Genomic DNA, 133,540 nt, shown 5'->3' on the forward strand with positions numbered 1-133,540 from the left:
TTCAAGCAGCGATCGCGCAGGTGGAGCAGCATGTGTACGTGGCTATCCCGACGATCGTTTCGTCATAAATTACATGATCGGATGAGACCCAGATGATGTCCTCGCTCAACAACCTAAGGCTGACAGCAGGGTTCATGGCAGAAGCCGCCATTGATATAATCAAAGACCTGACACGCGTGATGCTTTACACCAGGGGTGCCCAATCTGTGGCCCGCAGAGCCCTCTGATGTGGCCCGCGACCTCCTGCTCTGGGATGGAATAGAATACTGTTATTAAAGGTCAGTCTATTACTAAAATCACAGGGCCAGATCCAGAGAGAGAGTACGCCGGCGTATCTACTGATATGCCGGCGTACTTTCAAATTACCCGCGTCGTATCTTTAGTTTGAATCTCAAACCAAGATACGACGGCATCTGGGTTCGATCCGACAGGCGTACGGCTTCGTACACCTTCGGATCGTAGATGCCATACTTTGGCGTCCGCTGGGTGGAGTTTGCGTTGTTTTCCGCGTCGGGTATGCAAATTAGCTTTTTCCGACGATCCACGAACGTACGCGCGGCCGTCACATTCTCTTACGTCGTCTCTAGTCGGCTTTTTCCGGCGTATAGTTAAAGCTGCTATTTTGCGGCGTATAGATAGACTTGACATGTTAAGTATGGCCGTCGTTCCCGCGTCGAAATTAGATTTTTCTTTTTTAAACGTAAGTCGTCCGTGTATAGAGATGGACGTAAGCCACGTCTAAGTTAAAAAAATGACGTTGTTGCGATGTCATTTCGCGCAAAGCACGGCGGGAAATTTCGAAACGGAGCATGCGCAGTTCAATCGGCGCCGGGGACGCGCTTCATTTAAATGAATCACGCCCCCTAATCGCCAATTTGAATTCCGCTGCCAGAAATACACTACGCCGCCGTAACTTTCGGCGCGCAATCTTTCAGGATTCGAACCAAAGCCAGAAAAGTTACGGCGGCGTAGCGTATCTCTGATACGCTGCACCGATCCATTTCTATGTGTATATATGGGCATATCTGTTCTGCAGTGGTTACTGGGCTGCTTTTAACTGATCTGCAGATACAGAGTAGCACACCTGTGGGTTACCTGCACTGAGCCATACACTTCTATTATTACCTGAGAGTTTGGTGAGCTTTCTGAAAATGCACCAAACCTGCAGGACATAATAGAACTCTATTGCAAAGTGCAGAAAAGCCAAAGGCACACTGCGTTGCACCCGCAGTACGGGTAAACCGCAGCACATCAGGCCAAGGAGAGCATTATTTTGCAGTAGGTAAATACGCTCCTACAACAGGAAGCGATAGAGCCAGTGCCCCAGAGGGAGAAGCAGCAAATGTTATCTAATCCAAAGTACGTGTGTGTAAATCTGTCTGGCAGTAGTGTATAGCATCAAAAACATGGCAACTCATTCATTTTATGCTTGTTAAGAAGTACGGTATATAATGTAGTTAACATTTTGTTTTATTATTTAAACACTAGGTGGCGCTATGTGAAAATATTTCAGTTCTTTATTTCTGTAAAAAGATTCTGTAAAAACATTTCCTATGTTTTGTATAAATGAAGTGGAAAATTTATTTTGAAAATAAAGAAATTGAAAAAAAAAAAAGATTCTGATAAAATCATTTTTTTAAACGTTAGCTGTTTATTTTTGACACACTGCAAATAAATAAAATAATTGGTTAATAAATAAATGTTCCTACTCCTAACATGTTTGAGTATACCACATACTGGCCCAGATTCTCAAAGGCGTTATGCCGGGGCACCTTGATTTGCGCGGCGCAATTGAACAGATGCGCCGTCGTATCGGTGCGCCGTACCCACAGAACCAAGTACGCCAGAAATTAGTCTTGTTTCGATCGGCGCAACGTTTGTGCGCCGGCGTAGCGTAGGCGCACATTTACGCCGAGAACGCCCAGCGCTCCCATTGATTTCATAATCAAATATGCAAATGAGGGATATACCGAGATTCCCGAACGTACGACCGCCCGACGCAGGCTACGAGCGGTGCGCGTAAGCTGTTCGTCCGGTGTAAACTTGCCCCTCATAAAAGCAGGGGCAACTTTGCACCAGACGTGTGCAGGTCAGCTGGAGAGCAGCTTTAGCAGCACCCTTACGGACGAGCTCAGCAACCACACTTGCAGGACAAGACTTCTGTATGCCAACATGCCAGGGGCAGGCATGGTCATAGCACAACTAGTGTGCGCCCAGGCGCTTCGAATGAGAAGGAGAAGGAGGAGGGCACGGCAGCGTTTTTACCGAACGCCATTAGACGTCTTGGCCATCGGGGAAGCAGAGGTGTATCGCCTCTTCAGATTTAATACTCAAGCCATCCAGGAAATAACCACAATCCTGCAGGATGACCTTACAAGCCCAACACACCGCTCACATGCAGTGCAGCCACTGATCAAGGTCCTGGCAACACTCCACTTCCTGGCCACTGGATCTTTTCAGCGCACAAGTGGAGGTGTGGCTGGGATGTCACAAACCAGCATGAGCAGATGTGTGCACCAGGTTGTACCCGCAATCCTGAGACACATGTCCAACCAAATCGTCAGACCCACCCAGGAGGTCCAGCGGAATAAGGCAAGGGCAGATTTTGTCAGAATTGCAGGATTCCCACGCACCATCGGGGCAATTGATTGCACCCATGTGGCACTACAGCCCCCCCGTGACACAGAGCACCTATTCCGCAATCGGAAGCACTGGCATTCTATCAATGTCCAGGTTATCGTGGATGCCCATGGCCTCATATAGCACGTCCGTGCCAAACACCCCGGATCCTCTCATGACAGCTTCATCTACCGCCAAAGCGACATCCCAATGGAGTTTGACCAGAATGTGTACGGGGACAGCTGGCTGGTTGGTGAGTGACATGGGTGTCAGGTATGACTGTCCCCCCCATGACGCAGACATTACGAGGGACACATGCATGACTAACCTCCTCCTGTCTTTTCTCTTCCAGGTGACTCTGCATATGCACTTGGACCTCATCTAATGACCCCATTCCGGAACCCACAAACCCCAGGAGAGGAAAACTACAATGCTGCACACATAAGTACCCGTGCAGTGGTGGAACGAACCTTTGGCCAACTGAAGTCCCGTTTCCGATGCCTGGATAAGTCTGGGGGGACCCTGTTGTATTCCCCAGACTTTGTGTGCCAGATCATCGGGGCATGTTGCATTCTGCACAACTTCGCAGTGAGAAAGGGCCTGGAGGTTGAACTACGTGATGACCTGAGCCCACAACCCGACAATCCCCCCCTGCCTGAGGGTACCCCGTCTGCTGAGGGATCAGCAATCAGGAGATGCCTCGTTGAACGTCTCTTTGAACGTTAAACACACACATGAAAAATGGCACAATGTGAATGCACACGTGCACACCACTGTGGTCCCTAGCACACACCCCCCACATGCACATCGAATTGGATTAGACCCAATCAAACCACATTGTTTTAGGGAGCAGTAACGCCGCGCCAAGGCTCCAATTATGTTACTGTACATTCATACACCTTTCACATGGCAGAGGGTGACACCCCTTTGCTGGCAGGAGTGTCAACCCCCCCCCCATTCTCACACCAGTCACACTATTCTGCACGCCTCACCGTGTGCATTTGTCAACACTAACTTAAAAAACTCTTTACCAGAGCAATACTTTGAAAAATAAATAAAAAAACTCTTTACCAGAGCAATACTTTGAAAAATAAATAAAAAAACTCTTTACCAGAGCAATAATCAACCCGAAAAACTAATTGGCCTGCCTTCGGCCACGGCCCCGGCCCCGGCTCCTCAACTGCCTGGTTGAGGGGGGGGGGGTTTCATCAGGCAGAGGAGCATCCACCGTGGCTGGAGGCCTGCCCTCTAATGCCACCGCTATCCTCCTCAGGAGGTTATTGGTCTCGGTTTGAACACCAACAATGGCAGCTGTGTGCCCCTGGACGGACTCATTTAGGGTCTGCACCTCTTTCACCAGGCTTGCTGTGGTGGTTTCGAGATCCCGCAAACATGTGATAATTGCAGTGGTGTTGCCTGCAATGTCCTGAATCACATCGGTGACATGTCCCCTCTCCCCTAGGCTGTCAGCCACTCGAGTGAAGTCCTGGCCCATCGCACCCATAAGGCGGGTCTGGTCTTCCTGCGCAGTGGTCAGGGTCACAGACAGCAACTCGGGTACCCCCCTGGTTCTCGGCGTTGACCTCCTTGGTCCACGAGAGGCTTCAGGCCTGGCATAGGGTGAGGGATTAGATGGAGGGGGTGGGTTGGAGATGGAGACAGAGGGAGTGGCTGGGTTGGAGATGGAGTCCGAGGATATGGAGGATCGTGGGCTTGAGGTCCGGGATGGACCAGCCAAGCTTCCCAAATCCTCCAAGAAAAGGGACAGTGACACCTCCTCCCCCAAATGCTCCGCATCCTGCAGAACCTCCTCAATGGAGGCGTGGCCACCACTCTCCTCCACCAATGCCGCTTGCCTTCCCTGGGGGTCAGGGGCATCTTCATCAGATGAAGATGGTGTGGGACGGGCAGTGACATCAGCATCAGGGGATGGTGTGGGACGGGCAGGGGCATCGGCATCAGGGGATGGTGTGGGACGGGCAGGGGCATCAGCATCAGGGGATGGTGTGGGACGGGCAGGGGCACGAGACGGGCCAGCTTCATCCTGGACACCTGTGGATGACACAAAACATTCACATGTTGTTGGACCCACAAACTTGTCACATATTCCCTACCTCCCCCCACACACATGCTACACACCAGATAGTTGAAATAAACACTTACCTGTCCTCAAGGGCGGATGAACAGAATCATAGCCCGGCATTCCCTCAACTTGAACCCTGGTAAGGCACCGGGCAACTACCTCCTCATCTGGTGTCAGACGGATCCTTGAGGCAGGTCCCCCACCAGTGCCCCTGGCATGCCTCGCCATGAGGGCCATCTTGTCCTTGACCCTCCTCCTAAGATCATTAATTTTCTTGCCTATATGATGGGGCCTCCTCGCCTCATTGCCCACAGCATTCACTTGATCCGTTATCCTCTGCAGGATCTCATCCCTTCGCCCCTTGCTTGTGGTTTTACTCCTGGACCCATGGAGGCGGTCATAGTGCCTCTCCATGCCTGCGAGAATGATGGCCCTCTCATCATGAGAGAAATTCTTTTTCCTTCTACTTGTACGCTCAGCAGACATGGCAAAGCACTGCAAAAGTAAGCTCACCACCAACAGTAAACTAACAGGTGTACTTTTGCACATGATGGGCGCATGTCTGGGCGTATTTATGCACTTGTTTGGAGCAACTCGCCAATCGCGTTGTGCGCATGCGCATAGGGGCGGGGGACACCCGGTCACGTGACGGCGCATGCGCCGTCCGTTCAGACCATCATTTGCATAAGGTCACGGTTCATTTAAATGTATCACGCCCACTTCCTTCCTACTTTCATTTACGCCCACATACGCCCACGAATTTGCACTACGCCGGCGCAAATTTGAACGCCGGTGCTTCGGGAATACGGAGCTTACCTCTCTAAGTTAGGAAGGCGTAGCGCATCTTGGATGCGCTACGACCGCATAAGGATGCGCCGATGTACGAGAATCTGGGCCAGTATGTGTGTACATTAGTTGTTGTTTGTACCCATAGTGGGGCCAATAAACAATAATAGAGCACATTTTGCTTTTTCTTTTTATCCGTCCAAAAAACGTTGACACTAAAGCCTCATGCCGTGTACACACAACCGTTTTTCATGACGATAAAAATGCAATTTTTTTTAAATTGGTCGCTATAAATGGTCTTGCGTAGGCTCCAGAGCATTTTTCACAGCGTGAAAAATTGCCATTAAAAATTTAGAACATGCTCTATTTTTTCCTGTCGTTTTTCACGTCGTCGTTTTTCATTGTGAAAAAGGGTTGTACGATGGGAAAAAACGCGCATGCTCAGAAGCAAGTTATGAAACGGGAGCACTCGTTCTGGTAAAACCAGCGTTCATAATGGAGATAGCACATTCATAACGCTGTAACAGACTGAAAAGCACGAAGACTGAAAAGCGCGAATCGTCTCTCACCAAACTTTTACTAACACGCGGTAACATGAAATCAGCAAAAGCAGCCCAAAGGGTGGCGCCATTCGACTGGAACGTCCCCATTATAGTGCCGTCGTATGTGTTGTCGTACGTGTTGTATGTCACTGCGCTTTGCTCGAGCATTTTTTTTCACGATCGTGTGTATGCAAGCGAGGCTTGAGAGGAGTCACGTCAAGAAAAACTTTGTTTTTTTCCATGACATTAAAAACGGTCGTGTGTATGCGGCATTGTACACACGTCGGACTTAAAACAAACTTTTCTGTGGATTTTTGTTTGAAGGGCGTTGGCCGTGAACTTGGTATGCATACACACAGCAGGACTTTTTCAGCAAACTTTCTCAAAACCACATGGTTTTTCAGCTCTTTTCTGCTCTTTACTGCCACCCTTTGGTCAACTTCTGCTATTGTTGGTTGATTTTAACATTGGTTCTGAGCATATGTTTGGACAAAAGTCCAATGGACTTCTGTACACACGATAGGACTTTGCACCGTAGGACTTTTGTTGCCGAAAACTTTGTCAGTTTGCAGAGCGAACTTTTGTCTGATGAAAAACAAAAAAGTTTGTCCGATGGAGCGCACACACGGTCGGATTTTTTTTGAAAACCTGCTCATTTTGAAGTTTGTTGTCAAAAAGTCAGGCCGTGTGTATGGGGCTTAACGCTCACTCTGACACTGATGCCGCGAACACGCGACTGTTTTTAATGACAAGAAAAATTCTATTTTTTAAATTGGTCATTAAAAACGATCGTGTGTAGACTCCAGAGCATTTTTCTCGACGTGAAAAATGGGTATTAAAAATTTAGAACATGCTCTAATTTTTCACGTCGTTTTTCACGTCGTGAAAAACGGTTGTGTGTAGGCTTTAACGACGGGAAAAAAAACATGCATGCTCAGAAGCAAGTTATGCACATTCGTCATGCTGTAACGCACGAAGACTGACAATCGCGAATCGTCTCTCACCAAACTTTTACTAACACAAGTGCAGCGCTACCCCCTCAGGAGCCGCTGGTTAGATTGGGACGGCATAATTATGTTACCTCTGTGATGTGTCTAGGGGTGATGATGATGATGATGAGAGCAATGACGGAATGTCCAGACAATTGATTGACGTTTTCTGTGCCTTTATTTTGGGTCCAACATGACCAACAGTCAACGTGAGGTAGATAGAGAAAGGTTGGTGAAAAGGAGAGAACTTTGCAGATTCAGGCCTATGGATAAATGAAGCAGTCCTGCCTCCAAATATTATTCTTGCTTCGTCGCCACTTCAGCAGTGGGTATAGTGCCCCAAGGACAGGTCCCTCTCACAGGCCTGGCAGCCAGGGTGTCACTCGGAACCACTGAGAAGGAACAAGTCTCTGCTACCGACTTGGCTCTAATAGAATTAAGATTAGTAAAGCGCCGCTGCCACCAGCCCAGTACTCAGGAACATGGATAGTAGAGCGAATCCTCTCAGTCAATAATTTGCCTGAATCTCCCTCAGGTAGACTTGCTAGCTTGGGGCCACCGACTAACAGTTTGCAGCATACAACCTGTCAGTGTCCGGTCACCCAGATCCCCGACGGTTCGTCTAAGGCCCCGTACAGACGACGGAACATGTCTGCTGAAACTGGTCCGCGGACCAGTTTCAGCAGACATGTTCGATCGTCTGTACAGCCGAGCGGACAGGATTCCAGCGTACATTTGCCCGCCGGGCCTTTTTCGAGCGGGCAAATATTTCTAAACATGTTTAGAAACATGCCCGCTGGAATCCTGTCCGTCGGACATGTTCGGTCGTCTGTACAGACCTACCGTACATGTCCGAGCGGCCGCCATCCCTCGCATGCGTCGAATGACTTCGACGCATGCGTGGAAGCATTGAACTGCCAGGGCCGCGCACGTCGCCGCGTCATCGTCGCGGCCTCGTCGCCGCGTATCGAGTATGCGCGGATTTCTGTATGATGGTGTGTACAGCCATCATACAGAAATCTCCGGGCAGACATGTACGCTGAAAACGGTCCGGCGGACCGTTTTCATCGTACATGTTTGCCCGTCTGTACGAGGCCTAAGCCCTATTGGATCACCTGCCTCCGGGTTCACCTCAGACCGACTCCCCACGAACAGCACAACTCGCTTGGGATCTTCTTAATAAGAGATGGGGGACCCAGTAAGTGAAACAAAAAATACAGCGCTCGAGGATGGAGTACGAATCACTTTATAGTCTTAAAGTAGTGCAAAAATATACACATGAACTGAAAAATTAAAAACTGCACACTAGGCAGAAAGTTTAAACAAGCGAATCTATTGCAAAGTCCCCAAACACTTGAACAGTAACCATATGGTGATAGTGGGATAGCAACCTGAAATCACTGCTGGGAGAAAGCTTCCAACCAAAGTACACTTCTGTAGTATATGAAGGTGGCACAGCCGTTAGTATGCCTCTAAGCAGGGAGATGAAAAACACACAGCGGGGAGACAGCATCCACGCTGGGAGTGAACATAGATGTTATTCACCTGCCGAGGGAGAAATGGCTGTAGTTCTAATCCAACAGGGAGGCCGATGGGGGCGGGATCACTCCTCGCAACGAAGGATGTAGGGCAGTGAGGGAGATCCTGGATGGGAACCACCGTGCCAATACGAGGACGCCGCCGCGTCAATCAGAAGCGAGGAGGGAGGGGTGGAATCACCGCTGCGTCACATGAAGGGGAAGGGAATGAAGTCCGGACTCTATCCCTCGAGGGTCATGTGACTCCAGGGGCCAATCAGTGGAAGAGATAGACGAGCAGTAAAATCAACATGCTGAACGTCACTGAAGGAATTCCCAGACTGTCAGTATCTCAGCATTGGCTTCTTGTAAACAAGTGGGGGCATAAAACGAGATGGGGGTGAGCCGTGACTGACATGTTTCGCGTGCCAGACGCTTTGTCAAAGTCACGGACAGGCAACACCACCAGATTGAAATAGGAACATGTAACAATCCCATTGGATAATGGCGGGCGGGGGGACGGATTTGAAGTATTAACCCCACCATCACCATTCGGTTCTTTATTTAAAAAAGCAAAAAAGCAACATATTGAGTTTGCAATTATTATGTTTGTTGATATTAAACTAGAAACACCCAATAGTGACACATATACAAAAAATAATAATAGCACATATACAAAAATACATAATACATACATTGAAAATGAATGAAAATAAAATAAAAAATAAAAAATACAATATAAAAATAAAAAATATATAAAAAATAAAGAATAAAAAAAGAATAAAAAATAAATAAAAAATATAAAATATATAATACAAAACACAATGTACTCAACTCATAACATAAATATTAGTGACATGAACACATTTACCTATAAAAACTATCATTTTTTAAAAAACATGACGTTGAAAAAAGAGCCATAAGCTCTGTATACTAAAATTTAATTCAAGTTTCGTTCGTAATGCTGAGGATATCTAGCTCCTCGTTAAGGCCACCTGGTGACAAAGAACCCATCCGAAAGATCCAATAAGTTTCCCTCTTGCAGAGGAGGGAAAATCTTTCATTAGCCGTAAGTGACCCTATTGGAATGGACTCAATCGCCATGACCTCCAGGCACTTAAAATCTTTATTATGGGCCTGCAGGAAGTGTCTAGGTACACTGTGTTTGTCACAGCCCTTTTTGATAAGGCGTCTATGCTCGCCTATTCGTATCCGTAAAGTACGGATTGTCCTTCCTACGTAAAGCAAATTACAAGGACAACGCAACACGTAAACAACGAATTCCGTTGAACAGGTAATGAATTGATTGATCGGAAAACTGCAGTCTTTGGTTTTAATAAAATCAGTCCCTCCTTTAGAGATAGACTGACAAGTAAGACATCCTCTTTTACCACATCTGAAGATACCGGTTTTATTATTGAAGTAGGCCCGAATATCTAAAGGACGAGTGGGGTTATTCTTAGAGACTTTACTTGGTGCAATGATATTCCGGATGGTCCGTGCCCTTCTAAAGGTAATCTGGGGTTTAGGGGGAAGGGAAGAAGACAGATATTGGTCTAGTTGAAGAATGTTGAAATGTTTGTTAATAATGCTACTTATATTTTTATGTTCGGTGTTAAAAGTGGAAATAAACCTTATATTATTTACGACCCTGTCCTTAATGACCTTCTTCTTTTTGTTAATAATCATGTTGGAATTGAAAGCATCATCTAATAATTCTTGTGGATACCCCTTCTCTCTAAATTTTGTCTTCATAGTAAGGCCCTGGGTCATGTAGTCCTGTATCTTTGAACAGTTTCTCCGTAGCCTATTAAATTGTCCATATGGGATATTTGATTTCCACGACGAGTGATGGCAACTATTAAAATGTAAATATGAATTACCACTAGTAGGTTTAATATGGTTACTAGTGGTAATGACCTCCTGATCATGTGAAAGTACCAAATCCAAAAAAATTAAATTGTCCTTATCGAAGACATGCGTAAACGAAAGGCCTAGCTCATTATTGTTACAGTGGTCTACAAATAATGAAAAAAGATCAGCACCACCACTCCAAATAAGGACTACGTCGTCTATATAACGCCCATAGAAGACGACGTGTTCCAAAAATGGATTGTTATTCCAAATTTGCAAAGTTTCCCAATAACCCATAGTCAGATTGGCATAAACCGGTGCAAAATTGGCCCCCATTGCGGTACCTTTCCTTTGTAAAAAGAACTGGTCACAGAAAGAAAAATAATTGTGTTTAAGGCAGAATTCAATACCTCTACTGATAAACTCAGATTGTAGAGAGTTAATATCATTGTTCTTACTTAAGAAGTATTGTACTGCCGCTAAACCAATGTTGTGGGGTATTGACGTGTACAAGGAGGCCACATCTAGTGACGCCCAAGCATAACCCTCTTCCCAGGAGTAGTTTTCAAGGGTCTTAATAATGTCATTGGAATCTTTAATATAAGATGGCAATTCACAAACAATAGGCTGTAGGACATGGTCTATGTACATAGATAGGCCACTAGTAAGGCTATTGGTACTAGCAACAATCGGGCGACCCGGTGGGTCCACTAAAGATTTGTGTACTTTCGGGAGGTGGTAAAAATATGGAGTACTAGAAATTTTGGGCAATAAGAAGGACTTTTCTCTCTTGTTGATAACGCCTTTACTAAAAGCCGTCTCAACAAGAGTAGTAAGTTCTATTTGGTAGGCGGAGAAAGGGTCTGTATTAAGTTTTTGGTAAGTCTCACCATCCGACAGCAAACGATATGCTTCTCGGAGGTATTCAACCTTATCCTGTACAACTAGGCTCCCGCCTTTGTCGGCTTGTTTGACTATAATATTTTTATTTGCCGTGAGATCTTTAAGTGCCTGACGTTCTACAAAATTTAGATTAAGGGTCCCTGACTTAGAAGGGTTATCACATAAACTGGAAAAATCCTTATACACAGCTTGATAGAAAGTCTCAATATAGGGCCCTTTAGAGCGGGTAGGGTTAAAAACGGACTGAGGCCTAAAATTTGTGTGCACTATGTCTGGTTCCATAAAAGGACAAAAAGTTTGACTCTCTATATTGCCCTCAGACCATAGTTCTTCAAGGATTTGTAACAAACCATCTGGATCTTGGTCAATGTCTGGGTCCTCACGAGTAATAGTTGCAACACTGTTAGAATCCAGAACGTTGTCAGTACTGGACGCATCACGTTTAGCGAAAAATCTTTTGAGGGTGAGGAGTCGAACAAATTTATTTAGATCCTTAAAAAGTCCAAATTTATTTGGTCCAGTAGAAGGACAAAAACTTAACCCTTTGCGTAAAAGGGTAAGCTCAACTGGGGTAAGGGTATGACTAGAAAGATTGAATATTTTAATGGTACTATCTTTTAGTCCCTGTCTGTCTTTTCTTTTTTGTTCAGTCTTGGATCGGAGTCCTCCTCTTCTACCTCTTCGAGTTTTCTTTTTTCTTTTTGTAATGAGGTTCCCTTTGGGGGTAAGTCTAAAAAACCTTCATCGATATTGCCTATTATAGTATCACACATAGAAGTTGGAGGCCCATTGACTCTTGGACGAGCCCCTTCCTTCATGTAAACTTCTAAGTCTTTAGATAGAGGGCTATATTTATTACTAGTGTTGACTGAGAAGCATATGGGTAGTTGTGAAAATGACGTGTTGCACTCACGATCAATATTGGGGTCTGCTATACTTGGACTGGGGTTGAGATCTACCAGGATGGGAGGGGGATTGGGTATTAGAATAGGTACGTTGGAAAGCTGGTTAATTGGCCCCTCTGATATTGGTGGCTTGGGTTCAGAAACATAACCATGAGGGCAGAGTGGCGTTTGAAGTCTATCTTGTTTATTTCTAATATTATTAGAATGTTCACCACCATTGTTAATCCTTCTATTACCTCTATTTCTATTTCTATTTTTGTTCTGACGTGGTCCTTTATCTACAGTGTTAGAATTGGGGCGGGTCGAATAGGAATTAGTTCCCTGGCTATGTTGAGTATTGGGCTGTCTGACTTCTAAGACTGGGCGTTTCCATTCAAAGACATTTCCGCTTTTATAATCGGCAACATCTCTCTCAAGTTTATGTGTCTTTTTCTTAATAATCTCATCTTCATCCTTTAACACATTGGAATTCTGTATAGAAAGCCATTTATCGAAGAGACAGGAGGAGCTGAAAGCTTCAGCAGCCTGGCCCTTCTCCGCAACCTGTGACTCTGCAATTTTGAGTTTCCTTTCACGCTGCTGGATTAATATTTTAATCCACTTGGTGGTACAGAACTCGGATATAAATCGCCATTCTTTTGCAAGATCCTCATCAAGGAAACTACACTGTTTTTTGATGCGAAGCCCCCGAGGTGTAATACCTAAATCCAAATATTTTTGTAAGAACGCTAAGTCCCACCATTGAGCATTCTCATACTGTTTAGCGTCTTGTAGTTTTAAAAAAGCTTTCCTCATCTGAATTTCATATGCCTCTGAATGAGGCGGAAGCGCAGAAGCATTTGGAACAGAGTTCACAGGATCGGTATTAGAAATCCCATAGAAGTCTATCTTTTCAAAGATGGATAATAGTCTACTCGATCTGTCAGAAGCCATTGAAACACTAAAAACCATACACACACACACACACACACACACTCTCACAAACACGTATACCCGTATAAGAACAAACACGCACAGAAAACACAAAAAAACACACACTTGGGTGTAACCGATAGTGTCCTAAAACAACATATACAAATAGAAAAATATAGAGAAGGAACAACCAGTGCAAATATATAACACTGTTGAATCCAACATATATCTAAAACTAATACTGTTCATGCATAAACATAGTAATCGCCATTGGAATGTGAGCTGCTATGTGGGAAACCATACAGGAACAAAATGATACAAGAAAAAATTCCCACTACTAGCGCTACACCATAAGGACAATAAAACACAGTGTTTTGTGTAGTAAAAAAGATGAAAAAACCTTCCCGTGCAGCTGTCAATCACCTGAGAACATGGGCAAAGAACTGAAACAAAAAATACAGCGCTCGAGGATGGAGTACGAATCACTTTATAGTCTTAAAGTAGTGCAAAAATATACACATGAACTGAAAAATTAAAAACTGCACACTAGGCAGAAAGTTTAACCACTTGCCGTCGCCGCACCGTCATTATACGTCCACAAGGTGGCTCTCCTAGGCGAGACCACGTAAATGGACGTCCTACCTCTAAGCCGCCACTAGGGGCGCACGCGCGCCGCCGGAGGCGCGCGCGCGCGCCCCCCGCTCGCCCCCGACTCCCGTGCGTGTGCCCGGCGGGCGCGATCGCCGCCGGGCACACGCGATCGCTCGGTACAGAGCGGGGAACGGGAGCTGTGTGTGTAAACACACAGCTCTCGTTCCTGTCAGCCGGGGAAATGCTGATTTTCTGTTCATACAATGTATGAACAGAAAATCAGTGTTTCCCCTAGTGAGGCCACCCCCCCCCCCCCACAGTAAGAACACACCCAGGCATACTTAACCCCTTCCCCGCCCCCTAGTGTTAACCCCTTCACTGCCAGTGGCATTTTTATAGTAATCTAATGCATTTTTATAGCACTGATCGCTATAAAAATGCCAATGGTCCCAAAAATGTGTCAAAAATGTCCGAAGTGTCCGCCATAATGTCGCAATACCGAAAAAAAAATCGCTGATCGCCGCCATTACTAGTAAAAAAAATATTAATAAAAATGCCATAAAAATACCCCCTATTTTGTAAACGCTATAACTTTTGCGCAAACCAATCAATAAACGCTTATTGCGATTTTTTTTACGAAAAATATGTAGAAGAATACGTATCGGCCTAAACTGAGGAAAAAAAATGTTTTTTTATATATTTTTGGGGGATATTTATTACAGCAAAAAGTAAAAAATATTCATTTTTTTCAAAATTGTCGCTCTATTTTTGTTTATAGCGCAAAAAATAAAAAACGCAGAGGTGATCAAATACCACCAAAAGAAAGCTCTATTTGTGGGAAAAAAAGGACGCCAATTTTGTTTGGGAGCCACGTCGCACGACCGCGCAATTGTCTGTTAAAGCGACGCAGTCCCGAATCGCAAAAAGTACTCTGGTCTTTGGGCAGCAATATGGTCCGGGGGGTAAGTGGTTAAACAAGCGAATCTATTGCAAAGTCCCCAAACACTTGAACAGTAACCATATGGTGATAGTGGGATAGCAACCTGAAATCACTGCTGGGAGAAAGCTTCCAACCAAAGTACACTTCTGTAGTATATGAAGGTGGCACAGCCGTTAGTATGCCTCTAAGCAGGGAGATGAAAAACACACAGCGGGGAGACAGCATCCACGCTGGGAGTGAACATAGATGTTATTCACCTGCCGAGGGAGAAATGGCTGTAGTTCTAATCCAACAGGGAGGCCGATGGGGGCGGGATCACTCCTCGCAACGAAGGATGTAGGGCAGTGAGGGAGATCCTGGATGGGAACCACCGTGCCAATACGAGGACGCCGCCGCGTCAATCAGAAGCGAGGAGGGAGGGGTGGAATCACCGCTGCGTCACATGAAGGGGAAGGGAATGAAGTCCGGACTCTATCCCTCGAGGGTCATGTGACTCCAGGGGCCAATCAGTGGAAGAGATAGACGAGCAGTAAAATCAACATGCTGAACGTCACTGAAGGAATTCCCAGACTGTCAGTATCTCAGCATTGGCTTCTTGTAAACAAGTGGGGGCATAAAACGAGATGGGGGTGAGCCGTGACTGACATGTTTCGCGTGCCAGACGCTTTGTCAAAGTCACGGACAGGCAACACCACCAGATTGAAATAGGAACATGTAACAATCCCATTGGATAATGGCGGGCGGGGGGACGGATTTGAAGTATTAACCCCACCATCACCATTCGGTTCTTTATTTAAAAAAGCAAAAAAGCAACATATTGAGTTTGCAATTATTATGTTTGTTGATATTAAACTAGAAACACCCAATAGTGACACATATACAAAAAATAATAATAGCACATATACAAAAATACATAATACATACATTGAAAATGAATGAAAATAAAATAAAAAATAAAAAATACAATATAAAAATAAAAAATATATAAAAAATAAAGAATAAAAAAAGAATAAAAAATAAATAAAAAATATAAAATATATAATACAAAACACAATGTACTCAACTCATAACATAAATATTAGTGACATGAACACATTTACCTATAAAAACTATAATTTTTTAAAAAACATGACGTTGAAAAAAGAGCCATAAGCTCTGTATACTAAAATTTAATTCAAGTTTCGTTCGTAATGCTGAGGATATCTAGCTCCTCGTTAAGGCCACCTGGTGACAAAGAACCCATCCGAAAGATCCAATAAGTTTCCCTCTTGCAGAGGAGGGAAAATCTTTCATTAGCCGTAAGTGACCCTATTGGAATGGACTCAATCGCCATGACCTCCAGGCACTTAAAATCTTTATTATGGGCCTGCAGGAAGTGTCTAGGTACACTGTGTTTGTCACAGCCCTTTTTGATAAGGCGTCTATGCTCGCCTATTCGTATCCGTAAAGTACGGATTGTCCTTCCTACGTAAAGCAAATTACAAGGACAACGCAACACGTAAACAACGAATTCCGTTGAACAGGTAATGAATTGATTGATCGGAAAACTGCAGTCTTTGGTTTTAATAAAATCAGTCCCTCCTTTAGAGATAGACTGACAAGTAAGACATCCTCTTTTACCACATCTGAAGATACCGGTTTTATTATTGAAGTAGGCCCGAATATCTAAAGGACGAGTGGGGTTATTCTTAGAGACTTTACTTGGTGCAATGATATTCCGGATGGTCCGTGCCCTTCTAAAGGTAATCTGGGGTTTAGGGGGAAGGGAAGAAGACAGATATTGGTCTAGTTGAAGAATGTTGAAATGTTTGTTAATAATGCTACTTATATTTTTATGTTCGGTGTTAAAAGTGGAAATAAACCTTATATTATTTACGACCCTGTCCTTAATGACCTTCTTCTTTTTGTTAATAATCATGTTGGAATTGAAAGCATCATCTAATAATTCTTGTGGATACCCCTTCTCTCTAAATTTTGTCTTCATAGTAAGGCCCTGGGTCATGTAGTCCTGTATCTTTGAACAGTTTCTCCGTAGCCTATTAAATTGTCCATATGGGATATTTGATTTCCACGACGAGTGATGGCAACTATTAAAATGTAAATATGAATTACCACTAGTAGGTTTAATATGGTTACTAGTGGTAATGACCTCCTGATCATGTGAAAGTACCAAATCCAAAAAAATTAAATTGTCCTTATCGAAGACATGCGTAAACGAAAGGCCTAGCTCATTATTGTTACAGTGGTCTACAAATAATGAAAAAAGATCAGCACCACCACTCCAAATAAGGACTACGTCGTCTATATAACGCCCATAGAAGACGACGTGTTCCAAAAATGGATTGTTATTCCAAATTTGCAAAGTTTCCCAATAACCCATAGTCAGATTGGCATAAACCGGTGCAAAATTGGCCCCCATTGCGGTACCTTTCCTTTGTAAAAAGAACTGGTCACAGAAAGAAAAATAATTGTGTTTAAGGCAGAATTCAATACCTCTACTGATAAACTCAGATTGTAGAGAGTTAATATCATTGTTCTTACTTAAGAAGTATTGTACTGCCGCTAAACCAATGTTGTGGGGTATTGACGTGTACAAGGAGGCCACATCTAGTGACGCCCAAGCATAACCCTCTTCCCAGGAGTAGTTTTCAAGGGTCTTAATAATGTCATTGGAATCTTTAATATAAGATGGCAATTCACAAACAATAGGCTGTAGGACATGGTCTATGTACATAGATAGGCCACTAGTAAGGCTATTGGTACTAGCAACAATCGGGCGACCCGGTGGGTCCACTAAAGATTTGTGTACTTTCGGGAGGTGGTAAAAATATGGAGTACTAGAAATTTTGGGCAATAAGAAGGACTTTTCTCTCTTGTTGATAACGCCTTTACTAAAAGCCGTCTCAACAAGAGTAGTAAGTTCTATTTGGTAGGCGGAGAAAGGGTCTGTATTAAGTTTTTGGTAAGTCTCACCATCCGACAGCAAACGATATGCTTCTCGGAGGTATTCAACCTTATCCTGTACAACTAGGCTCCCGCCTTTGTCGGCTTGTTTGACTATAATATTTTTATTTGCCGTGAGATCTTTAAGTGCCTGACGTTCTACAAAATTTAGATTAAGGGTCCCTGACTTAGAAGGGTTATCACATAAACTGGAAAAATCCTTATACACAGCTTGATAGAAAGTCTCAATATAGGGCCCTTTAGAGCGGGTAGGGTTAAAAACGGACTGAGGCCTAAAATTTGTGTGCACTATGTCTGGTTCCATAAAAGGACAAAAAGTTTGACTCTCTATATTGCCCTCAGACCATAGTTCTTCAAGGATTTGTAACAAACCATCTGGATCTTGGTCAATGTCTGGGTCCTCACGAGTAATAGTTGCAACACTGTTAGAATCCAGAACGTTGTCAGTACTGGACGCATCACGTTTAGCGAAAAATCTTTTGAGGGTGAGGAGTCGAACAAATTTATTTAGATCCTTAAAAAGTCCAAATTTATTTGGTCCAGTAGAAGGACAAAAACTTAACCCTTTGCGTAAAAGGGTAAGCTCAACTGGGGTAAGGGTATGACTAGAAAGATTGAATATTTTAATGGTACTATCTTTTAGTCCCTGTCTGTCTTTTCTTTTTTGTTCAGTCTTGGATCGGAGTCCTCCTCTTCTACCTCTTCGAGTTTTCTTTTTTCTTTTTGTAATGAGGTTCCCTTTGGGGGTAAGTCTAAAAAACCTTCATCGATATTGCCTATTATAGTATCACACATAGAAGTTGGAGGCCCATTGACTCTTGGACGAGCCCCTTCCTTCATGTAAACTTCTAAGTCTTTAGATAGAGGGCTATATTTATTACTAGTGTTGACTGAGAAGCATATGGGTAGTTGTGAAAATGACGTGTTGCACTCACGATCAATATTGGGGTCTGCTATACTTGGACTGGGGTTGAGATCTACCAGGATGGGAGGGGGATTGGGTATTAGAATAGGTACGTTGGAAAGCTGGTTAATTGGCCCCTCTGATATTGGTGGCTTGGGTTCAGAAACATAACCATGAGGGCAGAGTGGCGTTTGAAGTCTATCTTGTTTATTTCTAATATTATTAGAATGTTCACCACCATTGTTAATCCTTCTATTACCTCTATTTCTATTTCTATTTTTGTTCTGACGTGGTCCTTTATCTACAGTGTTAGAATTGGGGCGGGTCGAATAGGAATTAGTTCCCTGGCTATGTTGAGTATTGGGCTGTCTGACTTCTAAGACTGGGCGTTTCCATTCAAAGACATTTCCGCTTTTATAATCGGCAACATCTCTCTCAAGTTTATGTGTCTTTTTCTTAATAATCTCATCTTCATCCTTTAACACATTGGAATTCTGTATAGAAAGCCATTTATCGAAGAGACAGGAGGAGCTGAAAGCTTCAGCAGCCTGGCCCTTCTCCGCAACCTGTGACTCTGCAATTTTGAGTTTCCTTTCACGCTGCTGGACTAATATTTTAATCCACTTGGTGGTACAGAACTCGGATATAAATCGCCATTCTTTTGCAAGATCCTCATCAAGGAAACTACACTGTTTTTTGATGCGAAGCCCCCGAGGTGTAATACCTAAATCCAAATATTTTTGTAAGAACGCTAAGTCCCACCATTGAGCATTCTCATACTGTTTAGCGTCTTGTAGTTTTAAAAAAGCTTTCCTCATCTGAATTTCATATGCCTCTGAATGAGGCGGAAGCGCAGAAGCATTTGGAACAGAGTTCACAGGATCGGTATTAGAAATCCCATAGAAGTCTATCTTTTCAAAGATGGATAATAGTCTACTCGATCTGTCAGAAGCCATTGAAACACTAAAAACCATACACACACACACACACACACACACTCTCACAAACACGTATACCCGTATAAGAACAAACACGCACAGAAAACACAAAAAAACACACACTTGGGTGTAACCGATAGTGTCCTAAAACAACATATACAAATAGAAAAATATAGAGAAGGAACAACCAGTGCAAATATATAACACTGTTGAATCCAACATATATCTAAAACTAATACTGTTCATGCATAAACATAGTAATCGCCATTGGAATGTGAGCTGCTATGTGGGAAACCATACAGGAACAAAATGATACAAGAAAAAATTCCCACTACTAGCGCTACACCATAAGGACAATAAAACACAGTGTTTTGTGTAGTAAAAAAGATGAAAAAACCTTCCCGTGCAGCTGTCAATCACCTGAGAACATGGGCAAAGAACTGAAACAAAAAATACAGCGCTCGAGGATGGAGTACGAATCACTTTATAGTCTTAAAGTAGTGCAAAAATATACACATGAACTGAAAAATTAAAAACTGCACACTAGGCAGAAAGTTTAACCACTTGCCGTCGCCGCACCGTCATTATACGTCCACAAGGTGGCTCTCCTAGGCGAGACCACGTAAATGGACGTCCTACCTCTAAGCCGCCACTAGGGGCGCACGCGCGCCGCCGGAGGCGCGCGCGCGCGCCCCCCGCTCGCCCCCGACTCCCGTGCGTGTGCCCGGCGGGCGCGATCGCCGCCGGGCACACGCGATCGCTCGGTACAGAGCGGGGAACGGGAGCTGTGTGTGTAAACACACAGCTCTCGTTCCTGTCAGCCGGGGAAATGCTGATTTTCTGTTCATACAATGTATGAACAGAAAATCAGTGTTTCCCCTAGTGAGGCCACCCCCCCCCCCACAGTAAGAACACACCCAGGCATACTTAACCCCTTCCCCGCCCCCTAGTGTTAACCCCTTCACTGCCAGTGGCATTTTTATAGTAATCTAATGCATTTTTATAGCACTGATCGCTATAAAAATGCCAATGGTCCCAAAAATGTGTCAAAAATGTCCGAAGTGTCCGCCATAATGTCGCAATACCGAAAAAAAAATCGCTGATCGCCGCCATTACTAGTAAAAAAAATATTAATAAAAATGCCATAAAAATACCCCCTATTTTGTAAACGCTATAACTTTTGCGCAAACCAATCAATAACATTATACAATATTACAGCAAAAAGTAAAAAATATTCATTTTTTTCAAAATTGTCGCTCTATTTTTGTTTATAGCGCAAAAAATAAAAAACGCAGAGGTGATCAAATACCACCAAAAGAAAGCTCTATTTGTGGGAAAAAAAGGACGCCAATTTTGTTTGGGAGCCACGTCGCACGACCGCGCAATTGTCTGTTAAAGCGACGCAGTCCCGAATCGCAAAAAGTACTCTGGTCTTTGGGCAGCAATATGGTCCGGGGGGTAAGTGGTTAAACAAGCGAATCTATTGCAAAGTCCCCAAACACTTGAACAGTAACCATATGGTGATAGTGGGATAGCAACCTGAAATCACTGCTGGGAGAAAGCTTCCAACCAAAGTACACTTCTGTAGTATATGAAGGTGGCACAGCCGTTAGTATGCCTCTAAGCAGGGAGATGAAAAACACACAGCGGGGAGACAGCATCCACGCTGGGAGTGAACATAGATGTTATTCACCTGCCGAGGGAGAAATGGCTGTAGTTCTAATCCAACAGGGAGGCCGATGGGGGCGGGATCACTCCTCGCAACGAAGGATGTAGGGCAGTGAGGGAGATCCTGGATGGGAACCACCGTGCCAATACGAGGACGCCGCCGCGTCAATCAGAAGCGAGGAGGGAGGGGTGGAATCACCGCTGCGTCACATGAAGGGGAAGGGAATGAAGTCCGGACTCTATCCCTCGAGGGTCATGTGACTCCAGGGGCCAATCAGTGGAAGAGATAGACGAGCAGTAAAATCAACATGCTGAACGTCACTGAAGGAATTCCCAGACTGTCAGTATCTCAGCATTGGCTTCTTGTAAACAAGTGGGGGCATAAAACGAGATGGGGGTGAGCCGTGACTGACATGTTTCGCGTGCCAGACGCTTTGTCAAAGTCACGGACAGGCAACACCACCAGATTGAAATAGGAACATGTAACAATCCCATTGGATAATGGCGGGCGGGGGGACGGATTTGAAGTATTAACCCCACCATCACCATTCGGTTCTTTATTTAAAAAAGCAAAAAAGCAACATATTGAGTTTGCAATTATTATGTTTGTTGATATTAAACTAGAAACACCCAATAGTGACACATATACAAAAAATAATAATAGCACATATACAAAAATACATAATACATACATTGAAAATGAATGAAAATAAAATAAAAAATAAAAAATACAATATAAAAATAAAAAATATATAAAAAATAAAGAATAAAAAAAGAATAAAAAATAAATAAAAAATATAAAATATATAATACAAAACACAATGTACTCAACTCATAACATAAATATTAGTGACATGAACACATTTACCTATAAAAACTATCATTTTTTAAAAAACATGACGTTGAAAAAAGAGCCATAAGCTCTGTATACTAAAATTTAATTCAAGTTTCGTTCGTAATGCTGAGGATATCTAGCTCCTCGTTAAGGCCACCTGGTGACAAAGAACCCATCCGAAAGATCCAATAAGTTTCCCTCTTGCAGAGGAGGGAAAATCTTTCATTAGCCGTAAGTGACCCTATTGGAATGGACTCAATCGCCATGACCTCCAGGCACTTAAAATCTTTATTATGGGCCTGCAGGAAGTGTCTAGGTACACTGTGTTTGTCACAGCCCTTTTTGATAAGGCGTCTATGCTCGCCTATTCGTATCCGTAAAGTACGGATTGTCCTTCCTACGTAAAGCAAATTACAAGGACAACGCAACACGTAAACAACGAATTCCGTTGAACAGGTAATGAATTGATTGATCGGAAAACTGCAGTCTTTGGTTTTAATAAAATCAGTCCCTCCTTTAGAGATAGACTGACAAGTAAGACATCCTCTTTTACCACATCTGAAGATACCGGTTTTATTATTGAAGTAGGCCCGAATATCTAAAGGACGAGTGGGGTTATTCTTAGAGACTTTACTTGGTGCAATGATATTCCGGATGGTCCGTGCCCTTCTAAAGGTAATCTGGGGTTTAGGGGGAAGGGAAGAAGACAGATATTGGTCTAGTTGAAGAATGTTGAAATGTTTGTTAATAATGCTACTTATATTTTTATGTTCGGTGTTAAAAGTGGAAATAAACCTTATATTATTTACGACCCTGTCCTTAATGACCTTCTTCTTTTTGTTAATAATCATGTTGGAATTGAAAGCATCATCTAATAATTCTTGTGGATACCCCTTCTCTCTAAATTTCGTCTTCATAGTAAGGCCCTGGGTCATGTAGTCCTGTATCTTTGAACAGTTTCTCCGTAGCCTATTAAATTGTCCATATGGGATATTTGATTTCCACGACGAGTGATGGCAACTATTAAAATGTAAATATGAATTACCACTAGTAGGTTTAATATGGTTACTAGTGGTAATGACCTCCTGATCATGTGAAAGTACCAAATCCAAAAAAATTAAATTGTCCTTATCGAAGACATGCGTAAACGAAAGGCCTAGCTCATTATTGTTACAGTGGTCTACAAATAATGAAAAAAGATCAGCACCACCACTCCAAATAAGGACTACGTCGTCTATATAACGCCCATAGAAGACGACGTGTTCCAAAAATGGATTGTTATTCCAAATTTGCAAAGTTTCCCAATAACCCATAGTCAGATTGGCATAAACCGGTGCAAAATTGGCCCCCATTGCGGTACCTTTCCTTTGTAAAAAGAACTGGTCACAGAAAGAAAAATAATTGTGCAAGAGGGAAACTTATTGGATCTTTCGGATGGGTTCTTTGTCACCAGGTGGCCTTAACGAGGAGCTAGATATCCTCAGCATTACGAACGAAACTTGAATTAAATTTTAGTATACAGAGCTTATGGCTCTTTTTTCAACGTCATGTTTTTTAAAAAATGATAGTTTTTATAGGTAAATGTGTTCATGTCACTAATATTTATGTTATGAGTTGAGTACATTGTGTTTTGTATTATATATTTTATATTTTTTATTTATTTTTTATTCTTTTTTTATTCTTTATTTTTTATATATTTTTTATTTTTATATTGTATTTTTTATTTTTTATTTTATTTTCATTCATTTTCAATGTATGTATTATGTATTTTTGTATATGTGCTATTATTATTTTTTGTATATGTGTCACTATTGGGTGTTTCTAGTTTAATATCAACAAACATAATAATTGCAAACTCAATATGTTGCTTTTTTGCTTTTTTAAATTAAGAACCGAATGGTGATGGTGGGGTTAATACTTCAAATCCGTCCCCCCGCCCGCCATTATCCAATGGGATTGTTACATGTTCCTATTTCAATCTGGTGGTGTTGCCTGTCCGTGACTTTGACAAAGCGTCTGGCACGCGAAACATGTCAGTCACGGCTCACCCCCATCTCGTTTTATGCCCCCACTTGTTTACAAGAAGCCAATGCTGAGATACTGACAGTCTGGGAATTCCTTCAGTGACGTTCAGCATGTTGATTTTACTGCTCGTCTATCTCTTCCACTGATTGGCCCCTGGAGTCACATGACCCTCGAGGGATAGAGTCCGGACTTCATTCCCTTCCCCTTCATGTGACGCAGCGGTGATTCCACCCCTCCCTCCTCGCTTCTGATTGACGCGGCGGCGTCCTCGTATTGGCACGGTGGTTCCCATCCAGGATCTCCCTCACTGCCCTACATCCTTCGTTGCGAGGAGTGATCCCGCCCCCATCGGCCTCCCTGTTGGATTAGAACTACAGCCATTTCTCCCTCGGCAGGTGAATAACATCTATGTTCACTCCCAGCGTGGATGCTGTCTCCCCGCTGTGTGTTTTTCATCTCCCTGTTCAGAGGCATACTAACGGCTGTGCCACCTTCATATACTACAGAAGTGTACTTTGGTTGGAAGCTTTCTCCCAGCAGTGATTTCAGGTTGCTATCCCACTATCACCATATGGTTACTGTTCAAGTGTTTGGGGACTTTGCAATAGATTCGCTTGTTTAAACTTTCTGCCTAGTGTGCAGTTTTTAATTTTTCAGTTCATGTGTATATTTTTGCACTACTTTAAGACTATAAAGTGATTCGTACTCCATCCTCGAGCGCTGTATTTTTTGTTTCAGTTCTTTGCCCATGTTCTCAGGTGATTGACAGCTGCACGGGAAGGTTTTTTCATCTTTTTTACTACACAAAACACTGTGTTTTATTGTCCTTATGGTGTAGCGCTAGTAGTGGGAATTTTTTCTTGTATCATTTTGTTCCTGTATGGTTTCCCACATAGCAGCTCACATTCCAATGGCGATTACTATGTTTATGCATGAACAGTATTAGTTTTAGATATATGTTGGATTCAACAGTGTTATATATTTGCACTGGTTGTTCCTTCTCTATATTTTTCTATTTGTATATGTTGTTTTAGGACACTATCGGTTACACCCAAGTGTGTGTTTTTTTGTGTTTTCTGTGCGTGTTTGTTCTTATACGGGTATACGTGTTTGTGAGAGTGTGTGTGTGTGTGTGTGTGTGTATGGTTTTTAGTGTTTCAATGGCTTCTGACAGATCAAGTAGACTATTATCCATCTTTGAAAAGATAGACTTCTATGGGATTTCTAATACCGATCCTGTGAACTCTGTTCCAAATGCTTCTGCGCTTCCGCCTCATTCAGAGGCATATGAAATTCAGATGAGGAAAGCTTTTTTAAAACTACAAGACGCTAAACAGTATGAGAATGCTCAATGGTGGGACTTAGCGTTCTTACAAAAATATTTGGATTTAGGTATTACACCTCGGGGGCTTCGCATCAAAAAACAGTGTAGTTTCCTTGATGAGGATCTTGCAAAAGAATGGCGATTTATATCCGAGTTCTGTACCACCAAGTGGATTAAAATATTAGTCCAGCAGCGTGAAAGGAAACTCAAAATTGCAGAGTCACAGGTTGCGGAGAAGGGCCAGGCTGCTGAAGCTTTCAGCTCCTCCTGTCTCTTCGATAAATGGCTTTCTATACAGAATTCCAATGTGTTAAAGGATGAAGATGAGATTATTAAGAAAAAGACACATAAACTTGAGAGAGATGTTGCCGATTATAAAAGCGGAAATGTCTTTGAATGGAAACGCCCAGTCTTAGAAGTCAGACAGCCCAATACTCAACATAGCCAGGGAACTAATTCCTATTCGACCCGCCCCAATTCTAACACTGTAGATAAAGGACCACGTCAGAACAAAAATAGAAATAGAAATAGAGGTAATAGAAGGATTAACAATGGTGGTGAACATTCTAATAATATTAGAAATAAACAAGATAGACTTCAAACGCCACTCTGCCCTCATGGTTATGTTTCTGAACCCAAGCCACCAATATCAGAGGGGCCAATTAACCAGCTTTCCAACGTACCTATTCTAATACCCAATCCCCCTCCCATCCTGGTAGATCTCAACCCCAGTCCAAGTATAGCAGACCCCAATATTGATCGTGAGTGCAACACGTCATTTTCACAACTACCCATATGCTTCTCAGTCAACACTAGTAATAAATATAGCCCTCTATCTAAAGACTTAGAAGTTTACATGAAGGAAGGGGCTCGTCCAAGAGTCAATGGGCCTCCAACTTCTATGTGTGATACTATAATAGGCAATATCGATGAAGGTTTTTTAGACTTACCCCCAAAGGGAACCTCATTACAAAAAGAAAAAAGAAAACTCGAAGAGGTAGAAGAGGAGGACTCTGATCCAAGACTGAACAAAAAAGAAAAGACAGACAGGGACTAAAAGATAGTACCATTAAAATATTCAATCTTTCTAGTCATACCCTTACCCCAGTTGAGCTTACCCTTTTACGCAAAGGGTTAAGTTTTTGTCCTTCTACTGGACCAAATAAATTTGGACTTTTTAAGGATCTAAATAAATTTGTTTGACTCCTCACCCTCAAAAGATTTTTCGCTAAACGTGATGCGTCCAGTACTGACAACGTTCTGGATTCTAACAGTGTTGCAACTATTACTCGTGAGGACCCAGACATTGACCAAGATCCAGATGGTTTGTTACAAATCCTTGAAGAACTATGGTCTGAGGGCAATATAGAGAGTCAAACTTTTTGTCCTTTTATGGAACCAGACATAGTGCACACAAATTTTAGGCCTCAGTCCGTTTTTAACCCTACCCGCTCTAAAGGGCCCTATATTGAGACTTTCTATCAAGCTGTGTATAAGGATTTTTCCAGTTTATGTGATAACCCTTCTAAGTCAGGGACCCTTAATCTAAATTTTGTAGAACGTCAGGCACTTAAAGATCTCACGGCAAATAAAAATATTATAGTCAAACAAGCCGACAAAGGCGGGAGCCTAGTTGTACAGGATAAGGTTGAATACCTCCGAGAAGCATATCGTTTGCTGTCGGATGGTGAGACTTACCAAAAACTTAATACAGACCCTTTCTCCGCCTACCAAATAGAACTTACTACTCTTGTTGAGACGGCTTTTAGTAAAGGCGTTATCAACAAGAGAGAAAAGTCCTTCTTATTGCCCAAAATTTCTAGTACTCCATATTTTTACCACCTCCCGAAAGTACACAAATCTTTAGTGGACCCACCGGGTCGCCCGATTGTTGCTAGTACCAATAGCCTTACTAGTGGCCTATCTATGTACATAGACCATGTCCTACAGCCTATTGTTTGTGAATTGCCATCTTATATTAAAGATTCCAATGACATTATTAAGACCCTTGAAAACTACTCCTGGGAAGAGGGTTATGCTTGGGCGTCACTAGATGTGGCCTCCTTGTACACGTCAATACCCCACAACATTGGTTTAGCGGCAGTACAATACTTCTTAAGTAAGAACAATGATATTAACTCTCTACAATCTGAGTTTATCAGTAGAGGTATTGAATTCTGCCTTAAACACAATTATTTTTCTTTCTGTGACCAGTTCTTTTTACAAAGGAAAGGTACCGCAATGGGGGCCAATTTTGCACCGGTTTATGCCAATCTGACTATGGGTTATTGGGAAACTTTGCAAATTTGGAATAACAATCCATTTTTGGAACACGTCGTCTTCTATGGGCGTTATATAGACGACGTAGTCCTTATTTGGAGTGGTGGTGCTGATCTTTTTTCATTATTTGTAGACCACTGTAACAATAATGAGCTAGGCCTTTCGTTTACGCATGTCTTCGATAAGGACAATTTAATTTTTTTGGATTTGGTACTTTCACATGATCAGGAGGTCATTACCACTAGTAACCATATTAAACCTACTAGTGGTAATTCATATTTACATTTTAATAGTTGCCATCACTCGTCGTGGAAATCAAATATCCCATATGGACAATTTAATAGGCTACGGAGAAACTGTTCAAAGATACAGGACTACATGACCCAGGGCCTTACTATGAAGACGAAATTTAGAGAGAAGGGGTATCCACAAGAATTATTAGATGATGCTTTCAATTCCAACATGATTATTAACAAAAAGAAGAAGGTCATTAAGGACAGGGTCGTAAATAATATAAGGTTTATTTCCACTTTTAACACCGAACATAAAAATATAAGTAGCATTATTAACAAACATTTCAACATTCTTCAACTAGACCAATATCTGTCTTCTTCCCTTCCCCCTAAACCCCAGATTACCTTTAGAAGGGCACGGACCATCCGGAATATCATTGCACCAAGTAAAGTCTCTAAGAATAACCCCACTCGTCCTTTAGATATTCGGGCCTACTTCAATAATAAAACCGGTATCTTCAGATGTGGTAAAAGAGGATGTCTTACTTGTCAGTCTATCTCTAAAGGAGGGACTGATTTTATTAAAACCAAAGACTGCAGTTTTCCGATCAATCAATTCATTACCTGTTCAACGGAATTCGTTGTTTACGTGTTGCGTTGTCCTTGTAATTTGCTTTACGTAGGAAGGACAATCCGTACTTTACGGATACGAATAGGCGAGCATAGACGCCTTATCAAAAAGGGCTGTGACAAACACAGTGTACCTAGACACTTCCTGCAGGCCCATAATAAAGATTTTAAGTGCCTGGAGGTCATGGCGATTGAGTCCATTCCAATAGGGTCACTTACGGCTAATGAAAGATTTTCCCTCCTCTGCAAGAGGGAAACTTATTGGATCTTTCGGATGGGTTCTTTGTCACCAGGTGGCCTTAACGAGGAGCTAGATATCCTCAGCATTACGAACGAAACTTGAATTAAATTTTAGTATACAGAGCTTATGGCTCTTTTTTCAACGTCATGTTTTTTAAAAAATTATAGTTTTTATAGGTAAATGTGTTCATGTCACTAATATTTATGTTATGAGTTGAGTACATTGTGTTTTGTATTATATATTTTATATTTTTTATTTATTTTTTATTCTTTTTTTATTCTTTATTTTTTATATATTTTTTATTTTTATATTGTATTTTTTATTTTTTATTTTATTTTCATTCATTTTCAATGTATGTATTATGTATTTTTGTATATGTGCTATTATTATTTTTTGTATATGTGTCACTATTGGGTGTTTCTAGTTTAATATCAACAAACATAATAATTGCAAACTCAATATGTTGCTTTTTTGCTTTTTTAAATAAAGAACCGAATGGTGATGGTGGGGTTAATACTTCAAATCCGTCCCCCCGCCCGCCATTATCCAATGGGATTGTTACATGTTCCTATTTCAATCTGGTGGTGTTGCCTGTCCGTGACTTTGACAAAGCGTCTGGCACGCGAAACATGTCAGTCACGGCTCACCCCCATCTCGTTTTATGCCCCCACTTGTTTACAAGAAGCCAATGCTGAGACACTGACAGTCTGGGAATTCCTTCAGTGACGTTCAGCATGTTGATTTTACTGCTCGTCTATCTCTTCCACTGATTGGCCCCTGGAGTCACATGACCCTCGAGGGATAGAGTCCGGACTTCATTCCCTTCCCCTTCATGTGACGCAGCAGTGATTCCACCCCTCCCTCCTCGCTTCTGATTGACGCGGCGGCGTCCTCGTATTGGCACGGTGGTTCCCATCCAGGATCTCCCTCACTGCCCTACATCCTTCGTTGCGAGGAGTGATCCCGCCCCCATCGGCCTCCCTGTTGGATTAGAACTACAGCCATTTCTCCCTCGGCAGGTGAATAACATCTATGTTCACTCCCAGCGTGGATGCTGTCTCCCCGCTGTGTGTTTTTCATCTCCCTGCTTAGAGGCATACTAACGGCTGTGCCACCTTCATATACTACAGAAGTGTACTTTGGTTGGAAGCTTTCTCCCAGCAGTGATTTCAGGTTGCTATCCCACTATCACCATATGGTTACTGTTCAAGTGTTTGGGGACTTTGCAATAGATTCGCTTGTTTAAACTTTCTGCCTAGTGTGCAGTTTTTAATTTTTCAGTTCATGTGTATATTTTTGCACTACTTTAAGACTATAAAGTGATTCGTACTCCATCCTCGAGCGCTGTATTTTTTGTTTCAGTTCTTTGCCCATGTTCTCAGGTGATTGACAGCTGCACGGGAAGGTTTTTTCATCTTTTTTACTACACAAAACACTGTGTTTTATTGTCCTTATGGTGTAGCGCTAGTAGTGGGAATTTTTTCTTGGGACCCAGTAAGTTACTGGGGCCCCTTTGCAGTATCAGTTGCTCCGGGCCATGAGGACCCAGAGTCAGGAACTCCGCGTAGCACGTGCGCCCCAGCCTGGTAGGCCATATCGCCGGGGCCCTTGATGTGCGCACACTCTAAAGGTGGGTGCCGCACCTGGAACCAGGAACCCGCAAAGAACCCCACAAAATGGCGTCCGCCACAGAAATACCCTCCCCCAGGATGCCCCGCGAGGGAAACACTCCTCTGATTGGCTGCTGGAGAAAGGGCGCCTCTACCTGGACCCCTCTGGCACCACCTGCCATACAGAGACGGAACTACATCTCTGGAGTACAGAATGACCCACAGGACAGTTCAGGGCTGGCAACTGCCAAATTTAGACAAATCAACATGGATGAGAGCAAATAACTCTCTCATCCCACTAAATTTGGCATAGCACCTGTACTGAAAAGTACACAGGCGCTACACAAGGATCAGCAAAAGAAGCCCAAAGGCTGGCGCCATCCGAATGGAACTTCCCCTTTGTAGTGCCGTTGTAGGTGTTGTACGTCACCGCGCTTTGCTCAAGCATTTTTTTTTCACGATCGTGTGTATGCAAGGCAGGCTTGACCAGAATCATTTTTTTCCATGACATTAAAAACGGTCGTGTGTACGCGGCATGACACTTAATAGAAAACCTTTTTTTCCCTATCTAAAAAATGACGACACTGGCCCTAATGTTAACACTAACGGCGTCATCAGATGTGTTTTCATCTCTGAAGAGCGACCCGCATTCGATTCAGTTTTCACAGAGTGTTTGACTAAGAAACATGTTGGTCTTTTTTAGTTAGCAAAAAATAAAAACCCCAGAGGTGAACAAAAAGCAACAAAAAAAAGCTCTATTTGTGGAAAGAGAATTATAAAAATTTTGTTTGGGCGCAATTGTCATTTAAAATGCGACAGTACTGAAAGCTAAAAATTGTTCTGAGCAGGAAGGGGTCAATAGTGCCCTTTTTAAAAAAAAAACAAACATGTCATACTTACCTCCACTGTGCAGTTCGTTTGGCACAGGATGGCCTCGGTCCTCCTCTTCTGGGGTCCCCCGGAGGCTCTATCAGCTCCTCCCTGCATCGTATAACCCCCTAGGAGAATCGATCTCCTGGCGGGTTACCTTGCACGCGCACTCCCGTGTCCAGCATTCAGCATCCATAGACGCTGAATGTAGGACTCAGCCCTGCCCCCCGGTGCCCGCATCGTTGGATTTGATTGACAGCAGTGGGAGCCAATGACTGCACTGCTATCAATCTATCCAATCAAGAGACGAGAACCCTAGGCAGAGAGGTAGCGCATCTTTGCAGAGGGATCGAAGGGGGTCATTTAAGTAAAACGGGAGGGGGGGGGGGGAGGGGGCCAGTCACTGTCAGAAGTTCTTTCACCTTAAAGGGTCACTAAAGGAAAACATTTTTTTTAGCTAAATAGCTTCCTTTACCTTACTGCAGTCCTGGTTTCATGTCCTCATTGTTCATTTTTGCTTTGATGTTGCTGTAATTCCTCTCTGTTCTGGACACTTCCTGGCTGTCTGTTTCCTGATCACCACAGTACTGGGAGATTTCTCATTATGGTGACTAATCAAGGAGGTGTGATTACTATTGGGTAGATTCACATACAATTGCCTAAAATTAGGACGGCCTAGCCTAGTCTTTTTAGGCTACACCGCCGTAAATTATTTAGGCTATTAGTGATTCTCAAACCACTTACCTTAAAATTTTCGGCGGCGTAGCCTAAAATGAGCGGGCGTAAGCGCGCCTAATTCAAATGACTGGGAGGGGGCGTGTAGTATGGAAATGAGACTTGACCTCACGTTTTTTGATGTTTTTTCCACTGCGCATGCGCCGGGCGACTACATTTCCCAGTGCGCATTGCGGCTAAGTAGGCCGTACGGGCCTATTGATTTCGACGCGTACGTAAACTACGTAAATCCCGATTCGCGGACGACTTGCGCAAACGATGTAAAAAATTCGAACCTCGCGGCGGGAACGGCGGCCATACTCAACATTGTTATTCCACCTCATAGGTGGAATAACTTTAGGCGGCCTATCGCGTACGGAAAGTAGGTAACTCGACGGTGTAGGCCCGGCGTACGCTCGTAAATCGTCGGGAATCGGTGTATCCCCTCATTTACATAATCTACGCCGGCCGCAATGGAAGCGCCATCTAGCGGCCACCAGAAACATTGCAAGCTAAGATAGAATGGCGCAAGCCGGCCTATCTTAGCTTTGTTTAAGTGTATCTCTGTTTGAGAATACACTTAAACAAACGCCGGCGTAGATTCAGAGTTAGGTCGGCTTATCTGCAGTGTGTCTAAAACTTCTCAGCACCAATCCAGTTTCGTTTTGCAAAACCTTCACTGCCATGTATTGGCTCTCTGGCTCTGTACATCAGAGAACCACGAAACAGCAGCAAAAACGAAACTAAACTGTAGGTACATTATATGATTGGTTTTTATCTATTTTTAATCATTTTTAAAAGGAATCAGTTAACTATTATGGGCCAGATCCACAAAAGGGATACGCAGGCGTATCCCTGTTTCTATCTATGCGGCTGATTCATAGAATCAGTTACGCATAGATATCCCTAAGATCCGACATGTAATTGTTTTACACTGTCGGATCTTAGGATGCAGTACCGCGGCCGCTGCTGGGGGCATTTCTCGTCGTAAACCAGCGTCGGGTATGCAAATTAACACTTACGGGGAGCCACAAAGGTTTTTCCCTTCGTGAAGTCGCCGTAAGTGTTAGTTTGCCGTCGCAAAGATAGGGTTGCTTTTACAAAGTGTAAAGTTAGTACACCATGTAAAAGTATACCCGTCTTTCCCGCGTCGCTGTCCAATTTTTTTTACATTTTTTTTTTTCCCCGCCGCATCTCTTTTTTTACCCATCGGGATTCACAAAACTTGGCGCAACGTAACGTAACGCAAAGCACGTCGGGAAAATAGCGTCGCAAGGGTTTACAACCCCTTTAATAACACACATGTTATACTAACCTGCTCTGTGCAGTGGTTTTGCACAGAGCAGCCCCAATTCTTCTCTTCTTGGGTCCCCTGCCAGTGCTCCTGGCCCCTCCCTCCTGCCGAGTGCCTACACAGCAAGCGGCTTGCTATGGGGGCACCTGGTCATGCTCACACCGAGTCATTGCTCTGTCTGTTTATTTAGACACAGAGGCCCGGATTCAGATAGAGATACGACGGCGTATCTCCTGATACGCCGTCGTATCTCTGAGTTCCGTCGGTCGGATCTATGCGGCTGATTCATAGAATCAGTTACGCATAGATATGCCTAAGTATCCGACAGGTGTAAGTGACTTACACCGTCGGATCTTAGGCTGCAATTCCAGGCCGGCCGCTAGGTGGCGTTTCGTTTTTTACACGCGACGAATATGCAAATGAGGATTTCCGCCGATTCAGAAACGAACACCCGCCCGTCGTTTTTTTTTTTACGCCGCTTGCGTTCGGCTTTTTCCAGCGTATAGTTACCCCTGCTATGTGAGGGGTATCCTATGTTAAGTATGGCCGTCGTTCCCGCGCCGAGTTTTGAATTTTTACGTTGTTTGCGTAAGTCGATTTAGAAAAGAGCTGGAATTGGAAGGCACACATCCACGATACTGCCCCGTTATCGTCCAGTTTAGAGGAGGCTCTGCTTACTTTGGCGGACCCCTCCTTTGGGAGACTCGTCCAGGAGCATCGCCAACGGCTAACCAGGAGACCTCCTGATTTCTGTAATACCCCTTGTGTACCATCGGTGGGGGCTGACTCCTCCGCTACCTTCCCTTCTGTCTCTTGCTCTCTCGCTTCTCTTTCTTTTTCTACCTCTCTTGTTTCTCTTCTTTCTCTGTGTTAGTCCACTGTCTCTCTTTTAATTTAATAAAATTTTTAATAATTTACTATTTTATTTCGTTTTTATTTCATTTTTGCCTTTTTATTGCAGACTATGGTTAATGTTAGGCGGGCATGTGGTGCTCATGTGCCCAGCCTTGCCTCGGGCGCTCAGGATGTTCTTGGAATGTTCCCTTTTTTTCCCCCCCCTGTCTTATTATTATGTACATTTATTAGGCGTCCCATGGCGCCCCTAGCTGTTCCAAGAATTGTTTCACTGTTACTTTGGGAGTGTAATTAGCATTGCAGGGGGTAGGGGTTCGGGTCTATCCCGCTCCCCACTTGTTGGGGGGGACGCCTGTTCAACTGGACCGAACGTCCGGGGTGGGCGGATGACCTCCGCTCCCTTACTTTTCCAGAGCCCCATCCCAGATGCATGCCCGACTGTGTTCGAATTATGTTAAGTAATGTTGTTCCACTGTCAATGTATCTTGTATTTGTTTTGACTTTCTTTTAAAATAAAATACTAATTATAAAAGAAAAGAGCTGGACGCAAGTTACGCTCACGCTGAAACCAATGACGTCCTAGCGACGTCATTTGGAGCAATGCACGCTAGGAAAATTCGCGAACGGCGCATGCGCTGTTCGATTGGCGCGGGGACGCGCCTGATTTAAATTGTAGACGCCCCCTAGCGGCGGAATTTGAATTCCGCCGGGGGATTTACGATACGCCGCCGCAAGTTTTGAGGTAAGTGCTTTCTGAATTAAGCACTTGCCTCAAAAACTTCCGCCAGCGGATCGTAAATCAGATAGATTACGCGGATCTAAAGATCCACTAACCTATCTGAATCCGGCCCAGAGTGTGGCTCAGGCTTGTTCCCAATCTCTTCTCATTGGCTCATGGGCTGTGATTGACAGTAGCGGTCAAGGGTTCCCGCTGCTGTCTCAGCCAATGAGAAGGCAGAGACCCCGGCGAGCCGCTAGATTGAGATGGGGCTCAGGTAAGTATTGGGGGGCTGGGGGGTGTTGCTTCACACAGAAGGTTTTTTACCTTCATACATTCACACCTTGAGCCTTTAGAACCACTTTATACTGTTAAAGTTTTGCTGATCAAATGTCCATAAAAATAGAATTCACAACCTTTCTGCTTTCTGATCAGATACTGTAGACGGGCAAACTAAAATCAAATGATATTTGAAGTATCCCAATGGCTCAGTGGCATTCATGAATTATAAGACACCACGGAACTTTCCTATTATTACCTGTACAAAAGACACCATTGTGAAGTTACAGGGTTGTCTTTGGAAAAAAGGACAAAGCATGACAATGATAATATAAGGCAATAGGAAAAACTGTAAAGTCTCATTGCCTTTATGTTTTTATTACAATTCTCCATGCAGTATATCCTTTCATAAGGCGAGGGACAGATCGGGGTCAGCGCAGCAGTACACCTGCCCAATTAATAGATGACACCTTGGCAGGTGGACCCAGGTTTCCATGACGACCTTGTCTCACACACTGACATTGCTTTGCTGGTTTTATTGATGTAAAGAGAATGGAGCCTCTTTAATCCAAGCTTCAGTATTATCAAAGAGAGAGAGCTCAAATTATAGTGTATGCAAGTCTGATGAATATAATCTGTCCTTGGGAACATAGCTGCAGGTTAACCACTTAAGCCCTGGACCATTATGCAGCTTAACCCCTTGCCTACTGTGCACATACACTCCCTTCCTGCCCAGACGAAATTTTAGCTTCCGGCACGCGCCGCTTTAACTGACAAATGCGCGGTCGTGCGACGTGGCTCCCAAAGAAAATTGACGTCATTTTTTCCCCACAAATAGAGCTTTCTTTTGGTGGTATTTGATCGCTCGTGCGGTTTTTATTTTTTGGGCTATAAACAAAAAAAGAGCGTAAATTTTGAAAAAAAAAAACAATCTTTTTTACTTTTTGCTATAATAAATATCCTGATACGTATTCTTCTACATATTTTTGGTAAAAAAAAATAAAAAAAACGCAATAACCGTATAGTGACTGGTTTGCGTAAAAGTTATATTGCCTACAAAATAGGGGACATAATTATGATTTTTTAAATTTATTTTTTACTAGGAATGGCAGCGATCTGCGATTTTTTTCAGGACTGCAACATTATAGCGGACACATCGGACATTTTTGACACATTTTTGGGACCATTCACATTTATACAGTGAACAGTGCTATAAATATGCATTGATTACTGTATAAATGTGACTGGCAGGGAAGGGGTTAACCACTAGGGGGCAGGGAAGGGGTTAAATGTGTAGCCTAGTGAGTGTTCTAGGGGGAGGGGGGTGACTGGGGGAGGTGACCGATCTGTGTCCCAATGTACAAGGGACACAGCATAGGTCTCCTCTCCCTGACAGGACGTGGAGCTCTGTGTTTACACACAGAGATCCACAGTCCTGCTCAGTTACTGGGCAATCGCGGGTGCCCGGTGGCCATCGCGGCCGCCGGGCACGTGAATTGTGTTCCCAGTAACGCGACGGGTGCGCGCCCCCCTAGCGGCTTTAAATGACAGGACGTCATATGATGGCGAGCAGGTGTTAAGTGGTTAAAGACCAGGCCACTTTTTGCGATTCGGCACTGTGTTGTTTTAACTGACAATAGCATGGTCGTGCGACATGGCTCCCAAACAAAATTGGCATCCTTTTTTCCCCACAAATAGAGCTTTCTTTTGGTGGTATTTGATCACCTCTGCGGTTTTTATTTTTTGCGCTATAAACAAAAATAGAGCGACAATTTTGAAAAAATGCTATAAGTATCCCCAAAAAATATATATATATAAAAAACAATTTTTTCCTCAGTTTAGGCTGATACGTATTCTTCTATATATTTTTGGTAAAAAAAAATTGCAATAAGCGATTATTGATTGGTTTGCGCAAAATTTATAGCGTCTACTAAATAGGGGATAGTTTTATTGCATTTTTATTAATAATTTTTTTCTAGTAATGGCGGCGATCAGGAATTTTTTCTACGTGTCTGTGTGTTTTTTTTAACTATTTACACTTCCTTCGTGAAATGGTAGAGGTACAGTGTACCCCATTACCAATTCACATAGGGGGGGGGGCAGGATCTGGGGGTCCCCTTTGTTAAAGGGGTCTTCCAGATTCTGATAAGCCCCCCGCCCGCAGACCCCCACAACCACCAGGCAAGGGTTGTGGGGATGAGGCCCTTGTCCCCATCACTATGGGGACATCCTCCCCATGTTGAGGGCATGTGGCCTGGTGCGGTTCAGGAGAGGGGGCACACTCTGTCCCCCCCTCTTTTCTGCGGCTGGCCAGGTTAACATGCTTGGATAAGGGTCTGGTGTGGATTTTTGGGGGAACTCCACTCCATTTTTTTAAAATTTGGGGTGGAGTTCCCCTTAAAATCCACACCAGACCTGAAGGGTCTGGTATGGATATTTGGGGGGAACCCCACGTCATTTTTTTTTTTTAATTGACGACGGGGTTCCCCTTAATATCCATATCAGACCTGAAGGGCCTGTTAATGGAATTTGGGGGGACCCCCACGCTTTTTTTTTTATGAATGAATCATCTCTGAATTGCCAGAGCCGACAATTCATTAGAGCCACAAAGCCGGTTTTAAATGCCTTTTTTTCTTTCAGAAATGACACTTTGTGCAGAGACAGTTCTATGTACGGGAAACATGCGCTTTTTCACATGCTGACTTTACCCCCCCCCCCTAGGTACGAAATTTAAAGTAATATTACACTTTTATTGTTTCACTTTTAGCATTATTAAATTCACTGCTCCTGAAAAAACGGCCGTTTTTAAAACTTTTTTTTGCATTGGTATATGTTTCCTGGGACAGGACCCAGGTCCCCAAACACTTTTTAGGACAATAACTTGCATATTAGCCTTTAAAATTAACACTTTAGATTTCTCCCATAGACTTTAACAGGGTGTTTGCCACGAACACCCCTAATTGTTCGTTGTTCGCCGAACAGGCGAACAGGCAATGTTCGAGTCGAACATGAGTTTGACTCAAACTCGAAGCTCATCCCTAATCCTGTGGCAGTTCCAGACCACCAGATTGTAGACGCTTGGCAAACTCCGTCTGCGCGAACACTCCCCCATCTGACAGCCGGCCGTTCTTCCCCACGTCCACATACAGAAACTCGTACTGTGCCGACACCACTGCCATCAACACGATACTATGAAAACCTTTGTAGTTAAAATAGTACGACCCCGAACGGGGTGGCGGCACTATGCGGACGTGTTTCCCATCGATTGCTCCTCCGCAGTTCGGAAAATCACACCGCTGGGCAAATTGGGAAGCCACAGTCTGCCATTCCTGTGGCGTGGAGGGAAACTGTGGGGACAAACAAAAAATTACAATTAAAAATTTCCAAAACAAACATTGCAATCACAATTCCTAAAACATCATTGTGCCACATCATTATTATAACATTTACTAGCATTGGAGTGAGTATTAAATGGCCAAAAATATAGGCCGACTTCAATCAGACTCCTCACCCCTCTGATTGGGCATTAAACTATTTTAGGGGGTGTTTTAGCTGAGTGTAGGCCATAAAAATTGTAAATAGGTAGCACTATGCCTAAAATTTTTTAATAAATCACAAAAAAATAAAATAAAAATATAAGGGGGGCAAAACTACAATGGAGCAGACAAAAATAAGGTTAACAAAAGACTAGGCTAGGTGTGTTTGGCCGTACAGGTTGGACACAGTGAAGGGAAAGATGCATGTAGGACAATAAAATAGCATGGAAAGCTTCAAACAGGCATGGGGACAAAAGGGAATATTCACAGAATAATACAATCAGGGGAAGTAGGGAAATCTGCAAAAAAAATAAGATATTAGCATACATTAAAAAAACCTAGATTGTGAAGTTTAAAGGAGGAAGCTTGGCGCATCACAGTGTCCTGCCTCGGGGGACAGAAGATCCAATAGACGGTGGAAAACGGAGTCCGTCATACGGAGAAAGTTCCTGAAGTCATCAGGATTATTCTCCTGGATTTCCCTTATCAGAGGCATATGAGAAAATTGGTCACGCTGGCGCAACCAATTCTGGGCCCAGGAACTCCTCCTCACTCTGGTCCTGGCCAAAGTCCTTGAGTTTGTATGAACTGCAGAAGACAGCCCATATGCAGCACGAATTCTTGCAAAATCACGCTACTCCATCATGGCTTCTAACTGGCCGGCTACTCAGAACGCACTTCAAACAGAAAGCACCCCCAAATCCAACAATACCTGTAAAGATCGCACTGCACCCAGATACGAGCGGACAGGACGGCACTGCAAAGCAGAAACGGCCCGAAAGCCAGCACTGAATGACAAATACGAACCCACAAGCACACACTGAAACCGAGAACACGATCTGAAAAAGCACAGGGACTGAAAAGCGCGAACCGGCTCTCACCAACCTTTCACTAACACGCGGTTACACGGAATTAGGAAAAAGCGGACTCAAGGGCGGTAACGAAGGCTTTGGCCTACCCCTTTATAGTGACGTGGGTCACGTGCCCGCGGTCTGACCCGATCGGATTTTGGACTGACGGTGAGTACGCATATCAGGCCGTACGGCCACTTCAGAGGTTCGGTCCGGCCGTGTGTACGGGGCCTTAGACTCCCAAAAAGTCTCACACATGTGGTATCCCCAAAATTTGACATTTTCCTGAAACTTGTGGCAAAATATAAAATATATCATGGACTCAACATGCCTCTCAGCAAATAGCTTGGGGTGCCTACTTTCCAAAATGGGGTCATTTGGGGGCGAAGTTTATGCTATCTTGGCATTTCATGGCCTCCGAATCTGTGATAGGTAGTGAGGAGTGAAATCAACAATTTAAAGTGGAGTTCCACCCATAAATATAACATTACATCAGTAGTTTTAAAAAAATGTCATTAGTCCTTTAAGAAAAAAATATTTTTTTTAGATGCCTTCAAAGTGTTGTTGCTAGGCAGAATAGTTAATCTTCCCTCTTCCTGCACCTAGGTGCTTAAGCTTTCTAACCTACACCGCACAGACTCCTGGGAATGTAGTGGGTGTAACTTTCCAGGAGTCTGAAGTGTCAACTTCCTCTGACACTCCCGTTGCTATTGAAACCTGATCTGAAACCTATTACACTGCTTGTGCAGCACTGAGCATGTGCGAGATCTGCAAGGCTGAAATCCAGGAAGTCATACAGTCTGGCTTCATGATGCCCACACTTAAGATGGCCCCAGTCAATTGCTATTTTATAAAGTGTCTAAATGCTGTAACAACCTAACAAAACAGACCTTCGTTTACAGACAAACTTTACTAGAATACATTAAGCTTGTGTATTACAGGGGTATTTATATTTAAAAAGTGAAATTGTGGCCGGAACTCCACTTTAAGCCCTTAGAAATCCTGAAGGCGGTGAATGGTTTTCGGGGTTCCCGTACGCGGCTAGGCTTACAAAAAGTCTCTCACATGTGGTTTCCCCGTACTCAGGAGAAGCAGCAAAATTTATTTTGGGGTGCAATTCCACATATAACCATGGCATGTGTGAGCAATATATCATTTCAGTGACAACTTTGTGTACATTTTTTTTTTTGGGCATTTTTCAATCACATATTTTAGTGAGCTCGACATGCCTCTCAGCAAATTCCTTGGGGTGTCTACGTTCCAAAAAGGGGTAATTTAGAGAGTGGGGGTTGTACTGCCCTGCAATTTTAGCACCTAAAGAAATTAGATTTACAAACTAAAAGCTGCGTAAATTCCAGAAAATGTACCCTAGTTTGTAGACGCTATAACTTTTGCGCAAACCAATAAATATGCGCTCATTGAAAACTTTTTTACCCAGGACATGTGGCTGAATACATTTTGGCCTAAAATGTATGACCAAAATTGAGTTTATTGGATTTTTTTTTATAACAAAAAGTAGAAAATATATATATTTTTTAAATCTTTGGTCTTTTTTCGTTTATAGACAGCGGTACCCACAGACTAAAAGTAGGCCATTTCTATACCTTTAATTTTTTTTTTTAAGTAGGCCATTTCCTGTTGAACTGGTTGATTTTTGGTCTGTGTATACCCTGCTTAAGGCCCCTTTCACACTGGGGTGGAAGGCGCGGTGGCGGTATAGCGCCGCTAAAAATAGCTATACCGTCGGATTTGCCGCGGGATTCGGCCGATAGCGGTGCGGTATTAACCCCCGCTAGCGGCCGATAAAGGGTTAATACCGCCCGCAATGCGCCTCTGCAGAGGCGCATTGCGGGAGGTATTGCCGCGGTTTCCCATTGTTTTAAATGGGAAGGAGCGGTATACACGCCGCTCCTTTCACCGCTCCAAAGATGCTACTGGCAGGAGATTTTTTTCTCTCCTGCCAGCGCATCACCTCAGTGTGAAAGCCCTTGGGCTTTCACATTAAGTATGCAGTGCAGGAGTTTTTCAGGCGGTATAGCAGCGCTATTTTTAGCGCTGTACCGCCTGAAAAACTCCTCAGTGTGAAAGGGGTCTAATTCATACAGGATACTTTAAAAAATGTAATTGATATAATCTGCAGCAGCCAGAAATGCCCAAAATGGCTACCACAATTCCTATAAAAATCAAGTCCTCTATGGCCACCCTAAAGCCGGCCATAGATGGTTCGAATCAAACCATGTATGCGCAACCAGCATTTCAGATTTTACATGCGATTATTGCAGTAATCACAGTGGCTCCATGGGAAGGATTCTCCCATCAACACTGAGGCCTTGTACACACGGTCGTTCCAAACCGATGAGAATGGTCCGACGGGCCATTTTTCCATCGGTTCACCGCTGAAGTGGCCTGATGGTCTGAAGTGCGTACACACCATCATTCCAAAAACCGATCGGGTCAGAACGCGGTGACGTCAAACACACAACGTGCTGAATAAAACGAAGTTCAATGCTTCCAAGCATACGTCGACTTGATTCTGAGCATGTGCAGGTTTTGAACCAATGCTTTCTGTACTAACCATCGGTTTGGACCGATCGGGCAGCGGTCCATCGGTTCGATTTTGAAGCAAGTTTTAAAATTTTGGACTGAAGGACAACAGACCGATGGGCTATACACACGGTCGGTTTGGACCGATGAAACTGAACCTCGGTCCATTCTCAACGGTTTTGTCCGACCGTGTGTACGCAGCCTGACTGTGTTGATGGGACAAAATTGCTCCATCTATGGCCAGCTTACCTCTTCCACAGGATAATGCATTAAGCACTGAAATAGAATAAAAGACAAATGGTATGGAGGAACAAGAAACTAGAGCAGACCTAAAAGAGGAACTTCAGCTGGCTATGGGAAAACGAAATGTCAGCAATTCCAAGTACTGTAGCTGCTGACTTTTAAAAGAAAAGTATGGGGATTTTTTTTAAGAATTATACTTACAGGTTTGCAGATTTTGAAAAGTTTTCCCACTTACAAAAAAATTAGGGGTCTATTATTTTTTATTATAGGTGGATTTTAAATGATAGAGACAGAATATCAACCAAAAATCAAGAGGAGATTGAAGCCAATCGTGAAAAGTGGTATGAGGCAGCCATTTGGGACTATTTGAATGTGCCTAAACCATCCCGGAACTTGGACTGTTCTTTTGTAATGGCTCACCGCTTCCAGGGATGTCGGCTGCATTGGAGTTATGGTCGGCACATTTACTCCGATCGGGTGGTCTTCCAAAGGCATGACAAGGATTACAGAGTGTACTTTATCACCATCCTTGACAAGGAGGGAAAATCCCAGACCCTGACGGATCCCCGGTTTTATTTGTGAAAGACTGGCAGGACCTGTTTGGAGAGTTTTTTTTTTCTCCCTTCAAAAGAAGTTCCATGAAGGAGCTCTATTTCCTCAGCTGCTGAGGTATTTGGACTTGGGAGGGGAGGAACTAGTCAGTTAGGACCAGGGCCTCTGAGGAATCCAAGATCAAGACTTGGGGTTTTTTTTGCCAAGGATTTGTGCAAACTGCGAATTGTGATTTCTGCCACCAGGTGGCAGTGGTCAATAAGACTTAGTTCTTGTATTCTTTAGAAGGAAGAAGGAAAGTTCCACCTTCATAAAGGTGCAGCTTTGCTCTCCCTTAACTGTATATAATTATAGTAGGATTGTTGTGTGTGATTGTCTCTTTTCTGTTAGGTTAGATAGACAGGATGTACATTTTTGAAATTGTTATAGCATGACAGTGTATAATGTTTTCCTATTTCTTCCTTCCCTTCCCATATCCATGTCTAGGGTTCAGGTGCTGGCGCTCAGGCTTGAGTGCTATCGGTTCCGACACTGGGGACAGTGTCTTTTTGTAGTGGGGAGAGTATGTATCACCCTGCTCCTGTTGAACAGACGCTGCTTTAAATTTAGTGGGGGTCTGAGCTGTTATTTGGCTCAGACCAGAATGATTAAGGGCAATTTAGCCTCTGTTCCAGCCATGGCTGTGCTGAGAGTATCCACCATTGCTCACCTGGGGGGTGTCATTACCACCCCAGGCCAAGGGTGACAGCAGCAAGGTCAAGGTGTATTGAGTGTTCTCCTCGGCAGCAAATTAGCGGAGCTGGGTGGTTGACGGCTGTGCATGCTAGGGAGGGGTACTTAAGGGGCAGATGCCATTGGTGCGGGGTCTGTCGTCCGTCCGTGCCTCGTGGCCCGCCTGGCCTGAGGTGCGCGTTCTGAATCCTAGTTCCGGGACCACGTTGGCCCGGGGCTGCGGCTTCGCTTGTGGGTCCAGTTGTCTGGCTGGGGCCTCTACTGCACCTGATGAAGGAAGCCAGGAGAGGACCATGCAAGAGGCTTGCACCTTGGGAGAAGGCCTGGAAACTTCATCAAAGGATGCACCGTACACAGAGAGGCTTGACGGTGTCACCTGTCGGATCTAAAGTTCTAAAGAAACAAAGCTAAAGAGATCTTTGTGCTGAATCCTGTGGCAGGGGATTCCCGGACCAAAGTGTATCATCAAGAAAGGAAGGTCTGTGGCAGAGACTGTACTTTACTTTATGCGCCATCCCGACTGCTAGGCCAGTGAGAGGGACCTATCCGGGTGAGCAATACCCACTCTGGCTAGAGTGGCGACGAGAACTGTATGCTGGGAACAGGAGTGTTTCCTTACTTTGATTATGCACCTGAACCTACCCTTCCACCCCTCATCTTTCTTTTCTTCTAAAGTTCTCCCAAATAATTTGAAGAAAAAGAAGTGCATTGTGTGGACATTGAAATTCTTCAGACCCTCCTTTCACCCTGGACAGCGAGAACATAGAGGTAACGTGCCACCCAAAATATAACCAGCAGCTCCTGCGGGGGTAGTGCTACACAAGAAATGTTCTAAATTGAGTTGCAGTTCAGTGAATAAAATAAGTATTTGATCCCCAAGCAAAACATGACTTAGTACTTGGTGGATAAACTCTTGTTGGCAAGCACAGAGGTAAGATGGAATAAACAAGTGGGTGACTAAAGCGCTAGCCAACAGTGAAAATTAAAAGTGACCAGTGAAAAACAAAATGCTGCTCAAATCTAAAATGTGCTAACAACAAATAAAGGTCTGAATAAAGAATGATGAGCGCAAACTAAAAATCTAAAAGTGAATATAAAGACAGTCCATAGGGGACTGATAACAATCAATAAAGATATGCAGTGAATTCAAAATTAGTGAAATAACCCAAAACTGATAATAAATCCAAAAATAAAAGTCCAAATATATAAATCAAAGTTTGGATAAATCAATCTGGTGTGCCAGTGAAAAACAAAACTTCTGCACTTCGGGCATTAATGTGGACAATCTTGATAACTCTTTGCTTAGCCTGGGCTCACAGAGCGCTTACCTCCAGACACTAGGTCATGCGTGTCAACGAAATCCTCCCAAAACTGGAACAGAATCCAAACAGTGGGTAACTCGTGTTGCACGGAATCTTCCCAGTGCTGAGATAGAGTCGAGGGGCGTTCTCTGTATCCAATACCAGTATAGGTCCAGGCGCAGCGAAGTCGACTCCACATGATAGCCACAAGGTGTATCAGGAGCAAATGTAGAAATAAAAAGCTCTCATGGTGAAGTATGCAAGCACTTTAAAATTTAAGAAAGGTAAAAATGTGCTTACATTGAAAAAACGAATAAAACGCCAAACAGCGGCACTTCCGGTGGACGGTCAGGGTGTCGCGTCACTTCCGGTCACGTCACGCCATCGGATCCAAATCCGGAGGAGGAATCTCCGCTGGATCCGGTCGTGTGTACGAGGCCTTAGAGATTTTCTCTTCCTGTTCAGCACTGGGAGTGGATTCTTGGCATACAGCCAAGACAGCTGATTGGAGGAAAGGCACACACCCCCACTCCACATAGGCAGACCTGCAGAGCTGTGTTGTGCTCATCTATTTATAGCAACCTTCCTTAACACAAATTTCAACCTGGTTTTATCTTGGTTGACAGAGAACTTGTCAGAAGTTATCATACTGATAACAGAGCAACAAAACAGCAGAAAGACACGGAACTCAGGGCTTTGGAGAAAGATAAGAAAACACTACAGATACACAGTATGGCCCGGATTCACAGACAGCGGCGCACATTTATGCCGCCGTAGCGTATCTCCTGTACACTACGCCGACGCAGCGCAGAGAGGCAAGCATTGAATTCACAAAGCCAATGCTCCCAAAACTGCGCTGGGTTTCCAAGGCGTAAGTCGGCGTAAGTGGAAGTGGGCGTGAGCCATGCTAATGAGGCGTGACCCCATGCAAATGATGGGCCGAGCGCCAGACAGATACGTATAACGAACGGCGCATGCACCGTCCCGTGGACGCATCCCAGTTCGCATGCTCAGAATCACGTCGGAACTACTCCCTAAGATACGTCGGATCACTGCCTACGGCGTGAACGTAACCTACAGTACACTCAGCCAAATTCACGTCCAACGTAAACGACGTAAATTACGCCGGCTTGGGTTCCCTGGTGCAGCCCTTTGCATGGATGCTGCTGAGTTACACCTTTCTTTTATGGGGCATAACTTTACGCCAGACGTATGACTTTGGGCGCACTGCGTCGGGCGCACATATGTTCGTGAATCGTCGTATCTCCCTCATTTGCATATTTGAATAGAAAATCAATGGGAGCGCCAAATGCGTCCAGCGTAAATATGCGCCCACTCAACACCGGCGTAGGCAAGTTACGTCGGTGGAATGAAGCCTGTTTTTAGACGTATCTTAGTTTGTGGGCCCGGCGCATAGATACGACGGCGCATATTTGCACTTACGCGGCGTATCTGGAGATACGTCGGCGCAAGTGCTTTGTGAATCCGGCCTATGTTTTTAGGTCAAATTTCATGAATCCGGTTTACATCCATTTTACCCAAAGCAATGAGTAAAAACTGTAAGACACCTTACGTTTGATGTGTCGGCCAGCACACATCCAAACAAACCGGTCCTTCAGGACACAATAAGAGAGATGGTTAGCATGTCGCTCAACCCCCCGCGTTTCGTCACAAATGACATGACATGCCCCAGGGAGCCGTCATTTGTGATGAAGCGCGTGGGGCGGAGCAACGTGCTAAAGTCACCATCTATTTTTTTATGGTTGTTTGGATGTGTGCTGGCTGACACACCAAACTTTAGGTGTTTTACGGTTTTTATTCATTGCTGTGAGTAAGACATTTGTTAACCCAATACATCTAAGGATTTTATACTATGTGGAGCCTTTGTTTTGTTTTCGGTGGCTATTATCCATATCCATTCAGTACCATCTGGAGTGCAGAGTGATCCTTAGATGTGGAGAATGGCCCCGGCTGGGTTTTAAGCCACAGGCATTCACTGACCCCCTGTAACAAGGAGTCCACTAGAGCTGGTAAGCAGTTCTACAGCTGGTGGTGGATTCACTGGGATATCTTAGGTATGGATGATGGACACTGTCATGGAATTATTCACTTTGGCACATTAAATGTGGACTATACATACATACGTATCATTAATTTGGTTTCACATATGGACATTATTTATTATTAATTTGTTTTAGCACAATTTTTATTATTTTTCATAATAACAGGATTGCCAACTGTCCATAAATTCATGGGCAGTTTATAAAAATCAGGGATTTTTACAGCGGTCTATGAAAGTCAGTTATAAACATTGTATGTCTGTAAAAATCAGGGCTTTTGTGTGGGTTGGCAATTTTTATCAATAGAAGCGGGGCAAGCACTAGCCATGGGGCAAGCAGGCGGCTGCATTTCCTGATACTGTTCCTCTAGTCCTGGTTGAGGTGGTAGAGTGATATCTGTTCTCCAACTCGCCATATCCCTGCCTAGATAGGAACCTGATGCTTGTCTGGCAACATCATCTGCTGAAGTAGCCAGCATTCTCCATTCTCCTCCTTGGTAAGTTATAGATGCTCTTCTGCAGCAGCAGACCTTCTTTAGCTGGTACTGTCAAGTGTCAAGGAGGGGAATTTGAGCACTTTATTTGGGGAGAGGGGGTGATTTGGGAGGAAAGGGGTGCCATCTTTGGTTGTGAAGTGGCCAGTGAAATCTGCAGTCTGTACATAGTACATTCCCGAACTCTGCACTATGTAGAGGGTGCAGATTCCAAAAGTGTGCAACGTACAAAGTGCAGAGTTCAGGAGTGTGCTAAGTACAGAGTAGCACTATTAGCACACTCCTGAACTCTGCACTCTAGACCTAGCGCTCTTCTGAACCCTGCACTCTGGCCATACCGCACTCCTGAACTCTGCACTCTAGACCTAGTGCTCTTCTGAACCCTGCGCTCTGGCCATACCGAACTCTGCACTCTAGACCTAGTGCTCTTCTGAACCCTGCACTCTGGCCATACCGAACTCTGCACTCTAGACCTAGCGCTCTTCTGAACCCAGCATTCTGGCCATACCGCACTCCTGAACTCTGCACTCTAGACCTAGCGCTCTTCTGAACCCTGCACTCTGGCCATACCGCACTCCTGAACTCTGCACTCTAGACCTAGTGCTCTTCTGAACCCTGCGCTCTGGCCATACCGAACTCTGCACTCTAGACCTAGCGCTCTTCTGAACCCTGCACTCTGGCGATACCGAACTCTGCACTCTAGACCTAGCGCTCTTCTGAACCCAGCATTCTGGCCATACCACACTCCTGAACTCTGCACTCTAGACCTAGCGCTCTTCTGAACCCTGCACTCTGGCCATACCGCACTCCTGAACTCTGCACTCTAGACCTAGCGCTCCTCTGAACCCTGCACTCTGGCCATACCGCACTCCTGAACTCTGCACTCTAGACCTAGCGCTCTTCTGAACCCTGCACTCTGGCCATACCGCACGCCCGAACTCTGCACTCTAGACCTAGCGCTCTTCTGAACCCTGCACTCTGGCCATACCGCACTCCTGAACTCTGCACTCTAGACCTAGCGCTCTTCTGAACCCTGCACTCTGGCAGGGGTATCACAGTAAAGGGGGCTGAATACAAATGCACCCAACACTTTTCAGATATTTATTTGTAAAAAATGTTTGAAAACCATTTATTATTTTCCTTCCACTTCACAATTATGTGCCACTTTGGTCTATAACATAAAATACCAAAAAATACATTTACGTTTTTGGTTGTAACATGACAAAATTTGGAAAATGTCAAAGGGTATGAATACTTTTTCTGACCATCTGAGTGTAAATCAGGCAAATTACTTGCATATATACTGTACACTGATCATATAAACAGATCATATATACTGTACACTGATCATATAAACAGATCATATATACTGTATACTGATCAAATATACTGCTCATATATACTGATCATATGTGTTGTATACTGATCATATACAATATACTGATTATATACAACATACTGATTCTATATACTGCTCATATATACTGTATACTGATCATATACAATATACTGCTCATATTGTATATGATCTGTATACAGTATATATGAGCAGTATATTGTATGTATGATCAGTATACAGAATCAGTATGTTGTATATGATGAGTATACAGTATATATGAGCAGTATACAGAATCAGTATATTGTATATGATCTGTATACAGTATATATGAACAGTTTATTGTATGTATGATCAATATATAGAATGAGTATGTTGTATATGATCTGTATACAGTATATATGATCAGTATATAGAATGAGTCTATTGTATATGATCTGTATACAGTATATATGATCTGTATACAGTTTATATGAGCAGTATATAGAATGAGTATATTGTATATGACCTGTATACAGTATATATGATCAGTATATAGAATGAGTCTATTGTATATGACCTGTATACAGTATATATGATCAGTATATAGAATGAGTATATTGTATATGATCTGTATACAGTATATATGATCTGTATATAGAATGAGTCTATTGTATATGATCTGTATACAGTATATATGATCTGTATATAGAATGAGTCTATTGTATATGATCTGTATACAGTATATATGATCTGTATACAGTATATATATACTGCTGATATATTCTATACACTGATATGTGTCCAGGGAGGAGATGTGTCCCTCCTCCTCCTCCCCGGAGATGGGATTAGAATGCTGCAATCACAGAGGATTAGATTGCCCGGCCGCCGTCCTTCCTCCTCCATCCCTGTGTACGGGTCCCATAGGGAGCGCCGATCCCTCCTCCTCCTCCTCCTTCCCCCGCCCAGCTGTCAGTGTCAGGACAGACATGGGGGAGATCCCGAACCTGGTGAAGATCGCGGTCTCCCTGAAGATCCAGCCCAATGACGGCCCGGTGTATTTTAAGGTGGACGGACAGAGGTTCGGCCAGAACCGGACCATCAAATTACTGACCGGGGCCAAGTACAGGATCGAGGTGGTGCTGAAGCCCGGAGCGCTGAAAGCAACGTGAGTACCGGAGCCGTGTACTGCCATTGTGGGGATGCTGAGAGCAATCACTGCAAGGTAAGACCGGGGGGCTGCAGCGCCCAATCAGCAGCCAGCGCTGACTATTCCGTCTATTGGAAATAGCTGAATGCCACCATCTGATTGGTCGCTGCAGCAGCTGGCATCTTCTTACCCCCTGGCATTGTCTAGAACAGCCATAGGGATATATGAAGGGGGATGACTGTGCTGAGCTGTCATCGAGATATAAGGCTGACCATACACAGCAATGTACACAGGGGGGTCACTGTATCCTCCTCATCAGGGCCTATAGGGGGTGTCACTGCATCCTCCCCATCAGGGCCTATAGGGGGGTCACTGCATCCTCCTCATCAGGGCCTATAGGGGGGGTCACTGCATCCTCCCCATCAGGGCCTATAGGGGGGTCACTGCATCCTACTCATCAGGGCCTATAGGGGGGGGGGTCACTGCATCCTCCCCATCAGGGCCTATAGGGGGGGGGTCACTGCATCCTTCCCATCAGGGCCTATAGGGGGGGTCACTGCATCCTCCCCATCAGGGCCTTTAGGGGGGTCACTGCATCCTCCTAATCAGACCCTATAGGGGGTCGCTGCATCCTCCTCATCAGGGCCTATAGGGGGGTCGCTGCATCCTCCTCATCAGGGCCTATAGGGGGGTCACTGCATCCTCCTCATCAGGGCCTATAGGGGGGTCACTGCATCCTCCCCATCAGGGCCTATAGGGGGGGTCGCTGCATCCTCCTCATCAGGGCCTATAAGGGGGGGGGGTCACTGTATCGTCCTCATCAGGGCTTATAGGGGGGTCACTGCATCCTCCTCATCAGGGCCTATAGGGGGGTCACTGCATCCTTCTTATCAGGGCCTATAGGGGGGGGGGTCACTGCATCCTTCTTATCAGGGCCTATAGGGGGGGTCACTGCATCCTCCTCATCAGGGCCTATAGGGGGGTCACTGCATCCTCCTCATCAGGGCCTATAGGGGGGTCACTGCATACTCCTCATCAGGGCCTATAGGGGGGTCACTGCATCCTTCTTATCAGGCCCTATAGGGGGGTCACTGCATCCTCCCCATCAGGGCCTATAGGGGGGGTCGCTGCATCCTCCTCATCAGGGCCTATAAGGGGGGGGGGTCACTGTATCGTCCTCATCAGGGCTTATAGGGGGGTCACTGCATCTGCCTCATCAGGGCCTATAGGGGGGTCACTGCATCCTTCTTATCAGGGCCTATAGGGGGGGGGGGTCACTGCATCCTTCTTATCAGGGCCTATAGGGGGGTCACTGCATCCTCCTCATCAGACCCTATAGGGGGGGGGGTCACTGCATCCTCCTCATCAGGGCCTATAGGGGGGTCACTGCATCCAACTCATCAGGGCCTATAGGGGGGTCACTGCATCCAACTCATCAGGGCCCATAGGGCATCAGGGGGAGATCTGCAGACATGATCCAGCAGAAAATCCATAGTATAGTTCAGTCCAATGTCTTATAAGTTGCACTATGGGAGCATTTCCAGTCCATACAATGTATCAGATGGATCCTTTATAGAGATCATCTTCTGGGAGGACTGGAGGAGGAGGTGGATTCCAGGATCAGCTGACAGCGGGGTGCACAGATGTTGCAGGATTTTCAGATTTGCATTTATAGGATGGGAGTGGATGCCATCATGGAGGATCCTGTACAGTCAATGGAGGCTGATCATGTGACCAGGGGGAGGATAGCACACTATATTGTATTCTATATACAGTATGTAGAAGTGTCATCATACAATAGTGCAAAGTGTACTTCATGTCCATCCTTCTAAAAGCAGAACTCCAAACATGTCACCTGCCTACCTTTAGAATTTTAATTTTTTTACTCTAAGAGCCAGTTCATACCAAAACAATCTGCTGCAGATGCCAACAACTCCCCAAATGCAGATTGCGAACGCAGTGCATTTGCAGGCACCAAATCGCATGGTCCCACAGTACTACGATTACTGCGTGCTGGTGCAATTTGCAGCTCATTCAAACGATGGAGGAGACAATCTAAAGGCTGCCTGTTGATTGCTCTCGAGTGCCCGGCGGACATCACAGCTGGGCACGCACATTGGCTCCTAAGTGATGCAGTGGGGGGTGAGCACGTCCCCTATACCCCTTAAAGCACCTGCTGTGCAGCTACAGCAATTCGCACAGGGGAGCCATACTGCGGTCAGCAAGTGGTTACATTGATCAGGTTCTGCTGACCAAATACGACAACAAGGAGTAGAATTTTTGCCACAGCTGGGCAGGAAAGCGCCACATTTTCAGCTGGTTTAAGACCCATCCAGCGGTAGTAAACCCCCTTCCCCCCCATGAACACAGGTATAAATGAGCCCTAAAACTGAACTCCAATCATGGTACCTGCCCCTCCCTCACTCCAATTCAACATCTGTGCGGGAGAGGGGCCCTGAGGCTCAGTGCACACTACTGCGACCTGAAAGTCGCAACTTTGCCAGATAACTTCCTGGCAACTTGAGTACTACAATGTAAATTTAAGGTACCGGTAGTTATAAAATGCTTTTACATTGAGATGCACTAAATGCTCCAAATTCAAAATGAAATACTGGACTGAAATTGCACCACAGCAAAAGTAGTACATCGACTACTTTTTGAAACGTGCAGGACCCGAATCGCATAATACTTTTGTACCATGCGATCCAGTGCGGGCAGGTCTGGGCAAACACAATGCGTTTAAGGTGTCGTTAACTTGAACTGACCCTCGCATCAGATCGCAAGTTATGTGGCTCTCCCGCACTGCATTCCAGTGTAAACAGGCCCTGAGACTGCCATTGTATTCTCAAAAAAAAAGGTTATTTGCTAAACAAACATATATAATGTTTTGGGGTTCTATGTAATTTTCTAGCAAATAAATAATGATTTTTCCATGTAGGAGAGAAATGTCAGAATTGGCCTGCGTGCTCCAGAACGCCTGAAGGTGCTCCCTGCATGTTGGGCCTCTGTATGTGGCCACGCTGTATAAAAGTCTCACACATGTGGTATCACCATAATCGGGTCAGGAGGAATAGCAGAATGTGTTTTGGGGTGTAATTTGTGGTATGCATATGCTGCGTGTGAGAAATAACCTGCTAATATGAGAATTGTGGGAAAAAATTACAACTTCAAAAAACTCACCATGCCTCTTTCTAAATACCTTGAAATGTCTAATTTCCAAAAAGGGGTCATTTGGGGGGTATTTGTACTTTTCTGGCATGTTAGGGTCTCAAGAAATTAGATAGGCCGTCAGTACTTCAGGTGTGATCAATTTTCAGATATTGGCACCATAGCTTGTGGACATTATAACTTTCACAAAGACCAAATAATAAACACCAATTTGTACTTATTTTTACCGAAAAACGACAACAGACCAGCATACGCACGGGCAGAATGTTGGCCGGTATTTTTTGTACCGGCAAATATCTTCTGATATTCTGTCCATGTGTATGGGGCTTTAGACCCTGTCCACATGAGCGTTCCAGTTACGTGATTTTAAAAGCACGTTGGTCATGCCATATAGGACAAGCCCATTCACTTAGGGCAGCCTTATGGGTGTTTTATTGTCCGAAAAGAAGCTCCTGCTCCTTTTTAGACAATACGCTTCAACTGATTTTTAAAGGCGTGACTTGCCATGCAACAATGGCGGCAGTAACATATAACGTTTGGGGTGCCATTGAAGGATAATGGCATGCAAATGCACATTGCTTGACGATTTCAAATCACAAAGTGCGAATGGAGCCTAATGCCCTGTACACACGATCGGCTATCTGATGGAATCTAAATCAGATGGATGTTTTCGTCGGATATCCGATGAAGCTGACTTTCATCAGTCTTGCCTACACGCCATCAGTCAAAAATCCGACCGTGTCCAACGCGGTGACGTAAAACACTACAACGTGCTGAGAAAAATGAAGTTCAATGCTTCCGAGCATTTTTTTTTTCTCCAATGGAGTTTCACACAGACGATCGTTTTTTTCTATCGTTTTTTTATCCATAGGAAAATTTTAAAACATGTTCTAGTTTTTTTTCCACCGATGGAAAACAAACCGATGGGGCCCACACACGATCGGTTTGTCCGATGAAAGCGGTTCGTTTTCATCAGACAAACCGATCGTTTGTACAGGGCTTTAGGCTTTATTCACACTGGGCGTATAATGCTGTACACCCTTGCAGGGCTCTATTACCCTCACAGGTTTGTAGGCAAACAATTGGGTCGCAGCAGCTGCACAGACATACCATGAGTTCTAAAAATTAGGACCGTAACATTATCTGCCCAATAAGTATGCATACTGCAAATAATAATCTTGTGGAGTTTTTATCCGTTTCTTGCTTTGACCAAAACAAAGTAAAAGGTTTTGAATGGAGTTAGACGTTACGCTGATTTTCCCTTGATGATTAACTGGCAAAAGGTAACATGTCTGTAAAAATTAAACTGACTTCCACAATCTGTTATACAGTACAATATCAGTAACCTTTTAATATGTTAGGGATTTACACTAACCAGTTCCCGACCAGTTCACGTACTTATACTGCGGCAAAATGGCTCTCCTGGGCGAAACCCCGAATGGGTACGTCCTTTCCTTTAAGAGCCGCCAGTGGTCACGCGTGCCCGTTGTGCGGTGGGGGACCTGATGCGCGTGGCCGGCGGCCGCAATCGCCACCGGCCACACACGATCATGTGCACGAGAACCAGCACAGGGATTTGTGTGTGTAATCTACTACTAAGGAACAACAATATGTCCCCTCCCCCAGTCAGTCCCACCCCCATACATTGTGGTACCATAAGATCTGGTGCTGGAAAAGGCACTGCCTTTGCAATCTGCATTTGGGTTGTCGTTCGGAATACATTAACACTCGCAGCAGATGACACATCCAGTGTGTTTTGAGCGCAGTGTGGGAAACACAGACAGAAAAGGGGTTTCCCGCACTGCATTTTGGTGTGAATGAGCCCTTAGTACAGTTTTTGTTTAACCCCCCCAGCATTCTACTCAACTACTACACTACATTGTCCCTGAGCCTTGTAGATCTCCACTTGGACATCTGCTGAAAGCCCTACAGCCACCTCCTACGAGGACTACACATGGGCAATACATTCCCTACTTATTTCTATGGAAAGGCCATAAGCCTGTTTGAGAAGCATGGACCGTGTAGAATTTGAGGGAATACTAGAGGGATATTTAATATATACCAGTTTAAAAAGTACAGTTATCCTTAAAAACAAACCTGTACTAAGAGAAAAATAAGGATTGTCATTGTTGACCTCATTTTGCTAGTTGCCTGGCTGTTATATTGACCATCTGGCTTCAGTACATTCTAATGCAGGCCATACATGGGTCAAATTATGAACTATTTTTTTTTCGAAGATCAGAAATTTCATGCATTTTGTGATCAATGGTGCCACCATTGATTTTGAAATTCATCCAACCAAGCCTTTCATTTCACCTCATGTTGCCACAGAAAATATTTTTTCTGACTGTGAATCTTCTTTTCTTTCCAGGTCACAGCATTTCTTTTTCAATTCTATTTCTCGCACAATTCTTCCATCATTGATTGGAAATTGTCAAAATGTCTGATCACTCAGATTCGAAGGCTGCATGAAAATCGTCCGTTGCTGCAGCCCACTAATGGTGCGAAATATGATTTTTATAAGAAAAATATTTCGGAATTTGACCCATGTATGGCCTGCTTAGGTCACCAACCCAGAATAAATGTCAGGTCACCTGTGGCCAGGTGACAAGTGCACCCCGTTGTGGTCAGGGATGCACCACAGGGTAGTGAACCCTATAGCTGACTGCTGCTATCAGAGAAGAAGTGTGAACCCAAGATCCCCTAGGGCGCGGATTCTAAGACCCAGCTTTGTGTTCACCAGAGCCTCTAGTGGTGAGGATGGCCTTTGCCGCAGCTGGATCCAGGTCGCGACCCCTGGGATCCCCTAGGTCACGCTCTGCAGGGAAAGAGGGGAAGCAGCAAGCAGGACAAGCGATAGTGATGGGTAAGCCGAGGTCAGGGCAACAGGCAGACAAGGGTAACTGAGGGACAGGAAAAAGGTCATGGTCACAGGCAAACAGGAGAAGTCAGGGACGAGCTAAAAACAGTACACAGGAAGGTAATCGTAGCACACTGCAGACAGGAACTAAGCTAACAACACGGTTGAACAGCACTGCAGACCTGTAGTACAACAGTTAATATAGACTTCCTAGGATGGCCTGGGTGGGGCCATACAGGAAGGAGAGGTGATAAAAAGGCAACCAGAACAGAGTCAGGCCTCTAATGAACAGATGGAGACAGGTGAGCTGCCAGACTTTATTGCATATCCATGACAATAAATGTGTAGATCAAGAAAGAAAAGAGTCAGATGTCCTTTTCTGCATACTTGTCCTTGGTCAAAGTATTGAAACAAGTGGATCAACATAACACCTAGGCAAGTAACATTTTCGGCATGAGATGTTAAAGAGGTTGTAAAGGTTAGTTTTTTATTTTATAAAGAGGTTCCTTTAAGCTAGTGCATTGTTGGGTCACTAACCTTTTCCTTCGATTTACTTTCATTTTTTTTTTCTTTGTCTGAATTTCTCACTTCTTGTTTCTCCTCAGTAAGCTTGCCCCCATTATCCGAGCTGTTTTGGCTTGGGGTTAGTCAGCCTGAACAGCTTACTGAGGGGGAAGAGGAAGTGAGAAATTCAGACAAAGAAAAAAAAACATTTAGAAGGGAAATCGAAGGAAAAGGTAAGTGAACCAACAATGCACTAGCTTAAAGGAACATATTTAGAAAATAAAAAACAAACCTTTACAACCCCTTTAACAAATGGTCAGTTGACCAGTCATTTGTCACTTTCCTGAGAAAAAAAAGCGCATTAATAAAGCACATGGGACTGTATACAGAAATTGACAACTTATAAAGAATGACCAACACAATATAGTGGGGTAAACTTGGCCGCAGGACTTTATTATTGGTATTTACCATATAACAACTTTATTTCATCAACATATACCATTCATAGTCACCAATTGTAAACACAAATAACTTAATCTCTTAAAACCACACACAGTAACCAACCCAGCCACTACGACTCGGTACACTTATACTATTTTTTTTTTTTAAATAACCCCACAAGCCAGACTTGTTTTTTTTTTTATAAAACAAGACTGGGCCAACCACCCCGCCTCGCGGCCAACTCCACTACACTCTGCAGGTCATTATTGAATATGTCAAGACCAATGTCCGACAGGTGAACCCCGTCTTCTCTAAAGAGACCTGATACTCCTCCCTCTAGGTCTACGTGTCTAAAGGAAAACCCCCCAATAGTGGGCATGAACTTTGCCATTGTCCTATTTATCCTCTTTCTAACCGTGTCCAATGGAGAGTTAGACCACACCAACATTGGCACAATTTCTGAGAATACCAGGATAATCCCAGGAAATGACAAGTGAAACTGAAGAAGATCATATTTAATCTGAAAAATTAAATCAAGGGTCTTTATGCGCCCTATGTCATTTCCTCCAATGTGTAAAATTAGTATATCAGGAATTGGCAACTTCTGGAACATGAAACCCAACTCATCAAACAAAGCATGCCAGAGCATACCCCTCCTACTATGCCATACAATATTTACCACCGCAGGGTCGAAATTCAAGCTTCCGGAATATACTCTTCGCAAAGCTCTCCTTTCAGGCCAGAATATGAACGAGTGCCCTAAGATCCAGCCTGACAGAGCCTGACCTGTAAATCAAAATAAACAATTAGGACGAATGTATAACTTGTATGCATCAGACTGCCATCTACCAATGCGTTTAATACTACCCGCATACAACCCCAGCCTGGCGGCCTCTGTAGCTGCCCCTATGCGAAATGAATGCGACGACAATGATAATTAATCCAAGTTCAACAATTTTAGACATTTGTGGAAGACCGCCTTAAACTGATATAAGGATAGTGGAAGGCCATTATTAACGTGGATGAACAGCAATTCCCCCCCTGAACCTCTAACCCGCAAAAAAATTCTCAACAACGGAACTGGGCAAATAGGGGAATTCGGGAATTAATTCAACTGGAGCCAGGTACCTTTGCCGAACTGATCCGATTTTGATTTTGACAAAAAAAGTTTAATGCCATTGTCATCTACGACAACCTGTGACAATCGAAGACCAGCCTTGGAATGTTTAGTAGGGGAAATGACTTCCGATATCCTGAATGCCCCGAAAAAAAGTAATGAAAAAAAACGCCTTAAAAAGAGTAGCCTCATAACATGAAATACATACCTCCTCTACTGCCGAACACAATTTGGTAAGAATATTTGGAGTAATCGCCATTCTGGTGTCAGGATGAGTTGCAACTTTCCTATAACCCTTAAGGGCCTGTTTTACTGAAAAGAAGGAAGAGCATGAAGGGTGATGGTGTAGCTTGCCGGAAAAAAGAAATAGAGTTTTGTTTACCTTGGCCCAGGATAAGGACTTGGACATTAAACTGTTAAAAAAATACAAAATTAAATGTTCAGAAAAGGACGAATGATGCTCACCCAACAGATGTAAATGGGACAGCCACTGCGACCATGCTGACGAATACGCTGCAAAGGTAGAGGGAGAAATGGATCTTATTATATTTGCACTAACTAAATCTAAATCAAGTCCCAAAGATGAGCCGGGCACTGGGTCCCTTCCTCGTCCGCATCTGGAAACAGCAACCTGAATCTCTTCATCTGCAAACGTGAGAGAGAGTCTGCAATGTCATTTAAAGCGGTGGTTCACCCTCCTTAACAACAGTCTAGCATTACATTCGGCATAGTAGCGCGAGCTACAGTATGCCTGTCTGTATTTTTTTATCCCCGTACTCACTGTGCAATTGTACATTGAAGATTCCGACTCCCGCGGGGAATGGGCGTGCCTATGGAGAGGGAGGATGATTGACGGCCGGCTCTGGCACGTCACGCTCCCCGAAGACAGCCGGAGTAGGTCTCGGCTCTTCACGGCGCCTGCGCACAGGCTATGCGCAGGCGCCGTGAAGAGCCAAGCCTATTTCGGCTATTTCCGGAGAAGCGTGACGTGCCAGGGCCGGCCGTCAATCACCTTCTCTCTCCATAGGAACGCCCATTCCCCGGAATCTTCAATGTACAATAGCACAGTGAGTACGGGGATAAAAAAATACAGACAGGCATACTGTAGCTCGCGCTACTATGCCGAATTTAATGCTAGAGGAAAAAAATATATATATTTTTTTTTTATATAGGGTGAACCCCCGCTTTAATTTACCAGGTAAATAACGAGCCTTGATCCACACATTCAGACTTAAGCATTTAAAAACAAGGTACCGAATTAAAGAAATGACAGGCTGTGATTTGGATAACAGACAATTTATCGCGAAGAGGACCCCTTTATTGTCAGTACTGAAAAGGAGGCGTCTATTCACAAAATACTCACCCCAAATCTCCAATGCAACTAAAATGGGATATAATTCCAGAATTACTATGTTTTTAAGGTGACCTTTTCTGCGCCAATCTGGATGCCACAATGAAGCGCACCAGTGGGTTCTCCATAATGCTGAAAAACTAACCGATCCCGCCACATCAGTAAAAAAGCAGAAATCCTGATCAGTCACAAATTGAAAAATAGCTCTACCATTGAACTTTTCCAAAAACTGGGCCCAAACCAACAGATCCGCTCTAATTTCTGAAGTAATCCTGATATGGGAGGTGGGAGATTTATATCCAGAAATGGCTAGATAAAGACGTCTTGAAAATATCCGGCCTACCAGAAGGACTCTAGTTGAAAAAGCCAGAAGACCAAGTAATTCTGTACATCCCTCAGAATAGCCTTCCTCCTCCTAATTATTGTATGAATATTAACCACCAATTGCTCAATCTTATCAGCCGGCAGTTCAAATTCCATGGAAGGGGGTTTCAATAGCGATCCCCAGGAATATTAACCGAGATGTAGGCATAATAGTCTTCTCATTAGCTAATGGAATGTTAAACAACTTACAGATCTCTAGAAATGCATTCAGGACAATAGCACAATCTGGAATGGAATTGCCCAAAAAAAGGAAATCGTCCAAATAGTGTAAAACGAAGGACGAACCAGATTGCACCTTTACCACCCATTCAAGGAATGTTGCAAAGGCTTCAAAATAATTGCACGAGAGCGAGCACCCCATTGGGAGGCATCGATCAAAAATGAAGCAGTCATCAAATGTAAAGCCTAAGGAATTAAATGACAAAGGATTGATGGACAGCAAACGAAAGGCCGACTGAACATCTGCCTTAGTCATAAGTGCCCCTCGGCCCAACTTGCGTATCTTAACCAAGGCATCCTCAAATGTAGAGTAATGAACCGAGGCTAACTCATCACAAATCTGATCATTCAAGGACTCTCCCTTCGGATAAGACAAGTGATGGATCAGCCAAAAGGACCCATGTTCCCTTTTCGGGACCACCCCTAAAGGTGATATTCTAAAATTAACGAAAGGTGGGTGCAAAAAGGGGCCCGATACCCTCCCTTCCTTAATTTCTTTCAACATTTTTTCCCTAACCACGTCTGGAAACTCCAAGGCTGATTTTAAGTTGCTCGTAAGCATACAACCCTGACCTGAAAAGGGGGGAAGTAAAAAACCTTTGTTAAACCTTTCAAAGAGCAGAAGGGCCGTCCGCTTCTCTGTGTAACATTGCAGCCAAGGGAGCATTTTTTTCAACTTCACTGGAGATGGGGACTTTTGAAAAAGAGTCTCTATTTTGTGGTTGAGTGGAAATTGAAATTTTTTTGAAGCATTTTGCAACAGGGTGTGTACCCTGCAAAATGCACATTCGTGCCGATACCTGCATGAACCAGGCCATTTGCATTGGGAGTCGTTGAATGAGAAACATATACCCTTCCTGTATGCACCAGCTGGCGCCGAGACAGGGGGCTGAGGCTTGACATTAAACGACCGCTAGGGCAGAAAAAGATTCAGCCACAGCCCAATGTCCTTAGTCCCCCACTTCAAACTGGGATGCACAGATAGGGCTAGATTCAGTATTGATTTACGCCGGCGTATCTATAGATACGCCGCGTAAATTCAAAGCTGCGCCGGCGTATCTTCTTTTCTGTATTTAGAAAGCAAGATACGTCGAAATTAGCCTAAGATCCGACTGGCGTAAGTCTCTTACACCGTCGTATCTTAGGGTGCATATTTACACTGGCTGCTAGGTGGCGCTTCCTTTGTTTTCGGCGTAGAATATGCAAATGACCTAGATACGCTGATTCACAAATTTACGTACGCCCGGCGCTATTTTTTTACGTCAGGCTTTTTCGGCATAAGGTTGCTCCTGCTATTATGAGGCGTACGCAAATTTAAGTATGGATGTCGTTCCCGCGTCAAATTTTGAATTTTTTAAGTTTTTTACGTCGTTTGCGTAAGTCGTTTGCGAATGGGGCTGGACGTAATTTACGTTCACGTCGAAACCAATGACGTCCTTGCAGGGTACTTTGGAGCAATGCACACTGGGAATTTCCACGGACGGCGCATGCACGTCAATCACGTCGGGTCACCACCCATTTACATAAAACACGCCCCCTCATACTCAATTGAATTAGGCGCGCTTACGCTGGCCCCATTTACGCTACGCCGCCACAACTTACGGAGCAAGTGCTTTGTGAATACTGCACTTGCCCGTGTAAGTTGCGGCGGCGTAGAGTAAATAACATACGCTATGCCCGCACAAACTTACGGTGGGCTACTTGAATCTAGCCCATTTTTTTTATTTTTTTTCTGGCGGAAAGCCTCATCATACACAAACCAGGATATTCCACCAAAATTTCTGTATGCTTCCAGAATGATGTCCAGGTGTTGCAACAAATCCACACTCTTTTCTGGGTATTTCTCGCAAATAATGCTGCAGAGGCAGCTGGTGACACCCTGAGCTCTGACAGGTGCGGCAAGGAGAGACAATAGCGCATCCATTCCTCACCATCCTCATCCCTCGCCCTCTCAAGGAGGAGACAAACCATGCTCTTCGTGATGCTCAGGAAAGCAGACGCAGAAGTTCACGGACCCAAGGTAGGGTCCTGAGGAGACTGGTCAGAGCAGGCTTGTTTCACTGACCTAAATAACCTTTCACCTTTTCTAGAATGTTCGCTGCTGACATGTGACCTAACCTCTGACCTACCATCGGTTCCCTGGCTTACCTCACAACCCTATTAACCTTACAGGTGAGGGATAAAGTACCCACCCCCATGCTAACTTAACCTCATTAACTAACAGGTGTGTGGAGGGGGACCATGAAAACTGCCTTCTGTAACATTCCCATGCGCTCGGGGGCCTTAAAACAGCCCCCCTCACTCCCATTCTTCATCTGCAAGTAAACTGGGTCAAGTCCTAATTGCTGCTATTCTCCCATCACCTGGGTATCTCCTCCTTGCAGAGACAATCAAGCTCTCAGTAAAATTGGTCAAATCTATAATTATAGCCAATGTAACATTTGCAGACACTAGAAATATTTGTTGGTTTTATTATCTAATCATTGCTGTTATCATTCATCTCAATAGAGAGCCGTCGCACCTTGTCATAGTCTACATTCAACACACTGCAAATGAGGATTTTATGCCTTGTTAACTTTAATACAAATCATAGAAGCCAGATTAGGATGTGTTCGAGGGTTCTGGGCTTTTTTAAAGAAAACCTTCCAAATCTATCTGTTCACATCATATAGTCCTCAAAAACAGTACAGTTACACTCTAATTACTGAACAAATGTGCCAGTAATTACCAGCATTAGACTTCGTATCTCAAATTCAGTTAGTTGTTATTTCTGAAGGTCCAGATGGTGGCATGCTAAAATATGGGATTGCAAACAAACGCGGTACCCTTCAGTCAGATGATAGGTGTGCTGGCCAGATTAGAAAGTTTGTCCATGCCCCAACTGCTCCCCAATTTAGAGAAAAGCGATGCTCTTGATCGCAACGCCTAAATATGTGTTTAAAGTGAAATTACTTAAGCGCTGATATAAATATTTAAATATGATAATTAAAGGGATTGTAAAGGTTTGTTTTTTATTTTCTAAATTGGTTCCTTTAAGCTAGTGCATTGTTGGTTCACTTACCTTTTTCTTTTTTTTTTTTTCTTTTTCTGAATTTCTCACTGCCCGTTTCTCCTCGGTAAGCTTGCCCCCATCGTCCATGGTGGTTAGTCAGCCAGAACAGCTTACTGAGGAGAATGTTTCCCCACAACACTGAGTAGCCAGTCAATGATTTATTAATCCTTTGAAGAGGAAGTAAACCCTGATGGGTGTTACTTCCTCTTTGTTTCCCTGCAAAGGTAAAGCATAATGGGCTACTATGCATCTCATAGTAGCCCATTATGTGACACTTACCTGCACGAGAAGCCCGCGATGTCGCTGTCTTCCTCGCTGGAAATGAGCGTCCATTGTTCACCCCTCTTTCTTCCGGGGCTGCAAACTCTGGCTCTGTGACTGGCCGGAGTCGCGTGACGTCGCATGTGCACGGGAGCCGCCTTTGACGGCATGACCCGAGATAGAAACAGCACAGCGTGCCCTTTCTAACTCCCACGCATGCGCAGAAGAAATCGCCATACAGTGATTTGCAAATATCCCCTCGACCGTGCAGGTCTGGGAGATATTTCGAGCACCTACAGGTAAGTCTTAATCTAGGCTTACCTGTAGGTTAAAGTGGTTGTAAAGGGTTTACAACCACTTTAAGGCTGCACTCCAGAAAAAACATAGCCCTTGGAAACTTCCACCTCCAAAGTGGCTCTTTGTCTGTCATCATTCCTGATTCATGGCCTGGTTACATAGCAGGCTCATATGCAAGCTACATTTCCTGGCAAGCTTTGCTTGACTGTCACAGTGTCATCACTCTGGCCTGATATCACTCTATCAGAATGGTGAAATGTGGGGCATGAATGGGCAGATATAATGTAACTAGCCAGGAGTGCCCATTCTGTTTGTTTCACTTTCTAGATGAGCCTTTCTCAACCTTTTCAACACAGAGGAACTTTTGATAACTTTCCAGTTGGGGAACCCCTGCTAAAAATAACTATAACTACTCATGATACATTAGTTTAATGGTCAGTGGGAATAATGTTCCTTACACTTGTGGTCATTTGAACAAACCCCCTCCTTACAGATGGCCAAATGGATCAATGGTGTCAGTGAGATTTCTCATTGCTCAATGAACCCCAGCAACCTCAGGAGGAACCCTGGTTGAGAAACCCTGATCTAGATCCTGACTATACAGGACTAATGGGGTGAGGTAGGTGTCCAGTCATTCAGTCATACTCCCAGCTGAGACCAGTCACTGAATCAGGAGCTAATAGTTAGAAAACCACTCCATGACAGGAGGAATAGCAGATTACTTAGTAAGGAAAGCATTCGTATAAAATGTTTACTGATTCACTATTTAAAAGGGCATCAACATCTTGGTAACTTTGTATCTGTTCAGCTATAAGACTTCATGAACTAAATATGTGCTGTCTGAAGGAAAAGTGAAGACATGATTGAAACCTTTAACCAGTTGCTGACCAGGCCATAGCCGAATGATGGCTACAGCGTGGTCGGATAACTCTGGAAGGGCGACATATGACGGCCCCCTAGGGCGCACACCTGGGAATGTCCATGACTGTTGGGTCTTCCAGAACCGGCACGTCACAGATCGGGGTAAAGGACCAATGACAGAGGCCCTTTATCACGTGATCGCTCAGTCCAATGACAGAGCGATCAGTTGTCAACAAACTGGATCCTGTCTGGTTCAGCTCCTCCCCTCTCCTTGCACCGATCGGTATAGTGTGCGAGGAGAGGAGGGAGGCGGTGCAGCAGTGCTGTGGGCTGAATCTGAAGTTCTCGCAGTGCTGATCTGTGCCTATCCGTGCCACATCAGTGCTCATCCGTGCCACATCAGTGCTCATTCATGCACATCAGCGCTCATTCGTGCCACATCAGCGCTCATTCGTGCCACATCAGTGCTCATTCGTGCCACATCAGTGCTCACCCGTGCTAATCCATGCCACATCAGCGCTCATCCGTGGCACATCAGTGCTCATCTGTGCCACATCCATGTCATTTCAGTGCTCGTCTGTACCACATCCATGCCACATCAGTACTCATCCGTGCCACATCAGTACTCATCCGTGCCACATCAGTACTCATCCGTGCCACATCAGTACCCATCCATGCCACTTCAGTGCCTCACAAACGTGTAACAGGTAGTCAAATTAGATTTCAAATGTATGCCCTTAGAAAGCCTGATGGTGCTCCCTGCATGTTGGGCCTCTGTATGTGTTCAGGCTGTGGAAAACTCTCACACATGTGGTATCACCATACTCGGGAGGAGTAGCAGAATGTATTTTTGGGTGTAATTTTTGCTAAGTACATGCTATGTGTTAGAAATACCTTCTAAATGTAATCATTATACGTTGGGGTGCCTTCAAAAGTGTAAGAGGTGGTCAAGAAATTAAAGCAGAGGTCCGCCCAAAAAATAAATAAAAAATAAAACCAGTAGCTACACATACTATAGCTGCTGGCTTTTAATAATAGGACATTTACCTTTCCTAGAGTCCAGCGATGTCGGCGCCGCAGCTGATGTTTCCATCAGCTGTCGGGTGCTGTCGCCATCATTGCGGGTAAGGGTAACCAGCAGTGTAGCCTTTCAGCTTTATGACGGGAACCTTACTGCGCATGTGCGAGGCCCACTCCTACTGACCCAGCGGCTGTGGGAGGAGGAGGGAGCCCCAGCTGTGACGTCAATAGCTGCGGCTGAGGCTCCTGGAAGTGGGAAAGGACAGGTATCCTGTCCCCCCTCCCCTCCGAAAGGTTCCAATTGTGGCACTGGAGGGGGGGGAGGAATCAAATGAGCGGAAGTTCCACTTTTGGGTGGAACTCCGCTTTTAATGTGTAATTTATGCTCCTAGAACACCTGACAGTGCTTCCTGCATGTTGGGCCTCTGTATGTGGCCAGGCTGTCTAAAAGTCTCACACATGTGGTATCGCCATACTCCAGACGAGTAGCAGAATGTATTTTGGGGTGTAGTTGCAAGTATGCATATAATGTGTGTGAGAAATAACTTGTTATTATGACGACTTTGTGGAAGAAAAAAAAAAAATCTTAATTTTGCAAAGAATTGTGGGAAAAATTACAACTCACTCACCATGCCTTTTTGAGCGATGGGCATTTTGCTTTAGGCATCAGAACGCTCAGATATGATCAGGGACCATTGAAATGAATGGGATTTGTCTGGTTGGGCGTCTTTAGATCTGAGGCTTAGAGCAGAAAAACGCCCAAAAATGCCTAGATGTGAATGGAGCCTTAATACCTTGGAATGTCTACTTTCCAACAAGGGGTCATTTGGGGGGTATTTGTACTGTCCTGACATTTCAGGGCCTCAAGACATTTATAAATCAGTAAATCAGGTGTGATCAATTTTCGATGATAGTTACCAGGGCTCGAGTCCTGCGGAAAAACGCGTGGGAACGACGTCCCTGCACTTTTTTCACAGCAGGAACACCGTTCCCTCTGCAGGACTAGAGCAGCCGCTGCCTCGAGCAGCCTCTGTCAGGAGCTGTGGACCAGAGTCAATGACAAAGCGAGAGCTGCACTCTGTGTTCCTCCCGCCCCCACTTCTGCCTGGCAGTCCTGTGTAGCGCACAGCCGAGTGAAGTTTTCTGGTTGTGTGCTGAGTCTGATAGGCGGAGACTGTGTTGCACGTCCTCCGTGTGATCAGGTAAAAAAGAACACGGTGGAGAGAAGGGGATTCATTGTCGCAGACTGCAGAAAATTGCTGGTACAGAGATGTTCATGGGAGGGGGCGGGGGGGTACAGAGGTGAGAGGTGGACATGGGGGGTACAGAGGTGGAGGGGGTACAGAGGTGGACATGGGGGGGGGGTTACAGAGGTTGACATGGGGGGGGGTTACAGAGGTGGAGGGGGTACAGAGATGGACAAAGGGGGGTACAGAGATGGACATAGGGGGTACAGAGATGGACATAGGGGGTACAGAGATGGACATAGGGGGTACAGAGATGGACATAGGGGGTACAGAGTTGGACATGGGGGGTACAGAGGTGAGGGGGGACCCTGAGACCAGCCAGCTAGCACCCTGAGACCAGTCAGGCCAGCACCGAGACCAGCCAGGCCAGCACCCTGAGACCAGCCAGGCCAGTACCGAGTACCCCGAGGTGTGTGTGATTATTCTGTTAGTTTGACAAGTTAAAGGGTCACTAAAGGAAAAAGAAAATTCTTTAAAATAACAAACATGTTATACTTACCTCCACTGTGCAGTTCGTTTTGCACAGAGTGTCCCCAATCCACGTCTTCTGGGGTCCCTCGGCTGCTGTCTCTGGTCCTCCCCGCAAGAACTCACCATATTCATGCGAGAGAGCTCGCATTGTGATGAGTCCTTGCGGGCACGCTCCCGTGATACAGCGAGTGGCCATAGCCGCTCACTGTATCACTCGGCCCCGCCCCTCTCCACGCCGCGTCACTGGATGTGATTGACAGCAGCGCCAGCCAATGGCTGCGCTGCTCTCAATCCGTCCACTCTAACCAATCAGTGGCCAGGCTAAGCGGCGAAGAGGATCTCTGGACCGAGCGCGGAACTTTCGAGGGGTCAGGGGTGTTTTTTCACCTTAATGCATAGATTGCATTAAGGTGAAAAAATGTTTTCCTTTACAACTCCTTTAACTTATTTTGTTTTTGTAAATAATAAATGTTGCACTGTATTTTCTGTGATATATATATGCATATGAGCGTATGATTTTTTATTTAATTTTTGTTGGGGGAGTGGATTTTGGGTGGGAGTTCCCACATTTTTTTCCCCAGGACTTGACCCCTGATTGGTACCCATATGGTCCAAATAATTTGGGTTATTTTAACCAAAGATATGTAGCCGTATACATTTTGACCAAAATGAATGAAGAAAAATTACAAATTTGCAAAATTTTATAACAGAAACAAAGTAAAATGTTCAGTCTTTTTTCATTCATTAATAAATATACAGTAAAACCTTGGTTTGAGAGCGTTTTGCAAGACAAGCAAAATGTTTTAATACATTCTGCCTTAAAATACAAGAGATGTCTTGAAATACAAGTAGCGTCGTGTCACAACTGAGTATAAAAAAGAAGAGAGGAGCCTCTAAGTGTAGTAATATGGTTACATTTAATGAAGGTACAACATTTAGCAACTTATTGCTACACTTAGAGGCGCCTCTCTTCTTTTTTATACCCTGTAAAAAAATGCTTTGATATACAAGTGCTTTGGATTACAAGCATGTTTCTGGAAGTAATTATGCTCGCAAACCAACGTTTTACTGTAAAACAATCTCAGTAAATTTAAATACCACCAAAAGAAAACTGTGTGAAAAAAAGGACACACATTTCAGTGTTGCATAACTGAGTAATTGTCATTCAAAATGTGAGAGTGCTGAAAATTGGTCTGGATAGGAATGGGGTTTAAGTGCCCAGTGGGCAAGTGGTTAAATACCTCAAGGGGGTGAATAAGGTTCAGGAGGGCAGTTTTTTTTTCAATATGAAACCAAAATCAAGAACACAGGGATATGACCTCAAACTAACTGGAGGAAAGTTCAAAATGAATATATTAGTATTATTTTACTGAAAGGGTAGTTGATGCTTGGAAAACACTTCCAACAGAGTCAGTGAGACAATCAACATTAAATGGCTTCAGATCTATACTCAGACAAAAAAGGTTACAAAAAAAAAACAACCCCCACCCAAAAGAAAAAAAAAGATGGACAGGCTCGATAGACTACTCTGTCTTTTTTTATGCCGTCACTTATCTATTTTTCTATGTTTAAAACACAAAACTGTTTTTAATTGCCATACGATAAGATAAAAAAAAAACGACTTCCTTGCAAAATGCAGAACACGCACATATCTTGTTCTTGGTGTAAAAAGGTCACAAAACAAGGGCACCAGCATAGCCCTTGATTCATTATTGATTAAATGTCTGTGGCTCACGATTAGGGCATTTTATTCTGTGTAGCTGATTATTGATCTGTACAATGATATCTATTTCAGGAATATAAACTTAGGTGGAACCATCATTCCGCTGGAGGAGAAATCCAGAGACCCGCAGGTTGTCTGTTACACAGCTTTCTATGACACGGAGGGAGTGACCCACACCAAGAGTGGGGAGAGGCAGCCCCTGCAAGTCATCATCCAGGTACTAATCCATCATTACTTGATAAGAATAATATTGCTGAATAGAAGTCTGTTATTTCATGAATTAAAGGGTAAGTCCACCCAAACCTGATATTTCAGTGTTTTCTAGATGGTCATGTGCTAAATTATCTCTTACTATTGACTGAGACTCTGACATTAAAAGATTTATCTTTCCAATGAAAATACATTGGTTTAATAGTGTTGTGGAAATCTTGCTTCTGTCCTTTAGCAGGAGCCAGGGTCCGTCTGCCATAATCTGTAAAAAAAAAAAATAGAACCTGTTTTAAATTTTTCTTATAGTTAAAAAAACGATAGAAAAAACGATCGTCTGTGGGGAAATCAATCGGTCAAAAATCTACACATGCTCAGAATCAAGTCGACGCATGCTCGGAAGCATTGAACTTCATTTTTCTCAGCACGTCGTTGTGTTTTACGTCACCGCGTTGGACACGATCGGATTTTTAACTGATGATGTGTAGGCAAGACTGATGGAAGTCAGCTTCATCGGATATCTGATGAAAAAATCCATCGGTTCGTTTTTATCAGACGAACCGATCCTGTGTACAGGGCATTGGGCCCCTTTCATACTGACACGTTTTTCAGGCGGTTCAGCGCTAAAAATAGCACTGCTATACTGCCTGAGAAAATCGTGCCCTGCAGTCTTCAATGTGAAAGCCTGAAGGCTTTTACACTAAAGCGATGCACTAGCAGGACCACTCCAAAAGTCCTGCTAGCCGCATCTTTGGAGCGGTATAGGAGCGGGAAACCGCGGTAATACTGCCGGCAATGCGCCTCTACAGAGGCGCATTGCCAGCGGTATTAACCCTTTTTCGGCCACTAGCGGGGGTTAAAACCACACCGCTAGCGGGCGAATATCGCGGTAAATACGACGGTATAGCGCCGCTATATCGTCACCGCACCTCCACTGCCCCCTGTGAAAGGGGCCTTAAAGTACATGCGTTCATCCATTTCCTATGAGTCCTCAACATGCATCTGCATACCATGCTTAAGTCTAGGTTCACATTGGAGCGATTTTTCATGTGATTTGAGAGATCAAATCGCATGACAATTCGAAGCCTATTGCCGGCAATGGCACCTTTCCAATCGGTGCGACAGTGATTTCGCGGCGCTGCACCGATTTGCAAAAGTAGTTCCTGCACTACTTTTGCTGTTTTCAGGTGTGACTTCAGGAGACATCTGTGTATGAAGCCATCAAGTAGCACCTGAAATCGCGCTGACCGTGCTACTTTGAAATCGCGCTACCGTGCTACTTTGAAATCGCGCTACTTCAAGTGAAGTAGCGCGATTTGTAGCATCAATGTGAACCAGGGCTTAAGCATTTTTTTAATAATGCATTACAATGAGTGAGTGAGTGAGTAACTTGTATATCGCTACAAATGCGAACTAAATCGCCTCAAGGCGCTGTATCCAATGTTGTCGTCCAGCCACGCTTCAGAATAGATGGGTCTTAAGTTTTTCTGAAGGCCCGATGGTTTTCTTTCATCCGAATGTGTGTAGGTAGAGCGTTCCATAACCGTGGTGCTTGGACTGCGAATCTTCGTTCTCCTTTAGGCCCCATACACACCATAGAATCTATCCGCAGATAAATCCCATCAAATGGGTTTCTGCGGATAGATCCTATGGTGTGTACACTCCGTCGGATATTTATCCGCAGATAAATCTCCCCTGGGATGGATTTCCAGCAGATGGATATTTGCTGACATGCTCAACAAATCCATCTGCTGGAATCCATTCCAACGGATGGATCCGCTCGTCTGTACAGACTTACCGGATCCATCCGTCCAAAGGGATTCCCTGCACGCGTCGTAATGATTTGACGCATGCGTGGAATTCCTTATATGACAGCGTCGCGCCCGTCGCCGCGTCATAATAGCGGCGACGGCGCGACACGTCATCGGCAGAGGATTTCAGCGCGGATTTCAATGCGATGGTGTGTACACGCCATCGCATAGAAATCTTCGGAAAACCCGCGAGAGGATTTATCCGCGGATACGGTCCGCTGGACCGTATCTGCGGATAAATCCTCTCGTGTGTATGGGGCCTTAGATTTGTAGCGGGACTTGGGGATGTGGAGGAGGTTCTGATTATTTGATCGGAGGGTCTGATTTGGGGTGTAGTGTTTTATTTTCTCGCATAAGTATGGCGGCGCGTTTCCTTGCGTGCATTTGTGGGTGAGGCAGAGGGTCTTGAATGTCACCCGATCCTTTACGGCAAGCCAGTGGAGGGTCCTCATAACTGGGGAGATTGGTTCCCAATTTTTTTTACCCGTTACCGGTCTGGCTGCAGTGTTCTGGACGACTTGTAGAAGAGAAATCTGGTATTTCGGTAGTCCTAGGTAGAGGGAATTTGCATAGTCGAGTCTGGAATTGATTAGTGTTCCGACTACTACTGCCGTGTATTCTTCCGGGATGAAGGGGATGAGTCTACGCAGCAAGCGGAGAAGATATAGTACAAAAATGACTGCGCTAACCATCCAGACTTAACAAAATTGGTCAGTAAAAACCAGAAGGCTGCAATTCAGTGGGATAAACACAAACAAAATAAAACAGAAAAAAACTGCGCCAGCAAATATTTACTAGCAACCAGAGGCTAAATAAATATTATAAAATATGTATAAAAATTGTATAAAACTTCAAACATAAATGAATATATTCGAATGAATTAAGTGTCCCAAGTGTGCAGATTAAATCACATTGGTATCCACAATCAAGACGAACAGCACCACTGTGAACTTGACTTCCGTGAGAAGACCACCACCACATGGAAAGCCACTTACCAAAAAGACAAGCTTATACAGTGTTAAGCAATGTAGTGTCCGTCCACAGGCAGGAACACTGGTTTACAGAAAAAAAAACGCTGATCGCCGATTCATGGTTTACAGAAACCCCAGTAATATTTTTTCCGATATTGAGGATGCTAACTCTGCATCCCGACTCCGGTGACTCCTAGGACACGTGTCCGGTACACGTGTCCTAGGAGTCACCGGAGTCAGGATGCAGAGTTAGCATCCTCAATATCGGAAGAAATATTGCTGGGGTTCCTGTAAACCAGGAATCAGCGACCAGCGTTTTTTTTTTTCGTTTTTTTTTTTACATTATGGCGGACACATCAGACACTGTTGACACATTTTTGGGACCATTGTCATTTTCACAGCGAAAAGTGCTATAAAAATGCACTAATTACTGTGAAAATGACAATGGTAGTGAAGGGGTTAACCACTAGAGGGCGCTAAAGGGGTTAAGTGTGTTCTATTGTGTGTTTCTTACTGTACATCACTAATCGTTGTTCCCTATGACAGGGAACAGGCGATCAGTGACAAGCCACAGAGAAGAACGGGGAAGGTTTGTTTACACTCACCTCTCCCCGTTCTTCAGCTCCTGTGACCCGATCGTGGGGCGATCAGGTCCGCGGGTCCCGCAGGCATGGTCACGGAGCTCAGGACTTGGTCGCGAGAGCGTGGCCGCCGCGCGCGCGCGACTCACGGCTGGGCTCTTAAAGGCAATGTACCCGTAAGTGCCTGTGCCCAGCCGTACCCTTCTGACGACGTATATCGGCGTGAAGGGGTCCTCAAGTGGTTAAAGCGACACAGTGACGTATCTCAAAAAATGGCCTGGTGGTTAATATATAATAGGTGTGAATGCAGTCTAAAAGGCTAAATACACTTTAAAAAAATAATGAATTCACATTGTTTTGCTGGAAAAAAATTGCATTTACTATTATTATTATTATTGTTGTTTCTTTTATTTTTTTTACAGAAGCCTGCAAAGTATTGCACCTGCAATCCGTGGATTGCGTGGTCAATGTCAGGCTCTTGAGAACACTTCCTCGAACTCTCTGCCCCTACCTGTGTTCGAGCTTTCAGTTGCGGAGCTGGAGGAAGTTCCAATAGACTGAGTGCATGTATTACTGCAACTGTAATCCATTTAGAAGTACAAGTCCATCTCCCGCAGTGGCAGATGGGACTTGCATTCTGTTCATTCACAGATCTCTGTAAATTAACGATACGGCTGATATCAAAAGCGATAGCGGCTGTGAGGGAGAAAAACACCCTAGTTAGGAGTAAACATGTTACTTGGTGCAAAAGGTGAACTTAGCCTTTTGGCCCCTTTCACCTGTGCGGACCGTATGTCCGCTTTTTCATCCATCCGTTTGCGGATTAAAAAGGGACATACATTGGTCCCTATGTAATTGCGGGTGTCAGCGGATAAGCATCCACTGACACCCGTAATCACCCGCCTCCGCAAAGATCCGATTTTGCGGACGGAAGAAAACCCTATTTTTTCTTCCGTCTGCGGATCGGATCGGATAAACACGGACACACGGTCCATGTTTATCCGATCCCCCATTGGGGAGAGCGGAGAAAAGACAGAGCGGTCCCTGCACAGTGTGCGGAGACCACCCTGTCAGCCCCCGGCTCAGCGGGGATATACGGAGCGATCCCCGCTGAGCTTACGGACACACGGAGGCGGATCATTACTGATCCGCCCCGTGTGAAAGGGCCCTTACTGTATTTTGTTCAAATCTATTACAAGTATGATGTTTGTTATGTAAAAAAAAAAACAATCCTTTACAATCACTTTAACCGATTGCTGACCGCTGCACGACGATATACGTCGACAGAATGGAACGGCTGTGCAGAGCAACGTACCTGTATCACGCCTTTAAATCGTGGCATAGTGGGCGCACGCCTGCCGTGTGCTCCCTGACCGTGGACTCGATGTCCGCCAGGTGCCTCCGATTCTGTCATGGAATGGCAGAACGGGGAGATGCCCCAGAATGGGCAGATGTAAACAAGGCATTCCCCTGTTCTGCCTAGCAACATGACAGAGATCTACTGCTCCCTGTCACTGAGAGCCCACACCCCCACAGTTAGAATCACTCCCTAGGGCACACTTAACCCCTTGATCGCCCCCTAGTGTTTAACCACTTCTCTTCTTGCATTTTTATAGCACTGATCGCTGTATAAATGACAATGGTCCCAAAATAGTGTCAAAAGTGTCTGCCATAATGTCACAGTCACGATAAAATTCGCAGATCGCCGCCATTAGTAATAATAAAAAATGCCATAAACTATCCCCTATTTTGTAGGCACTATAATATACGCTTATTGCGATTTTTTAGGGTTTATTGCGCAAAAAAAATAAAAACTGCAGAGGTGATCAAATACCACCAAAAGAAAGCTCTATTTGTGGGGGAAAAAGGACGCTGAAGTGGTTAACCTCATTACTAAGCTCTGGAGCAACTGCACTTGCAAAATGCAGTTCATTTTCCCTTAATAAATCCACCTATTTGTCTTTGGGGTGCACGCCTACTTCAAGAAAACTGTTATTGCATTTCAGTGTGTAATATAATAACTGCAAATTATAATGATCTAGCCCACAAAAAAGGAATACTATCCGAATGATTCTCTGAGAAATCAATACCTTTATCTATTACCAGGGGCGGACTGACAACTCATGGGGCCCCTGGGCAATAGAAGATTATGGGGCCCCTGGGCCTACAGATGGTCACCACGCCAGGAGGCAGTGCAGAGGCGGGGCAGCTAAAATCTCTGGATTTTCACATCAAAAGCATGTCGGTTTCAGACATATCAGGGACAGGTGTAAAAAAAAACACAGATTTTTACATACTGTCCCTGGTTTTACTGAGCCTGGCAACCCTGATGGGGCCCCCTAGTGGCATGGGGCCCTCGGGCAGTGCCTGAGTGCCTCAATGGTCAGTCCGCCCCTGTCTATTACCAAACAAAAGGATGTGTATATCCTCTAGTTGCTGCCAACACTGATTTGTGTTCCCACAATATAAATACAATTACATTTAAATTAAATATATAGTAAAACTGCAGCACAAACATGTGAAGAAAAGAAATCCACTGGTGAACTATAAAATTAAAATTACCGCTGCTTCATATTGGTGATTCTGAACACTATAATTTTTTTTTTTAAATCTGACAAAACCCTGCCATCACTTAATTCCCGTCAGAAAATCCTGATCGTGTGTGCGAGGCAAAAAACAGCTCTTATGCCGCGTACACACGGTCGTTTTTTAAAATGATCGTGTGTGGGCAAAACTTTGTTTTATGTCTTAAAAAAACGACAAAAAAAAAAATTCGGACATGCTTGAATTTTTTATGTCGTTTTTCGAAAAAACGTCGTTTTTTGTGTCATAAAAAATGACCGTGTGTAGCTAAAACGACATTTAAAACGACGTTTTTAAAACCACGCATGCTCAGAAGCAAGTTAGGACGCGAGTTTGAATGGAACAGAGTGCCGTCGTACGTGCTGAACGTAACCGCACTTTGCTAGAGCTTTTGGAAAAAAACGATGGTGTGTATGCTGCGTCGTTTTTGAAAATGAAGTTTGAAAAACGTTGTTTTTTTTTCATGCTAAAAAACAATGTTTTTTTTTCATCACAAATAACGACCGTCTGTACGCGGCATTAGAGCATAACAACTACTGAACAATTTATCTGCACGTTGACATGGAATCATTGTACTGCATATGTTGAGCTCATTGTACACAAGTGGTTAAATCGCTCAGTAGCATGAGATTAAATCACCAATGTAGTTTAGTGCTGAGCAGAAAATCCTCTTATGACTGTCAGGATCACAAGTGTGAAATCACAAGCATTAAAGGGGATCACTTTATCTCAGAAGATGGAAGCTGCCATTCTCTGACTGACCGGATGCATTCCGGGGCATTCTCATCATGTACTTTGCATTTGTATCTGCTTCTACCTCTTCTGCATTATGCTGACTGAGGACATAACAGGGATTCAAATATTAGATGAACTAGAAGCAGATTTTTTCTTTTTTTTTAGGCTAGAGGTTAAACCACAATTAGCATTTTTTAAATGTATGTCCTTTCATCCTGCGTTTTTATAATATAAATCCGGTCACTTACTATTTTACAATCCGCCGCCGCCGCTCTGCATAGTTATTCAAAAAAGATCGTTTATAAAACTATGTCCACACCGTTGTCATTTTGCTTGTGGGCATTGTGAAGCCCACAAGCACTTACTTCCTGGAAGTCTTGGATGGGGAGTGATAATTGGGTAGCGCACTGCATCCTGGGAAATGATGACACACATTTCCCAGGAGAATTAGAGGGAGATGATGTCAGAATCCTAGGTGATTCCAAAGGCAGATTTCGTGGGAATGCATAGCAACAGGCATTTCCAGATGAGTAAAAACATTTTCTTTTTCTTTTTTAGGTCTAATGAGCACAATAATGAAAAAAAATGTTTGGGATGGAAACTCCACTTTAACCACTTGAGACCCGCGCTATTGACAAAAGACGTCAACAGCGCGGCTCTCAGGTGCCAACTGTACGTCTTTGGACTTTTTAACAGCATTACCCGTGCGTGCCTCTGGGGGGCGCGCAGCGGGTAAACACTGTGCCGCCGCATCGCTGGGGAGCCGATGCGTGTACCTGGCGGCCGCGATGTCCGCCGGGTACACGCGATCGCCGGTGACACAGCCGGTAACAGCAGGGACGTGGAGCTCTGTGCGTAAACACAGAGCTCCACGTGCTGTTAGAGGAGAGGAGACCGATCTGTGTCTCTTGTACATTGAGACACAGCATCGGTCACCTCCCCCAGTCACCCCCCTTCCCCCACACAGTTAGAACACACCCAGGTTACACATTTAACCCCCTCCTCACCCCCTAGTGTTAACCCCTTCCCTGCCAGTCACATTTATACAGTAATTAGTGCATTTTTATAGCACTGATCGCTGTATAAATGTGAATGGTCCCAAATTTGTGTCGAAAGTGTCCGATACGTCCGCCGCAATATTGCAGTCCCAATAAAAATCGCAGATCGCCGCCATTACTAGTAAAAAAAAAAATAATAAAAAAAAATCATAATTCTGTTCCCCATTTTGTAGGAGCTATAACTTTTGCGCAAACCAGTCGCTTATTGCGTTTTTTTCTTAACAAAAATACGTCGAAAAATACGTATCGGCCTTAACTGAGAAAAAAAATAGTTTTTTTTTTAAAAAAAATTGGGATATTTATTATAGCAACAAGTAAAAAAAAAATATATTTTTTTTAAATTGTCGCTCTTTTTTTGTTTATAGCGCAAAAAAGAAAAACCGCAGAAGTGATCAAATACCACCAAAATAAAGCTCTATTTGTGGGGAAAAAAGGACGTCAATTTTGTTTGGGAGCCACGTCGCACGACCGCGCAAATGTCAGTTAAAGCGACGCAGTGCCGGAAGCTGAAATTTCGCCTGGGAACGAAGGGGGTTTATGTGCCCAGTAAGCAAGTGGTTAAGATACACACTTGATTGGATTTACAAAAGTCCTTTATAAAACAAAGGGGCTATTTAACTTGCAGCAATTCACTAATATGATAAAGCAACATATATTTGCCAAACCTGTAACTGGCTTGATAAGAAAATGTTATACACATTTTGCTCTGCTTTAACCATGTTGAATAAGGCCTGGTTTACATTGATGTGACAATCACTCTGACTTTGGAGCACTTGTCGCATCAGAAGTCGGACCCCATTCAGTGCAATGGAACCGTTCTAATCGGTGCCACTTGAGTCGCTCCGACTTAGAAGTCGTGCCGAAGTTGCGCTGGGGTCCGATTTCAAAGTTGCACGCAGTGTGAACCCGGGCTTAGGCCTGTGTTTGCATACACGGGATGCACAGGTGTTTCATACATCTGCATTTAGATAGTCCTATTCGTGTCTTTTGAGAGCAGATGCTGTACATGGCCCTTTGCAAAGATGTACGCTTAAATATAGCCATGTGAGCGAGGTATAATTACTGATATTATAAAGGCTCAAAGCAGCAATGAGAGCTTCTGATTCTGTGTAGTTTTTGTCTGTCAAGGTTCCAGAGTTTAAAATAAGATACTGAAAATACCTATATTCTGCAACTGGTGATTTCTGGTATTGGCAGCACAAATTAAAAACACTGTATTTTTTTCTGAATTCTCTAGTTTTCTACATGCACAGCAACTGAAGTTACTGATATCCTGCCCCCACAGGAAGTGCAGTTACTGATATCCTGCCCCCCCAGGAAGTGCAGTTACTAATATCCTGCCCCCACAGGAAGAGCAGTTACTGATATCCTGCCCCACAGAAAGTGCAGTTGCTGATATCCTGCCCCCACAGGAAGTGCAGTTACTGATACCCTCCCCCCACAGGAATTAAAGTTACTGATATCATGCCCCCACAGGAAGTGCAGTTACTGATATCCTGCCCCCACAGGAAGTGCAGTTACTGATATCCTGCCCCCACAGGAAGTGCAGTTACTGATATCCTGCCCCCACAGGAAGTGCAGTTACTGATATCCTGCCCCCACAGGAAGTGCAGTTACTGATATCCTGCCTCCACAGAAAGTGCAGTTACTGATATCCTGCCCCCACAGGAAGTGCAGTCACTGATATCCTGCCCCCACAGGAAGTGACGTCATTGATTTGATGCACACATTAGAAGTCAAGTGTAGGAAGAGAAACCATATAGATCATAGGCTGGCCATAGATAGACTGGCCTAATTTTTATCCATTTATGACTGGTCTCACAAAAAATAAGTCAATCTAACAATTGTTGAGGAAATCCATTAAAAAAAATTATCCATCTATGGCCAGCTTTAACCGCAACACACTTAAAGATGAATTCCAGGTATGACTAATTTTACATAGTTACATTGGTTCTGCTTGGACCAATAGAACTATGTATGTGTATGTGTGTGTATACAGTTGCAAGAAAAAGTATGTGAACCCTTTTGGAATGATATGGATTTCTGTACAAACTGGTCATAAAATGTGATCTGATCTTCATCTAAGTCACAACAATAGACAATCACAGTCTGCTTAAACTAATAACACACAAAGAATTAAATGTTACCATGTTTTTTTTGAACACACCATGTAAACATTCACAGTGCATGTGGAAAAAGTATGTGAACCCTTGGATTTAATAACTGGTTGAACCTCCTTTGGCAGCAATAACTTCAACCAAACGTTTCCTGTAGTTGCAAATCAGATGTGCACAACGGTCAGGAGTAATTCTTGACCATTCCTCTTTACAGAACTGTTTCAGTTCAGCAATATTCTTGGGATGTCTGGTGTGAATCGCTTTCTTGAGGTCATGCCACAGCATCTCAATCGGGTTGAGGTCAGGACACTGACTGGGCCACTCCAGAAGGCGTATTTTATTCTGTTTAAGCCATTCTGTTGTTGATCTACTTCTATGCTTTGGGTCGTTGTCCTGTTGCAACACCCATCTTCTGTTGAGCTTCAGCTGGTGGACAGATGGCCTTAAGTTCTCCTGCAAAATTTCTTGATAAACTTGGGAATTCATTTTTCCTACAATGACAACAATCCGTCCAGGTATTGATGCAGAAAAGCAGCCCCAAACCATGATGCCCCCACCACCATACTTCACAGTTGGGATGAGGTTTTGATGTTGGTGTGCTGTGCCTCTTTTTCTCCACACTGTTACGGAACCATGAACCAGACGTACAACAAGAGATAAGTTAAATTAGAAGGCTTTATTGAAAATAAAGCTGTAAAGCAAAAGTCCAACGGATGGTGAAACCAGAGGTCAGGAACCAGAAGAGTAGTCAGACGAAGCCAGGATCAGGAACCAGCAGGGAAGTCAGACGAAGCCAGGATCAGGAACCAGCAGAGAAGTCAGACGAAGCCAGGATCGGAACCAGAAGCAGCAGCAGTCTTAGAAGCATGTGCACACAGGAGGACCAAGCAAGGAACTGAAGTCACAGACCTCCTATATATGTGAGCCAGGTATCCAGCTCCTCCCAGTGGGAAGGAGGAGCCGCAGGGTGGGAGGCTACAAGAGACCTAGAAACCAAGATGGCCGCCAGCACATGTCAAACGAAGGAGACAGGAGAGAGGTAAGACCATGACAGTACCTCCCCCTCAAGGGCCCCTCCTCCGCGGTGCAAAAAACGGTTTCTGAGGGAAGCGTGCGTGGAAGGCTCGGAGCAAGGCAGGAGCATGGACATCTGCGGAGGGAACCCAGGAACGCTCCTCAGGACCATAACCACGCCAGTGGACCAAAAACTGCACCCGACCGCGAACCAGGCGTGAGTCCAGGATATTGCTCACCTCATACTCCTCGTGATTGCCCACTTGGACCGGACGAGGCCGAGGAACCGAGGAAGTGAAGCGATTGCACACCAGTGGCTTCAACAGGGAGACATGAAACACGTTGGAGATCCGCATGCCAGGTGGAAGCGCAAGGGCATAGGCTACCGGGTTTACCCTGCGAAGCACTCGGAAGGGACCAACAAAGCGAGGAGCCAGCTTGGGAGTGGGCACTCGAAGGTTGAGGTTGCGGGTGGACAACCATACACGGTCTCCGACCTGGTAGGAAGGAGCTGGCGCTCGTCTGCGATCAGCCTGGAGTTTCTGGCGCTGCGCAGAGACCTCAAGGGACCTCTGGATCTGTACCCAAGAAGCACGTAGAGCAGAAAGGTGATCCTCCACAGCCGGAATATCCTGGGGAGAGAATGCCTCCGGTAACACGGCAGGTTGGAACCCATAATTGGCCATGAAGGGAGACGTCCCAGAGGAAGAGTTCACAGCCGTGTTCCTGGCAAACTCAGCCCAAGGCAGGAGGTCAACCCAATTGTCCTGGTGATCGGAGACATAGCAACGAAGGAATTGCTCCAAGGCCTGATTGGATCGTTCTGCGGCCCCATTGGACTGAGGGTGGTAGGCCGAGGAGAAGGAGAGATGAATCCCCAACTGGGAGCAAAAGGCGCGCCAGAACCTGGACACAAACTGACTCCCCCGATCCGACACTATCTCTTTGGGCAAACCGTGCAACCGGAAGACCTCCCGGGCAAAAATCGTGGCCAACTCTTGTGCAGAGGGTAACTTCTTGAGAGGAACACAGTGGCACATTTTGGAAAACCGATCCACAATCATGAGAATGACCGTATGGCCTCGGGATGCAGGGAGGTCCACAATGAAATCCATCCCCAGGTGTGACCATGGGCGCTCCCCGGTGGCTATGGGTTGCAGCAGGCCCAACGGAAGGTGCCGAGGGGACTTACTTTGGGCACAAACAGAGCATGCCGCTACATATGCGGCGATGTCGGAACGTAGGGAAGGCCACCAGAACAGACGTGAAACAGCCCAGGACAGCTGATTCTTACCAGGATGCCCCGCGGTCTTGGAGTTATGGTAGGTTCGCAACAACCGAGTGCGCAACTCCTCAGGCACAAAACATCTGCCGTTGGGTGTCCCAGAGGGAGCACCAGACTGAGCCGCCAAAATCTGCTCACCAAGGGGAGAGGTCAGGCTGGTGCGAATGGCGGCCAGGATCTGATTCGGAGGTATGACCGAAGTCGGTATAGATTCCTCCCTGGACAGCTCGGAGTACTGCCGTGATAAGGCATCCGCCCTGATGTTCTTGGAACCAGGTAGGTAGGAGACCACGTAATTAAAACGTGACAAGAACAGAGCCCATCTGGCCTGACGTGGTGTCAATCTCTTGGCCTCAGAAAGGTAGGTCAGATTCTTGTGGTCCGTCAGGATGAGAACCGGAACCACCGAGCCCTCGAGCAAGTGCCTCCACTCTTTGAGAGCCTGCACTATGGCCAATAACTCCCTGTCACCAATCTGATAGTTGCACTCCGCGGATGACAGTTTCCGGGAGTAAAACCCACAAGGAAGCAGCGGACCCTCTGGTGTCCTACGCTGAGACAGAAGGGCGCCTACTCCCGTCTCGGACGCGTCCACCTCGAGGACAAAGGGCAACCCAGGGTTGGGATGAGACAGAATCGGAGCTGACACAAAGGCGGATTTTAGGGCCTCAAAAGCCCGGATGGCCTCGAGCGGCCAGACCTGGGAATTACTGCCCTTCCTGGTCAGATCCGTGAGAGGCTTGGCCAGCATGGAGAAGTCCCTGATGAACTTCCGATAATAATTGGCGAAGCCCAAAAAACGCTGCAAGGAACGAAGACCACTGGGCTGAGGCCACTGTAAGACAGCCGAAACCTTCTCAGGATCCATGGAGAACCCCTCAGCGGAAATGATGTAACCTAGGAAGGTTACCTGGGATCGGTGAAATTCGCATTTCTCAAGCTTACCGAACAGCTTGTTCTCTCGTAACCGTTGCAACACTCGTTTGACATCCAGAATGTGGGCCTCCCTGGATTCAGAATATACCAAGATGTCATCCAAATAGACCACCACACACTGCTGCAACAGGTCACGGAAAACATCGTTGATGAATTCCTGAAAGACTGCGGGCGCATTGCACAACCCAAAGGGCATAACCAAGGATTCATAATGACCGGTCCTGGTGTTAAAGGCGGTCTTCCACTCATCGCCCGCCTTGATCCTTACCAGGTTATATGCCGCCCTCAGGTCGAGTTTGGTAAAGACCGTGGCCCCTTTAAGGCGATCGAACAGCTCGGAAATCAAGGGTATCGGGTAAGCGTTCTTGATCGTGATGCGATTGAGACCCCTGTAATCGATGCAAGGCCTCAACTCACCGCCCTTCTTTTTCACAAAGAAAAATCCAGCCCCTGCCGGGGACGAGGATTTGCGAATGTGACCACGGGACAGCGCCTCCATCACGTACTCCTCCATGGCCTCATTCTCCGCAACCGACAGTGGATAGACCTTGCCGCGAGGAGGAACGGCACCAGGTTGTAACTCAATGGCACAATCATATGGGCGGTGCGGAGGTAGGGCAACTGCGCGTACCTTATCGAATACATCCCGGTACTGCTCGTATTCAGGAGGCAACAGAGAGTCCGAGGAAGTACACAGCAACTTGACAGGCCCATGGATGCACTTAGCCCCACACTGTGGTGACCATGAGAGGATCTCGGCCGATCTCCAGTCAAAAGTCGGATTATGCTTCTGGAGCCAGGGGTACCCCAAGACCACCGAGTAGTGTGGAGACGAAATAACTTGGAAGCAGACCGACTCTCTGTGAGCGGCACCAATGGCTACCCCCACTGGAAGGGTCTCATGAGTCACGTGTGACGGTTGGAGGGGTCTGCCGTCTATCGCCTCTAGAGCCAGCGGGGAACCTCGAGCCTGTAGAGGAATGGAATTGGCGGCAGCGAACTCACTATCAATGAAAAAACCACCAGCACCAGAGTCCACCAACGCCTGGGTCGTCACCGAGCCCCCGACCCAGGAGAGGACAACAGTGATCAGTGGTTTATCAACACGGGAAACCGGGGACGAGGAGACTCCACCCAAGATCTGCCCCCGACAGGATCTCAGGTGCGAGCGTTTCCCGGACGGTTCGGACATGCCAACCGAAAATGCCCATCGAGACCACAGTACATGCATCGGCCCTCGCGTCTCCGGAGTACCCTCTCCCCCTCGGACAAGCGAGCAAACCCCAGCTGCGAGGGTTCACCCCCAGACAAGTCAACCCCAGGAGGCGTGGGAGGAGAGGGAGGCACGGGTGGGACAGCAAACTTAGGCGCCAAACTGTTAGGAGGCCTCCGCAGGCACTCCTTAAAGGAAGGTCTCTCCCTGAGTCTGGTGTCAATCAAAATCAGGAAAGAAATAAGAGCCTCGAGCTCCACTGGTAGGTCCTTAGCTGCAACCTCATCCTTCAAGGCATCCGAGAGACCATGAGAGAAAGCAGCGACCAGGGCCTCATTATTCCAACCTACCTCTGCTGCCAGGGTACGAAACTCAATGGCGTATTCAGCTACGGATCGTGAACCCTGTCTGACGGACATAAGGAGCTTCGCAGCAGAGGCGGCGCGAGCCGGCACATCGAATACCTTCCGAAGAGAAGCAACAAAACCGGAAAACTCGGCAACCACCGGATTGTTGTTCTCCCATAAAGGACTGGCCCAGGACAAGGCCTTGTCAGAGAGCAGCGAGATCAAGAACCCCACCTTTGATCTCTCAGTGGGAAAGGCATGTGGCAGCAACTCGAAATAAATGCCCACTTGGTTAAGGAAACCTCGGCACTGAGTTGGCTCTCCCCCAAATCGCTGTGGAAGGGGGGCAGAACCGGACATACCCCGAAACACCGCAGGCGCAACATCAGGTGTCGGGGTAGACTCTGGCGCAACAACCGGAGCGGCAGTAGGAGCGGGCCCAGGAGCGACAACCGACCCATCGGCAACGGGAGCGACATGAACCGTGCGTTCAAGCAGGGTTTGCAACGCCACGGCGAACTGACCCAACAGGGACTCCAGCTGATCAAGTCTGGCAACCAGCGTGGGTAGCGAGGATGGCTCTGTACCGTCAAAATTCATGGCTTGGTCCTAATGTTACGGAACCATGAACCAGACGTACAACAAGAGATAAGTGAAAATAAGAAGGCTTTATTGAAAATAAAGCTGTAAAGCAAAAGTCCAACGGATGGTGAAACCAGAGGTCAGGAACCAGAAGAGTAGTCAGACGAAGCCAGGATCAGGAACCAGCAGGGAAGTCAGACGAAGCCAGGATCAGGAACCAGCAGAGAAGTCAGACGAAGCCAGGATCGGAACCAGAAGCAGCAGCAGTCTTAGAAGCATGTGCACACAGGAGGACCAAGCAAGGAACTGAAGTCACAGACCTCCTATATATGTGAGCCAGGTATCCAGCTCCTCCCAGTGGGAAGGAGGAGCCGCAGGGTGGGAGGCTACAAGAGACCTAGAAACCAAGATGGCCGCCAGCACATGTCAAACGAAGGAGACAGGAGAGAGGTAAGACCATGACACACACATAGTGTTATGTGTTTCTTCCAAACAACTCAACTTTGGTTTCATCTGTCCACAGAATATTTTGCCAGTACTGCTGTGGAACATCCAGGTGCTCTTGTGCAAACTGTAAACGTGCAGCAATGTTTTTTGGACAGCAGTGGCTTCCTCTGTGGTATCCTCCCATGAAATACATTCTTGTTTAGTGTTTTACGTATCGTAGACTCGCTAACAGGGATGTTGGCATATGCCAGAGACTTTTGTAAGTCTTTAGCTGACACTCTAGGATTCTTCTTCACCTCATTAAGCAGTCTGCGCTGTGCTCTTGCAGTCATCTTTACAGGACGGCCACTCCTAGGGAGAGTAGCAGCAGTGCTGAACTTTCTCCATTTATAGACAATTTGTCTTACCGTGGACTGATGAACAGCAAGGCTTTTGGACATGCTTTTATAACCATTTCCAGCTTTATGCAAGTCAACAATTCTTAAATGTAGGTCTTCTGAGAGCTCTTTTGTGCGAGGCATCATTCACATCAGGCAATGCTTCTTATAAAAAGCAAACCCAGAATTGGTGAGTGTTTTTTATAGGGCAGCTGTAACCAACACCTCCAATCCCATCTCATTGATTGGACTCCAGTTGGCTGACACCTCACTCCAATTGGCTCTTGGAGATGTCATTAATCTAGGGGCTCACATACTTTTTCCACCTGCACTGTGAATGTTTACATGGTGTGTGTAATAAAAACATGGTAACATTTAATTCTTTGGGTGTTATTAGTTTAAGCAGACTGTGATTGTCTATTGTTGTGACTTAGATGAAGATCAGATCACATTTTATGACCAATTCGTGCAGAAATCCATATCATTCCAAAAGGGTTCACATACCTTTTCTTGCAAATATATAGTATTCCTTACCTGGCTGATGTCCCTGTTAGCTGTAAATCACTGAAGTAGACTCTGCTACTCCAGTGATCTCCACTTGCTTCTGGGTTCCGTACTGAGTTTGATGCATTGTGAACACAAGAGGTTGCCCACTCTTCACAGGTGCCATTCATAGAAAACTTTTTCTGGATGATTGCAAAGTGTTCTCTGATTGGATGATGTGGAGAGAAGCAGCAATGACGTCTGGGATCCAAGTGCAAGTGGAGATCACTGTAGTGCCTGCTTCAATGAATTGCGGCTTCCAGGGACATGGACCAGTCATGGTATATGCATAGGAGAGAACAGGACAGCCATGAAGTGAAGATTTCCACAGAATCCCAGCCTGCACATTATAGGACATACTTTACAGGTAAGTATTGTAACTAAAGCTGTAAAGATTTATTTTTATTTTTTTTAACTAAACTTTAGCTTTAACACCTCCTCGACCATAAACAGTACTGAAATTAGTCACATAATTTTCACAATAGAACCCGTTGTGTGATTGTTGCTGGAGTAATACACACTGTACATAAATTGGAGAATTTCCCACATCTTCGGGTTCATTTCACCGCGCAGCCTGAACATTTTTCGTGTTCTACCCATGGAGAGTGGTAAATCTCTCACCAGATTCACCACCTAACTTTGCCTTTTCAGTGCTTTGCAGGTTACACTGTTTATAAAGCAGCTGGCTTGTAGGCCTGAGGTGTTCAGTTATTTTGTCACCTTTTTAATAGGCATCTTGAAATGTGAAATCTAAAGTGTTACTTGCTAGCATTTTATTTCCTGTGTGTTTTTTTACTTGAAATACAAGGGTGAGAATTTGTTTTTAGAAACTAATAGGTGAAATTTCCATTTCTAAATCTGTGATCTGAAATGAAATCACCCAGTGTAGAAGGGGCATGCAACAGATGGCTTCAAAGGGGGGGGGGGGGGGGGAGCTTGCTAAGAAAGTTTTGTCCGCTGGAAACCTGTCCGCTAGGCCGTACACACGGTCGGACATGTCCGCGGAAACTGGTCCGCGGACCAGTTTCAGCGGACATGTTCGACCGTGTGTACGCGGCCTTAGACTTGTGTGGACATGGCTTACCTACATTATAATACTTATTAGGAAGGGTTTCCTTTTTTGGAAGTATAGTGACACTTCTAGGCAGATATAAAAGGAACAAATTAAGGGAGCTCTATATACATCCATAACTATCATTTTTCATTTAAAGTGGTTCTAAAATCTGAATTTTTTTTTTTAATGCATTCCTTGCATTAAGGTAAATGTTTAGACATTAGCATGCCCCCTCACCCCCTAATACTTACCTGAGCCCTCATTTTTTTTTTTTAAAGTGTATTTTGTGCGTGTACTCGAGAGAGGAGCCGGACTGCAGGAGTTGGGAGTAGGCAGGCCTCCCCCAGTGGCAATCTGCCACCTTTCTCCATGCCCCGGGTGGCAATGGCGGGTGTGTGAGGGGGTCCTCCCACACAGCCCGCCCTACCTGCTCCGCTTTGAAGCCCAACGGGGCAGAGGGACTCCCTATAAGGGAGTGAGAGGATTTGCCCACTCAACCAGCCCCATTAGTCCTTCGCCTCTCTTTTAGAGACTGCGTGGTCAAAGTGCGTGTGTTAACCCAATTTAGAGTGCGTGTGTGGTGGTTTTTGTGGGAGGGGGGTGGGCGTACTAAGCACAAGCTTACCTTGCATAGCACACCCACCGGGAGCTGGGCTGAGACCACCAAACTCAATTCACATGAAGCCGAGACTGGGATCCGAACCTCTAGCTGCAGAGGTAAATGGCTTGTCAGCGCAGTGCCAATCGCGTTGAGCCACCGCAGCTCCGTACCTGAGCCCTCATTTGATCCAGCGGTGTGCACGTCTGCAGCTCTTCTCTACCCTCACTTCCAGGTCTCGCTGGCTTTGCCAAGGCAGCAGGGGCCATTGGCTCCCAGTACTGTCAATCAAAGCCAGTGGTCCCGCCGTCTGTGTCAATGGACGCAGCAGCAGGGCTCGGGAGCAAGCATGCACAAGTGCCCCAATGGGAAGCAGCTTTTTCTCAAATAACTGTTTTATTATTGAATAGAAAGAAAATCAGGTTGTATACAGTATACAAGAACATATGACACAGCATAAGGGTAGGCAGGATAATAAGGCACACATCTGCCTGTGTGACATGTATTTAAGTAATGAGTAACACAGGCCTTTTACATGTGTCTAGGCAATAGTTAACACAGAACCTGAAGATGAAAATACTATAGCGCATCAATATGCAGACGTGTATTGCGAAACGTCGAACATGGAGGGGGCCTCAGGGGTACCCCTGAGGGAAGCAGCTTTTTATGGGGGCACTGGACAGAGGGGAGGCGCCAGGAGCGCAGCGGGGGACCCAAGAAGAGGTGGTTCGCGGCCGATCTGTGCAGTTCGATTACCTCGCACAGAGCAAGTACATATAGTTATGTTTGTTATTTAAAAAAAATTAAAATAATGTACCCTTCTAAATACTTTAGATCAATTTGACCTGGTATCAGCCTCTCACTGTACTGTATAGCTCAAACTGGAAGAGAGAGGGGTAGTACAATAAGCCAATCATTAGTGCTACAGTGTTAATGTTCTAACAATGAGCATGCTAATAGGATGAGAGAGCAGAGTGACCGAGAAATAAGCTCATCAGTTTGTTGCTTTTACTTTCACTGTCCAGTCACATGCTGGTGGAGGAGGCCTGTATTTCTCACGTAAGGCGGAATTAAACCAGAAATCAACTATTTTATTATATTGCAGCTTATCATTTTTTAGGCTCCATTCACACTGGGTGTGTTGGGATCGCGGCAGAATTGGTGCGTTTGTGCCTGCGATCGCAAAATGCAGGTTCATGTGCCATTATTTTCAATGACATCTAAAAAGCTGTGCAGTTTGGCCAAAATTGTCACGCAATTAATCACGCGGCTAATGTGACAAATCCCATTGTGTGAAGCTTCTCGCCCAAACAGGAGCTTCTTTTTGGGGACGAGCTTAACACGATGCAAATTGCTGCGCGATAAATTGTGCGATAATTGCGGCACAATTGCATTGCATTTTAGGTGCCAAAATATTGGCACCTGAACCTGCATTTTGTGATTGTAGTGCGTTTTAGATTCAACCGCAATCCTAAAATGCCAAGTGTGAATGGAGCCTGTGATGGCTGCATTAGTTTCTGTAACCACCACCGTTTACGATATTCCCTTCCATCAACCCACAACAGCTTATCCGATAGTCCGACAAGCCAGCAGACACGATCCGTAAGAATTCCCTCAGAAAGACGAGACATGCGCTCTGTGTTCTGAGTCAAATGAATGAACCAATGCTTTAATGGTTAGCTCTCTTATATACAGTACAGGCATGTTACAGTAATCAAAGAAACTCTCCACCCACACATCACACAATGGGGCTTCAATCACATTATTTTAGATAATGACATTCAGAGGAGTTAATTATCCCCCAGACGTTCGAACTCCGTCAATAAGTGATTTACCTGCATAATACACATTCCTATGTCAGACGTTTTGGCACCGATCTGACATAATTAACATGACCTAATTACTACAGTTGACAAGTACACACAAAACAGTATTAACATACATAATGAAAGGTCTTAGGAACCAGGCTGAATTAACACCTAAAAGCTAGACATCTGACCTTTACAGACTTAATTAGCATCTCACAATGGAATGTCTAGGAGCAGACGCAATTAACACCTCAAAACCATGTGTCCCCCCATTTAATGAAAACACTCCAACTTGTAATATTCCAAGATATCCTGCAAAACATGAATTATCATTTATCAGTCACCCTATGCCAAAAAGGGGCACAGGGTGACCCTAGACCCAAGAGTCATTAGTAACGCTGGCACAGGAGTACCCCCCATCCTTCAAAAGTCTCTGGGTGTCACGGGCCATTCCGTTACAGTTTCCTTTCTTCTATTATTGCCTTGTCATCCAACCAGTAAGTCTGTTTATTTAAGTAACACCTTTATGCCCAAAGTAAAAAAAAAAAAAACAGTTTGTTGTAACTGCTTATAAAGTATTAGCTGGTGTTTGGCTTTAATTTGTTAGTGTATCTAAATCTGTTAGTCCATCTAACACTCCCCTCCCCCCAGACTGACAATGTTGCTGTCCAAAGATGCCCCCTGTGCTCCTTCGTCCATAGTGGGGGCACTCTAAATTGGAGGTATGTTCCTGACTGGATCAACAGGCAAAAAACGGTGGAAAAAGCCTATAAAAAAAAGAAAAGAAATGCAGTCACCACATCTAATGATTAGTAAGCTGCAATATATAACATTTTTGGTTTTGAGTCTAATATTTTAATTGCTTTAGATATAGAGATTTATAGATTAACCACCAGAGGGAACTTTTGTCCTCCCTCAGCCATGCTGCTTAACAGCTGTTGAGATACAACACCAGCCACCCAGAGATGACTTACGGATTTGTATTGTTATGTGAAACATTGAATAACAATTACAAGCAGTAAAGCTTATAAAACTGCACACAACACATAGAAACTAATATTTTAAAAATGACCACATGTATGACATCATTTACATCACACTGATCTCTTGACACATGTCTAAAAATATATGAAAAGATATATCTTCTCTTTAAATGTTTGCATATTTAATGAGCCAAGTGGCAGAGTTGTTGGGGTTCTTGGCTGATGCCGAAGCATATTGTGTATATATCATTGCTTATGTAAACTTTTTTGCACACAATGCTTTGACTCTCTGCCCCCTCCTCCTGGATCACACTGCTGCCTTATATACACAATGCTTCGGCTCTCTGCCCCCTCCTTCTGGATCACACTGCTGCCTTATATACACAATGCTTCGGCTCTCTGCCCCCTCCCCCTGGATCACATTGCTGCCTTATACTTACAATGCTTCGGCTCTCCGCCCCCTCCTCCTGGATCTCACTGCTGGCTTATGCACAATATGCTTTGGCTCTCTGCCCCCCCCCGATCACAATGCTGCCTTATACACACAATGCTTCGGCTCTCTGCCCCCTCCTCCTGGATCACATTGATGCCTTATACTTACAATGCTTCGGCTCTCTGCCCCCTTCTGGATCACACTGCTGCCTTTCTAACCAATGACACCACAAAACTTTTAATTCACTCCCTAGTCATCTCTCGCCTCGATTACTGCAACTCCCTCCTCATTGGCTCAACTCTGCATACTCTAACCCCCCTTCAATCCATTATGAATGCTGCTGCCAGACTCACCCACCTTACCAACCGCTCTGTCTCTGCTACTCCTCTCTGTCAATCCCTCCACTGGCTTCCGCTCACCCAACAAATTAAATTCAAACTACTAACAATTACCTACAAAGCCATCCACAACTCTGCCCCCAGTTACATCAATGACCTAGTCTCTAAATACCAACCTAATCGTTCTCTTTGTTCTTCTCAAGACCTCCTACTCTCTAGCTCTCTTATCACCTGCTCCCATGCTCGTCTCCAGGACTTTTCCAGAGCCTCTCCAAGCCTATGGAACTCCTTACCCCAATTTCTCCGTCTATCTCCTTCTCTGTTAGCTTTTAGAGGATCCCTGAAAACCCTCCTCTTCAGAAAAGCCTACCCTACCCACACCTAACAACTGTATTTTCATTTGAGTCCATTTGATTATCCCCCACAGCTAACTACCCTTTGTTCCACTTGACCCTCCCTTCTAGATTGTAAGCTCTAATGAGCAGGGCTCTCTGATCCCTCCTGTATTGAATTGTATTGTGACTGTACTGTCTACCCTGATGTAAAGCGCCATAAACTGTTAATGCTATATAAATCCTGTATTATTATAATAATAATAATATACTTACTAAGAAAGAAGTGTCAGAAAAAGATTTGGACTTTAAGTGGTTAAACTTCCTGCATTTACTGACAGAAGTTTGCTCTAAAAAGGAAGTTAGTTACAATGTTTCATGTTGTTACAAACTTGGCAGACTGCCCAGATTTTTTCTTTACACACACACACACATACACACAGAAGTTTATCCCTTTGATCTAAGGAGGAAGCATTAGTTACAATGTTTCCTGTTAAAAACTTGGCAGACTGCCCAAATATTTTCTTTTGACAGCGAGTGAGCAGATAAAGTCTCTCCACTTGTTATATGAAAGAATGGCAAACTCTGCATTGTAGATTGTCAGGGGGTTTGAATCGAAATCACGATTTTTTAAACGATTATTTGTGCCGCTCTACTGCCTTATACACAGAATGCTCTATCTCTCCCCCCCCCCCCCCGCACTCTGTATCACACTGCTGCCTTGCACAGACTTATCTATGGATCTCACCTCCTTATCCAGCCACATGCTTGAGCTCCATGTTCCCTCCCACAGTCTGCCATTGGAAGTCCCCTCCTTCTTTACCTCCCGATCTCTGCACTACTCCTGGCGCCTCCCTCTGAGGCCTCGTACACACGACAGAGGAACTCGACGTGCCAAACACATCGAGTTCCTCGTCGAGTTCAGGGATGAAGCCGCTGAGGAGCTCGGCGGGCCGCCTTCTCCCATAGAACAACGAGAAAATAGAGAACATGTTCTCTATTTTCTCGACGAGTTCCTCGGCGGCTCCATCGGGCCAAAAGTGTACAGATCCGGCTCTGACCGAGTTTCTCGCTGAATTCTGCCGAGAAACTCTGTCGTGTGTACGAGGCCTGAGAGCCAACTACAGAGGAGGCATCAGTTATCAATACATGCTGACAGTATTGACTGTTGGCACACATTGAGAACAACACTGCAAACAACATTGGGCGCTATACATCTGCCACAATGTTGATTTGCGGCAGAACTCCTGGGGGCCACCAAAATCACTGGTTTGTGACTGGTGTCTAAAGTCCCATACACACTATACAAAAATCGGATGGAAAAATTAGTACGACAAGTTTTGTCTGCCGATTTTTTGGATCGTGAGTACGATGCTTTCGACAGTCAATTTCGCTTTTTTGTCAGACAACTGCTGAATGTGCATATTATAAAATTTTTGTCTGATGTGAACTCAACGTCCGATTTTCGTTTCATTAGTACGGTTTTCGTACGGAAAAAATCGCAAGAGCAAGACTATGCATGCTCAGAAACAAAAGAATACATAGAAAACTATTCAACACATTACGTCACTTCTGACGTTGTATTCTGTTGTACGAAAATTTCGGATTGGTCGTCTGAAAATCTAAGCGTGTGTACAAGCTTTAGACTACCCTTACTTTTTTGTGCTGTTCTACAAAACATCTGATTTATGTAAGGTCTTTGACACTGAGCTGAATAATGTAAACGGTTCACCATGACATGAATTAAACTTCACTCTCTTAAAAAAATAAAAAGCTTCAAACATCCAAGTTAATGATAACTGAGTTTAACACTTCCAATTAATAATTCATTAAATAACTTATGTTGTCTTCATAGACAGACTATTTATCTAAGAAGGTCATTTTGGAGCAGCATGAAACCCAGTGGTTTGCAGTGATGATTAAATGCATAGGTTCTAGAATGGTTCAGCTAAGGCTTCTTTTAGAATCAGGACCTTCTTCAATTTCCAGGCTTCTCCAAAGAATTACTGTATATACTCGAGTATAAGCCGACCCGAATATAAGCCGAGGCACCTAATTTTACCACAAAGAAATGGGAACACTTATTGACTCAAGTATAAGCCTAGGGTGAGAAATGCAGCAGCTACTTTAAGTGGAAAAGATTGTCAACAATGCCCATTTTGCAGTCTCACTGTGCCCATTTGCAGCCTCACTGTGCCCATTTACAGCCTCACTGTGCCCATTTACAGCCTCACTGTGTCCATTTGCAGCCTCGCTGTGCCCATTTGCAGCCTCGCTGTGCCCATTTGCAGCCTCACTGTGCCCATCTCCCTGCCTCACTCTGTCAATCTCCCTGCCTCACTCTGTCAATCTCCCTGCCTCACTGTGTCAATCTCCCTGCCTCACTGTGTCAATCTCCCTGCCTCACTGTGTCCATCTCCCTGCCTCATGTACCCGATTTCCAGAACACCGGTGCTGTGAAATGCAGTCAGTCTAGTCAGCGGCCATCCAGTGTAACAAAGCCCCGCCTCCTCCTCATCTGTGACGGAACACTGATTCAGTTTCCCTGCAGTGAGTCAGTGTTCCGCCTATCATGAACGAGGAGGAGGCGGCGCTTTGTTACACTGGGCGGCCGCCGACTAGACTGACTGCATGTCACAGCGCCGGGATATCAGGCACATGAGGCTGCAGATGGACACATTGAGACTCGAGTATAAGCCGAGGGGGGCTTTTTCAGCACCAGAAAAATGTGCTGAAAAACTCGGCTTATACTCGAGTATATACAGTACATTTAGCCAGTGGTTAAGATTATCATGTTCAGCTAAGAAATGACCCAAGCTTCATTTTGATTCTCAAACAATATATAGGGATGTCCCTGAGTAGTAGGCTTATAAGATCTCCATCACCTGATGTCTTTCACTTTGATGCTTGTAGACGATAACTGATGAGTGCTTGGAATAACAATAGTGTCAGGATGGCTGATGTTGGCTCCCTAGCCACTTAAGCTCCGGACCAATACGCTGTCTAAAGACCAGAGGTGTTTTTACAATTTGGCAATGCGCTGCTTTAACTGGTAATTGCGCGGTCATGCAATGTTGTACCGAAACGAAACTTGCGTCCTTTTCTTCCCACAAATAGAGCTTTATTTTGATGGTATTTGATCGCCTCTGCGATTTTTATTTTTTGCGATATAAACGCAAAAAGACCGTAAATTTTGAAAAAAAATGATTTTTCTTATAACAAAAAGTAAAAAAAATCGAATAAACTAAATTTTAGTCAAACATTTAGGCCAAAATGTATTCAGCCACATGTCTTTAGTAAAAAAAATCGCAATAAGCGTATATTTATTGGTTTTCGCAAAAGTTATAGCGTCTACAAACTAGGGTACATTTTCTGGAATTTACACAGCTTTTATTTTATGACTGCCTATCTCATTTCTTGAGGTGCTAAAATGGCAAGGCAGTACAAAACCCCCCCAAATGACCCCATTTTGGAAAGTAGACACCCCAAGGAAACTGCTGAGAGGCATGTTGAGTCCATTGAATATTTAATTTTTTTGTCCCAAGTGATTGAATAATGACGAAAAAAAAAAAAAAAAAAAATGTTTACAAAAAGTTGTCACTAAATGATATATTTCTCACACATGCCATGGTTATATGTGGAATTGCACCCCAAAATACATTCTGCTGCTTCTCCTGAGTACGGGGATACCACATGTGTGGGACTTTTTGTGAGCCTAGCCGCATACGGGGCCCCAAAACCCAAGCACCGCCTTCAGCATTTCTAAGGGCACAAATTTTTGATTTCACTCCTCACTACCTATCAAGGTTTCGAAGGCCATAAAATGCCAAAATAGCAAAAAAAAAAACCAAATGACCCCATTTTGGAAAGTAGACACCCTAAGCTATTTGCTGAGAGGCATGTCGAGTCCATGGAATATTTTATATTTTGACACAAGTTGCGGGAATATGACAAACTGATTTTTTTTTGCACAAAGTTGTCACTAAATGATATATTGCTCACACATGCCATAGTTATATGTGGAATTGCACCCCAAAAGACATTCTGCTGCTTCTCCCGAGTACGGGGATACCACATATGTGGGACTTTTTGTGAGCCTAGCCACGTACGGGGCCCCGAAAACAAAGCACCGCCTTCAAGATTTCTAAGGGCATACATTTTTGATTTCACTCCTCACTACCTATCACTACCTATCACAGTTTTGAAGGCCATAAAATGCCAAGATGTCACACAACCCCCCCAAATGACCCCATTTTGGAAAGAAGACACCCCAAGCTATTTGCTGAGAGGCATGTTGAGTCCATGGAATATTTAATTTTATGGCCCCAAGTGATTGAATAATGACCAAAAAAAAAAAAAAAAAATTTTTTACAAAACGTTGTCACTAAATGATATATTTCTCACATATGCCATGGGCATATGTGGAATTGCACCCCAAAATACATTCTGCTGCTTCTCCTGAGTACGGGGATACCACATGTGTGGGACTTTTTGGGAGCCTAGCCGCGTACGGGACCCCGAAAACCAATCACCGCCTTCAGGATTTCTAAGGGCATAAATTTTTGATTTCACTCCTCACTACCTATCACAGTTTCGAAGGCAATAAAATGCCAAAACAGCACAAAACCCCCCCAAATGACCCCATTTTGGAAAGTAGACACCCCAAGCTATTTGCTGAGAGGCATGTTGAGTCCATGGAATATTTAATTTTTTTGCCCCAAGTCACTGAATAATGACCAAAAAAAAAAAAATACAAAACGTTGTCACTAAATGATATATTTCTCACACATGCCACGGTTATATGTGGAATTGCACCCCAAAATACATTCTGCTGCTTCTCCTGAGTACGGGGATACCACATGTGTGGGACTTTTTGGGAGCCTAGCCGCGTACGGGACCCCGAAAACCAATCACCGCCTTCAGGATTTCTAAGGGCATAAATTTTTGATTTCACTCCTCACTACCTATCACAGTTTCGAAGGCAATAAAATGCCAAAACAGCACAAAACCCCCCCAAATGACCCCATTTTGGAAAGTAGACACCCCAAGCTATTTGCTGAGAGGCATGTTGAGTCCATGGAATATTTAATTTTTTTGCCCCAAGTCACTGAATAATGACCAAAAAAAAAAAAATACAAAACGTTGTCACTAAATGATATATTTCTCACACATGCCACGGTTATATGTGGAATTGCACCCCAAAATACATTCTGCTGCTTCTCCTGAGTACGGGGATACCACATGTGTGGGACTTTTTGGGAGCCTAGCCGCGTACGGGGCCCCGAAAACCAAGCACTGCCTTCAAGATTTGTGTGAGTGAAATCAAAAATTTATGTCCTTAGAAATCTTGAAGGCGGTGCTTGGTTTTCGGGGTCTCATACGCGGCTAGGCTCCCAAAAAGTCCCACACATGTGGTATCCCCGTACTCAGGAGAAGTAGCAGAATGTATTTTGGGGTGCAATTCCACATATAACCATGGCATGTGTGAGAAATATATCATTTAGTGACAATGTTTTGTACATTTTTTTATTTTAATTTTTTTTGGTCATGATTCAATCACTTGGGGCAAAAAAATTAAATATTCCATGGACTCAACATGCCTCTCAGCAAATAGCTTGGGGTGTCTACTTTCCAAAATGGGGTCATTTGGGGGTTTTTTGTGCTATTTTGGCATTTTATGGCCTTCGAAACTGTGATAGGTAGTGAGGAGTGAAATCAAAAATTTGCGCCCTTAGAAATGCTGAAGGCGGTGCTTGGTTTTCGGGGTCCCGTACGCGGCTAGGCTCCCAAAAAGTCCCAAACATGTGGTATCCCCGTACTCAGGAGAAGCAGCAGAATGTATTTTAGGGTGCAACTCCACATATAACCATGGCATGTGTGAGCAATATATCATTTAGTGACACATTTTTCTTTTTTTTTTTTTTTTCTCATTATTCAATCACTTTGGACAAAAAAAAAAAAAATCAATGGACTCAACATGCCTCTCAGCAGTTTCCTTGGGGTGTCTTCTTTCCAAAATGGGGTCATTTGGGTTTTTTTTGTGCTATTTTGGCATTTTATGGCCTTCGAAACTGTGATAGGTAGTGAGGAGTGAAATCAAAAATTTACACCCTTAGAAAGCCTGAAGGCGGTGATTGGTTTTTGGGGTCCCGTACGCGGCTAGGCTCCCAAAAAGTCTCACACATGTGGTATCCCCGTACTCAGGAGAAGCAGCAGAATGCATTTTGGGGTGTAATTCCACATATGCCCATGGCATGTTTGAGCAATATATCATTTAGTGACAACTTTGCGCAAAAAAAAATATATATATATATATATATTTATATTTCCCGCAACTTGGGTCAAAATCTAAAATATTCCATGGACTTAAGATGCCTCTCAGCAAATAGCTTGGGGTGTCTACTTTCCAAAATGGGGTCATTTGGGGGGGTTTTCAATTGTCCTGGCATTTTATGCACAACAATTAGAAGCTTATGTCACACATCACCCACTCTTCTAACCACTTGAAGAAAAAGCCCTTTCTGACACTGTTTGTTTACATAAAAACATATTATTTTTTTGCAAGAAAGTAAAGTTGAACCCCCAAACATTATATATTTTTTTAAAGCAAAGGCCCTACAGATTAAAATGGTAGGTGTTGCAAAAAAAAATTCCACACAGTATTTGCGCAGCGTTTTTTCAAACGCATTTTTTGGGGAAAAAATACACTTTTTTTTATTTTAAAGCACTAAAACACACTATATTGCCCAAATTATTGATGAAATAAAAATTATGATCTTAGGCCGAGTACATGGATACCAAACACGACATACTTTAAAATTGCGCACAAACGCGCAGTGGCGACAAACTACATACATTTTTAAAAGCCTTTAAAAGCCTTTACAGGTTACCACATTAGATTTACAGAGTAGGTCTACTGCTAAAATGACTGCCCTCGATCTGCCCTTCGCGGTGATACCTCACATGCATGGTGCAATTGCTGTTTACATATGACTCCAGACCGACGCTTGCGTTCGTCTTTGCGCAAGAGCAGGGGGGGACAGGGATGCTTTTTTTTATTTTTTTATTTTTTTATATATTTATTTCGCTTTTTTTATTTTATTTGTTAACTGTTCCTTCCATTTATTTATTTTTTTACCATTTTTATTGTTATCTCAGGGAATGTAAATATCCCTTATGATAGCAATAGTTAGTGACAGGTACTCTTTTTTTTTTTAAATGGGGTCTATTAGACCCTAGATCTTTCCTCTGCCCTCAAAGCATCTGACCACACCAAGATCGGTGTGATAAAATGCTTTCCCATATTCTCAATGGCGCCGTTTATATCTGGGGGGGGGGACATTCCCTCCCACTGAATGTAAAAGCAGTCTAGAGGCTAATTAGCCGCTAGGACTGCTTTTACATGAAAGCCGACCGCTGGCTGAAAAGAATGATACCAAGATGATGCCTAAACCCGCAGGCATCATTCTGGTATAACCATTCAAAGTCCTGCAACATACCAGTACGTTGATGGTTCTTGTTGGACATGTATTGTAATCTTTTTTTTTTTCATGCAGTCTGTTGGCTGAACAAAAAAAAGATTGATCGGTGGGTATGCCCACCATTAGAATACCTCCCTTCATCCACCCACTTCTAATGATGGGCATACATGCACCATTTATATATGCCGAAGCATGGGGGCATCCTCCCGCAAAAAAGTTATGCCGCGTACGGTCGGACTTTTCTATGCCGCGTACACACGGTCGGACTTTTCTATGCCGTGTACACATGGTCAGACTTTTCCACAGGAAAGCCTCCGTAGGAATGTCAACCGTATGTACGCGGCATTAGGAGCAAAATCGCTCCTCCGCCCCTAATGCCCCCATGCTCCGGCATATATGCTCTTTTTTGAACTGTAGTGGTGAAATCACCTCCTACAGCATTGGAGTCGCGGCTTTATATATCGTGGGAGCAAACGCTGTTGCTGTCACGCTAAATAAATCCGCACTGCAACTGAATGGCGTACCTGCTAAGCAAATGATGGTTAACATTAAAACAAAGTAACATTCCAGTATAACAGTAAGATCATACCATACCTGCAAAGCAAATACCTATAAAAAAACATAGTAAAAAATAAAACATTTTTTAACGCAACCTGTGCCTAAAATATATATATATGCCAAAGCATGGGGGCATCCTCCCGCAAAAAAGTTATGCCGCGTACGGTCGGACTTTTCTATGCCGCGTACACACGGTCGGACTTTTCTATGCCGTGTACACATGGTCAGACTTTTCCACGGGAAAGCCTCCGTAGGAATGTCAACCGTATGTACGCGGCATTAGGAGCAAAATCGCTCCTCCGCCCCTGCTGCCCGCATGCTTCGGCATATATGCTCTTTTTTTTAACTGTGGTGGTGAAATCACCTCCTACAGCACTGGAGTCGCGGCTTTATATATCGTGGGAGCAAACGCTGTTGCTGTCAAGATAAATAAGTCCGCGCAACAGCTGAATGGCGTACCTGAAAACAGTAAAATAAATTACATACCTGAAAAGCAAGCATGAAAAAACATAACAACAATAAAACTTTGCAGAATAGAATACAGTAAAAAAGAGCAGAACAATAGAGAGAGAATAGAGAGGGAGAGAACAATAAAACGACAACTATTTTTGGTTTTTTTATTTTATATTTTTTTGTGTGTTTTTATTTTTTACTTTTTTTTTTTTTTTTTTTAACACTTTTTTTTGTAACTGTGAACTGTAACTTCAACTTTTCGGTTCCAGGTTTGGGTCTCTCAAAATGCGATGGCATCTTGGGAGACCCTGTGTGAGTGTGCCTAGCCTGTGAAATGTTTCACCCTACACTAATAATTAACGTGTGTGTGGAAGCGTTCAAAACATTCACCAATACAAAGACCAGGATTGCCAGGACATTTGGGACAAAAATAACGGGTGTCACGCCTAAATCCGCGCTTGGTACAGACACGACATTTTCTTTGGGGGGCTCGTTGGGTAGGGGTACTCGGGAGGACATAAGAAAAATGCCTCTCATGCAGTCGGCTTACTGCATTTGGTAGGAGATGGTGAGGTACAATACCGCCTGGATACAGGAGTTCTGTGATGATATCCCTCTGGAATTGAAGGAAGGATTCATTCCGTCCTGAAGCTCTGTATACGACATGAGCATTCAGTAGAGCCAATTGAAATAAATGTAGAGACACTTTTTTGTACCAGCGTCTCGTCTTACGGGCAATATGATACGGCGCCATCAACTGGTCGTTGAGGTCCACCCCTCCCATATTAAGGTTATATTCGTGGACACAGAGGGGTTTCTCCACAACACCAGTCGCCGTACGAATTTGGACTGTCGTGTCTGCGTGAAGGGTGGTAAGAACGAAAACATTCCTATTGTCCCGCCACTTCACAGCGAGCAAATTTTTACATCTGCAGCAGGCTCTCGCCCCCGGCCTAACACGGGCATCTACAAGCCGCTGGGGGAAGCCCCGGCGATTAGGTCGCACGGTGCCACATGCTCCAATCTGTTGATCAAATAAGTGGCTAAAAAGTGGCACGCTGCTGTAAAAATTGTCCACATACAAATGGTACCCCTTTCCGAATAAGGGTGACACCAAGTCCCAAACAATCTTGCCAGCGCTCCCCATGTAATCTGGGCATCCTTCCGGCTCTACCTGACTATCTTTTCCCTCGTAAACCCTAAAGCTCCATGTGTAGCCTGTGGCCCTGTCACAGAGCTTATAGAGCTTGACCCCGTATCTGGCACGCTTGCTGGGAAGGTACTGTTTGAAAGACAAGCGGCCAGCAAATTTAATCAGGGACTCATCAACGCATACAACCTGCTGGGGATTAAACAAGGCTGCAAAACGTTCGTTGAAATGGTTTACGAGGGGCCGAATTTTGTAGAGCCGGTCAAATTCAGGGTCTCCACGTGGACGACAAAGTGCATTGTCACTGAAATGCAGGAACCGCAGGATCGCCTCGTATCGTCTCCTGGCCATGTGAGCAGAGAAAATGTACATATGGTCAATGGGATGTGTGGACCAATACATCCGCAATGACGGAAATTTGTGTATGCCCATGTTGAGGGTAAGGCCCAGAAAGGTCTTAAATTCGGAAACCTCGAGAGGTTTCCATTCTTTGGCAAGGCGAGACTGGGGGTTAGCGGCGATGTAAGTACCAGCATATAAATTGGTCTGGTCCACAATAGATCTATAGAGATCTTCCGTGAAATACAGCGAATAAAAATCAAGTGACATAAAGTTCGCTGTATCCACCTGAATACCGGGTTGGCCAGTGAATGGGGGAAGTACAGGTGCTGTAGAAGTGGTGGGGACCCAATCAGGATAGGCAAATTCTACAGGAAGGGCACTATGGGCACGACGGGCCTGTCTCTGTCTTTTTCTTGGTGGCAGCGGGACACTACTTGTGCTTGCCACATCGCCAGCTTCAACTGCACTTATGGGACTCGCCACGTCACCAAGTGTTACTGCAGTGCTGGATAAACGACCAGGGTGTACTAGGCCGCTGGTGCTTGCCAATTCACCAGAAGGAATAGCGGCGCTAGTACTGGATCTCTGCTCCATACGAGGGTCCTGCGGTTCTTGCTGCTCAACAACATCAGAATGGGATCGGGTACGCCTGGCCTTAGCAGGGACCTCAACTTCGTCGTGCGAGCTATCTGACATGGAGCCGCTGTCGTAAATGGGTTCATATTCTGAGCCAGAATCTGTCAGATGCGTGACCTCCTCCTCTTCACTATCTGACATGCACATGAACTCAAAGGCCTGCTTATCATTGTACCTTCGGTTTGCCATTTTGGACTCTAAATTTAGTGGTACAATGGTAAGGATTCACAGGTAAAAAAAGCACCTGACTATAGAAAAGCAAATGTAGAAAACGCTTCAAAAAAAACTGTAAGCGATCGCAGGGATCAGGCCTGTCTCTGCGAACGCTGCAGTTATGTGTCTTGTGTTTTGTAAGTGACAGTGATCGATCGATACTGCACTTGGGTGGGTTGGGCTGGGCAGAGGGGGAAAACGCAGGTGCTAGCGGGTATCTGGGCTGATTCCGCTAACAATGCGTTTTTGGGTACCCTAAACTGCTGGGTACGCTAGTATAGATCTGATCAGATCAGGTATCGATCCGTTCAGATCCTATACCACTAAGGGGGGTGTATGCTTAGCGAGTGGGTGTAAGCGGTACTGGCTCTAACCTAACGCTGCCTGGGGTGACGCAGACCCTGACTGGCGCTAAAATTAAATTTATATCACCCGCCGGGTGATCAGGGGGTTAAACCTATTGGGTTATATACGGCGGGTGCTCTGATGCTATAAACAGCAAACTAACCAACCAGCGTCAACCGTAACACTTATACGGTGATCACTGGTGAAAGGGTTAACTAGGGGGCAATCAGGGGGTTAAAAACCTTTATTCGGTAATATATGGGGGTACCTAACGCTTTCTAAAAACCTGGTGGCGAACCTAAAATAACTAAATAACTAACTGGCTAACCACGTCACCAGTGACACTTATACAGTGATCAGTGGTGAAAGGGTTAACTCTAGGGGCAATCAGGGGTTAAAACCTTTATTTATGGGGGTACCTAACGCTATATAAACCTGGCGGCGAACCTCAAAAAAAACTAACTGCCTAGCGGCAACAGTGACACTAATACAGCGATCAGAAACCGATCGCTTAGTGACACTGGCAATAGGGGTGAAAGGGTTAACTCTAGGGGCAATCAGGGGTTAAAACCTTTATTTATGGGGGTACCTAACGCTATATAAACCTGGCGGCGAACCTCAAAAAAAACTAACTGCCTAGCGGCAACAGTGACACTAATACAGCGATCAGAAACCGATCGCTTAGTGACACTGGCAATAGGGGTGAAAGGGTTAACTCTAGGGGCAATCAGGGGTTAAAACCTTTATTTATGGGGGTACCTAACGCTATATAAACCTGGCGGCGAACCTCAAAAAAAACTAACTGCCTAGCGGCAACAGTGACACTAATGCAGCGATCAGAAACCGATCGCTTAGTGACACTGGCAATAGGGGTGAAAGGGTTAACTTTAGGGGCAATCAGGGGTTAAACCTTTATTGGGGGGGGGGTAGGGGGCTACCCTGGACCTAAAGGGGCCTAAACCTAACTGCCCTGACACTTTTTTCTGTCACACTGACACTAAAAGCAGTGATCAGAAAATAAATGATCACTGCAATCAGTGACACTGTGACAGGGGGTGATCTGGGGGTGCTGGGGGGGTGATCGGGGGGGGTTATGTGCCTATGTGTGCTGTGTCAGTGTGCTGTTGGTGCAACTCACAGTACTGACGTCTTCTCTCCTCTGGAATCAAACGAAAAGACCGCCAGAGGGGAGAAAACGTCACTTCCTCCCTGCCTGTGTTTACAGTTACACAGGCAGGGAGGGCTCTGCTGCATTCTCATTCGCTGAGGGAGATCGAGAGGGGACGGCTGGAAACCAATAGCCGCCCCCTCCTCCCGGACCTCCCGTACACCGTTCCCGGCCGCCGCATGTACCGGAGGGGGTCCCGATCGGACCCCCGAACCGAGGTAAGGCGGGGACGTACCTATACGCCCATGTGCCTGTACGTGCCATATTGTGGACGTATATGTACATGCGGTGGTCGGGAACTGGCTAGAGAACTAATAGTCAGAAGAAATGAAAACTCTTTATGAGTAATATATATTTTTTAAACTAAAATGATCCTTGCAACAGATAAAGAGTAACCAGAAATATCTATTGTTTGTGCTTTTTTTTTGTCAGATTCCCATATATATTCCCCAAAAAATCAAACAATTGTACACAATATACGTCAGCATTTCCTGTACCTGGGAGCATTGTTTCAATATCTTCTGCTACCCTTATATTTGTTGCTTGCAAACATCTGATTTTCTCGGTAGACAATGGCGTTGATTTACTAAAACTGAAGAGTGCAAAATCTGGTGCAGCTGTGCATGGTAGCCAATCAGCTTCTAACTTCAGCGTGTTCAATTAAGCTTTGACAAAAAAAATGGAACCTGATTGGTTTCTATGCCAAGCTGCGGAAATAAACTGTTCTAACCCAGGCAGTGCTTCTAATGCCCTTGTACACACGAGCGGAATTTCCACCAGCAAAAGTCTAATGTGAGCTTTTCATTGGAAATTCCGACCGTGTGTATGCTCCATCAGACTTTTACTGTCAGAATGTCCGCCAGCAAAAGTTTGAGAGCAGGTTCTCAATTTTTCAGACGGAAAAAAATTCTATTGGAAAATTCATTTGTCTATATGCAATTCCGATGGGAAAAACATTGAACTTCTTTCACTCTCCTCGTCGCAGTGTTCTTAACGCTCAAAAGTTCAGAGAACTTTTGTATGACCGTGTGTATACAAGCCAAGCTTGAGCGGAATTCCGTCAGAAAAACCATCCAACTTTTTTCCGACGGAAATTCCTCTCGTGTGTACAGGGCATAAGATGTCCTCTTACATTTTTAAAAGTTTTGGAAAAAAATACTTGCCTGGTTGTTTTTTTTTATTGAATCTTTGCTTTATTTTAGAAAAGTTTTCACATACAGTACAAAATATATAAAAACACAATTCTAACAAAACATCCTATTTACCCTCCCCCCCCTTAAGAACCGTTATTTTCGCCATTAAGACTTATTTCGATCACTTCCGTTGCTATCATGGCATCTGCGTAATTCTCTGTTTGCTTAAACTCATACCATTTCATCCAAATTAATCTGTGTCTTTCCTCCGTTCCCTGGTCTCTGCTGCAAAGGTACTCCATCTCCGATATATAATCTACCCTCTGTATCCATTCTTTTATAGATGGCTTCTCCACTTGAAACCATTTTTTTGGGATCAGGGCCTTTGCAGCATTGAGCAGGGGAGGAACCAAAGTTTCTAGATATTGCTTTTTAGTTTTATTGTTCCCATGGAATAACACATTCCAGGCATTTTGAGGGATATTTACCCCGGTTATCACTTCAATGTACTCTAAAATACTATACCAGTACTCTTTTATTTTTGGGCACTCCCACCAAATATGTATTGTTGTTCCAGTTTGTTTGCAGTCTCTCCAACACTGGGGAGATCTACTTGGCTGAACTTTATTAATTTTTACCGGGGTCAAATATTTGCCTGGTTGGATCGTTAGATGTGTAATACTTGGGAAAATCTATATCGGGCTTCTTTTTTTAACACGCATCAAATAAATTGCTTTATTTGTCTGAAGTAAGGTAAGTATGAATGAGAAAATGGTATGTAATTAGTGGCTAGTAAATAGAGCTCTTGCCAAGAATATAACAATAATATTTCTTTTGGAAAGATCCCAAAACTTAGAGTAGTACCACACAATGCTAGATCTTACAACCCCATGTTCCCATGAAATGCTTCATTTCAATGATAATCCTTGAAACCCTTTAAGAACTCAACTGACCACAGATGGGTAATAAAAGGCACCTTCGTCGAACCCAGAACAATAGTTGTGTTGTGTTTTGCATCATGTTAGGTTGTTAAACTAAAAACATCTCTATTGTCTAATTTGTTTGGGAAGCAGCTTCTTAATTGATATCATATGTCACTTTCCTCACTTCCCAAAACATATCTTTCCAATTCGGAAGGAGTTGCGTGCCAAAAAGGAGCTGCAGGATTTATATGACTGGAAGAATGTTAACTCCTTTTAACAGGACAAGTGAACACTAGATTCTATGCCAAATAGTTCATTACAAACAAAACTTCAGAATTGTAGAATAGAGAACTTCCATACATGTAACAATCTAGTATCCACCTACTATGTCCAAACCTTGTCTTCCATTTTGCCCTGTTATATTGTAAAAAGATATTTTGCAATGCTTTCCAGAGATTATTGAACCATTTATATGTATATTTTATTTATTTATATATATATATGTGTGTGTGTGTGTGTGTGTGTGTGTGTGTGTGTGTATGTGTTTGTATATATTAGGGCTGTTACTGATTAAAATTTTCGTGTTCGATTAATCGTTTTTTTTTTTTTTTTTATCGATTAATAACGCACATACAGATCCAACTACTTTTAGCTGATCTCCTTGCATTGCAACTCTGCATTATTCAGTGGAAAATGTGTTATACACTATATACAATAACCCGACACTAGTTAGTTTCCACAATCCATGACTTAAAGGAACACTAAAGGATCGTTTTTTATTAGATCAATTGATTGCTGTAAGCTAGAGCATTTAAATATCACTTACCTCGTTTTTCCTTTTTACCTCCAAAATACAGTAATCCAGGTTTGAAAATGCCATTTCCTGACTCTCCTCTTCTTGCTTTCCACCAGCATCTGAGCCGTTTTGCATGGTGGAAAGCAGAATGTGCTCACCCCCTCCCTATGACTACAGCCCTGCGTGAAGATGCTCTCTTATCCCTCACAGGCATGGAGGCTAAGCCTAATGGGAACTGTAGTTCCCATTAGGCCTTGATGTAGCAAGAATGAATGCGCACCGCAAACCAGGAAGTCAGTGAGAATAATGATTCAGGAGTGACAGAGGTGAATAAAACAGCTCGATTTCAACAGGAATCAAACTAGTTATAATGCAAAACATTACTTTTTACTTTATCAGCTACTGTCAGACTTTAATTTAAGAGGAAAATATTTTTGTCTTTACAACCCCTTTAACTTCACAGTTCACACAAATACGTTTTAAATTCAAACTGTAGCACTGACATAAGTAATTTTTTCTTATTAAACTTTAAGAAAAACGTAGAAAGTTAGTTTAACTTTAATTATAACATTTATCTAGTATATTGACTGTCAGTCACTTTATAGTAGGCAAGTAGGCATCACTTTACTCAGTCACACAGACATACCAGAGTGTTTACATTTTCTGGAAGCAGACATGATCTTGATCTTGATTTTATTGACAATATACCCTGAAGAACTGAACAGTCTTTCACACGGAACAGATGTTGCCGATACACAAAGAATTGTCTGCACAAAACTGCTTAGGACAGAAAAACAATGGTTATTTTTGCCCCCTTCCCCTGATGGAGCCTGATGTATCTTGCTGCTTCACAGATGCAAATGTACCCCAATCCAATGGGTGCAGTTTGCTCGCATCCAGCAGGGTAAGTCTCACTGTCCAGGCTGTCCGGTGACGTCAAGAATTTTGATTGACCAAAAAAATTAAAGAATAATCGAGGAATTAATCTTTAATTTCCCCAGCCCTAGTATATATATATATATATATATATATATATATATATATATATAGTGACAGTAGGAGCTACTGTCAAGGTAAAATGGACAGTTTACTGGACACAGGGTATGCATATTTGCGAGGTGCAAGACTACAGAGCGTAGATGTGAACTGGAGAACACTGCTTTTGCAGCTTTCTCTAGGTTTTGGTATTTTGACATGGGGCTCTGTAGTTTGGAGATTCCACAGTGTCTGGGGTGGGACGGGATCTCCAACCCTGTATCCAGATTTTGTGGATGATCAGCAGGGTGTGTGCTCAGGTGAGCACAGACCTTATAATGAGAGTGTGGGAAGACCTCATGGCTCCCAGTTGGAGACAGCTCCACACTAAGAGAAAGGAGGTCTCCAGAAGTCAGAGACGCTGTAGGAGACAGCCAGAATGTTGGTGACTGCAAGATGGAAAGCCAGAACGTTGGTGACTGCAAGAGGCAGAGCTGTAGACGCTAAAGGGAAGCTGTCTATTTTGAGGAGTCCGCTGGTCTGGGTGACCAGGATAAAGTGCAGAAGTACTGCTACAGATACTGCTACAGAAAGCCAGGTGGGCTAGCATTTTCTGTTATGTGTCTTTTGATGGAGAAGAACCCCCTGCGTAGGAAACCTTTGTTTGGACTTTTGTTTCCTTTTTCAATAAAAATGGGCTACCATGCCCTTAAATATAGTTCCTGACTGGCTTGAATCACTGGAAGAACACATCTACCACGAGAGCTAACAACCCCATCTTACAATATATATTTCATCTGTCTTAAAATATAAGCACAATTTTAGAGACAGTAACTAACTTCCAGTCCAGGAGCAAGCCATGGTCAGGTGCCAGAGACAGGATTTGGACCAGGCACAGAAGACAGGAAGCAGGATTAATTTTTGGAAAAAAAAGGTAGTTAACAGCTTTCAAATAATACAGAAAGCTGCCAAGACCTGTAAATTCTAATGAATTCTAATCTTTTTTTTAGAAAATGTATAAATGCTAGGGGGCTTTAGATGCAGCCAAAGTCAAAATTCACCAACTGAATCACCTGAGGCTCAATCCAGGCTGCCCCATTTTATCTAAAAGTTATGTATGCAGTAATTGAACGGCCACCGTTATTATTTTTTCTTGTTCAATTATTTTTATTGGTTAAAACAGGGATATTAACAAGTACACCAAACATGGTTTGAGGCATATGAAACAATATACATACATTTACAGGAAGAAAATAGTACAGTAGACATTTTCAGTCTCCGGGGTTGGTAGCCCACTCAATATTGCATAAAAGAAACTAGCATCTGAATCAATTGGGTCAGTTCGGGAGCTGGTAGACTCGAATGGGGAGATTGAAGGTGTAGGGAAAAAAGGAAATAAGGGAAAAGAGTTGGGCAGGGGAAGGGGAAAACACAGGGTGTATTCCCTACAGACATAGGTCATGGATCAAACATATTGGCTATAGATAGGTCAGTTGAAGTTTGAAGATGGCAAGGATTTTTTTGCGCTACAGTTCCCACATTTTGAGGAGTTTGGGTTGAGACATTAAGTATACTAGAGAATTTCTTGTGGATGGACATCACATTCATGTTAAATTTGACAGCCTGCAAAGGGACAGAAGGTTTCTTCCAGGGTTTGGCTATCTTCTGTTTCACAGCTAAGAATAAGTAGTTCCTGTTGATGGCCAGTTTCTGTTGAGGTGGAATTAGGCCTGGTATAGATAGGTGAAGGAGTGCTATCCTTGCATCTTTAGAGATTATTAGGTGAAACAGAGTGTGGAGACGTCTAAGGCCCCGTACTCACGACCAAACATGTTTGCTGAAACTGGTCCACGGACCAGTTTCAGCAGACATGTTTGGCCGTGTGTAGGCACGAGCGGACCATTTTCGGGCGGATCGGACAGGTTTCCAGCGGACAACTGTTTCCTGGACTTGCTTTAAAACAGTCCGCTGGAAACCTGTCCCCCCGACATGTACGGTCGTCTGTACAGACCTACCGTACATGTCCGGCCGCCCGCAAATCCCTTGCATGCGTCGAATGACTTCGATGCATGCGTGGACGCATTTAAAAGGCAGGCCCGCCCACGTCGCCGCATCATTGTCACGGCGACACCGCGGACACGCCACGCGTATTGTTTACGCGCGGAGTTCTGTTCGATGGTGTGTACAGCCATCAAACAGAAGTCCCCGGGCAGACATGTCTGATGAAAACGGTCCGCGGACCGGTTTCATGGGACATGTCTGCTCGTGAGTACAAGGCCTTAAAGTGCTAGACCAAAATGAAGTCAGTTTTGGGCAGGACCACCAAGTGTGTAGAGTTGACATTGGCCAAAACCCCTCAAATGCCTATTGCTGAAGCTGGGTTCACATGGGCTATTCTACTCAGGGCCCAGTACCACTGAAAGAGGATTTTGTATGGATATTCTAAAATGGCTGTAGCTAATGAACATTTTCCTACTCTCAACCAGATCTTGCTCTAATTCCTCAGTTCTACGGGACTCCCAAGGTCCCACTTCAATTTTCCCACATAAGAGAGAAAGGAAAGAGGACCACTTGTGTTTATTGCACTGTATAGGGTTGAGATAACCCTGGGTGACCCAGGAGAGTGTAAAGATATGTGTTCATTTTCTGTTTTCTTAAATAGAGATTCAGAGTTTTTTGATCAGGGTCATAATCCAGAGGGTTATTGGTGTAGTCTCCTTGCCAATCAATGCAGTATCTGGCTTTCTGCCAATTTTGGGGGGAGGGATCCAAGGGAGCACCATTTGTCACTTCCTTCAGGTGTTGGGTGCCAGTAGAGTGAGACCTTTGGGATCCCTGTGATGTCGCCATGATGTAGGGATTTCTTTCCTTGGAGGGAAAAAAGCAGGATGGCCTCTACTGGGTGAAAAAAAAAATGTCTGCAGTGAGATTTATGGAAAGGCGCTCATGTTTTGAATCCTCTAGTAGCTATACATTTCAGGGGCAGCAGTGGTGAAATCTCCCTCTTGCTTCATCAAAAATGTCAGTTCTGATGCTGCAAACTTGGCAGCAAAACATAATGAAATATGCAAGAAGTTGAGCAATACGCTCTTGTAAAAATCATGGCAGTTGGATGGTGTACAAAAATAGAGACATCCCTTCATTAGGGTCCCCAAGAGATTTATTTTCACTGGATGGGTGTCTATTAAAAATAAAATTATTTTTGGTTGGATGGGCTTTTCAATTCCATTGACCATTTTATATATCTTATATGCTTTACATTTGAACTAATAAAATGGTTGTAGTTTGACTGAAATCATAAAATGCTATAATATACTTTAGATGAAATAAAATTTGGAACAGTTTCTCACAGCATTCTGTGGTGTGCCTCCATCTGTTATATTTTTCTGGATTTAATTATTAATGGGTGTGGGTTGTTGTTCTCCATATGTCATGTGTGAAATATCAATCAAAGCTACACATGCTTTTATAAAAAAAAAATAAAAAAAAGATTTGCCCATTTTCAAGTTCTTGATGTTTTTGTGTCATATTACAAAACAACCTGTCCTGGTAATAACCGTTTTGAAAAGTGTTAACTTACCTATATGTGCCCGATATATAAATATCGTTTTTAACATGTGCAGTTCTTTTTGAATATGTTGCAGCTTACAAATTCTTAGATGTGATCGGTATGAAAATGTCACTCTTAGGGCCCTACATTGGTCCCTATGAGATTGCGGGTGTCAGCGGGTGAACATCCGCTGACACCCGATGTCGCCCGGTTCCGCATTCCTCCGATTCTGCAAACGGAGGAAACCCCTATTTTTCCATCTGTCTGCGGATCGGATCGGGTGAACACGGACAGATGGTCCGTGTTCATCCGATCCCCCCCATAGAGGAGAGCGGAGAAAAGACAGATCAACGGAACGATCCCCGCTGAGCAAGCGGAGGTTCACGGGGCGGATCATTACTGATCCGCCCCGTGTGAAAGGGCCCTTAAGCCTCGTACACACGATCGGACTTCCATCTGACTTTTCTGTGGATTTTTGTCCGAAGGGGCGTTGGCCGTGAACTTGTTATGCATACACACGGCAGAACATTTTCAGCCAACAAATATGAACGTAGTGATGTAATAGACGTACTACGTGTTTTTTCTGCTTTTTAGTGCCACCCTTTGGGCAACTTCTGCTAATGTTGTCTTATGGTTAGCATTGGTTCGGAGCCTGCGTGTTTGTATTTTGAACGTGGTTGCCAGAAAGTCCGATCGTGTGTATGGGCCTTTAAGCCTCATACACACAATCAGACTTACTGACAACGGTCCGACGGATGTGTTTTATCGGACAATCCGACCTTCTGTATGCTCCATTGGACAATTGTTTTTGGAATTTCCATGGACGAATGTTCGCTGTGCATGCTCTTAAACTTTCCGACAACAAATGTGTTACGTCGGATCATCCGATCGTGTGTACACAAGTCCATCGGACTAAAATCCAAAGTACAAACACGCATGCTCAGAACCAATGCACCAAAACATCAGACAACAATAGCAGAAGTTGCCCAAAGGGTGACGGTAAAGAGCTGAAAAAACACGTGATTCGGTGAATGTTGGCTGAAAATGTTTTGCCATGTGTATGCAGTCGTGGTGAGAACAATCATCAATTCCAGACTCGACTACGCAAATGCCCTCTATCTAGGACTCCCCAAATACCAAATCACTCGTCTGCAAGTCGTTCAAAATACGGCCGCTCGACTAGTGACTGGGAAAAAACCATGGGAATCAATCTCACCTTCACTGAGATCCCTTCATTGGTTGCCAGTAAAAGACAGAATCACTTTCAAGGCACTCTGTCTAATACATAGGTGTATTCAAGGCAACGCCCCCCCAATATCTATGCGAAAAAATAAAAGCCCATAACCCCAATCGCATTCTGCGATCCACTAATCAAAACCTCCTCCAGATACCCAAAGCCAGATACAAGTCCAAAGGAGATCGAAGATTTGCAGTCCAAGGACCCCGCCTGTGGAATGCACTACCAACCACCATCCGACTGGAGCCGGACCACTTGGCCTTCAGGAGAAAGATTAAAACCCATCTCTTCTGAGGTCAAGTGGTTCCTTACCCATGAAATGAATACAGCGCCCAGAGGCGATTCAGTTTGCATGTGTTGCGCTTTACAAGTCTCTCACTCACTCACTATGCATACCATGTTTACGACCAACGTCCCTTCGGACAAAAATCCACGGAAAAGTCTGGTGGAAGTCTGATCGTGTGTATGAGGCTTTAGCTTCACCCTGCACAGATATTTAGCAGGTCTTAGAACAACAATCTAAAGCCAGGCAGGCTGATTGTACCCAAGTTGATCCAACTATCAACTTGCATACAACCGGCCTGTCAGATTTTTTACCTGTGATTACTGCCGGCGGCTATAGGCGCTAGCAGTAATCATTGTGTTTGTCTCCCTATCCCCCCCCCCCACCCCCACCGGCAGAACACAATAGTGCTGGGAAAAAAGAAAAATAGCCGACAACTCCAATCTGTAAGAAATATTTATTGGCACATATAGGAAAACAAAAAAGCATAGCTCTGGAGGCATCAAGCGATTTTCTTTCCATCCACCTGTGGAAAGGCAATTGATTCATCTATCTCTGGGGTCGGCTAACTCCACAGTTAACCCTTTACACACACACAAACAATAGTTTCCCTCACATGTTTTCATTTAAACATGCACATGTATCTTCTGTAACAATCCTGACCCTTATGCCGCGTACACACGGTCGTTTTTTGTGATGAAATAAAACGACGTTTTAAATCATGAAATAAAACAACGTTTTTGAAAACTTCATTTTAAAAAACGACGTTGCCTACACACCATAATTTTTTCAAAATGCTCTAGCAAAGTTATGTTCAGCACTCTTTTCCATTGAAGCTCGCTTCATAACTTGCTTCTGAGCATGCGCGGGTTTAAAAACGTAGTTTTAAACGACGTTTTAGCTACACACAGCGATTTTTTATGACACAAAAAACGACGTTTTGAAAAACGACATAACAAATTGAAGCATGCTCGAATTTTTTTTGGTAGTTTTTCAGAAGACATAAAACAACGTTTTCCCCCACACACGGTCATTTTAAATGACGTTTTTAAAAACAACGTTTTTTTTCATCACAAAAAGGGACCGTCTGTACGCGGCATTAGGCCGGGTTCACATATGTGCAGCTGCGGTTTGCACTCCGGGGTCCGGTGAGCTCCTGGTCCGGGTTAAGGTCTGGACCCAAAAATGCACAGGACCCTTTTTGAAACTGCACCACGCCCATTCCGGAGAACTGGTCGCATTGGATTAAAACGCATCCAATTTGCATATATGTGAACCCAGCCTTATGGAAATGTCGGTGATATTCACTGCCATGCAGACAAGAAGGTAACCGATTTCAAATATGGTAGCATTCTTTAAACTAGGAGGCATTAGGGAATCTAAGAATTTTTAAATATAAATCTAATGAAAGAAAAGGAAAAAAAAAAGGAAAAAAATCTTTTTACAGAAAAGGATATTGCAAAACAGAAAATAGCAACAGTAAAATAAATGGAATAAAAAGGTGAAAAGCAACTTACCAGGTTTGGGTGGTCTTGGGTTCCAGCATAGCCTAACTCATTGCAGCATAAGTCCAATTCTGACAGGGCCATTGGTCCTCAGCATTTGAACAAAGTTTTGCTACCAACCCTAAAGGGTGTCCCTAAACCAACCATCAACCAATCTAGAGAAATGAAGAGTGGAAGCGCTAAAGCGTTTGATATTTCATCAGGCACTCCTTTAGAGCCACCTTTCCAACTATATTATATCTATATTTCCAGATGGCATGGTTTTACAGTCCAACAACCAATGTGTTGCTGATTGGAAAGAAATTATGATTTATCAGACACCAAACATGCTGTGGCTCTTATGCCTGTTTTCCTTGGGCGATATAATGCAGCTCATTCGCCTGCTGGACAGTGTATCACGTTTGATATCCAACTGATTGTCATGTCATACATCAGTGTAATTGTGCTCACTCATAGGCCCAGATTCTCGTAGATGGGCCTAAATTTGGGCGGGCGTAACGTATCTGATTTACGTTACGCCGCCGCAAGTTTTTCAGGCAAGTGCTTTATTCACAAAGCACTTGCGTGTAAAGTTGCGGCGGCGTAACGTAATTCACCCGCTGGAATTCAAATTCGGCGGGTAGGGGGCGTGTATCATTCAAATGAAGCGCGTCCCCGCGCCCAACGAACTGCGCATGCGCCGTCCCTAAAAAATCCCAGCGTGCATTGCTCTAAATGACGTCGCAAGGACGTCATTGGTTTTGACGTCGACGTAAATTACGTCCAGCACCATTCACGGACGACTTACGCAAACGACGTAACTTTTTAAATTTTCGACGCGGGAACGACGGCCATACTTAACATTGACTGCACCTCATAGACCCAGGGGCAACTTTATGCCGGGAAAAGCCTAACGTAAACGTCGTAACTTTACTGCGTCGGCCGCGCGTACGTTCGGGAATTCGCGTATCTAGCTAATTTGCATACTCAACGGGGAAATCGACGGAAGCGCCACCTAGCAGGCAAAAAAAAAATTGCAGTTAAGATCCGATGGCGTAAGAGACTTACGCCTGTCGGATCTAAGGGATATCTATGCGTAACTGATTCTAAGAATCAGTCGCATAGATACGACGGCGCTAGGCAGAGATACGACGGCGTATCTGGAGATGCGCCGTCGTATCTCTTTTGAGAATCTGGGCCTATGTTCACTACTGTCCGTGCGTTTTTGATGCAGATTAAAAATGCACGTGGTATGAACTGACCTTTAGTGGCAGGCAAGAGAAAGAAACGTGAATATGTTCTGCTGGGAAGACAGGCATTAAAATAAAAATAAACCCATTGCGTTGGCACATTTTCATTGCGCAATCGCTGATTTGTTATACTACGAAAGTGAGTATTGTTTTACCAAATGAGTTACAAATTTCCTGCTTGCATTCACATGATTAGTAATTACTACATCAGCAAATGTTAAATTAGACCAGGAAGAAGAAGACAAAGCAGAATCTGTACAAGGTCTATAATTAAGTACAAGTGGTGCTTATATACAATAAAATGTATAGATTAGATTGTTTTGTTGATATAAACGTTAACGTTTTATACTAAGCAATTTGAGTGATTGCAAACCACACGTGACAACAACGTTTTATCTTTAGGACACAAGAATTAATGCCTATGTTTACAGGGAACCAAAATTAATGGACATTGAGCAAAGGCCTGACCAGTGTTTGGATTGTAATTATGGGGCTATTTTTCTGTGCTTTGTTTTAGTACTATTGTTTTTTATTACAATACTGTATAAAATAGTAGTAATGGTTTTAAACATATCTATATCTTAAAGGGGTTGTAAAGGTACATTTTTTTTCCTAAATAGCTTCCTTTACCTCAGTGCAGTCCTCCTTCACTTACCTCATCCTTCCATTTTGCTTTTAAAGGTCCTTATTTCCTCTGAGAAATCCTCACTTCCTGTTCTTCTGTCTGTAACTCCACACAGTAATGCAAGGCTTTCTCCCTGGTATGGAGTGCCGTGCTCGCCCCTCCCTTGGACTACATGAGAGTCAGGACGCTCTCTACGTTGCAGATAGAGAAAGGAGCTGTGTGTTAGTGGGCGTCCTGACTCTCCGGTAGTCCAAGGGAGGAGGCGAGCACGACACTCCACACCAGGGAGAAAGCCTTGCATTACTGTGTGGAGTCACAGACAGAAGAACAGGAAGTGAGGATTTCTCAGAAGAAATAAGGACATTTAAAAGCAAAATGGAAGGATGAGGTAAGTGAAGGAGGACTTCACTAAGGTAAAGAAAGCTATTTAGGAAAAAAAAATTACATTTACAACCCCTTTAACATATAGATATGTTTAAAACCATTACTACTATTTAAGTGAGGATTTCTCAGAAGAAATAAGGACATTTAAAAGCAAAATGGAAGGATGAGGTAAGTGAAGGAGGACTGCACTAAGGTAAAGAAAGCTATTTAGGGAAAGGAAATTGTATCTTTACAACCCCTTTAAGATGCCCTGTGGCTGAGCTTGATGTTTGGTTTAAGCACTGACATTGACAGGTATAATGTTTGGAGGTTCTATGTAATCTTAACGCCTAAAATGATTTTTAAATGTTTCCCCCTGTAAGATTTGTATGCATAGCTGTATGCGCACTTACGCTGGACTAACTGATCGGATCCATGTGGTCATAGGGTGTGTAATAAAATGAAAGCTTTTTTTTTTATTACACAGAGAGCAATGGAAAGCATCCTGATGGTTCAGGAATATTTACTACCACAAGCTGACATATCCTACTTGGTTGCAACCATTACACCTTAAAGCGGGAGTTCACCCATTTATTAAATTTTTCCCCTTTTCCCCTTAGATTCCTGCTCGTTCGGTCTAGGGGAATCGGCTATTTGTATTAAAATATGATCCGTACTTACCCGTTTTCGAGATGCATCTTCTTCCGTCGCTTCCGGGTATGGGTCTTCGGGAGCGGGCGTTCCTTCTTGATTGACAGTCTTCCGAGAGGCTTCCGACGGTCGCATCCATCGTGTCACTCGTAGCCGAAAGAAGCCGAACGTCGTTGCGGCTCTATACTGCGCCTGCGCACCGACGTTTGGCTTCTTTCGGAAAATCGTGACACGATGGATGCGACCGTCGGAAGCATCTCGGAAGACTGTCAATCAAGAAGGAACGCCCATTCCCGCAGCCCATACCCGGAAGCGACGGAGAGGATGCATCTCGTAAACGGGTAAGTAATGCTCATATTTTAAAACAAATGGCCGATTCCCCTAGACAAAACGAGCAGGAATCTAAGGCTAAAAAGTGCCCTCTAAGGGTGAACCACCACTTTAAAGGGTCACTAAAGGAAAAACTTTTTTTAGCTGAAATGACTGTTTACAGGGCATAGAGACATAATAGTTAACTGATTCCTTTTAAAAATGATTAAAAATAGATAAAAAAACAATCATATAATGTGCCTGCAGTGTAGTTTCGTTTTTGCTGTTGTCTGCTGGTTCTCTGATGTACAGAGAGCCACTAGAGGGCAGTCAGCCAATAGAGAGCAGTGATACTTTGTCTAAAACTCCTCAGCACCAATCCAGTTTCGTTTTACACACAGCTCCTTGATTAGTGACCACCGTGGGAAATCTCCCAGTACTGTGGTTATCAGGAAACAGGCAACCAGGAAGTGTCCAGAACAGAGAGGATTTACAGCAACATGAAAGCAAAAACGAACAATGAGGACATGAAACCAGGACTGCAGTAAGGTAAAGGAAGCTATTTAGCTAAAAAAAAAAATTCCTTTAGTGACTCTTTAAGTGTAGGCTTGGCATTAGGTTGCACCAGTGGTGATGGTGCAAGCACATTATAACTAATCAGTCTAATTTTTGTTTTCTCTCTTTCCAGTTTGAAGACATTGGGAGTTTTGAGACGGTTTGGCAAGTAAAATTCTACAACTACCATAAAAGAGATCATTGCCAGTGGGGCAACAGCTTCAGCAGCATTGAATATGAGTGCAAACCCAATGAGACCCGAAGCCTGATGTGGATCAATAAAGAGATGTTCCATTGAAGCCAACTAAGCTGGACATTTTTTTTTTAATGAGCTAATCAACCCGACCAGCACAATGAGCCAATTAAAGCCACATAATAGTGTATATAACATATCAGGAGCTAAGAGGAATCCCAATGGATTAGTGTTTACTTTAAAGTGGAGTCTCTTGCACAGAGTGGAGGCGGTTATGTTGCTGGGAGCCAATAGTGAGGACAGTTCAGTTCATCAACCCACCAGTGACATCACTGGTAAGTTGGGGTTTCCTACAGTGTTCAGTATTAGTTCCTAGTGAATTTAAAATGGCCAACTCCACTCTGTATTGGCAATCTGTACACTTTAAATGACTGAATATTCTTTACGAAAATATGTTTATCATATGTTATGTTTACATCAGTGTAGTAGAATATGTATTATTTTTGTAAAATATTGTGCGTTTATTGTAATTGCTGCATAGATTTAGAACATTCAAGGGTGATTTGTTAATGGACTGCCAAATTAGTGAACTTGTTGTCTTTTTGGCTCTTTCAGATGGCTGGTGAACCATATCAGAGAAGTGCAGTTGACAAATGTAGTATTTTTATTAGTATTAGTCCATGTTTGACTGGCTATTTTCACCTCCAACATGAACAAAGTTGTCATTGAAGGACACTTAAATAGGCATCACCATTTATTGGGAAGCGTCCATGTGTATGTGCAATTTCATCATCGGTGAATAAGCCCTTAAAAAGCTAATCCAGTTGAAAAGAATATCTGTTTTTTGTAAATATCCCTTAGCCTCATTAAGTGCTTAAAGTGAATACAAGATAACTGATTGGTAGCCATTAGAAAAACACCCTTTTAGTATTTTACCTATTTTAATTTTAGGTACCAGAAAAAGTCTCAGAAATGAAAATATCTTAAAGAAGAACTGCTTGGCCGACAGCTTCTTCCCTTCGTTTGCAAACATGACCAGGGATATATTTGGGGATCATTCTTCTCTACAACCAAAGGCTGGATTTTCCAGTATAGCACTGGCTTATAAAGCTGATGGGGCACCTGTTCTCAGGACCCCCTTTCCCACGTTGTCATCTTAGTGCCTACATCTTTTAAAATTTACCATAACAAGTTAGCAAATTGCCAAACAGCTATCGGCTAATATTTTCAACCTGAGCAGGACCAGTTCTATGTGTCTCATTTAGCTTATAGGGCAGGGTGATATTATTATTATACAGGATTTATATAGCACCAATAATTTGCGCAGCTCTTTACAACATTAGGGCAAACAGTACAGTTACAGTATAATACAATAGGAATCGGAGGGCCCTGCTCATTAGAGCTCACAATCTAAAAGATATCCATGTGTTGGCATTCTTGGTGGTGGATCAGTTTTATGTGTATTAGTAACATTCATGGTGTAGTGTTCTTTGGGACATTCTACAAGAAACATGGAACTGGCTTTGCACCATGAATGTCCACGCAAGACGCATGGAACTCGCTTTGCACCATGAATGTCCACGCAAGACGCATGGAACTGGCTTTGCACCATGAATTTCTACACAAGACACATGGAACTGGCTTTGCACCATGAATGTCAATGCAAGACGCATGGAACTGGCTTTGCACCATGAATGTCCACGCAAGACACATGAAACTGGCTTTGCACCATGAATTTCTACACAAGAAACATGGAACTGGCTAGCACCAGTGTGTCGTGAAAATGAATACTGCTGCAGGACTAGTACCTCATGTATTTTTATGCTGCATGACCAGTTCTATGAGACTTAAAGTGGAGGTCCGCCAAAAAAATAATAATAATTAAAGTCAGCAGCTACAAATACTGTAGCTGCTGACTTTTAATATATGGACACTTACCTGTCCTGGGCGCCCGCGATGTCTGCACCCAAAGTCGATCTATCTGTCCCTCGGCTCTTGGGCAGAGGTGCCGCCATCTTTGGTAAGGGAATCAGGAAGTGAAGCCTTGCGGCTTCACTTCCTGGTTTCCTACTGCGCATGCGCGATCCCACTGGTCCCTGCTGTCCGCGACGACCTATACCCGGAAGTGGGAGCAAATACCTGGATTACACACCTGAAAGGTGCCAAATGTGACACCGGAAGGGGGGGGGAATCCGAAAAGCGGAAGTTCCATTTTTAGGTGGAACTCCACTTTAAGTGAACATAATTAGAATAGTTTTATGTGAATCAAAGAAGTCAAAGAAGTTTATTTTTTAACTGTACAACATGAGTTTTTGCTGTAATAATATGTAGTTGTAGGGCTACACAGATTGTTCTTCTTTCAGATCATTTCATTTACGAGGCTTACTATCAGTAAATTGTGAGGGTAACAGTGACATCTTTTTAAATGATCTGCCTTCATTTAGCATATGTTCAAGAGGAAACTATGATTAATATTTTTTTACTTTGTGCCTTTACAATTTATTGTTGTGTTTAAAGGCTGTGTAAGATTTTATATCCAAAATCTCGCTATATGCACTGTGTTGTTTCATTGAAGGAAAATAGGCACATATTTATTTTCTACAGGGCCTCCAACGTGACCTTTTAAATACGATGCAATATACTCTTCTACTCCTGCATTCTGCTTTCAAATTTAATATTTTAAAGGAAACATGTACAAAATTTAAGTATGAATTGCTGATTTGGTTTTTAGGTTTTATAGGTCTCGGGCTGTCATTCTGATTCTGGCCTCACTATCTAGTACATCAATGAGCTCTAACAAGCAAATATCAAGTTAAAGGAGTAGTGTGGGACATTCAAAGAAAAAAAATCTATATTCCCCTCTATGGCTGCAGCTGTCCCTGCCCCCTCTAAACTTGAGAATGATTTGAAAAAAAAAAAAAACGTTAAAAAGATGCCGTTTGCTTGTTTGAATACATTAATATATACAGGTACATCTCCAAAAATGTGAATATCATCAAAAAAGTTACTTTATTTCCGTAATTCTATTCAAAAAGTGAAACTTGTATATTATATAGAATCATTACACAGAGTGATATATTTCAAGCATTTCTTTCTTTTAATTTTGATGATTATGGCTTACAGCTAGTAAAAATTCTAAAATTTTGTATCTCAGAAAATTAGAATATTACATAAGAATAAAAAAAAGGATTTTTAATACAGAAATGTTGGCTTTCTGAAAACTATATCAATGTACAGTATAGTAAGCACTCAATACTTGGTTTGGGGCTCCTTTTGCATGAATTACTGCATCAATGAGTCGTGGCATGGAGGTGATCAGCCTGTGGCACTGCTGAGGTGTTATGGAAGCACAGGTTGCTTTGATAGTGGCCTTCAGCTCTTCTGCATTGTTGGGTCTGGTGTCTCATCTTTCTCTTGGCAATACCCCACAGATTCTCTATGGGGTTTAGGTCAGGCGAGTTTGCTGGCCAATCAAACACAGTGAGACCATGATCATTAAACTACTAGGTATTGATTCTTTTGGCAATGTGGGCAGGTGCCAAGCCCTGCTGGAAAATGAAATCAGCATCTCCATAAAGCTGGTCAGCAGAGGGAAGCGTGAAGTGCTCTAGAATTTCCTGGTAGAGAACTGCACTGACTTTGGACTTGATAACACACAGTGGACCAACATCAGCAGATGGCATGGCTCCCCAAATCATCACTGACTGTGGAAACTTCACACTGGACCTCATGCAACTTGGATTCTGTGCCTCTCCCGTCTCTGGATCCTTGATTTCCAAATGAAATGCAAGATTTACTTTATTCCGAAAAAAGGATTTTGGATCACTGAGCAACAGTCTAGACCTTTTTCTCCTTAGCCCGGGTAAGGCGCTTCCTACGTTGTCTCTGGTTCAGGAGTGGCTTGACACAAGGAATGCGACAGTTGTAGCCCATGTCCCGGATATGTCTGTGTGTGGTGGCTTTTGAAACACTGGCACCAGCCGTAGTCTGCTCTTTGTGAATCTCCCACAAATTCTTGAATGGCCTTTGCTTCACAATCCTCTTAAGGCTGTGGTTATCCCTGTTGCTTGTGCACCTTTTTCTACCGTACTTTTTTCTTCCACTTAACTTTCCATTAATATGCTTGGATACAGCACTCTGTGAACAGCCAGATTATTTAGCAATGATCTTTTTGACTTGCCCTGCTTTAGGAGGTTGTCGATCACTGTCTTTTGGACAACTGTCAAGTCAGCAATCTTCCCTATGATTGTGTAACCTACTGAACCAGACACTGAGAGACCATTTAAAGGCTCAGGAAACCTTTAGTGGGTGTTTTGACTTAATTAGCTGATTAGCGTGTGACACCATGGCCCAGATTCTCAAAGACTTACGACGGTGTATCTCCAGATACTCCGTCGTAAGTCCGAATGGCCGCCGTCGTATCTATGCACCTGATTTATAGAATCAGTTACGCATTGATTTGGCCAAGATACGAGCGGGGTAAGTCTCCTACGCCGTCGTATCTTGGGGTGCATATTTATGCTGGCAGCTTGGTGGCTTCCGTTGATTTCCGCGTTGAATATGTAAATGAGCAAGATACGCCGATTCACGAACGTACGTACGCCCGTCGCAATTAGTTACGCCGTTTACGTAAGACATACGCCGGCGTAAAGATAAAGCTGGTCTCTAGGTGGCGCAGCCCATGCAAGGTATGGACGTCGGAACAAGCGTATCTTTTTACGCTGTTTACGTAAGTCGTACGTGAATGGGGCTGTGCGTAGGTTACGTTCACGTCACAGGCATTGAGCCGGCGTATCTTTGGGCGTAAATACGACGTGATACTGAGCATGCGCGCGCATGCGCCATTCGTTCGGCCATGCATCTACATGGGGTCACTCTTAATTTAAATACAACACGCCCACGACCTGCCTACTTTGAATTACGCGCGCTTACGCCGGCCGATTTACGCTACGCCGCCGTAACTTAGGACGCAAGTGCTTTGTGAATACAGCACTTGCCTCTCTAAGTAGCAGCGGCGTAGCATAAATAAGATACGCTACGCCCGCACAACTTTATGCCGCCCTACGTGAATCTAGGCCCATGAGTCTACAATATTGAACTTTTTCACAATATTTGAATTTTCGGAGATACTGAATTTTTGGGGTTTTTATTAGCTGTATGCCATAATCGTAAAAATTAAAAGTAAGTTATGCTGGAAATATATCACTGTGTGTAATGAATCTATATATTATGAGTTTTACTTTTTGATTTGAATTACTGAAATAAATTTACTTTCTGATGATCACATTTTTTGAGATGCACCTGTGTGTATATTTTTATATGTTTGACAAGTTAATTGACTAAATGTAAACAATTTTAATGTGATCTCTAATGAAAAAAATATGGGATCTACCATTTTAGAAGGAGCTATTTATCTCGTTGTGGTGCCCATTTTACAGCTTTGAAACTTTAGTGAGTCACTAACCTTTAAACATACAGCTCAAGACATCTGACTTTACTGACTGCATGCATGATGCATGTTCTTGGTTATTGGTAGATAGGGAGAAGTTTAACAACTAAGTATTTGTATTCTATAGTTTGAGTCACATTGGAAGTTCTGTTTTAAGGATCAAGCATATCATGGATGCTAATTTCAAAACTCTAGAGACAATCATATCAGGGTTCTTCTTCAAAGACATTATAATATTGACTTATTCAGTAACGTTAAACAGTTGCCTACAGCAAGCTTTCACTATACTGATATCATATTAAGAGATTGTTTCAGTTTGCTTGAAATAGTAACTGTTTTTATGCTATCATTGCTTTATGCATTGCTTTATTGCATAAGCCTGGTGATACTATAATATAAAATGCAGACTAAAGCTGATTTGTCGTGCACATTTAAAAAATCTACTTTAGACTGAGTAAAAGCTGAATTTTGTTGTGCATTCACTGTCCAATTCATATGTTGGAAATGTCATCTGCAAAATTATGCTCATGTTCCCTGCGATTAAATGTGACGCTAAGAACCGTTACAATAAGGTGTTATGGCCCAGATTCACGTAGCTCGGCGCATCTTTGTGCCGGCGTAGCGCATCTCATATGCGCTACGCCGACGTAACATTGAGAGGCAAGCTGCGTATTCACAAAGCACTCGCTCCCATATTTGCGCCAGCGTAACGTAACTTGGCTGGCGTAAGCCCGCCTAATTTAAAGTAGGAAGGTAGTGGGCGTGATCCATGTAAATTAACTGTGACCCCATGTAAATGAATGCTCAGAATCACGTCGCATATACTCCCTAAGAAACGACGGCTCAATGCCTTCGACGTGAACGTAACCTACGCCCAGCCCCATTCACGTACGACTTACGTAAACGACGTAAAATACAACGCTGTTCCCGCGCCCATACCTTAACATGGCTTACCCCTGCTTTATGAGGGGTAAACTTACGCCGAACGTACGCCTTGCATAAATGGCGTAGATTACAGCGACGGGCGCAAGTACGTTCGTGAATCGGCGTATCTAGGTCATTTACATATTCGACGCGTAAATCAATGGAAGCGCCCCTTGCGGCCAGCGTAAATATGCGCCCAAGATACGACAGGGTAAGGGAAATTTACGTCGGTCGGATGAGGCCAAAATTCAGGCGTATCTTCTTTTTAGAATTAGGCGCATAGATACGACGGCGCATCCGTGGACTTACGCGGCGTATCAATAGATACGTCGGCGTAAGTTCTCTCTGAATCTGGCCCTATGTGTACATTCAAAGCCAATGCTGGTGTTGCTAGAGAGGTCACAAAAAAGTAGCAAAGATTGTTGGCATATTTATGTAGCTTTGTGAGAAGTGAAAAATGGCTAGAGAATTGTCTTATACAGTAATATATCACGTTTAAAGTGTAAGTTCACCTTTACAGAAAAATCTGTAAGGTGAACTTACACAGGACCCCCTCAAAAGTCCTGCAGCACGGTGATCTCCCGTTCTGAGCCCCGGTATAGCCACGTCAGGGGTGTGGGGCTTAGAAATCCCCTCAGCATTCATGCGTCTTCTTCCCAGCTGACGGGACGGGCTATGCGGCTTCTGATTGGTCAGTGTCACCCATGTGATGGTGCTGACCAATTACAATGCTCCAAAACGTCCCTCCTGGCAGGGTATGTTTTGGCGGTCCCATGAGGCAGCTATACCAGGGCTTAAAACCGGAGATCGCTGCGATCCAGGTCGGGGGGGGGGGGTGAGTTGGGGGTCCTGTGTAAGTTCACCTTACAGATTTTTCTGTAAAGGTGAACTTACCCTTTACTTTGGCTGTTCAGGCTGAGGTTATTTTGCTGCTGTGGGTAGGTGATAAGTACATTTATAATTATGCAGGTATAATATTGTGATCGGTATTTGAAGGTAACTTAATATAAAACTGTTAGTCATTGCTTTCCTTTAAATATGTGAATTTTTGTTTTGTTTCTGTAACAATGACATGTTTTTCAAAATGTGTGGGTGTTCTTGTTCTGAAAAGGAAATGAAAAAAAGAAAAAAAAAATTAAATACAAGGAAAGTGGAATTTAGGATAATGGTTAAACATATTTAACTGTCCATCTCAACATGTTCAGTTGCTGTTAAAACAAATGTTTAGGAAAATTATTGCATATTTTCAGTGAAATAAAAAATTTTAAGTTATTACTTTAACAATAACCTGAAAGTTACTTTTATGTGACAGGGGTATCTGTCTGTCTGCACGTATATCTGCAGACAGACAGACAGACAGATATCTGTTTTTCTTGTTCTGTGCAGACCTTCTAAGTCCAATCCTTGTTTTGAAATGGCCTTTCTGTACTGGGTCCATAATTCAGCATATAACAGTGTGGTGTGAACACACAGAAGTTCATTTACTAAGGCAGGGTTAACACTAGTGCGAATTGGATGTGGTGTTTTACCGCATCCAATTCGCATGTCAGAAGATTGTGACCGGCTCCCAATGCAGGATGCATTAAGGTGAAAAAACACGAACCTTTACAACCCCTTTAACCACTACCCGACGGCCGTACGACTTTATACGGCCGCGGGGTGGTTCTCAATCTCTAACAGGCCTAAAAACACGGCCTGCGCGCGCATCCAGCGGCGCGGGTGCGCGAGTGTCCGACGGCGGCGCGCACGTGCTCGCCGCATCGCTGAGATGCCGATGCGAGTGCCTGGCGGCCGTGATGTCCGCCAGGGACTCGGGATCGGCGGCTACAGGGACAAGACGTGGAGCTCTGTGTGTAAACACAGAGCTCCACGTCCTGTCAGGGGAGAGAGGAGACCGATCTGTGTCCCCTGTACATAGGGACATAGATCGGTCACCTCCCCCAGTCACCCCTCTCCCCCTACAGTTAGAACACAATTTAGGGTACACATTTAACCGCTTCCTCACTCCCTAGTGTTAACCCCTTCAATGCCAGTCACATTTATACAGTAATTAGTGCATATTTATAGCACTGATCGCTGTATAAATGTGAATGGCGCCAAAAATGTGTCAAAAGTGTACGATGTGTCCGCCATAACGTCGCAGTCACGAAAAAAATGCTGATCGCCGCCATTAGTAGTAAAAAAAAATAATAAAAAATAATAATAATTCTGTCCCCTATTTTGTAAGCGCAATAACTTTTGCGCAAACCAGACGCTTCTTGCGATTTTTTTTATTTATTTTTTCCCAAAATTATGTTGAAGAATTACGTATCGCCTAGACTGAGAAAAAAAATGTTTTTTTAAAAAAATTGGGCTATTTATTATAGCAACAAGTAAAAAATATTGTTTTTTTAAAAAAATTGTCGCTCTATTTTTGTTTATAGCGCAAAAAATAAAAACCGCAGAGGCGATCAAATACCACCAAAAGAAAGCTCTATTTGTGGGGAAAAAAGGACGTCAATTTTGTTTGGGAGCCATGTCGCACGACTGCGCAATTGTCAGTTAAAGTGACGCAGTGCCACAAGCTGAAATTTCACCTGGTCAGGAAGGGGTATATGTGCCCAGTAAGGAAGTGGTTAAGAACTCTTACCTGTCTCCTGGAGCCAGACTGGATCCCGACTAGCTGCTGCCTCACTGCCATGTCTGCTGGAGACAGGTTCGATCTATGGCACAGGCACTAACTGGCTTTCCAATTTTTGACTTTAGGTTCACTCTAAGCTACTTTCACACTGAGGCAGTTTTCAAGCATTTTGGCGCTAAAACTAGCGCCTATAAAGCGCCTGAAAACTTCCTCTCATGCCTCCCCAGTGTGAAAGCCCAAGTGCTTTCACACTGGGGGCAGTGTGCTTCCTGTTCCTATTTTTTCACACTGGGGGCGGTGTGCTTGAGGGACGGGAAAAAAGTCTATTGGAATGAATGGGCAGCGCATCAGACGCACACGGGTGCTTTTAACTCCTTCTTGGGGGTTAAAAGCGCCCTGCTAGCAGCCGAAGAGTGCCGCTTAATCAGCGGTAAATCGCCGCTAAAACAAGTGGCGCTTTACCGCTAATGGACCCTCCAGTGTGAAAGTAGCTTTCAGCAGCATTTTCCAACCTGTTTTTAGTTGAGGCACCCTTTAGAATCGCGCACAATCACAACACCAGTCTGAGGGCTCATTCACACCTGGAGGTGCATCCAAGCGCACATGATTTTTTGCATGTTCCCACAAACTGCATTTTTTTTAAACAATCTGCTCTATGTGTGTGAAACACACAAAAGGGTGCCAGCATGATTTTTAAAATTGTGTAGCACCAAAACACATGATGCTATGGTGCAATGTGTTTTAGTAGCTGCAATCATTGATGCATTTGCTATAGACGTGGAGACCAACGCGCATCTCCAAAAAGGAGTGATTTCACACCTGTTACCATACTGCACCTGGTGTGAACAAGCCCTAGAATGTACTCTGTGAGGCAAAGTTCAGTGGTCTGTAGGGTTTGAACCCCCCCACCCCCCCCCTCAATTCCCCACTCCTAGCACAAACAATTCCAAATCCTCGTTCCTAGGACACCACCCCCAAATACCCCTCCCTGGCACAACCCCCCACCCCAAATCACCCTTCCAGCACAAAATTCCCTACTCCTAGCACAACCCCCCAACAACATCACTCTCCCAACACAACCACCCCAGAATCTCCTAGCACACCCTGATCCTGAATCCCCCACCTAGCACTATCCCCCCAAATCTCCAACCCCTCCTCCCCGTTAGCAGAAATTCTGTTCCTACTCTCATCACCACAGGGTGCCAATCAACCTTGGTTGAGAAACCCTGCTCTAAAGGATTGCTGTGGTCATTCAACTGTCTAGCTTTTTTTTTTTTTAACCCTCTCTTGTCCTAGCAGCAGGAACTGTGAAGTAATTTATCCACAAAACAGCACCAAAATGTTTGTCTAAGCCTACTCTGCTTCCCCTGCTCGCCAGTGACTCGACAGCCGTCTAGTCTCTATACTAAACATAAAGCAGGTGCAGTGGGATTAAAGAATGAGAGAATGGCTTAAAGGGTTTGTAAAGGAATTATTTTTTTATCTTAATAGCTTCCTTTACCTTAACGCAGTGTTGTTTTCATGTCCTCATTGTTCGTTTTTGCTCTCAAGTTGCTGTAATTCTTCTCTGATCTCCACACTTCCTGGTTGTCTGTTTCCTGATAACCACAGTACTGGGAGCTTTCTCTCTGTGGTCACTAATCAAGGAGGTGTGATTACTATGTGTCTAAAACTCCACAGCACCAATCAGTTTTGTTTTCCAAACCATCACTGCCCTGTATTGGCTCTGTACATCACAGAAGCAGGAAACAACATGCAAAAGTGAAACTAGAAACTGCAAGTACATTTATATGATTGATTTTTATCTATTTTTAATCATTTTTTAAAGGAATCAGTTAACTATTATGGGCCAGATCTACTGATACGCCGGCGTACTTTCAAATTTCCCGCGTCGTATCTTTAGTTTGAATCCTCAAACCAAGATACGCCGGCATCTGGGTTCGATCCGACAGGCGTACGGCTTCGTACGCCTTCGGATCGTAGATGCAATACTTCGGCGTCCGCTGGGTGGAGTTCGTGTCGTTTTCCGTGTCGGGTATGCAAATTAGCTTTTTCCGACGATCCGCGAACGTACGCGTGGCTGTCGCAGTCTCTTACGTCGTCTCTAGTCGGCTTTTTCCGGCGTATAGTTAAAGCTGGTATTTTGCGGCGTATAGATAGACTTGCCATGTTAAGTATGGCCGTCGTTCCCGCATTGAAATTTAAAAAACATTTTTTTTGCGTAAGTCGTCCGTGAATAGGGATGGACGTTACTCACGTCTAAGTTCAAAAAATGACGTCGTTGCGACGTCATTTTGCGCAAAGCACGGCGGGAAATTTAGATACGGAGCATGCACAGTTCAATCGGCGCGGGGACGTGCTTCATTTAAATGAATCACGCCCCCTAATCGCCTATTTGAATTCCTCCGCCAGAAATACACTACGCCGCCGTAACTTTCGGCGCGAGATCGTTGAGGATTCAAAATTCCGCCAGGAAAGGTACGGCGGCGTAGCGTATCTCTGATACGCTGCGCCTATCTAATTCTCTGTGAATCTGCCCCTATGTCTCTATACCCTGTAAACAGTCATTTCAGCAAAAAGAATGTTTTCCTTTACAACTCCTTTAAAGGTTTTAAGTGCTTCTGCTGTAAAATTGGAGGACTAATTGATCCAGAGTGTCTGCAGCTACGGGGATAATGAACTATTGTTTTTTTTTTACTATTTGTGATGAATATGTTATTGTTCGAAGTTTGGCAGCAGATTCACTTAACATCTCAGTGCGCTTTAATGTTTTTATACACAAACTGCACTAGATGCCTTATGCTACGGTAGTAGAAAGTCCTATTCATGACTATGGCTCTGTTTATGAGCTTCCTGCCTTGTGATATCACCACTTCCTGATGGTTGGTGAACTGGCAAGTGGTTAAACCTAAAGTTTGCGCCTTACATTGTGTCATGTGATAAAGTGAACCAGTTGAAATTTCTTGTTACCGAAAATAATTTACCAGTCCCTCTGCAGCTATATTGGGAAACATAATGTCTGTGGATAACTCTTGTCATCTCCTCTGTGGTCTTTTTTTCCATGAGTCATTTGCATTGTAGATAATACAATGTAAATGTGTATTTTGCAATGCTTGACCAGTTCTGTAGATCACACCATGTCCCTTCCTGGTTCTAAAAATAGTCTTTGGTTATTTTTATCAGTACAGATTGTATATGTTCCTTTGACATACTGTATGTGAGCCAAAACTTTAATAAGAAAAATATAGAGACATTTTTTGTATTTAAGCATGCCACTACCATTAATACAGAATTATACAGGCTTCTTTATAACAAATGCAACCAGATTTCAGATGACTTATTTTAGGTAGCTTTATTTCTTTTCAAAGGTCCAGCAAATTTGAGGTAACATTTTGTGGGAATGCTGTTATGGATGAATTAATCTGCCCACAAACATCAGATCTAACACTAACCCCTCAAACCCGTTTCCTATCCAATAAAGAGATCATTGTTCCACAACTAGCTGGAGTTCCCAAGCTTTCTATTCAAGCATAGCTCTCCTCACCCACCTCCACAATGTCCTGACAGGAAGTTAAGGAGAAATGTCACCATCAAGGCAGTGGTGGCTGGTGTTCAATTTTTTTTAGGGGGGGGGGGTGCAAATAAACGGAAATAAAAACATCAATTGCAGCCTCACTGTACCCATCAAACACAGCCATTGTGCTTGAAACACAGCCACTGTGCCCATCAATTGCAGCTACTGTGCCCATAAAATTCTGCCACTGTGTCCATCAAATGCAGCCACTGTGCCCATCAAATGCAGCTACTGTGCCCATCAAATTCTGCCACTGTGCCTATCAAATTCTTCCACTGTGCCCATCATTTTCCGCCACTGTGCCCATCAAACGCAGCCACTGTGCCCATCAAACGCAGCCACTGTGCCCATCAATTGCCACCACTGTGCACATCAAATGCAGCCACTGTGCCCAAACGCTGCCACTGTTCCCATCAAATGCTGCCATTGTGCCATAAAGCGCTGCCACTGTGCCCATCAAATGATCCTACAGTGCCCATCAAATGCAGCCACTGTGCCCATCAAATGCTCCCACTGTGCCCATCAAATGCTCCCACTGTGCCCATCAAATAATCCCACTGTGCCCATCAAAGGCTGCCACTGTGCCATTAAATGCCTCCACTGTGCCCATAGAATGCTGCCACTGTGCCATCAAATGCTCCCACTGTACCCATTGAATGCTGTCACTGTGCCCATCGAATGTCGCCACTGTGACCCCCCCCCCCCCCCCCGCCCGGTCACCGTCTGCCTGGCACTTACCCTGTCTCGGTGGGGCAGCGGGTAATAGCGGTGAGCGGTGTCCTCCATACGTCTTCTCCCGTCCTCTCCTACCATCCTCTCCTATAGGCAATTGGACGCCTGATATCCCTTTTTTCCCATAGAGAATAGATGTAGGAATTCAACCATGCCCCCCCCCCCCCAATCCCCCTAAGGGACACGCATCGAACAGTAGGTTTGGCCAAATCAAACTGCACTAACAGTGGGAGGATCATAAAGGGGCAAAACATATCAGGAGTTTGAGTGCAGAGTTCAGGGGTGAGCTACATACAGAGTGCAGGGTTTAAGGGTGTTCAGCTCACTTCCACCCCTCCTCGATTCTGACCTCTGCACCACTCTCCCCCATCCCCCACCTCCATACACATTTCCCTCCACAACCCTCATTTTCCCCTCAAACCCGCCAAAAGCTTTCTCCCATTCCACCTACCTGGCCTGGCTCTAGTACCTCCCGCCAGTGTAGGCAGCCCCCCCCTCTCTCTCTCTCTCTCACTTGCAGAAAGATCATTGGTCGGCATCTGTGCACACGGGGAACAGATGGGATCACAATGCTGCTTGCCATATGATGCCCCATCCCATACTGTACCTGCAATTCCCTTGTTCCTGCCATCAGTGCAGGGCAGGCAGTGATCTTTGAGATCCACCAAGAGGAAAGCTCTCATTGAAACACAGAAGACTTTAATGTTTACAAGTGACCGTGGTAATTAGGGAGCGGAAGACAAGTGCCAGAAGTGGCAGAATGAAGTTCTGCCACATTCCAGCTGAAAAAAAAGCCTGGGGTGCGAGAGCCACATGAAATGGCCTTGTGTTTGCCACGTGAACTACATCACTATGCTCATATTCACTATGATGCATGCCTGATATTTCAAATTGGGAGAACACTGTCTTCTAAAATCACATTACTTGTAGTATATTCACAACATTGGGGCAGATCCACAAAGAAATTACGCCGGCGTAATATCAAAATTCCCCGTCGTATATTTGTTTTGAATCCTCAAAACAAGATACGACGGCATCTCGGCTAGATCCGACAGGCGTACGTCTTCGTACGCCGTCGGATCTTAGATGCAATTTTTCGGCGGCCGCTAGGTGGCATTTCCGTCGAAATCCGCGTAGAGTATGCAAATTAGCTATTTACGGCGATCCACGAATGTACGTCCGGCCGGTGCTTTTTTTTACGTCGTGTTCGTTCGGCTTTTTCCGGCGTATAGTTAAAGCTGCTATTATGAGGCGTACTCAATGTTAAGGATGGCCGTCCTTCCCGCGTACAATTTTGAATTTTTTGCGTCGTTTGCGTAAGTCGTTCGCGAATAGGAATTTGCGTAGAATGACGTCACCGTCGTAAGCATTGGCTGGTTCCGGTTTAATTTCGAGCATGCGCACTGGGATACCCCCAGGGACGGCGCATGCACAGTTACAAAAAAAACGTCATTTACGTTGGGTCACGGCGTATTAACATAAAACATGCCCCCATCACAGCCATTTGAATTCCGCGCCCTTACGCCGCGAGAGATACACTACGCCAAAACGATCCTGGATCCATATGCACAATTTATGGCCCAATAATTATATAATATTTTAGTTAGAAAAGGGGGAGAACTATGTAAAAAAATGAAGCCCCGTTCCAACAGTGCTAAAGGCAGCCAAACGTCAGCCTTGTTCTCTATTGCAATCTCTACATGTCTCTGCTGGAAAATCTTGTTACATAATGTATAGTATGAGGAGAGATGGTAACAATGTAAACCACACAAACAGGAGAAGTGATACTGAATAGGTGGTCAGTATAACCATAACAGGCAAAAAACATTTCCATAAAGGACATACAGCACTTCCATATAGGATTAAGATAGGATGGCAACAAAGTGGACTTTGGGCACATTATGATTTAGCAAAGCCTCCAGCTTCCTGATATTATTAAAATGCACATTTCTTGTAAGATTCATCTCTTTCCTCTTCTATGCATGGAGGCCTATATAATCCTAAAGCTGCTTTACACAGACGGCCAGGGGGTGGTGAACACAAGCAGTTGATCTGAGTTTTTACCTTACTTTTGCCCAGTGTTGCCAACCGTCAGTATTTTTCACTAGCAGCCAGTAAAAAAATGGGCACTTTTCTCCTGCCAGTAAAAGGAAAAGGTTGCCAGTAAAAAATATGGCTGTGATGGGCAGCTTAGAACTGCACATGCGCATCTTGGGCCTGGAGCTGGCCGAGACCATCCAAGTGCCTGTAAGGCCTCGTACACACGACCGGATCTATCCGCTGGGATTGATCCGCGGATCAGTTCCAGCAGACAAATCCGGTCGTGTGTACGGCCTAGCGGACATTTTTCGGCGGAGATTTCTCCAGCCGACGGATTTCCAGCAGATAAAAATGTCTTATGCCGGGTACACACGAGAGGATTTATCCGCGGAAACGGTC

At 44.1% G+C, this 133,540-nt stretch overlaps 1 protein-coding gene across 1 annotated transcript; it reads left to right on the plus strand.

Moving 5' to 3' along the window:
- Window positions 1-49,529: 49,529 nt before the first annotated feature.
- CNRIP1 (cannabinoid receptor interacting protein 1) lies at window positions 49,530-118,793 on the plus strand. Its single transcript, XM_040351264.1, has 3 exons — window positions 49,530-49,818; window positions 68,849-68,993; window positions 117,743-118,793. The coding sequence occupies exons 1-3, from the start codon at window positions 49,640-49,642 to the stop codon at window positions 117,905-117,907; spliced, it is 489 nt and encodes a 162-aa protein (XP_040207198.1). The 5' UTR covers window positions 49,530-49,639; the 3' UTR covers window positions 117,908-118,793.
- The last annotated feature ends 14,747 nt before the right edge of the window (window positions 118,794-133,540 follow it).

Source organism: Rana temporaria, chromosome 4 (genome assembly GCF_905171775.1).
Source record: "Rana temporaria chromosome 4, aRanTem1.1, whole genome shotgun sequence".
NCBI lineage: Eukaryota > Metazoa > Chordata > Amphibia > Anura > Ranidae > Rana > Rana temporaria.

What these genes read in the sequence shown, in the direction of transcription:
- CNRIP1 (XM_040351264.1), top strand. Translation starts at nt 49,640, where the DNA reads ATGGGGGAGATCCCGAACCTGGTGAAGATCGCGGTCTCCCTGAAGATC. An exon ending in CCCGGAGCGCTGAAAGCAAC is followed by an intron (nt 49,819 to 68,848) that starts GTGAGTACCGGA and finishes TATCTATTTCAG; the next exon opens with GAATATAAACTTAGGTGGAA. An exon ending in CCCTGCAAGTCATCATCCAG is followed by an intron (nt 68,994 to 117,742) that starts GTACTAATCCAT and finishes CTCTCTTTCCAG; the next exon opens with TTTGAAGACATTGGGAGTTT.